Consider the following 144,179-nt stretch of genomic DNA (forward strand, 5'->3'; position numbering starts at 1 on the left):
GGAACCCAGTGTTCCATGCCAGGACCAAACACATAGAGGTCCATTACCACTACGTTCGAGAGCGAGTGTTGGCGGGCGACATCGACTTGGTCTACGTCAGCACAGAGGAGCAGATGGCGGATATCTTTACCAAGGCCCTCGGAGCTGAGAAGCTTTGACGTTTCCGGACTATGCTTGGACTCTGTGACATGCAGAGCTCGAGGGGGAGTGTTGAGATGTCGAGCTCTACACCTTGAGCTGGCATCCACTACGGGTCTTGGTCGCTTACGGCATTTACTCACTGGCGCGTTAGGTGACCGACACGGAGGATCTCTGCCAGTGATTCTACAACTGGACTACACTTATAGTGCCAGCCTAGTACGCTTCTAGCGAGTTCACACTCAGTGACCGCATGTACATATGTGCTACTTTTCAGCTTTAGCACTTAGTCATTTTGTACTCTCTTTTCTGTGAAGAAGAAGAAGAAGCTTTCCATCTCTGTGTGCTTTGTGCTTGTCTTGTGTAGCTCTCTTGCATCCTCATTCTTTACAAAGGATGGAAGAACTCCAAGTGCCAAGTGAGTTTATACTTGTGGTTTCTCGAATCTATGAGAAGGTGATTTGTCAATTGCGCATGGGAAGAGAAATTTTAAAAAAAATTGTAAACACTATTGACATTAAACAAGGATGTCCGTTGTCACCAACTCTCTTTGGTCTATGCATCGATCAATTGAAACAAGTGGTACTTGACTTTATGCAAGAAGAAGGCATTGAAGAGGTCACTATTTGCAATGCGGTAAACATGCTTTTGTTGTATGGAGATGATGTAGCTTCTAGCACACACTTTAGAAGATGCACAAAAGCTTATGCATTAGGAAAAATATGAACCCTCTAGGGGACCTTTGGGATTAAGGTTAATTAGAGGCCAACCAATGAGAAGAGGGTGGTGGACACACTCTATTCCCTCAAAAATGTAGGGGGACAAAGTAGTCTTACACTTCTTAAATGGGCTCTTATCTAGTGAGAAGGTGGGGGGGGGGGCATATGGAACCTCCAACTTCCCTCCTTTTTGATCCGGTTTCGCTGTAATCAACATGATTTTCTTCAGCAAATCATGCCTTCGAATATAATTTTTTGCATTGGGATGAGAAATCATTTTTTGGTGAAAGTGCCTTTTTTTTAATGTCTTAAAAAAAGGGTCTATTATAAAAGGGGGGCCACCTAACTCATTCACTATTTTCACTTTTGCAACTCTTGAGCTTCTCCACTCTCTGTCTACACCCCAGGCTAGACATGGATGCTTCCACAACCTCTGCATCTGCAGCCACATCCACCCCTTTGTCACGCTTCATCCTCTTCCTCGAGGACACCAAATACAAAGGGAAGTTGAACCTCCACACCTTTTTTACTCGTCTCCCTGACCTTGATGCCACAGTTGCCCTTCACACGGATGCATTTGCCGAGATTTTTGCGTTCATGGAGGAGCACATCATAAAATATTCTGTATCTATCCCCCCACATGTAGGGATCTGGGTGCCTTGCAATCTTTTGCGCTATATACACAAAGGTGATCGCCCATTCTCCAAGCGGTTGCAACGATTCCAAGAAATTGCAATCGATGCAGGCCATTACTTGGACGAGCAAGCCCCACGGGTGTCAGCGCTTAAGAAGCGCAAGTTGGGGGTGGAGTACCTTTCTCGGCTCGCAACATTTATCTTCTTGGTGAGCGAGGAACCTGATTTGGAGGAGCTTCGCTTACCACACCTTCAGGTTGGGTCCTTTATCAAGGACACCAAGGAGCAGCAGGTTATCCCCATGAACCCTGCAGCGGAAGGAAAGGCACACCGGCTCGAGTACCCTAGGGGTCTTGAGGAACTGGTTAAGAAATCCATAGTTGCGGCTGGCCCTAGTGACACTCTAGTGCCACTACCACTGACGGATGTGGCTATCCCAGAGGTAGAAATCAGCCGCTTCTCCTCAGTGTTAGTGGATGGGGAGGAGTATGTGTTCCCTCATGATTTGGAGAAAGCATTTGGCCTGCGCATGGATGAATGCTTGAGCGTGCTATGCAACAGCACCAAATGTCCCTTAGACAATATGTCAGATGCCCTAGAAAGCAAGCTCTTGCCAGATGGGGACTCTATTGCTGACACTATTGCAGTTGTATGTGCGGAGGTCCTCGCAACAGAGCAGTTGCACGTGGCTGATGAAGAATTCCAAGCCACACAAGCCAAGGTTGAGGCTGCTAGGATGCCTATGCCATTATGCAACCTCCCATCTGATGATCCAAAGGTTGTATATGTGGTGCATGGGAGCATTGACTTGGATGCAAAGGGCAACAGGGAGGAGGACGACAAGGAGCAGGAGGTAAACTGTATCCTAAATTTCATGTTACTATTTTATCCTTCATTGTCTTTTTTCTCAACCTTCATCGGTTTATGACAGGATGTCGTGGAGGTTGATGATTTTGCTGCAAGGACGGGTGGCAAGCGGACGGGCTTTGGACCTCAAGCTTCCCTTGCGCATTACCTAGGACAACTCCCCCTTGGCGATGTGGCCATTATCCATAATGAATTTACTCCCCAAGCCCATTTTATGACTTGGTCATTAAAAGCTTTGAGCAAGTTTTTGTGTTTGAGCACCATTGCTCAAACTGCGCATCAAGTGTTCCTAGTGCGTAGATCCCTTGTATGCACAGCGTTTGGCACTGGCTTTCGTGGTAAATTGCTTGCCCAGATAGGATACATGCTTCCATTGGCTCAACTGACCCAAAGGCCATAGCGCACTCCCTCTTGACTGGGGAGTTGCCTTACGCGCAAAATAGGCGCCAGGAAATGGTCAAAAAAATTCTGAACTCCTCATATACATGATGTAAAATCACCGTTTTGGAAGTAATAAAAAATATTTGAAATTGTCTCTCTATCTTGCAAATTATTTTGAATGTGATTTGTCAATCTTGAAAATTGTTTCAATTGGTGATATGAAAATTGTTTTGATAAGTGACTTTGTAATTTCAAGTTCTGTATGTAGTTTCAGTCAATTTCAGTAAATTTAGGTATTTTATGTTCCCTAGGGGGTAGATAAGCCTACCAAGGGCCAAAAAAAGCCTGGCCACAAGGGCACGCAAATGGCCCATCCATCAGTTTTGGATGGGCCATTTGCGCGCCCTTGTGGCCAGGCTTTATTTTGCCCCTTTTAGGCTTATCTACCCCCTAGGATACTTACAAAGCACAAATTTATTGAAATGAATTGGTTTTGCATCATTAATTTAGATGCACCCTTTCTATGGCAATTCCAGCATATGTTCACACTCAAGGACACTAGAAAAGGTGAAATCAATTATGAAATGAAGTTTCCAACACACTATCACCTGCTTTAGCTCTACCTAGTACACCCCTGCACCAAAAAGTCCAATTACATTGGACATCAGTGGATGGGCCATTTGCGCGCCCTTGTGGCCAGGCTTTTTTTTGCCCCTTGTAGGCTTATCTACCCCCAAGGGTGCTTAAAAAGCACAAATTTACTGAAATTGACTCAAATTACATACAAAACTTGAAATTACAAAGTCATTTCATTACAAAGATAGTAGACACAGTAGACAAAATTGATGATCATATTGTCATTGGAAATTTCAATCATTACAAAGATAAGGGTGTGCAATACAAAAAGAGGGGTAACTTCGGCTAATGCTCGAAGTCTCGTCGCAGTCGACGTGCAAGCTGCATATCTTTTGGTTGTATTGTCACTCGCTTTGCATGTATGGCGCATAGGTTGGTATCTTCCAACACCGAAATGATGTGGGCCTCTGCAGCTTCTTGAATAGCCTCTAGTGCTATTGCTTGCATTCTATACTGATTTCCATAGCTTTGAAGCAACTCCTTCACAGTGCGAGCAAAGGGGGCGCGTCGAATCAAAAGCTCCGTCGTCTTCTGGTAGTGGAGGATTTCTGCAAATGCCCTTGCTATTTTTTGGCAGCGCTGCGGTTGCCTTGGGAGCACTTACACATTTCCTGGCGAGCGGCGTTTAGGCTTCTTGAAAAAACTTAGACTTGCGCCTGTTTACATGCTTAGGGGCTGGTTCTGCAGCCTCTTCTGATTCTTCCTCTTCCCTTGGCTGCCGATCTTGTTGTGTAGGGAGAGCTCCCTGGTCTCCAGGCAATGTCTTCTTCCCAACGGCCACCCGGTGTGTGCGTGGTATTTTTTCTCGCAGCCATGGTGGCTCACTCTCTGATTCAGTGTCTGTATGGACCACCCGAGTCCTGGATGGTCCTGCTTGTGATTGGTGGCGTGACGGCTGCTCCCTATCGGGCTCTGTTGTTTACTGGCCCTCTTCCTCTCTCCAGCGCTGAGCACGTTGCTTCATTCTCCTTCTAGGTGTTATATCTTGAGGAGGTGGAGATTCAACAGTCCTTAATGACTCTCGTGCCCTACCACCATGCCCACTACCAGATGAGTTCCTGGAACGGCCACGCGTTCGTGGCCGTTTTCTTGTGCCTTTAAGCCATGACGGCTTCTCACATCCTTGGAGGGTGTTTTTGTTGGCAGGCAGATGCTCTTTCGCGGTTTGTTTGGTGTGCGCCATTTCATTGGTAAGAGCTCACCTGTTCTTAAGAAATGAGTGGTTTATGAGAGCATGCAATATTTATAAGGGCCCATTTAAAAAGGGCCCTGTTCACACTATTTCTTTTTTAAAAAGTATTATTTTTTAAATAAACATGTCGCTAAGAGTTGGACCCTGCATTCACTTTTAGTGACTCGTGCAGTATCCACTTTGATCCTTGTCGCACTATGCATCGCCGCCATGCAGCATGCTTGGTGGGACCTTGCGACATTTGCCACTTGTTGCTATGCTCTTTACGACTCCATTTCCGCACTTCAATAGCAATCTTGGATTGTCGAGCACGCTCCATTGTGAGCTTACGAGCAAATGTTGTGCGAAAAAACCAATTGAACATCTCCTCCAAATAATTGGATTGCACCATTCCACCACCATGTCGAGTATTTTCGAAGTACACTCCCCTTGCTCGATAATGGGACTTCTCCATGCCTTGAGTGCTAAAAATTTCAAGCGATCCATACTTGTGCATAAAAAATGCACCATGCGCAAACAAGATATGTTGTTCACATGAGTAAACGATCCACATTATTAAATAAAAACAATCTCTTGTAATGAATACACCATGTAAAATGACTTACCGTGTAATGTGTGATGTTATTTTCACCGCAAGAAAGGGTGAAGACCTTGGTAAAATCCACCAAGGCTTCTTGAAATGATTGGCGTTGTTCTTCTGTTGTGCTGTTAAGGCCCATAAGCTTGACCATTTTATCAAAATGTGCCCAAACTTGCTTGCGCTTGTTTGCAAGCTCGCCATTTGAATCATTGTCGGTAGTAGCTCCTTCCAAAGATCCCAAAGGTTACCTGCCTGCTGGTTGGAGCTGTTTTGAGCATCATATCGACTTGGCTTTCCTTGGGAAACTTTCTTCAAAAAGTGTCTAGCTTTTTGTCCACTCATTGACACTTGTTGAGCAATTTCATGGGCCTCCCCTGTGTTCTTTGCAGCAACGATAGACACATTTCCACCGTGACAACCAATGGAATTCAAGAGTACCTCCACTCTTTCGGTCGCTTTCTGGGACTTTTCCAACGATTTCATCGTGAAAGCATAGTCAATGTGGAGCTTCAATAGCCTATCAAAAATGCGCATGAATGCGTGTAATGTACAAAAATGTACATTTGATAGAGGAAATCAAAAAATTGGATTCCAAGCGTGGTCCTTTTGATCACGGTCTAGGGCATTAAGCATGGGACATCTTAGAATAGACGCTTCCCATTCTCTACCTTCATCTCCGACATCACGACAATCTAACCCTTGTTCTCCATGCCCTTGCCATGGAAGCATGGATCCGGCCTTTGCAGTGCTCTTATGTGATTTTTTTCCATTAGGTTTGTACCCTCGAGTGCAAAATGGACAAGGCATGAGAGAAGAAGCCCCTTGTTTGCAGCCAAGCAAACACTTTATGGTCTTTAAATCCCCACCTAAGTGGCACTCCACATCATAACTACCAAAACCCTCAATCATCAACTTCTGACCTGCAATTTGGGAGTGTATTACTTTTGTGATCCATGGAGTTCTCTCAAAAATCCATGAAAGTACTCCATTGGTCTCCTTGGGCACCTCAATAGCACCCAACCACCAAATGTCTTTCTCTGATTGCACGCTAAAAGATGGGGTGGGAGATGGCTCGTCGACTGAATCCCTTCGCTTGGTTTGCAGAAGGGCCTCGTTCATTAGAGTGACACTTAGCCTCTCTAACCTTCGGCCTTTCACTATTTGACACTCATCGAGTTTTAGCACAAAAGTGACTTTTGTGCCAAGCACTACAAAATAAATTGTGCTAAGACCTTAAACTTCAGAGTCTATGATAAGAATAATACCAAAGAAAAAAGTAAAGTGTGTCACCTTCTTCAGGTAACTCGTAAAATCTAAGCATGGCTTCTTGAAGCTTTCTAAGATCCACGAAAATATTGTTCCACATTGTGTAAGGAAAGCCCTTCTCTGAAGGTCTTATGGATTGTTTCTTACCTTTTCCCCTTGTCTTTGTTGCACACGAAGCATAAAGGGAAGTTGGCATTGTGTCCTCAATGTGTAGGTATGTCCCAATGCGGGAGAACACATCTTCGTTTGTGGCCTTCTTTGCGAGCTTAACCTTGTGAGGAACAGGAAATAGGTTCTCCACAATGCCATGTTCTTTGAGGGCATCCTTTAGGAGTTGGAAAATAGCCTGATATGCTTTGGTGCTTATTCCAGCCTCATCACAAGCTTGTTGAACGTCATCATCACTAACCACATTTCTTAATTTACTCATAAGGTCTTTAGTGACTGCATCCTTAATGTGCTTACCTCCAGGTGATTGTAAGATAGAAATCACGTCCTGGGTATTGAGACAACTAGTGAGAAGGTTGACTCGATCATCTTGGCTTGTTCCACCACATGCCTCCTGGATGAAGTTTCTAGCAACAAATAAACATAAATGTTAGAAAATAGTGTGAAGTAAGAATGCATCATGCAAGTAAATACCAAATCACCTTGTGGCTGTAACTCGTCGTTTGCGTGCTCTTCCCGAATGTGCAAGAGTTTCAATGGATGAATACGTGCGTTTGCATTCCCTTGCACCAAGGGGTGTTTCTTTCAAGTATGTGATGGTGTTGATAAGCTTCTGGATGTGGGACTCCTTTTCTTGCATTTGTTGTTCAAGAGTTTTAACTACCCTCTCCGAACGGGCAACACTCTCTTGTAATGCCGTCGTCTTGAGGTGAAGAGCTTGACATTTGTGCATCCACATATGCAAAGAAGCACCTGCACCCATACACAACCGCTTGCAATAGCCTAACAAACCTGCTTCTCCCCTCCCAAGAAATTGAAGAAATGTGGAAAGGCTATTAAACGATGGATGGAAGCGGCTTATAGGATCGTAAGGGTACAAATGGCCATCCACCCAAATGTCAACATTGGTCTCACAAGCGGTGCGACGTTCCTGTGATGACCTTTGATCACCTTCACTAGTGGTCTTCGGTGCAAATGCCGTGGGTAAGCGAATATGTATGCTTTTGGTGTGCGGAGTACGTGGTGGTGGAAGCAAACCATTTGTGATGTCCGTGAGCACCATGGAAGCTGTTGCGTGAGGAAGCAAATGATGAAAAGATAGAGGGGGAAGGGTAGAGAGGTTGAGGAAGATGGGAGGAGAGAAGGAGGGAGGTGGGGGAGGGAGAGATTGGGGAGGAGGAGGAAGGTAGGGGCAGGGAGGGAGAGGAGAGGGAGAGAGAGAGAGGAGGGAGGAGGAGGAGAGAACAAAATGTTTATTACTTTTTGGGGGAAAAGAGTTTTGAAAAAATGGACTTTCTAAGCTTGTGGGTTAAAAAATGGGTCAAAAAATGATTTTTGGATATGTATATATGTTGGGAGGGAGTTTTAAGTTAGAAACAAGTAAAAATGAATAGTCAAATTTTTTCTCTTTGTGACCCACGTTTTTGCTGATGTGGACACACCCCTATGCTTCCTTCACTTTAAAAAAAGTTAGAGAGAGTAAATAACCCTTTAGGTCCACATCCTACATTAGTCTAAAAGAAAGGCTAGAAAAGCCTACTCAAAACTACCTTCTTCAATGCCCTTGCCCCCAAAACCCCACACAACATTAGCCTTAATCCCTAAAAATTAGGATTCCTTACAGGCCCATGCAAGGTTCATATTTCTCCTAATGGGTTGTCCTTGAGAACTTTTTCTTGCATAGTGGGCTGATTGTGAACGAATCCAAGACAAAGGTTATCCTTGTGAAAACCAACCATAAGGAGAAGCCATGCATTGTGTACAATAATGAGACACTTGAAGTTGTGTTCGTCGAGGTGGAAGAGCATTTGAGATGAATGTCCGTAGCCTTCTTCAGTCACTGCAAAATCAAACAACATTGGCACAGTAATTGCATTCTCTTAAAAAGCATATGCAGTTTTAGGTAGACAAATTGATTGGTAAAAGAATTTCAAACAATTTGTTAGCAATGAACATTAAATTGCAATGTAATCAAATGCATAAACAGATGTAAAGGTAGAAAATTAAACAAGTCTGGGGTTGCTAATTTGACGGTCGAAAGGTACTAGAGATCGAATATTAATACCATGGGTAAGCTTCTTAATTATCTGTGGTCAATTAAGTTGTTTAACCGCGAGAGCCAAGTATTCATGTTCGAGGGCTGACTAGAGGCTATACCTAGAAGACTTTGTAGTTAAGCTACGATAAAAGGAATTTCTCATGAAATCATCGCCTAACTGATTACCTTTTCTTTGACCCCCCAAAGTCTTTTCACATTGATTCAATTATGATGTGTGTGCTTATTTTGTATGCCTTGGGTTTTTTGCTTTTCAAGGAAAAGCGCCCACACTGGGAACCTCTAGGGCTCTAGTACCATAGGCGATACATGTGAGTGAAGTACCAATTTAAGCAGGGATTTCTCTTCCATCTTAAAATTTTTCATTGTGGCACTTTGATTTTTTGTTTGTTCATTTTCAGCATTTTAATTTTGTAACTTTGGGGGGTCATATAACACTGTTACCCTCCCCGGGCTCATCACATTAGTAAACTCCCTTTATAATACTTAAGCTAAAGGTCAATAGGGTTAAGCCCACTAGAAATCCCTAGTACATTTCATACAATGCTGCCTAAATCGGATTAAGAACCTAAGTAACCATTGCTTATTAGGAAGGCATTCCCCATGGTATTAAGAGAAGATTTCTAATACGTAGCTTGGTCAAACTAGCTTAGTCGGACTGCTTGATTTTTAAACCTAGACAACTGATTATGACAAAACATTACATTGAATTAAATGTTTGATACTAAGCCAATGCGCTGAATATTATGCTACCAATCACAATCAAAGAAGACAAACATGGATGCAAAAAGATAAGGGCAATGCTAATGGACATAAAACACCTGTTTTGTGTTGATGGTCGCGCTTGATGTGAAGTGTGAACGAGAGAAAGGTTCCATGAAGGTCCAAATCCTATCAATAGCAACACGCTCCTGTACACACTAGGAAACAAAAGGAATACCTCCAGGAGGCACATTAGTGGGAAAAGAGAACTTCGCTAATCTCTCAACTCTAAAACAGAAACACTCCTATCATACTAATCTTACCTACCCTCCATCACTCAAGTGATGAGGATCAAAGCTGTTTTATGGCATAGGTTTCTGTTTCACTGTACCAGATGTGACATGTGTAGGTCTGAGTCAATGTTTTGACTTTTAATGTGCATACTCGTTTGCTAATTGCTCTTGCTCTTTATTTATTTTTATTTTTATTTTTGTGAGTATAAAGCTTTATATGTACATTCCCTAAGATAAGAGATTAAGAGATCAGGGAGAAAGGTTGAGAGGGAAGAGAGTGAATAATGGATGTCCACAAACACTCCCCCCTTCCTTGGGTAGATCCTACCGTTTGAAATGAGCTTGTCACCCTTTGAAACCAATTGTTCCAGTTGGTAATAGGTGAGGATTTTTGCCAGTAGTTTTCTATTACCCTAGGTGCCTCGTCGAGTTGCAAGGGTGGTAAGGTACTCTCCCAAGATCGAACTTGAAGTGGTTCATCAGGTGATTCTTGAACACTGGGAGGTGTGGATTCTTTTGTAGCTTCATGGAGGTCCACTACTATAGATGGAGGCTGTGTAGAAGCTTTTACCTCTATGGATGTATTACATGAGGAGCTAGAAGCTTCATGGGACTCCCCCCTTCCTGAGCTAGGTGGAACAAATCGTTCTTTCTTTGGTACCCAAACTAGCTCGGGAGCGGGTGTGTAGCAGTGTGTGATTTTTTTCTTTCCACGATCATTGATTCGTTTTGGAGCTACGGGATTGGGCTCACTTGGGTCAGGTGATAGGTAAGAGCACAATCTACGTTTTGGCACCCAGATTTGATCATTTCCTTGATAGTAGCCTTGGGCTTCCAATAGTCGTTTAGGGATCCATCGCAACATTTTCTTACTTTTCTTGGAGCGAGTGGTACGTTTCTTACAAGGCTTCTGTTTTTTAGCACTAGCTATGGTCACTAAAGAAGCTTTAGGGACCCACTTGTATGTTTTCTTCGTTACATTAGGATGAGTCTTGTCGGAAGCGATATGCATTGCTTGTAGCATATTTAAGGGTACAGGCATTTCATCCCCCTCAGGTGTTACCCAGGTCATCCCCCTATTTCCCCAAGTGTCTATGGTTGCTGCTACGTGGACCCAATCCACATTGTCCGACTCAGTCATCCCAGGTAGGATATCCATATAAGGAGAATCTTGGCCAATGTTTGTATCCTTCTTACAAGTGTAACAATATTGTAGTGGGGCCGAGTGAACTGTGGTGTCAGAGCGATGATCAATAATGGTTTTACTCCCTAAGGGGTGTACCTTACCAGTCACCAAATCCACTCTAAGGACAGAGTCTTGGAATTGCAAATAGACATGATTTTTAGACCAATCATGAACCATTTGTGCTTCCCTCATGAATGGTCGTCCTAAAATCATTTCATATGACATAAGGTGTTTAGAGAAATCCATTACAATGAACGTATGTCGTACCTTGTGTCCTAGAACTTTGATCTTAAGATCCTTGAGCATCCCCATAGGTTTGGCTATGGTACCATTTGCCATCTTTACCACAATGTTAGTAACACTGAGGCGGGGTTTTCCCATGGATTCCCAACAATATTTTGTAACGATGCTAACTCCCGCACCAACATCAAGAATTCCCTTTATAGTTAATCCCTTGGTAGTGATGGGTAGGGTCGCATTAGACTCGTCGCCTTCAAAATACTGCCCTAATTCGTTAATGGGTACCTCGATCACAGACTCGTGTCCATCTAAGTCAAGTGATTGCACATGATTTTCCTCATCAATCATAATCAAGTCCGGCCTATTTGGTTGCGCAAACTGCGGTAATCCCGTTCGTAGCTCTCCGTTAAGGAATGCTCGAAGTGCAAGGAATAACTCAGGATCTCCATACAGCTTTGCTATGATCGTGGTTCAGACCTCAGAAGACATGAAGTCCACTAGTTTGGCAACATTCATTGGCATTTTGCAGGGTGTAGGTCCTTGACTAGGAACTGGTGAGGATGGAATCTCATATTCCTCAATGGGATCAGGTATTCCTTCGTTAAACATCCTTTCCAACAAGAAATGTGTATGCTCACTTTCTGATGTCCCGTCCTCACTCCCTTCTTGGATGATACTAGATATGGCTAACGGTCTATGGTTCATGTGGGGTGGATGAACTTGCGTGGGAAACACTGTGTCATGAATTTTAACATGCATGGGTTTTGGTTCTAGTTTCCTTTGAGTCTCCTCCACTAAACCTCTTAGATGTTTCACCTGCTCAATCTCGTCTACTGGGTTTGGGTACATCCCAATCTTCTTTTTACGATTCTTCCCTTTTTGCCCCTGCGGTTTATCTTGGGGGTCTTGGATTGGATTTGGAAACACTTGTGGTGTTTTCAGAGGGTCTTTATGGTTTTCTCTTATTCGGTTTTCATTTGGTTCCATGTTACGGTTTTCTTTGTCTGTCTTTCCCTTTGTGGTATTGGTTCTAGTCTCCATTGTCTCGACTGAATCTGAATCATCCTCGAGGTCATTCATATACACGGGGTCATCTCCTGTTCCTATGTTTGTTTTGGAACTTGGCTTTGAATTTCCCGTATTCTGCGACCTCTTCCTTCGTGTCTTCTTTTTCTTTGCTTGGATAACTGACGCGGTATCTCTCTCTTCGAGGATATGGCCTGGCCCTTGAAGCATGGACCGTGTAATCGCATAAGTGGGTGTGAGGGGTGGTATTGGCGATGTCACACTAGCAATTTCGACCAAATTTAGGGGTGTGATTTTAGGCGCATTTGGGTTATAGGGGCATTGGGCAATCAAGTGATCTATGCCACAACGATTACATGTGAATATTGGCATTGCAGACGTGCTCCCTTGATTCATTTGCATCTGTGTAGCATTCTTTTGTAGCCTAATAGGGCACTCCACTGCCCGATGTGGTCCACCACACTCGTAGCATTGAAGAGGTGGCCTCCTAGCCTGCGTGTTGATATTTTGACCTCTGGATGCGAGAGCAGCAGCTTGATAAACCGGCTTGACTTGCCCCCAACAATCTTCTATGTAGTATATAGGACACTCTTCCAATGTATCAAGTCCGTAGGCAATACTAGTGTCTATTTCCTTCTCACAGCCATCTGCATAAGCATTTGATGGCTCGCAACCCACTTGGTTCATAGGGGCGACTCTTGGATGCGGGGGCTGCGGTCCTAGCACAGGAGGTGGTAGCGGTGTAGCTTGTACAACATTTTGAGATCTAGGGACCATGTGTTGCGGTAGTTGCTCAACAAGTGGAGCAGGCATCAATACAGGAGCTCGAGGTGCATCCGTCCAGGCTACAGGTGGTCTATTTGCCATCATACGTTTGATCATTAAACAATCCTTAGCTTGGTGACCATACCTACCACATGCGTTGCAAGTTCCATTAAATTTTACTCTAAACGTAGGGCACTCACTAGTGCTATGTGGACCTAAGCAAATGGAACACCATTGTTGCTCCCTTCTTGGATACATGTGACTATTTTGAGGGGGTCGATTATCCTTAAGAGACTCTTGGATTGCCTTGGTGAGGTCTGTCAAGAATGTCTCAAATACCTTTGGCTCATTGGCAATGGGCTTTGCAGTCATGGGTTCATACTCAATGGCTTGTGAGCTAGTGGATCTCGTGTCAGTAGACACCCTCATGCCTGCTATCATCAAGTTGTCCTCTAATTGGATTGCATTGGCAGTGACATCTTCCCAGGTTGTGATACCTCTAATCACTAGTCCATTATAGATTCCTTCATTCCTCAACCCTCGAATGAATCGATCAAGCAGTTGGTTATTGTTGAAGCGCTCATTTACAGGGCAGCGAGAGTTTAAGTGCTTTAGACGACTAATGAAGTCCCTTACTGACTCTCCTTCCTTACGTTCGGCCTTCTGTAGCTGAGATGCTACACCCCAAAGCACACCTTCTCGTATGTACTCCTTTAGAAACAACCTTCGAAGGGTAGGGTAGATTGTTTTCTCGTCCACCCTTAGGGTTCTATACCAATCTCCAGCCTTCCCACTTAATGTCAAGCTTAAGGCATTGCACTTATGTAGTTCGTTGCGTTCCCCTAAGGAATCACATACTTGTTCAAACACTTCAATGTGTTTTCTAGCATCTTCGTCCCCATTGAATTTTTGCGTGAGTTTGGCAATTTGTACTGCCTTACTTCTAGGCTCTCTATCAGATGCATGACGCATATTTTCCGCGATAGATCGACCTATGGTTTGAGCAAACGTTGCCAAGTCACCTATGTGAGGAGGCAGGGCCGGTGGAGGTACTCTTGGAATCATATGTGGGAGAGGGACGGGTACCGGTCTTGGCATATGTGTGGATGATGCAGGATATGGAACATAACCGGGCATAGGTCCACTCGGATAAGGGCTAGGGAGCGGCACTCGAGGAGCATAAACAAGTGGTACAATTGGAGGTGTGGGGGCCATGTGTGCATAAGGGGCTAGAGTCACATACGGTCGAGGCCCCATATTAGGTACTACGACACTAGGTAGTGGCACTGCGCTAACCGTAGATGTCATCGGTACATTCTCTGTCAGGCCTATGCCTGGAGTGAGCACTGTGTTTTCCTTAATAGAGGGTTGAGCCAAGTTAGGGAAGCTAAAGTTGTCGCTCGGAGGCTCAGATTGCATAGAGACCCCAGGTGAAATGACGTAAGATGGGTCCATGGGGCTCATTAGAGGAGTCTCCATTTGTGATAGAGTAGGCTGTTGAGCCTTGCTCGTATCCAGAAATCTCATGGGGCCAATTGAGAGTATATTTACCCCTCGGTTTTGCCTTTCTGATTGAATAATGCCATGGATAACATTACAGATCATTTTCTGTTGATCTTCGATGCTCGTGGCACTAGAGGTGGATTGTACAATCTCTATCCATCCTACATGGTAGGCGTGGCCAGAGTGTAGATCCGTCAACACCTCAGTGTGGAGGTCGTATGTCCAATGATCATTAATGAACAATCCTTCTAGAGTCGACGTGTTAACGGTTTCTTGTGAGGTAGAAGCAATGTTGCTCCCCGTGGTTTTACTTGTCACCAACGGTACTCTAGAGGGAACTTTTGAAGGAGGCAGCTCAACAGGGCCTTCTTGGTAAGAGGTTGGCAGGATATCCACATGGACACTCTTTGGGGGTGTGGGGTCCACGTGCGATGTGAAAGGAGAGTCCACTTTCCCACCCCCTTCGTGTGCTTCATTTGCATTAGGTTCCGAGCGAGTAGCTCTACCTAATGTTTCCATGAAACGGCTAAACATACTAGTACTAGGCTGTGGAGCTTCGGGAGGTGCATGGCCTTCTCTCTCAATGTTTTGGGTAGGGTATGCTTCCATGATTTCTGAGTCGGAGGAGGAATCACTAGCGGCTATTTTAGGGTCTTGGGTGGTGCTACCTTATGTCCCCGTTGAGAGTCTAGAGCCTATCGTGGATGGGTAATGGGTGTCCGTATGAACAGAGGTACCCTCAATATGCTCGTGTTCTAGCACCCGCCCAGAGCGTAAGTGCATGTGCTTTTGATACCCTAAGGTGTCAAAAAGCTTCTCTAGGAGGCCTTGTGACTAGTTTTTTGCGTGTTTTTTGTTTGTTTTTTTGCTAGATTTTTTAGAGCGTGTCATGGAATGGGCCGTGTGATAGCTCGAAACAAGCGTATCGCTAGGAGGGACGCGATGTGCTTTACAGCCCACCGTTTGGTTCTATTTTGCTCCAGAAAAGCCCGAAACAGTCTTTTCCTAGCTGGGGAATTAGGCTCCAAATAGCAAGTCTAAGGGTGCAAGTGGGAAGAGAAGGGAGGAGAGTGGAGAACTTGTCCCACATGCTCTCATTGCCTCTTGAGGGAGTAGGGTATATATATAAGAGTGAGTCTGGTATATATCATAAGACTGGGGACTGAGGCCTGGGCCTGGGCCTGGGCTTGGGCAAACTTTTATACAAACCAACCCGCCCGTTTTAAAACTCACGTTTTTTATTTTCGAAAATTTAACCTCCCCCTCACTCACGTTTTTATTTTTCGGAAATTTTTTTTTAATTATTTTTTTTTCAAATTTTTTTTTTTCCAATTTTTTTTTTCAATTTTATTTTTTATTTTTTTGGTACGCGTTTTGGTGCGCGCTGACCTCACCTACCTACTTTCTGTCTCACCTAATTACTAGTCTGCTTAATTAACTAACTGTGCGTCTAACTGTGCACAAACCAAAAAACACAGAAAATGCAGAAAATTAAAACTTGATAGAACTGTGCAGTGCAAACCAGAAAATGCAGAAAACGCAGAAACGCAAGAAATGCTAACTGTGCAGTGCAAACTAGAAAACGCAAAAAACAGAAATCTCCACACAACTACACACACTCATTCCCTGCCTTTCCTATGATAGAAATTGCACCACAAGAAAGCGTAAAGTGCTTAACCGAGCTTAGTGTAGGGCATTTCCCCGGCAACGGCGCCAAAAATGTGCGCTCCTTGCCGCACTGTCGAAGCAAAGGACTTGCCGATACACCGTGTGCGAGCCACAAATGGCTCCAAGCACACAACAAGCCTAAACTAGCAAGCTCAAGAGAGCAAAGAGTGTGTCACTCACCGCTCTACGCTCGCCTTCGTGGTGGATTCCTCGCCGCGATGAAGAAGAAGCTGCAGTCGTGCCGCGCTCAACCGCTTCGCCGCCGTCGTGCCTTCGTAATGCTCGATCGCACACACACTCTCCCTCTCTCTCTCTCTCACATACACACACACACACAAGGAGGTGAAGAAGAAGAAGATGGAGATGGAGATGGAGCAAGAGCACTCTTCTATTGCACAAATGAGAGAATGAGTGAATTTTAGGTTTAGTTGGCTTTTATATGAGCTCACCCCATTCACACTTGGGCGCCCATGCTTAGCCAACTAATCCCTTGAATGTCCCAGTTAGAGTGCGCCTCTCATCGGCGATCACTCTTACCCTTTTCCTATTGGACCGACAAGCCCGGTGCCTGACTCTACTTAAATAAATAATACGGTTACGGTGTCCGTCGTAGGCGATAGGGTGTCCGTGAGCCGTGAGGGTTAACATGGATCTATTGTTACGCCTATTGGAATGCTAAAGGATCTCAGAATCAAGGTCTTGGGACACAAGGTAAGGCAGACTTTCATTGTTATGGATTTTTCCAAGCATCCTATGTCATTTGAGATGATCTTAGGGCGTCCATTCATGAGGGAAGCAAAAATGGTGCAGGACTAGTCCAAAAACCACGTCTACTTACAGTTCCAAGACTCTGTCATTCGAGTTGATCTTTTAAGTGGTCGAACGCATCCTCTAGGAAATAAATTCATCATTGATATCGATCAGACGCAACAATTCACTCAGCTCCATTACAGTATTGTTACACGTGTAACGAAGACACGGATATTGGGGAGAACTCTCCTTATATAGATATCCTACCCGGAATGGCTGAGTCAAACAATGTCGATTGGGTGCACCTAGCGGCAACTATAGATACATGGGGAGCTAGAGGAACAACCTGGGTAACACCAGATGGGGAAGAGATACCACACATTGCACCAGTAAACATGTTAGGTGTAGCGCATGTAACATCCGATGATAAGAAAGAGGCACGCCTACCTGAGAGTGAAACCGATGATTCCTCAAAGGCTTCAGGCCAATACACATCAGAAACGGAATCTCAGGGAGAAATGGATTCGGAACCTGAGGAAACATCGAGTGAGCCAAGTATAGAAACTGAACACTCAAGGCCTAGTACGACCATCTATGGTAATTTATATGAGAGTAAAGAAGATACAAGCGAAGACCTATCAGGCGAGTCGAGTTCAAACATTTACCAAAATCAAAACCTTGTTGAGATGTCGAGCTCTACACCTTGAGCTGGCATCCACTACGGGTCTTGGCTGCTTACGGCATTTACTCACTGGCGCGTTAGGTGACCGACACGGAGGATCTCTGCCAGTGATTCTACAGCTGGACTACACTTATAGTGCCAGCCTAGTACGCTTCTAGTGAGTTCACACTTAGTGACCGCATGTACATATGTGCTACTTTTCAGTTTTAGCACTTAGTCATTTTGCACTCTCTTTTCTGTGAAGAAGAAGAAGAAGCTTTCCATCTCTGTGTGCTTTGTGCTTGTCTTGTGTAGCTCTCTTGCATCCTCATTCTTTACATGGTATCAGAGCCTGGTGCAGGCAAGAGAGGCTAAGAGAGCAAGAGCATCACAATACCTTTGTTTCTGAACAGGTCTCCAAAGTGCAGTATACAGAGATTTACTGTACAAGTACAGTGGTTGTATGTACGCTTGATTGTGGACACTCGTTGAGTGTAGAAAGCGTTACAGGAACCACGATAGCAGGTTCAGCAGATTTGCAGGTTTTTGCAGATTGCAGCTATTTTGTCTTAGTGCTTCAAGATGTCTGACGGTTTCAGTCAGATTGTTACTGAGAAGCTTGAGAAAAATAACTACCCTGCATGGAAGTTCAGAATAACAAATTTCCTAAAAGGAAAAGGTTATTGGGACTATGTAGAAGGAGACAATGAAAAGGAACCAAAGATTCCCGAGGCAAATGCTACAGCAGAACAAAGGAAAGCTTTGAGGGACTGGCAACAAGGCCAGAGCAAAGTGATGTATTGGCTTTCTATGAGCATCACAGATGGCATGATGGGCTATCTACAGGATGCTGAAACTCCCGCCATTGCATGGAGAAACTTAGGCAGAGTGTTCGAGGTGAACACCAAGGCCAGGAAGCTTCAACTAAAGTCGGAGCTAAATCAGGTTAAGAGGAACAACCTCTCAATCAATGATTATGCCTTGAAGATCAAGAGTATCATTGATGCTCTTGGATCTATTAAAGTCTCAGTGGAAGACGATGACATTGTCCGTGCATGCTTGGATGGTTTAGGAGATGAGTATGTACATTTTAGGTCTTCCATGAATACAAGAGACGACATCCCCGTGTTCCAAGATTTGATTTCTATGCTTATTCTTGAGGAGAAGAACCTTGACACATCTTCTTCTCATGGCAGAAATAATTCTGAACAGGCCTTCTATTCTAACTCCAATAGAGGTAGAGGTAGAGGTCGTGGTCGAGGCCCAAGGGGTTGCAGGGGCCAATTTCTGGAAGGTCAATCAAATCAAAACAATACAGGTGGCATGGGAAACCAGTCTCAAGGCAGGGGGAGTCAAAGAGGTCGTGGTGCAGGATCAAGCAGGCAGCAACATACTCCAGATAGTAGAGAATGTTGGACTTGGGGTGAAAGAGGTCACATGTCACGTGACTGTCCAAAGGGAAAAGCAACTAGAAAGAGAGAACAGGGCAACTATGCATCTAGTAGCAGAGATGCAGATGACAGCAAAAACGAGCGCATGTTTGTTATGCAGCATGTAATGAATACAATGACTGCAGAGAATTCCACCCAAGATGATGTTTGGTATGTGGATTCAGGTGTCTCTAATCACATGACATCTCGTGGAGAGTGGTTTAGAGATATGCGCAAACCAGATGTGTCAGGCTATGTGCAGACAGGAGATGATACAGCTCACCCCATTGCTCATGTAGGGGACATACCTCTAAATACGAAGAGTGAGAAATCAAAGTACTTAGCAGATGTACTTCATGTCCCAAACATTACAAAGAATCTTGTTTCTGTTGGACAAATGGTTGAGCAGGGTTTGCAGGTTCGCTTCAATCCAAATGGCTGTTATGTAGAAGATTTCCAGAATGGCTGTAAGCTGATCACAGAGGGCAAATGTGTGGGCAGAATGTTTACGCTGAATGTAAACATGCCTGAGGTAAAAGCTGCATTATTTGCACAGGGCACAGGTGTTGTGGCTGATGTTGACATTTGGCACAAACGCATTGGCCATGTCAATGAGCAGAGATTGCGCAACATGCAATCAAAACAGATTGTAAAAGGTTTGCCCAAATTCAAGGTGGATGGTATGCATAAAGTGTGTGCAGCATGCCAGTTTGGAAAACAGTCAAAGGGCTCATTTCCACATGAGCGCAATGTATGTAAAATTCCACTTGAGGTGGTGCACACAGATGTTTGGGGTCCAACCGATACTGCAAGTATACATGGTTACAGGTATTATGTCTCTTTCATTGATGACCATACAAGGAAAGTATGGGTCTACTTCATGCGTAACAAAAGTGAAGTGTTTGGTCACTTTCAAGACTTCAAAGTCATGATTGAGAAGGAGACAGATATGCAAATCAAGACATTGAGGTCAAATGGAGGGGGAGAGTACTTCTCCAATGATTTTTCAGATTTTTTGCGAATGCATGGTATACACAGGCAGTTTACATGCAGATATACTCCACAGCAGAATGGGGTCGCAGAAAGGAAAAACGGGCACATTGCAGAGGTTGCACGTGCATTGATGAATGAGAAGAACATGCCTCATCATTTCTGGGCTGAAGCTGTAAATACAGCTGTGTACATTATGAACAGGACACCTACAGCTGCAGTGCATGATGTAACACCTGAGGAAAAGTTTACAGGTACAAAGCCTGATTTGGCACACTTGAAAGTGTTTGGCTGCATAGCTTACGTGCATGTACCAGATGAGTTGCGTAGGAAATTGGATCCTAAAGCAGAGAAATGTATTCTTGTGGGATATTCCCTTGAACAAAAGGGGTACAGGTGCTACAATCCTACTACACGAGAATTACGAGTGAGCAGAGATGTAGTCTTTGATGAGATGAGCAGCTGGTACAGTAATGCACATGGCACTATTGGGGCTGATGTAAAAGATGATGTGGTTGTACAAAATGTGAGGCCACAGTCACAGGTTTTGAGTGGACCACAAGAGTCCTCTTCTCGTGGCTCTGTTGAGAAACCATGGAATGGTAGACTACGTACGCAGGTTACTCCACCAACAGGTACAGGGAATGTATCACGAAAAGGAAAGGAAAAGGTTGATGAACCTCCCTTTATGGTTGATGCATCATCAGGTTTTTCACATGTAGACATGGATTCAGATGGTTCTGAACAAAGTCTTGATGAGGAATTTGGAATTCCGGCTGTCAGGACACCTGGTGTAAGGAAAGCACAAGAAGATGCTAGAGGGCAAAGGAGTGACCAAGGACCGCGCAGATCTAATAGAGTCAGAAATCCAGTTCAGAAATTGACTTATGATGGGTATCTAGCGCATCACCAAGCCTACATGGCTATGGTGATACAGGATGTGGAGCCCACATGTTTTGAGGATGCAGTTGGAAATGTGCATTGGGATGATGCAATGAATGAAGAGATGGCTGCATTGGAAGCAAATGACACATGGGAGTTGGTGCCATTGCCAAGTGGCAAGAAAGCTATTGGCTGTAAATGGGTGTATAAAACCAAGCATATGGCTGATGGTAAAATTGAGCGTCACAAGGCAAGGCTGGTCGCAAAGGGTTATGCACAGACGTATGGCATAGACTATGAGGAGACCTTTGCTCCAGTGGCTGCATCTAGAGGATGGATTATGCATCAAATGGATGTAAAGAATGCCTTCTTGAATGGTGAGTTGCAAGAGGAAGTGTATATGGATCAGCCACCTGGTTATGTCGATCCAGGTTACCCAGATTATGTATGCAGACTTCTCAAAGCTTTGTATGGGTTGAAGCAGGGCTCTAGAGCATGGTATGACAGGATTGCCAAGTATCTTGTCAGTATTGGTTTTAGGAGAGCCCATGCTGATCATTCACTCTATGTACGTGAGAGTGATGTGGGGATTGTGGTCATTACCATATATGTAGATGACCTTATTATTGTTGGTGACAATGCTATGGAGATTGACCATGTGAAGGGTCTTCTCAAACAGGAGTTTGAAATGAAAGATTTGGGCGAGTTGCGCTACTTTCTTGGCATTGAGGTGATCAGGACTCCAGAGGGTGTATGGCTGTCACAGAGACAATATGCTTTGGACATGTTGTCGAAGTATGGTATGGCTGATTGTAAGCCGATTTCCATTCCCTTGGATGTGAATGCAAAGCTGAGTGCAGAGAAGGGTGATGTTGTTGAGGATGTCAATATGTACAAGAAGATGGTGGGTAGTCTAATCTACTTGACTATCACAAGGCCAGACTTGAGCTACACAGTAGGCTTGGAGAGTCAGTTCATGCAGCTTCCGAGGAAGCCACATTTGGATGGAGTACGACGCACACTTAGGTATGTGCAAGGGACTCTTGACTACGCATTGTTCTATGCAGCAGATGCACCATTAGCATTGTATGGGTATACAGATGCAGATTGGGCAGGTAGCATTGTTGATAGGAGATCTACGAGTGGCTTCATGTTCTCTTTTGGGAGTGCTGCTGTTACTTGGAGCAGCAAAAAGCAGCCTACGGTTGCTTTATCGAGCACAGAGGTCGAGTACAGAGGTGCAGCAGTTGCGGCGTGCGAGGTAGCTTGGCTACGCACATTACTTGAGGACTTGGGAGTGCAGGTGGACCAGCAGATTGTCATTCATTGTGACAACCTCAGCAGCATGCAGTTGGCTAGGAACCCAGTGTTCCATGCTAGGACCAAACACATAGAGGTCCATTACCACTACGTTCGAGAGCGAGTGTTGGCAGGCGACATCGACTTGGTCTACGTCAGCACAGAGGAGCAGATAGCGGATATCTTTACCAAGGCCCTCGGAGCTGAGAAGCTTCGACGTTTCCGGACTATGCTTGGACTCTGCGACATGCAGAGCTCGAGGGGGAGTGTTGAGATGTCGAGCTCTACACCTTGAGCTGGCATCCACTACGGGTCTTGGCCGCTTACGGCATTTACTCACTGGCGCGTTAGGTGACCGACACGGAGGATCTCTGCCAGTGATTCTACAGTTGGACTACACTTATAGTGCCAGCCTAGTACGCTTCTAGTGAGTTCACACTTAGTGACCGCATGTACATATGGGCTACTTTTCAGTTTTAGCACTTAGTCATTTTGTACTCTCTTTTCTGTGAAGAAGAAGAAGAAGCTTTCCATCTCTGTGTGCTTTGTGCTTGTCTTGTGTAGCTCTCTTGCATCCTCATTCTTTACAAACCTTAACAAGAAACAAAGGTCATATAAGAGACGACAATATCGAGCAAATGTGAGAGCTAGGATAAACAAGGAAAGATCTACTACAGAATGGCTTAGCTATCTAGGGGCATGTGATGCTCATCGAAAGCTAGTAGACAATTGGGGTGAACATCTCCAGAGTGTCATGTGGTGCAGCCCGCGACCCATTGACCTCGCTCAATTGGAGGTTACAAAGCCGAAATTGAGTCAAACTATAAGAAGACGTCAAAACTGAGAGTTAGCACAACAACAAAAGGAGGCAGAACTAAAAGAAAGGTCTCCATCAGGACAAGAGACTGCTGACTTACATACGGCTCCTGAACATTTTAAATCTTATACCACGGGGGAGCGAAAGGTTGTGTATGCCAAAGCCCAACGAATACCTACCAATGGAAGCAGTGGAGTCTATGATGGTCCAACGGTAGTTAAAGAGATAGAATTAGCAGAACCAGGTGAGGAGTCTAAACCAGTCTTTATGGCTCAAGACCTTACCGAAACTGAAGAGGTTGTACTTAAGGAGCTCCTCAAGGAATACAAGGATATCTTTGCTTGGACATATCATGACATGAAGGGCGTTCCACCTTCTGTGGTGCAACATACAATTCCCATGATCAACACTGCTAAACCCGTCCAGCAACGACCCTATCCAATGAATCCTAAGTACGCCAAAATTGTACAAGAGGAGATTGAAAAACTTATCCAATGTGGATTCGTATACCCTATTGAGCACTCAGAATGGGTTTCTCCAATAGTCATTGTGCCAAAAAATAATGGGAAACTAAGAGTGTGCGTGGACCTCAAGAAAGTTAATGCAGCCACTAGGAGAGATCATTATCCCTTGCCATATTCAGAACATGTGCTTGAAATAGTTGCGGGCAAGGAAGCTTATAGCTTTTTAGATGGGTATTCTGGTTACAATCAAATCACAATTGCATTAGAGGACCAAGCTAAAACTGGTTTTATCACAGAGTTTGGAGTGTTTGCATTTCGTGTTATGGCTTTTGGCTTAACAAATGCCCCTGCTACATTCCAACGATTAATAAACACTACGTTTAAAGAATTTCTAAGGGAGTTTTGTGAAGATTTCCTAGACGACCTTTGTGTTTATTCTTCTTGGGAGAAGCATTTGTTATATCTACGAAAAATATTTGAAAGGTGCAGATTTTATCACATCTCATTGAACCCTTTCAAATGCCAATTTTGGGTTAAGCATGGAGTCATTCTAGGGCATATAGTGTCCAAGAACGGGATATCCACAGATGAGAGTAAGATTAAAGCCATTGCCCATTTGCCACCACCTACGAACTATAAAGGAGTTCAAATATTTATGGGCCATGTTGGTTATTATCGAAGATTTATTTTAAACTTTGCCGAGATAGCGCGTCCATTGTACAAGCTTCTTATCGAGTTTCACTGGACGGAAGAATGTCATCAATCTTATGAGTTATTAAAGAAGGCCCTAACAAGTGCTCCAATCCTGCGAACACCTGATTGGAATGTACCTTTTCATGTGCATATTGATGCATCAAATTTTGCTATTGGGTGTGTTCTAACTCAACCAGGAGAACATAAATTGGACTACCCTATTAGCTTTGCAAGTCGCCAATTAAATGATGCCGAGATGAATTACACTACTACAGAGCGCGAAGGTCTAGCTATGATTTACGCAGTAAAGAAATTTTGCTATTACCTTCTTGCTACCAAGTTTGTGTTTTATGTTGATCATCAAGCATTGCTATATTTGGTAAACAAGCCGTGTTCCACAAGTCGAATTACACGATGGTTGTTAATTCTTCTTGAGTTTGACTTCACCGTTGTTGTGAGGCCTAGGAGGAAACATGTCATGGCGGATCATTTATCTCGTATCCCTAATGGCGAAGCTCCTACGGGGGTTGATGATGAATTGCCTGATACTCCTTTGTTCATTGTTGAGACAATGCCTGAATGGAGTGAAAAGATTGTTAACTTCTTAGTTAATGGTTTTCCACCCAAAGAGCTGCGAAAAGATATAGCTCGAAAATTAATCAAGGAATGCGAACCCTATTGCTTACTGGTTGGAACTCTCTATAAGAGAGGAAAAGATGATGTTCTTAGACGCTGTGCCCGCGAGGATGAGTATTTATATATTCTACAAGAGGCACACATGGGCGTAGCTGGTGGTCACTTTTCAGGAAAGTTGACTGCCCAAAAGATCTTACAGTCAGGCTATTGGTGGCCCACTCTGTTTAAGGATGCATCACTTTTTGCAAAGGGATGTGATGAATGCCAACGCTTCAAGAAGCCACAAAGAAGTGATAGGATGCCTCTACATCCCATCAAGGTAACCCAACCATTTGAAAAGTGGGCCTTAGATTTTGTAGGACCGATTAGTCCGGTTGCACGTAACACGCAATCACGATATATCATTGTGGCTACCGACCATGTAACCAAATGGGCTGAATCAAAAGCAACACGAAAGGCGGATGAAAAAACAACAGCTAAGTTCCTCTTTGAGAACATTATCACACGTTTTGGATGCCCCTTTGAACTTGTGAGTGACAATGGAACTCATTTTATAAATGAAGTAATAAAAGAACTCACATCAAACTTCATGATATCTCACCACAAGTCTACACCCTATTATCCCCAAGCAAATGGCCAAGCTGAGAGTACCAACAAAACTCTCATCTCCATTTTGACAAAGACAGTCGAGGCTCATCGCACTGATTGGGACCTAAAGCTTACATCAACTTTATGGGCTTATCGTACTGCGTATAAAGCTGCTATTAATTGCACACTGTTTAAGATGGTGTATGGCCAAGAAGCAGTTATGCCATGGGAGTTTGTCATTCCTAGTCTTCGAGTAGCTTCTCAAGAAGGTTGGGATGGTAACCCCTTAGTTGAGCGATTATATATCCTGGAAAGGCTAGATAAAGAGAGGCAATTAGCTGTGCGAAATGCTCTAGTGGAGAAGGATAGGAGAAAGAAGTGGTTTGATAGCCATTTAAAGGATAAAAACATCTAGGTTGGTGATAAAGTTCTTATGTACGGGGTATGTAAAGAAAAGAAGAAATTGAAATACACTGGTAAGGGACCATATCGAGTGTGTGAAATTACCCCGCAAGGTACCATTCGTGTGGAGACTCTAGATGGAGTTGAAACCATTGGATTCCTTAATGGGAGTAAATTCAAAAGATATTATGATCCGCTAAGCCAGGAAGAGTTGCAAGCCATCCATCAAAAGAAGGCTGCCAAGGAACAAGCAGAGCTTTAAAAAATCCAAGCAAGAGTTGAGGCTCGAGAACGACAACAACGTCTTAAACGCCAATGAGAGGCTAATCTGGGAATCACGCAAGCATTTTTCGAGGACACAGATGACGACTCATTAGAATCTGAGCCAACCCTACAATACCCAATTGAGCTAAATAGCCCCTATGGGAAAGTACTATACAATTCCTTATTAGATACGAGAGCTAAACACAATTTGTTATCCTATGGAGTTTGGTGTCAATTAGGGAAACCGACCCTATCCCCGAGTACGATGCAAGTCAAGGGCATTAATAAAAAGAAAACTGCTATTCTTGGAGTCCTTCAGACCCCTATTGTCTATGACAATGGAAGCATAGTGCAGAGGTTTCTAGTCATGCCCACGGGAGCTATGGAAGGCAACATAAACCTGGGACGCACGTGGATGTTGGCAACCAAATGCACTATTGATTGGGATACTGGTAGTGTCACGACGCGACCACCGACTCTTACCCCTATCATTCAAGCAAAGTCACCTACGTTGCAAACTCTAGCAAAGTTGAAGGATAGCCAACATTCACAAGCCAAGGTGGGTAACTCGTCTTTGCCGGCTACCCATGAACCTAGCACTTCAACACTTGTAGTTGCAGCAAGCAGTAATATTGCAAGTACTCAACCTGCATGACCTAAGAGTACATACCAATGGGTCCCCAAGGCCTTACTTCCAACTACCTCAACCCTCCCATCCATTCCAAGAAAAAATTTCCTCGGAAAACCAAGAGCGCGCCCTAGGAGAGTCAAGACCAAATCACGATGGATTCCAAAACAACTATTAGAAGCCCAAGGCTATTATGATGGAAATGAGCAAATTTGGGTACCTAAACGAAAAATGTGTCATTCCCTATCGACAACAAACCCATATGAGTCAAACAGTGTAACGCTAAAGCCAATGGCAGACCGTGGGAAGGGAAAGATCACAGAATGCTACACACCTAGTCCAAAGCTAGTTTGGGCTCCAAAGAAAAACCAATTTATTCCACCTAGCTCAGGAAGGGGGGAGTTCCATGAAGCTTCTAGCTCCTCATGTAATACATGCATAGAGGTAAAATCTTCTACACAGCCTCCATCTATAGTAGTGGACCTCCATGAAGCTACAAAAGAATCCACACCTCCCAGTGTTCAAGAATCACCTGATGAACCACTTCAAGTTCGATCCTGGGAGAGTACCTTACCACCCTTGCAACTTGATGAGGCACCTAGGGTAATAGAAAACTACTGGCAAAAATCCTCACCTATTACCAACTGGAACAATTGGTTTCAAAGGGTGACGACATCACTTCAAACGGTATGATCTACCCAAGGAAGGGGGGAGTGTTTGTGGACATCCATCATTCACTTGCTTCCCTCTCAACCTTTCTCCCTGACCTCTTAATCTCCAATCTTAGGGAATGTATATATAAAGTCTTATACTCACAAAAACAAGATAAAAAAGTAAAAGAGCAAGAGCCATAACACAAATCATAAACCAAATTATTCACAAGAACACGACCCTTGTAATATTTGCACTCTAACCATCATCTATTTGTGTGTACAGATATGGCTAGTACGCTAGAGTCATCCACTCCTACCTTGGGTGAGAGGTACCCTCGTTACTTTTCACAAATATTTCACATGGTCTCTCCAGTGCTTGCATGTGAATGGGATTTGATAGGTACGCTAGCATGTGAGAGGAATTTTGAGGAGTTAGAATGGCTGATACGTCTTTGACCACGTCTGATCCATACTCAGTAGAGAGTGTTTCTCCCATTGCACAAGCCTACCCTTTTGACCAAGATGACTATAGGCGTCTAGTGACCTTCTTAGTAAACATGGGCACCTATGATGAAGAAGAAAATTTACAGGACTACACAGATGGCACATATGGTCTCATGGATAATGACTTTGTTTATCTCGACGACGAGGATAGGGGTTTAGCCTTAGGGTTTCCCCCCAACCTCTACAATATCCTATTCCCTTGACTCTTTAGGGTGAGTTCAAATAATTAGGTTAGGGTTCCTTATGTTTTTTGTTGTGTTCAATAAGTGTTGGTACCTTTTCCCACTAATGTGCCTCCTAGAGATATTCCTTTTGTTTCCTAGTGTGTACATGAACGTGTTGCTATTGATAGGATTTGGACCTTCATGGAATGTTTATCTCGACTCACTCTTCAAATCAAGCGCGACCATCGACACAAACAGGTGTTTCTTGTCCATTAGCATTGCTCTTTATCTTTTTTGCATCTATGATTGTCTACTTTAATTGTGATTGGTAGGATAATATCCAACACATTTGCTTAGTAACAAACATTTAATTCAATGTAATTTTTTGTCATAATCACTTGTCTAGGTTTAAAAATCAACCAGTCCGACTAAGCTAGTTTGACCAAGTTAGGTGTTAGAGATCTTCTCTTAATACCATGGGGAATTCCTTCCTAATAATCAATGGTTACTTAGGTTCTTAATCCGATTTAGGCAGCATTGTGTGAAATGTACTAGGGCTTTCTAGTGGGCTTCACCCTATTGACCTTTCGCTTAAGTATTATAAAGGGAGTTTACTGGTGTGATGAGCCTGGGGAGGTGTATCAGTGTTATATGACCCCCCAAAGTTACAAAATTAAAATGCTGAAAATGAACAAATAAAAAATCAAAGTGCCACACTGTAAAATCTTAAGCTGGAAGAGAAATCTCAGCTTGATTTGGTACTTCACTCACATGTATTGCCTATGGTACTAGAGCCCTAGAGGTTCCCAGTGTGGGCGCTTTTCCTTGAAAAGCAAAAAACCCAAGGCATACAAAATAAGCACACACATCAAATTGAATCACTGTGAAAACACTTTGGGGGGTCAAAGAAAAGGTAATCAGTCAGGCGATGATTTCATGAGAAATTCCTTTTATCGTAGCTTAACTACAAGGTCCTCTAGGTATAGCCTCTAGTCAACCCTCGAACATGAAATACTTGGCTCTCACGATTAAACAACTTAATTGACTAGAGAAAATTACGAAGCTTACCCATGGTATTAATAGTCGATCTCTAGTGCCTTTCGACCGTTAAATTAGCGACCCCAGACTTGTTTAATTTTTTACCTTTACATCTGTTTATGCATTTGATTACATTGCAATTTAATGTTCATTGCTGAAAAATTGTTTGAAATTCTTTTACCAATCAATTTGTCTACCTAAAACTGCATATGCTTTTTAATCACTTATGAGAGTCAATTATTGTGCCAATGTTGTTTAATTTTGCAGTGACTGAAGAAGGATAAGGACATTCATCTCAAATGCTCTTCCACCTCGACGAACGAGCTTCAACTCAATAGCTTCCGAGGACGGAATCTACATCAGGAAGGGGGGCATATTAACCCTCATGGCTCACGCACACCCCATCACCTACGACGGACGTGTATTATGTATTTGGTAAAGTCAGGTACCGGGCTTGTCGGTCCAATAGGAAAAGGGTAAGAGTGATCGCCGATGAGAGGCACACTCTAACTGGGACATTCAAGGGATTAGTTGGCTAAGCATGGGCGCCCAAGTGTGAATGGGGTGAGCTCATATAAAAGCCAACTAAACCTAAAATTCACTTATTCTCTCATTTGTGCAATAGAAGAGTGCTCTTGCTCCATCTCCATCTCCATCTTCTTCTTCTTCACCTCCTTGTGTGCGTGTGTACGTGAGAGAGAGAGAGAGAGCGCGCGATCGAGCATTGCGGCGGCACGACGGCGGTGAAGCGGTTGAGCGCGACGTAGCGACGTCTCCTTCTTCTTCGCGGCGAGGAATCCTCCACAGCAGGAGCATAGAGCGGTGAGTGACACACCATTGCCCTCTTTTGAGCTTACTAGTTAAGCTAGTTGTATGCTTGGAGCCGTCTATGGCTCGCACACAGTGTTAGGCAAGGCCCTTGCTTCGACAGTGCGGCAAGGAGCGCACAGTAGCTCTACTTGGTTTCCTTCTACACTTTTGAAGCTGCCTGTGAAAACCGTGGTTTTGTTCTCTTCAAGCTGTTCTCTGGACAAATATGTTGCTTTGGCCGTCTTTACTGAACTTGGGTCCAATTGGTAGGGTGGCATCTCTTGCAGCTTCTCTTTTTGGGACACCCTCCTCTTGGTCTTCTCCGCAGTTTGCATTGCTCCTGTTAAGTGAATACAATGCCAAAATTAGAAAATTTCCACTCTGAAATGCCCTTGAGTCTGAATTACTGACAAATTTAGCCAGTTTGCTTCAAATCAATTTTGAAGCATGCATAGATGCATAAAAACATGTAAAGATCAAAATCATAAAGTCCAAGCAAAAATTTGCAACAAAAGTAAATAATCACGATTATTTACAGCTGGGAATTTTTTCCAACTTTTTGTATTTTTGACATGATAGGCCTGAAATATATAGCAGTTAGATACTCTGAGTGAAGTGTGGGCTCATTTGAGTGCACAGTGTGGAAAAACGGTGTCACATTTAGGCTTTTAGTCTCTGAAACAGTAGATATAAAGGGATTTTGAGATTTTGGAATCAAAATTAGTTGAAATGTGGTCAGTGGCCTTGGGACATCATGTGCTTTGGTCCCATAAGGTCAAAGTGGCAAGTTTCCCCCATTTTGGCAAGACAGTAAATAATCGCGATTATTAACTTTTTCATCAAAATGGACATTTTTTGGTGCAACTTGGTTCTAGGCAATGTGTAGACTCTGTGTATGAGATATGAGGTGATTTGGATCAAAAAATTGTTGGAATTAGGGTTGCAGAGAAACGCACACAGCTTGGAGAAGACGAAGGAAGCTCAAGGCACACAAAATGAGAGTGCGTTACTTAGTGTGCAACGGAAAGATAGATAGCCCTAGAATGATGGGCGCATATACAAGCACGAAGGAAAAAACCTCCTAAAGAGGGAAAAAATGCCCCGGCAGTCCTAGTGTGTTCACACACATCACTACCACATGTATATGGTAACAAAAATGTATATGTATATGGTAACAAAAATGTGATAGATAACTCAAAATTTGGATTGGAATGACTTCTTTGCGTTTTTTGATAATTTTCCAACTTATCATTGATCATTTTTGCTCATACTTGAGATTTGGCATGTAAAAGGTGTGTACAAATGATAGGTGAAGTGAAGATACCATTTTCAAGCCAAAAAAGTGCAAAAGTAAAGAATCACAATTATTTACAGCATTCAAATTCTTTTGCTAAACTTGACAAGTTTTGACATAAACATATTCAATACACCTAAAACAAGTCCTCAATTGAATTTGGTAAAGTTTTGTCTTGTTGATGTTACTTCGTGCTTTGTCGACTCTGAAATCACCGATTTTTGTGACTACATGGCCTGTGGTGTTGATTAGTCACTTTTGAAGCTATGGACTTGTTCGCTACATAGTCCTGAAGTTGCCCATCCAATTTTGGTCGATTTAGAGTCAATTTGACTTCGTTTGTCAAATTTGACGCTTTGTAGCCTTCGAGCTGTTTTTTGCTTTTTAGGAGCTTGCCTTGATTTTTTTTATGATACCAACCATATACATTGTGTATAGACCCAGTCTATAAGCTGTCTGTGGAGTCAGAATCCGATTCTGGCATCTGCCAAAAACCTAGCTTTTTTACTTGGGACCCCCTCCACCATCTGGTGATATAGAAGTTTTCTATTATATCGGGGCATGCTACAGTTCAAGTCTCGTTTGATTTGGTTGAGCGGACATGCCGCTATGGTCAATTTTTGGTCGTAGGACTTCGTGCACTGCTCAGATTCTAGGGTTTTTTCCTTGGGCTTAGACTACCTACCGACCATATAGAATGGATCATTGATAAGTATAGAACTTACCCCTCATGTCTCCTGTGAGAGGTCACTGTAAACGGGTGAGTGTGGACTTCGAAAATCGCGCGCGAAGAAGGTCGAAAGCTCTCTCTTCAAGGGCAACTAGTGGAAATGAGGTGATTTTGGGCTGTCTCGGATATCTATACTCGGACTTTCCCAACTATTTTTTTCCAAAGTTCCCTATTAGTCCTACTAGGCCATGAAATCTATGCTAGACTCAAAAAATTTATCAATCGGATTCTTGTAGCTCATTCTGCAAAAATTTGCGAAAGTAGGCCTTGGCCGCCTAATTTAGGCTTCCAGTTTCCATCTGACAATTTGAAGGACATTTTTGTGCATGTTTGCCTTGTCCTTCTGATCATCAGCGTATCTTTAGTTTTTCCATCTGAGCTCATTTGCTATTTATTATTAATTTTTGACCTGTTTATTGAAAAAATCAAAGAAAATAAAAAAATGCGCTAAAAAATCAAAGTAAAAGTCCAATAATTAAGAAAATCCATTGAAAAACACAGCTTTATTTTTTTTTGTTGGATTTTCTCCATTTTAAGTCCCAAATATCAAGAAAAATGATTTGAAAATACCATTTTTTGATGATTTTCTCATAGTATATACACTATTTACACTCATCGGCAAGATGTTATCAGTTAAATTTCGTATGTTGATGATTTTTAAGAGCATTGTCAGGTAATTTTGAAAAAAATCACACGTTAACATTAAAATTTTTCCTCCCTCTTCAAACATTGCCTTTAATTACTTAGTTCCCTTCCACCCCTCCTAGATGGCGTACTCCGAGACGACTGTGTGCATGGGTTGAAAAATTATGTCTATGCATAGCCTTGGTTGGCTCTACCATACTTTGAAGATCAATGCAATTCAAACCATTATGTTGTGCAAGAGTTGGGTCTTGAGTAATCAACTCAAGGGTTTCAGATGTCGAGGTTTTCTTTTGCTGTATTTCAAAGAGAAAATCTTGTAGCTTGTGTGCTCTTTGCTTTATTGTGTGCTCTTTGCTTTCCCTCTCCTATTCTTGAAACCTCTCAGTATTCTTAGCACCCGCTAAGGCCTATATAAAGGGCCCTTCTCCTCTCACTTTGAACACACACATCTACAGAAGCGGAAGCTCTCTTGCAACGACGCGTCGAAGGAAGCCTCTCTCCCTAAACCTCTCATCTTCAAGCCATCTCCATCTCCAATCGTCGACGTACCGTCACCCGATTTGTGAACTCTCTCTCTCTCTCTCTCTCTCTCTCTCTCTCTCTCTCTCTCTCTCTCTCTCTCTCTCTCTCTCTCTCTCCAACAACGTGCTTTTCTTTTCTCTATTCCGAAGCTATGGCTCCGAAGCGTGTAACACGAAGTTCTAAGGACGCCCATGTCGTTGCACCACCAAGGAAGGTGGGAAGGAAGGTGTCTACTCTGAACAAATCTCATGCGAAAGCATCAAACCTAAGAAGAAGTCGAAGCCGTCCAACCTCTAGCACAGGAGTTAGCCGCACGCGCTCCAAATCCGGTAAGACAAATTTATAATTATGCATAGTTGACCGGTAAGATGAATTTAGATCTTACTTTAAACCGACCGGAAACGTGATTGTTCAATCACATGAAACAAGCATATGTTTTCATAGATTAGTGAAAGAACTGTTTGATAAATTGTCACTGTTGTTGGATTGTTATTGTTTAATCAATTGTTATTTTTTGATAAGTGGTTTCTGATTGATATGAAGAATTGGTTGATCATGTTTGATGAATCATTTAATGAGAAGAATTGTTGAATGAATATATTTTGTCCTCGCGGGTAGCGAGATGATCCCGTGGGTAGCGGAGATTAAGCTGAGGTTATCGGCTCTCTTTTGTTCCTCACGGTTAGCGAGGCATCTCGCGGTTAGCGAGATGCCTCGCGGGTAGCGGGATGCCTGGCAGTTAGCAAGATGCCTCGCGGTTAGCAAGATGGGAAGCTTGCGCAATTCGCGGCTAGCAAAAAATCCTTTGCAAAGGCTCTATTGGTTAGACAGAGAAAGTCCGCGGGAAGCGGCAAAATCATGAGAAATTGAAAAAGTTGTTTTTGTTGAATAATAGGGTTTCCTTCATTAGCATTGTTTGATTTGTTTTGGTATTGTTTGAAGGGCTGTATAAAAGAACCTGTGTTTGGAATTAATTAAGGAACATTGTTTGTATATGTAAAACAGTGTGGAAAAAAGTATACGTGTGGGGTGGAAAGTGGGGGCTGGCTCAGGTTGCCAGTCAACGATGGGTGGTCTTGATTAGTCGAGAAACTCTCCACTCCCTCAAATTAAAGACTCATTGTGCCAAGAGTCGAGATGACCCAAATCTACCTGACACAAAATTACTATTTAGTTTAGACTAATTCTCTGATCATATTTATGGTTTATGGATGGCGGCTGTGCCTCTTAAACGTGAGGAAAAAAGCGTTGTTTATGGATTGTAAATATGTCAATGGGATTTCATCTTTATGTTAAGAAATAGCTTTCATTGGAATCTTAGATTTATCAACCTGGCTTGTGGTGTATGACCCTAATAACCACGTAAACGATGGATAGAGGACTTCCTCTCTTCTGTTGCTCGTATCTCTACTTTGTGGAAACGGAGTAGGGTGTCGTCAACGGAAAAGAAGAATTAAGGAAGGCCATCTATCAAGTCGCCCCAATCTTGTCGGGGTTGGGGACCTTACAGACAATTTCTATTAGCAGTCCATATCTTGTGAACACATACTCATATTAGAATGTGGATGTGGTTCTGGAATTATTCTTTTGAGTTGCTTTAGCCTTTGCCCACTTGGTCAAATAATCCGTAGCTACAATGATATAATCAGCTTGGGTTCTATAAGCAAGTGGTTGTATTGGTCCAACAAAGTCTATACCCCATTTTGCAAAAGCTCTAGCCCCCATCATTGGTCTTAAGAGCATGCTATCTACACGGGTTGGTATTTTTTCTCATTGGCATGCATCACACCTTTGAACATATTCTTTGGCATCTACAAAAAAATTTGGCCACCATATACCTGCCATTAAGATGCTCTTGCGGTGGTCTCACTAGAAAAGTGACCTTCAACTAATCCAGCATGTGCTTGTTCTATAATGAGAATATATTCGTCTTCATTTGCACAAAGACGCAAATGTTATCCTTACCTTTGATACAATTAGTTTCCAATAAGAGCATAGTCTCTTGCTTCTATTTCAATTGCTCTTTGACGGCGTTCACTCATATCCTCGGAAAATGTTTGGTTTGGTAAATAAGTAACTAGATAGTTACTCCACTTAGGAACAAGTGATATTTGGAACAATGTCACATGAGGTATGGGTGCTTGTTTTTTACATTGAGGACAGTTTCTAACAAATGAATGAACATCCCTCCTCATAGTTGGCCAAAATACCCCAAGTCTTAAGATCCGTTGCATAGTTTGGTCTTCCGCAAAGTGAAGTCCTACTATAGTAATATGTGCTTGACTTAGGTATTGGTTTTTCTCCTCAGGATTAATGCATAAAAGCAATATTCCATCTCGATTTCTTTTGTACAACCTTTTAGCTAGTAAATGATACATAGCCGATTTCTCAATTAATCTGATTGTAATAGAAAGTGGTATTTACGAATCCACTTGAGCTATGGTCATCAATGATACCATGTTTTTTGACCATCGAGGTATCATTTCCACGGAGAACAGATATGCATCTAGTAGATCATCGTCTACTCCCTTAGGTGGTTCTCCTGAAACAATCCTTGACAAATGATCTGCTCTTTGATGAGTGGTGCCCTTTTTCACAACTACAATGAAGTCGAATTCTAAAAAAATGATGAACCATCTCACTATTCTTCCTGTTTTGCATGGCTTATTGACCAAGTACGATAACGCTTGGTGGTCCACAAAGAACAAAAATTTGTTAGCTAACAGGTAATGTCTATACTTTTTTACGGCAAAGATCATTCCTAATCCTTCCCTTTCGGTGGTTGTGTAGTTTTTCTCCGCCATATTCAATTGTCTGCTACTAGCATAATAAATAGGAAAATCAATTTTTTTGTCTTCTGGTTGAGCCAGTATACACCCAATGGCAAAATTGGAAGCATCTATATGTATGTGAAATATCTTATTCCAATTTGGTGCTTTCAATATTGGGGCTGAAGTGAGAGCTTGCTTAAGCTTCATGAAGGATTCTTCACACTCGTCAGTCCATTCAAAGTGTGTAATCAAGCTATATATGGGTTTTTCAATTATAGCATACATGTAAACGAACCATCTGTAATATCCATAATGTCCCATGAAGGCTTGAACCCCTTTGACTGCAAATCAGCAATAACATGAATTTTTATCCAGATCAGTAGCTATGTCATTTTTAGACACTATATGTCCAAGAATTTTTTCTTGTCTGCCCATGAATGTGCACTTTTCAAGATTTAGGCAAATTCTATAAAGTCTATTTTTCGAATTTCTTTTTGAGGTGTTCAGAATGATCAGCCCGAATTGATGAATGTACACATAAATCATCCATATATACTTCTAAGAAATTCCAAAGTTATTCTTTAAAAGCATGGCTCATCAATCTTTGGAAGGTGGCAGGAGCATTAGTTAACCCAAAAGACATTATCCGATAGGCAAAAATATCCCATTCAATTGCAAAGGCAGTTTTATGTTGATCTTTGGGGTCAACCCAAAGTTGATTAAAAAGCCATCTAAAAAGTTGTAAGCCTCTTTTTCTACAACTCGTTCTAACACATGCTCAGTGATTGGAAGAGAAAAGTTGTCTCTAATGGTAGCTGCATTCATTTTATTGAGATTGACACACAGTCGTAATTTTCCATTTTTCTTGGGTACTAACACAATTGGAGACACCCAATCTGTGTGTTAAATCTCATAAATGAATTTGGCTTCCTTTAGCTTTTCTATCTCTTCTTTGATCTTTCTGGAAAATGTCTCATTATATATGTATGGCCTTTGTCTACTTGGTTTAGCATCATCTCTCATCGGTATGGTATGTTGACAGATTCCTGGATCAGCACCCTTGAGATCCTTTAGTATGGTCATTTGCAATGTAAGCAGGTCTAGTCTCTTCTCCTAGTTCGGCCACATCTATCTTTTTTGCGTTTTCAGGTAGCTTGTAGGACTCGCCCTGTTTTTGTAGTTCCCTGACAGGTTGCTCTTTACCTTACTCCTCAGTGGTTTCCATTTTAAATGTATATATCTCCTTTAGAGCTTTTTTTAACTCTTGATATTTCTTTCTTCATTGAACTCGTGTCATGGTTGAATTCTTGTCCTGGTATTTAGGTTTTTCTTGAGTTTCCTTTTTCGTTTTTCTCAATGTTTTTGACATTTCCTGCTTTTCGTTTAGAGGATATCTACCAGTGATTTTGTCCGTGACACAATCATGTGCATCTATCTTCATCAGGAATTGTGTTCTACTAGAGACTGATAGCATAGGTCTAGCTTTCAAGTTTCTCGTGTCTCTTTTTCTTCTATACCACTTCTATCATCTCTGTTTCTGGTTTGGAAAGTCAAAAAACTTTTCCTCCCTTCCTTTCATGAGTAGTTTAGCTCTCACATGTTCTTTTTTTAACCCCGAGTCATCTGAGGTAGCCGAATGTTCTTCTAACTCATTTGTTGCATCATAGTAGAGGTCTGAAAAGACTTGTTGAGCTTTCATCAAGTCCTTGGATTCTTGAATTTCATCTTCAATGTGAAGGGTTGAAATCATTTGGATGGGAATTATGTCATAGCCGTCCTCATTGCAAAATTGAGTAGGCATAGACGTATTTACACATACATCCATTATTGCTAAGATATGAGTCCACTCAAATGGCTCAAACAACTGTTCTAGAAAGGGTTCAGGTACATAGGCTTCATCTATGCAATCCCTTTCTAAGATACATACTTCTCGTTTTAAGCTCCCGTTTTTCGAGGCTCCGCACATCCAAATAGGTGTATCTTTGTTCAACCAAGATGGAAGCTTAGTTTCAGCCGAAGAGACTGAATCAAATTTGTATGGGCATTTTCCTGGCATCTCTAAGTGTGATCTTTTAGATTAACCCTTGTTATTGATCCCACTTGCTTCAACTACAGATAATTGTTTCCGCAATCCTGGATGAGTTGTACTTGTTGCATGAAAGGTCTTCCCAAGATGATTTTGTAATTGAGTTTCTTTTCAAAGTCCACTATGGCAAAAGTGTGTTGATATTCAATCCCAGGAGTTAACTATCACTTTTTCAAGCAGTCCTAAGGGTCTTTCAATGTGTCCATCAACCAATTGCAATTTCATTCGAGTTTGTCTAATGGCTGGTTGCCCCCATGATTCCCATATTGATTTTTTGGCTATGGCTATGCCTGCCCCCACTATCCAGTACTGCCATGGTTTCTATTTCATTATATCTCACTAGAAGGGTTGTGTTTCCTCCTTCCCCTTCATAGTATTCTTCGATTTTGTTCATTGAAACATATAGAATCTTTTTGTTATCCAATTCGTGTTTCAATTTTCTCGATTTTTTTTGCTATTATCCATGTTATACCCGCCTTCTCTGGATTTTTCTGTAGATCATTCCATAGATATGGTCTGATTTTTAACAATTCCCCTAAAGTAAGAGTGCATTGAATGGGTGTAGACATGATTGAATGGATGTTGTCTACTTCTAGGGTCTATTTCGCTCTTTTTATCTGAGTGGTTTTACACACTATAGATTCATCTTTGTTATCTCCCAAGTAAGAGGGTAGTGTTTTCAAAGTCAATGGTTTAGACATTCTTGAAGCTTCAGATCCGCAATCCCCATACAAGGATTGTACATCCATGTCCATATCACGAGGTAGGTTGTCTAACCAAACTTCCTCTATAGGAGCTGACTTCAAAGTTAGGCTCCCATCATTAATCTCTCTAACGTTTTTCCATAAGTTTCCTGGCCAGCAGTCTTCTTCTAGAATGGAATTTCGTCTAAGGCATCTTCGCTATCCAGCACTATAAGTTCTGGTTCTTTTGTTTCAAGGTGGGGTTCTACCACCACTTTGGATTTTTCTTTACTGGTTCCTACCACAAGCTCCTCAGGTTTTGCCATACTCTCGAGCTTGGGTTTTTGTTTTTCCAGCATCTCTTGAGTAATTCTTACCAAATTTTGATAAGCTTCAAGCTTAGCTGCTTCCATATCTAGAGAAGGATAGTTTTTCCACTTGTTTTCCATGTTTTGGCCTGCTTTAAGTCCCACTTGGTAAGCTTCCAAGACTGCATTAATTGGCTCAAAAATTTTGTCTACCAAAATTGATCCTCCAGATTTCGCAGTGGTTTCCTTGATTTCGCATCCAGTTTCTTTCACTTTTTTCTGGAATAGTCTCTTTGCTTTCTCCTCGATTTCAGCCCGTTGTTTCTATTTTCTCATCTCATATCTTTTGCTTCTGCTGCTTTTGGTCTTTTGAGAGGAAATTTTAGTATTCTCCGAATCATCAAAGGAGTTATGTTTCTTTTTCTTAGCCTGGGCTCTGGTGATTACCTTGATTGGAACAATTGATTCACTCTCAGATGAACTACTAAGTATCACTTGGACTATGTTCACAAACTGGTTTTCCCTTGTTCAAAGGATTTTTTGGACAATCTTCAAGGAAGTGTCCTCCCTTTCTGCAACATTGTATGCAATAAGCTTCAACTGGCTTAAGGTTCTTATCAGGCTCTAGGCATTCATTTTTCCAATGATCATCTGCACAGCAATTGTGACAGTTTCCAGTTCTTGGCTTAATCATGGGTCTTATCATCAGAGGTGTAACACCTTGATTAGCTACATAGTACATCTATGCAAGCTCTGGTGTAGTATAAGTCACAGGTTCTTCCATTGGTGGTGGATATAAATTATACCAATCTCCTTCTACCATTACTATAGGTGAACTAGGTTTAGCATAGGGTGTAACAGCAGGCGCTAGTGCTTGTTCATCTATGACTCCCCCTGAATGCATGTACTTTACAGGCACTACATTATGTCCAGGATATGGAGGTTGTTGACCCAGCACGGGTTGAGGTCTTTCCATACCCATCAGTGGTCTTTGAGCTGGGGCCATATTAGGTTGATATCTATACATGGGTTGTCTGTGTGGCCTCATAGGAATGTATTGAACATTCCAATCATACTTTGGTCTGTAATAGCACTCATTGATCTCATGGTTGGTCCATTTACCCTCGATTGCACAACATTCCTGTGGCCTAATTGGTTGCCCTGTTGAGGTATCCTTTGCCTTGGTCCCCTCATAGGTGCTTTTTGCATGTTATTCATCGTTTTATTCATCCTTTTGAGCATGTCTTTGATGGCTGAAAGCGGTGCTACAGCAGTCGTTCCTACTTGTGCTGGTTTAGTGGATGTTGTTTTCTCACTTTGGTTATCCTTAGGGACATCTTCTTCATTGGAAATATCACAATTGTCTCATAAGTCAATAGCATGTGACATGCACTCTTCTAGGGTCATATGCTTCTTGCTATACAATATAGCATGAAGTTCTTTGTTTAGCAGTCCCTCTAGAAACAATGATACTAGTATTTCTTTTGCAGGTATCTCTAGCTCTGGGCATCTTGCAATGTATTACTTCATTCTAGTTGCACAATCCCTAACAGAATCACATTGTTTCTGTTTGAAGCTATAGATTTAAGCTACTGTATTGTGTTTGATCCCCATTTTGGAACATGCAGCTACAAATCCTTGAGCTAATGTATTTAAGTCCATGATTGACCTTGGTGGAATGTTTTGGAACCATGCCATTGCTTTTTCTTCTAATGTCATTCCAAATTCCTCGAACTGAGTATGGAAATCAAATATGCGTTCAGCTCTTAGCACTTGCTTAAAGCTTGCTAAGTGGTCATATGGATCCCCAAATCCACTGTATTTTTTGACCCATTTTTGAAAATTAGCTGGTCTGACACATCTATTTGGTTCAACTCCCGGTCTCCTGGTAGTTGGTCTTGTTCAGAGTCCTTCAAACCAATCTATTGGAAATAGTGACTCTTATAGCCCTAGACTGCTGACTTTAGTGTCACCCGATTTTCTTCGTGATGAGGTAGTTTTTGGTTTCTTAACATTACTCTCAAAAGATCTCTCGCGGAGTTCATCTCTTCGAATAGTTTCTAATCCTTGGCCCAATATCCAATCCCTTATGGAGTACCCTTGGTATTTGGCTTGTTCCACCTCCTCAAGAGTCATCATAATAAAGTTATTGTTATAACAATCCCTAAACAGGTAGATTGGTAGATCTGCTAAACCCTTATCTTTGATTTTGAAGATATAGATGATCTTCATGGGTGTTAGCTGTCATGATTTGGCATGAGAAGTCCATAGGAGATATTTGATGTTTCTATCCTCCCAACAATAGACTCCGATCATAGGATTATCTATACTAAGCTGTTTCAAAGGCTTCAAATCAACTTGATTGTATCCCTCGAATTCTAAAGTCGGTGGTCCTTCTTTTGCTGCCATACCTGGAATTATGGTATTTACTTCTAAACCCCATTTGTCTATTATGTCAGGGTTTTCAACTTGTAAATACTGAGTTTCGTTTCTATCCATGTACATTTTTCCTTATTTTTTTGCCCTGATTTCCTCTTCAAACTCTATGCCATGGTCATCAATGCGAATAGCATACTCTTCATTAGGATCCAGGTAAACCTGAGCTCCATGGTGATTAGTCTTATAAAAAGAGAGTATGTGCTTATATTGCACTGTCATTCCGGTTTCTGAATGAGTCAAATAGAAAGACATTTCAGATGTTGATTCTGAAAAAGTTTCTGAGACTTCTTCAAAGATAGTTTGCAAGTGATCGCTTGATTCCCACTCTCTTTGGTGGATACTCTACTAGCGGTCTCACCAAATATGCCTTGATTTGCTAGTATACAACCAGATCTAAGGTTCATATAGAACCGTGAAGCCTTGGATAGAGTACTTACCGTCGCATTAACTTGATTGAAGCTTTTGTCAAGCTTTTAATTCCTTGTCTGCAACCTAATTCCAGTATTACTTTTAATCAAGTTAGCTATACTTTCACAAAGACTGTACACTTTTTGCTAACTATTGTGACTGGTCTATGTGTATCACTTCAAATCGAGCTAAGTGAGTCAGCAATTGAGGCTTTCAGATTCTTCTTTTGCAAAAAGCCAAAGGACTAATCTGCAACCTGGAAACTGAGTGAAAATGTACCAATTTGGATCCGATTGAACCCAAAATTTCCCGGTGGCCTTGTATTACGTTGGTCTAACACTGTACAAGTTCAAAAGTCAAAACGTTTGTCTCTATGTATCAATAGTAAATACTTGTGATTATTTACTTTTCTCAATTTTTTGCACTTTCTGGCTTGTTTTGCCAAGTATGCAACTTGTTAAGGTCTCTGGACAAGTTTCACTAAGTTTGAACAAAAATTGTTCAAGCTATCAATTGTTTCGTGTCCGCGGACTCCGTTTTCAAGAATCTGGCTTAAGTCTCACTTTTGTGATCCAAATTTCACCAAAATTGATGTGTGTGGTCTACTTGGTATGCTTGTCCTTGTGGTATACTCAAATGTGCAAGAATATCAATTTTTGTAGCAGATATAAATAATAGTAATTATTTACTCCTGCTATTTTTGTACACTTTTTTGCAACACTTTGGACACAAATTTGTTTTAAGCAGCTTAACTTAAGCTCCCTAGCCAAGTTTCATCAAGTTTGGATAATTTTTGTTCAAATGGTCAATAGTTTTGTGTCTGCAGATTGACTTTGCAAATTTGGCCACAATTTTCAATCCAATGATCCAAATCTTACCAAATTTGATTTGTGGGCTTATGTTAGTAGCAAGCTAACGCAGACACCATTTTTGCACCATTTTTCGGAGTTCTCTTTGTAAAAAATTTATTATTTTGATAAACCAAGAATATTGTAACTTCTATTTTCTCGGATAAACCTTGTACTTAGTGAGCCGGGGCTACAAGCTTCCAGATTGTATCAGCCAGTCATTTTCCAGCTTTGGTAGAACTCCAGATTATTAGTTTTGACCTCTCAAAAACCTTGGCTAAGGTATAAAAGACAATTTTTTGTAAGCTTTTTATAAGTTTTTTGGATAAGAAATACACAGTGTGAGCTAACGGCGCTTACTTCTCTCCTTCTCGCGCTTCCTACTCCCTTTTTGGTTGTCACATTGCGAATGCGTTTGTTGCATTGCAACCGCAGGTAAGAGCTCTACGCATTGACGTAAGCCATTCACCATATTTCGTACCTTTTTGCTTCATTGATCCGCGGCCTAATTTCATCATAACTCGGAATTTATATGTTCAAATCAAAAACTAAGCATAGGCCGGTATTGGGGCATCATTGCTAAGCATTTAGATGCATTCTGGGTCGAAAACGACTAGGTCAAAAATCCATTGCTGTTAATAATCACGATTTTAGAACTTGACCTAAAGTGGAGTTTGAGACCATATGCATGTGTGCTTAGGTCTTATAAACTTGTCCTAGAAGTTTCGTTACATATGGATGTCATTTGATGCTGTAATGGATATGATTTGCTTGTCGATGAGCGATTGGCTTTTGGTGATTTCAGTCACTTGAGTATAGCTTGAGTCAGATGCGAGTTGTTAGTTGTTTTCCGAGAGATTGACAACCTCTTGTAGCCTCTTTGCACTAGTCGAGTCAGCTTCGTCCCATGGTTTGACAAATTAATCGTGGTTCTCGCTAATACTGCAATAAGATAGGATGGTGAGGTTAGACATGCGTCCCACATTTGGCGTCGCTTCCAGGGATCGAAGAGACCTAAACTAGGGAAAAACACAAGCGTCTTGTGTAGTTGTCCTTTAACTTCCTCTAGGTTTGTCTAGAGTTCAAAACTTTCTTTTAGAAACCGCATAGCTTAAGATTGTCGCCTTTTGCTGTGTAGAGGTAGCTTGGAAGTAATCGTAATTGCTGAGTACCTTTAGGACTGTAGAATTGTAGATTTAGATTAGGATTGGGAGAATGATTGGTAGACGAGACAAGTCTTAAGATCAAGACTCTGTAAAACATAAAAAACACAAGAAAATGAGTGTTTGTGGACACTTTCCACAACCCCATTGCATGAGAATCTAGGAGTAGGGTAAGTAGGATCCGAGGTGGATTTCAAAACATTGCTCTCTCTGAAAGAATCAAGTGTGAGTTGTTATTGGAAGTTGCAGAATTTCAGGTCTACGGCTAAAACTAGCTTGAAAAGACTCGAATCCACTCAATCCGACTGGAGAGTAAGCCTAAGAGTTGTCCGAACCGGTGGGTAAGCTCAAAGACACTTTGAGGTAAAAATTTCAAAATTTGGACAAAACTTCGATTATTTACTTTTTCTTGACATTTTAGGCCAAATTAAGTTTTGACTTTATTTATAGGCTTAAACAACATCATAAAAAGACTATCTTTGAGAAAATTGCAAAAAAGTGCTCATTTCAAGCCTAAAGTTAATAATCGCGATTATTAACTTTCTGCTCTAAATTGGCCAAGGTTCATACCATTGACTCATTGCATGTGTACAAACAACTTTTGTAAAGGCACAAAAGATTTGGATTACTAAACTGACAAAAAATGGGGTAAAAACTAAAGTTGTACTGACTTTTTGAATCTTGAGTATAAATTTGGAAAATCCAAAGGCTTATGTTGATGTGATAAGCATGCGTATATGCTCAGTTGACCAAAAATTTGTACAAAATTATCAGAAGTAAATAATTACGATTATTTACATCTGTCCTATTTTTCAACTTTTTTTACCAAGTCTGCATACCACTAGCTTCAGCATGTTGTAATAAGCCCACAAACCAAATTTGATAAGATTTGGACCACTGGAGTGAAATTGTGACTAAAAATTGCAAAGTTAGTCTATGGACAGATAATTGATGACCATTTGACCAAAAATTGTCCAAACTTGATGAAAATTGGCTAATGACCTTAACTTAAGGTGCTTAACAAATCTGTGTCTAAGTTGGGACAAAAATTTACAAAAATATAGCTGGAGTAAATAATCGTAATTATTTACATCTACTTCAAAACTTGATGATTTTGCAAATTTGAGTATACCACAAGGTCAAGCACATCAAGTAGACCTCACAAATTAATTTTGGTGAAATTTGGATCCCAAAAGTGAGACTTAAGCCAGATTCTCAAAATCAGAGTCTGCGGACACCAAACAGTTGATAAACTTGATCAGAACTAGTCTAAACTTGTTGAAATTTGCCCAAAGACTCTAACAAGTTGTATACTTGCCAAACCTATCAAAAAAGTGCAAAAAACTGACAAAAGTAAATAATCGCGTTTATTTACTTCTGCTATCCAAAGACATCATCTTTGACTTTTGGACTTATACAGTGATAGACCAACATAATATAAAGCCATAGGGCAAATTTGGGTTCAATCGGATCAAAATTGATACATGTACACTCAGTTTACAGGTGGCACATTAGATCTTTGATTTTTACTAAAGTCGAATCTGAAAGTCAAATTTTGACTCCCATAGCTCGATTTGAAGTGATACACAGAGACCAATCACAAGAGTTCTCAAGAGCTCTAATGTTGTTTGCGGGTCGCCGCGACGAACGTCCATAGCATAGCTCTTAAGCATCAACATATTTATCAATACAGGGGAAGCGACTCGAATCAGGCATGAGAACTCACTAGGGTGTCAATCCTAATGAAGTGAACTCGAAGAGATGCAACTTACTAACTCTACAAGCAAATCAAACGCATTACCGCCAAGTAATCTGCCTATGTCCTCCTACACCGTTCTTCAGTCATCACGCTCGTTTACCATGCAAATCATATCGGAATCGCACGAAACTTGAAGGGAAGCTACAGGGGATTATCAGGAACATATCCTGTCACTGTCACAGCATTCTGGAGAGGTACAAACGTACCTTGCCTTGAGGTCCTTCGCCATGGGATGGAAAATCCTTGAATCCATTTCAAAGAATCTTGTGTGACGAAGGCCTCTTCAAAGGTCTGCAAGTAGTGTGAGGGCAGGTACATTAGCCTGGAGTACATGGCCATCAAGATGTGCCGTGGCGGTGAATCCTGTAGATTCGAGCAGATGCCTCTGTGTCCTTCCAAGAACAAATTCCACGGATGATCGTCGCCTTCAGTGTCTTTAAACACCTGGATGCAGGTGACGATCATCCGGGCTATCTTTACTAACATCTGGCACGCCAAATCGGGGACATCCCGCAGCAAAGTGACTGTTGAGTTCAGTGTGCTGACCATGTAGGCCACCGTAGGGGGTTGCTGCGCTGTCAGAACCGGGTAATTTAGCTTGTGTGGCCTTGACCCCTTCCATGTGGTGAAATCTTTCCAAGTGCGTCTTCGAGGGACTGGGCAGAATGTAGGATCTATTTGTATATGTTGAGGAGCGTTGTGGTAATTTGTTAGATTCTGTGGCCTTTTGTCCAACCACTTCTGCCTCCACTTGGGGTGGTCATTGACGACAAGCATCTGAGCTTCTTCTAATGTGAGTGCAATGCCTTCGTAACCCCCTTCTTTGTTTCGTGGCAATGCTGGCCGCATCTTTTCTTTCCACAAAATTGCTTCATGGCATAGCAGAGGAAACGAGAGGTACTCATGGCCAAATCCTGCCACCTACTCTTCTGGTTGTAAGTATGCCAAGGCTGTTGACTCCAGTATCTTCTTTTCATAGAGCATGTACTCCTTGGCTAGCCCCTCTGGCATGTCCTAAATGCTCTCATTGAGTTCATCTCTTATGTCCAGATCGGGCCCTTCAAATTCCTGCTCCCGTTGCCCTTGGTGTGATGTTCCAGGCAAATCTGGCGCTTGTTGTCCAGGCAACAGTTGTGGTTGAGTCTGGGCTTTGTCTGCTTTGATCTGCTATTGAAAAAGTAGATCTTCTTTTTCCTTTAGCAGCATGTCACCGATCTGCTTCTGAATCTATAGTTCATCGCTTGCTTGAGCTAGTTGCTGCTCCATTTCTTTTAACTTTATCTCATTTGCCGTTGTCTGGGCCACCATCCCTGATACAAGCAGCTGCCTTTGACGCTTCTCTTGCTCTAGCTCTGCTTTGAGCGTTGCTATAGTGTTCACTGCTGTGGCATCGTCAGAGGTGGAGACAAATTCCTCAGCAGGTTCGTGAGATTCGCCATTAAAGTCGTCAGAGTGCCTTTGACAGTACTGTAGGAACTGCTAAGTCTTTGGAATCTTGCACTCTCATAGGTAAGCTGCTCTGTTGCTTTCTAGACTCTTGCCGTCATCTCTTGGCACTCCTTCTCTTTGGCGGTCTAGTCTGTCCTGACGTCCACCAAATCTTTGATCAGAGACTGAGCCTGTTGTCGCTCAAGGTCTCTTTCCTTCGTTGTGCGTTCTAGTTGTGTCCTCAGGCTCTCTAACTCTTCTTGCCCTGATGCTTGATTTTGTTGGGCTTCCTGTACCTGCCTTTCCTTCTTACTCAGCACCACATGCTGACACTGGAATTGCCGTTCTAATTCCCGTAGAGTTTACCTGTAATCAAATCCAGCCACTGCCTGGCAGGCTTCTTGGTATCCGATGGATTCTGTAGGTGGTATAACTTCCTTTTGCGAGGTTGAAGGGGGAGGAGTTGGCTGTTTTTTGTTCGATGGAGAAGGGGGAGGAGGAGGAGATTTTGGTGATGGAGGAGGCGATTTTCTAGGTGAGGGAGGAGGTGATTTGGGTGAGGGAGGAGGTGGACTTGATTCTTCTCGTACATGTCTCTTCTTGGAAGTCTCTTCTTCTTGTTGTGAAGCAGATGCTTCCGCTTTTCTTTTCTTTAAAATCCTGATTATTCTTTGGCGGGTGAGATCCGCCACCCGTCGCGCTTCCAGATTCCTGTCTCTTTGGATCTTCTTAAGCTGTTCCGCTTGATTTGTCTCATCAGCCGCGTCATTCTCCTTCGTTCCTTCAGTGGACTGCGAAGAAAGGTCCACTTCCGCAACCTTCTGTTCTGCTTCTAACCTTTGCTTCTCAACCTGTAGGCGAGTTGCACTTTCTATCCTTTCTTGCCTTTCCCTTTCGAATCTTCTTTTTTGTGCCTGTTGTGTTTCAGCCGCTCGAGCCTGCCAGCCCATAATTTGGTTCGTCTTTCCTCGACTCTTTTTTGAGCTTCCGCATATGCTTTTTGCATGTCCGACTGCGGTACTGCACTTCTCTCCCCTCTTTTTCTCTCGAGCGGCTTTGTTGAATCTTCCTCCTCGCTTTCCTCAAACTCTGAGGGCCCTTTGTCTTTAGAATCTTGAGACTTTACTTCATCATCCGTCTCCGTTTTTTCTTCATCACTCGAACTTTTATTGGTGGCCTTTGCCGAGCGCGATGATGTCGCGCCAGGGGTCGTCCTTACGGAGTGTGCAACCAGCTTAGCTTTCTGGATCAAGGCCGTTTGAGAGCTAGCAGCTGGAAAATCTTTGATCATTCCCAAAGCCCAGTATGCTATTCAGATTAGCATCGACCCTGCACTCATGTAGCTTTTGTTTTTTGCTGAGCTTTTCAAATTTGCTTCAATCATATTGTCCAGAATGTAAGAACCGTAGTCACAGCGAATGGATCTATTTTTTGTTGTTGCTAGGGCCATGACCATGGCAATGTGCAGGATCGGCTCGGTGTAGCGAGGAGGCTTTTGTATACTGAAATGTTGAGATATCAATCTCATCGGCAGTTCCGGCTCTCCGTAAATCATGTCACTGTATTTGTATTTGTTCCCCTTCGCTTTGACGAATGCTTTCTCGTTATCCAGTGACTTTGTCTTTGCCAGCAAATCGTGTTGCCCTGGGAGGAAATGCAAGGCTTCGTTGATGATTTCCTTCGTGATCTTTACTTTCACCTTCGACCCATCCTTGTCTGTGAGCATTGCGTGTCCATCATATTGTATCGAGCTCATGAGCTCGTGGGCCCTCATGTAATCTGTTCCCCATGGCTGTAATCTGAAAAATTGTTCCAAGTGTACAGCTCGCACTGCCTCTATTACCTCCAACCGTTGGTGGAGATTCCATATCTCCTGTGGCATGATAGTTGTCTTTACCAAATCACCATCCGCATCCTTAAACTTTGAGATGAATATGTGGGCAGGGATTTGAGCAAGTATTTCATCCGAGATGTGAGCCTTTTCATTTGTGGCGAGCTCCTCCACTTCATATGGTGTTGCTGTCCACTGCCTTTCTTTCTTTTGGCGAGGCATTTTGTGTCAGGCGAATCACAAGCTATCATGATTTTTCCTTCGCAATCAATCGCATTTAGACTTTTAGTAAAAAACAGTTCAAAAGTTAAAACTGATCATAAATTGAACAAATTTTGTCCATTCTTGTCCATATTTCACCAGTGGGACTAGGAAGACTAGAGCTATGACTGATAAAAATATGAGCCAGTTCTGGGTCTGAGGTACACCGATCGCGATCGTAGTACAGAGGCCAAAATTAAATTTGATTACATGAGTGGGTTGTTGATAGTTGGAGGGTCATTTTGGTCCACTCTGTGTGTCATTTGAACCACTTTTGAGTTTACGGGTCCCATTTCTAGGTTACAAGGGAGTTTTGGACTAGACTCTGACTTTTCATGAGTTTTTGATGTCCAAATGGCTTGAAACTTGGTTGGTGACTTGAACAAGATGTATACAAGGGATCTGATAGCTTTTTGTCAAAATCTGAAGCTGAGGTACACCTATCGCGATCGGTGTTATGGGCCTGTTTTTGGTGAAAACTAGATGGTCATGAACCCTTAAGCCTGCCTAGCCCATTGATGATTTATTTCCAAGTTTGGACTTAAAATGAACAAATTAGAGCAATTTTTCACTGTTTGACCATATTTTACTAAGTCTTAACCATATTGGGTTTTCCTGATGAATTTTGGATGGATCCTGGAGTTAGTTGAAGTTAGTTTAAGAGCTCCCACTGCTTCCATGATGTTCTGCTACCATCAGCCTACTCCATTGTCTGATTTTGACCTTATCAGGCACTTTATACCCTGTCTTAGGAGGTTTTCCAGATTTGTGCATTTTTGAGGCATTCCTTGGATATTTATGTGATATTTGAGAATCCCTAAGTAACCTTTTGGTCTTTGGCATTGGCTCGGCTCCAATTCTATCTTTGTGTGATCATTCGAGATTGAAACGACTATATTTGCACTTGTAGGAGATTCTGAGATCCATTCGAGTGTTTCTACAACTGTTCTGACTCTTAGTCGGACACGTGTACCTATCAAACCATCCATCATTATTTTTAATAGGATTTTGGCAGTTGTAGGTCAATTTTTTCCTTTTTGGTTGTGTTTGACAAATTGGGCTCATTCCATGAGCAAAATTTGTGCATTTTTCTTGAAAATTCAAGAGAGTGTACTTTTCACTGAGTTCCAAGCATGGGCCAAGTCAAAAGTTGCAAAATCTGCATCTGAGGGCACCGATCTCGATCGTACCATGGAGGCCAAAATTGGTTTTGACACCAGCAAATTGTAGGCGAGGCAGAGGGGAGGTGTTTTGCAAGATCTATCCCAATTTTTGTAAGTGAGGTACACCGATCGCGATCGGTGTACCACCACCAAATTTAGATTTGACCACATGGCTTTGTTCCTGACCTTGTGGGGAGCACATCGATGTGTTCTATGGCTGAAAAAAGTTTTGTATGGATGCCTCTAAGGGCCCTTGACCTCTTTGACCCGATCCGACTTTGATTTGATCCCTTCGTCCGTTTGTGCAATGATTCGCGCTTGCATGCATAATAGACTTGATCTTTACTTGATAGGGAACATACCTGTGAAATCTGGTGTGAAATGCTGGCTCCGACCGTCCGTATGGGGTAGAAACGTGGCAGCTCGCTCTAGGTCAAAAAGCTCTCTCCTTCTCTCTCAAAAGGTGAAAATGAACAATGAGCTAGAGTTTGGCCTACCTGGCCTATATCTTGCCAAGATTTTTGTGACACAGGGCTGATTTTTCTCACCTTTGATCCCGATATAATCTACATACCATCTGTGGGTCGAACCGCTTGTCATTCCGGCGTCATTTGACCATTTGATGCGATTTTGGCGAAATGTAGTCATGATTATTAAGGCTGAAATTCGACATCTTCAGATTAGCTTCATATCTTTCATGCTTGATAACCTTATCATGATACTTCGGCGTTTGCTTCCAGAATTTGATTCCGACACTTGTGAGCGAGATTTTTTTAATTTTTGATGTTTTATTAACGAAAATCAAACAAAATAAATTGGAAATAATTATTAACTGGAAAAATTTAGCCAAATTTATTATAGTCACCCCTCAGTATATATTTTCTCAAGAAGCATCCCAATGCTCCGGATTTTGTCATTACAGCTCATTATTATGCTAGTCGGATGATACAAAAATGCTAAAAATACCAGGTTTTGATCAAATATGTTCGAAACTGAACTCTAAATAATGAAAAACCACACACATTATGTACATATATACACATTGAACCCCTTAATGGCCCTGACTATTGCTAGATTCATCAATTACTCCCCCCTTCCTTGTCTGAGTCGTCCCGAACGAAGGTTGGGTGCATGTGCATGCGTTTCGGAATCTGTGTCTATGCATGGCCGTGTAATGTGGCCCTATTCTGATGTTTGAGACAATGCGTTGGGTAACAATATGTTGTGCAAGATGCGGGGACTGAAAGTTGTTTTCAGTGGCTTTTGCTGGCGAGGGTAGCTGTTTATGGAACAGGAGAGCTTGCAGTTGAATTGCTCTTTCCCTAATTGTTGGTGTTGTGATGGCAACTATTTTTGGAACCCATTTATATGTTGTTTGTTGCATCTGTACAAATTTTTCTTTAGTTTTCACCGATTTCTAGTGCCATTTGGGAGATTCAGGCTTCTTGTTTTGAGTTTTGGGTTGCCTTTCGAGCTCTGTCGTTGAAACTTTAGTGTTCTCCAGTTTTGGTTGTCATTTCCACTTTGGAGTAACTTCTGTAGGTCTTGGAGATGATGTTGCTTCCGTCTGGAGTTTGTCCTTAGGTAGCCAGATCTTGCTTGGTTTGTTGGGCAGCAATCTTTTCTTTATCCATACTTTCCGAATAACCTTTTGTGTTGTTTTTGGATGATTCGCTAGTTGCTTTATGTCGATGGGGATGGTTGGCCATGAGTGATCTGTTTTGGCGAATGGAGTCATGTACACGTTAGAGACGTGTGTGTACCTTAACGCATGTTCTGACCATTCAGTGACTGCATTGTACGTTCTCATCCATGGAACTCCCAAGCATATTGATTCTCTGATTTCTCCGTCTTTCATTACAAAAAATTGATGAGGGCAACTATTTCCATCAAGATTGATTGGTAAGCTTACTATCCCCAATGTTGGCATTGTTGCACCATTTGCTGCTTGTAGATCACGTGTGGATTGCACGAGGGGTTTATTTGTAAGCATCCTGTAAGTGGAGAAGTTGATCGCATTGACTCTTGCTCCTGTGTCAATCAATGCTCGCTGATATCTGCCATGCGAGAGTCTGACATTGATGCGAACATCGATTCCTGTTTCCCATTGCTCATCAATTTGAATTATAGACAAAAGAATTTGAACCGTGTCTGCTGGTGGAGGAAGTCTTTGTTGTTGTAAGGTTTGTTTTCTTTTTAAAATCCTGACTTTGGCGTCCTCCTGCGCTTGAGCTTTTGTTTCCTTTGCTTTGTTCTTGCGCTCCTTCGCAGCGTGTATTTTGGCAAGCATCTCTGTGGTTAGTGGTATGTTGTATTTCTTTAGTCTGAAACCACTAATCCAGTTAGGCATTTCCTCTCCCTCTAATATCACAAGTTTGATGGCACCGCTAGATGATATGTCATGAATCACATAGGATCCATTTCCTCGCTTTTTGAGTTTCCGGAAATGTTGTTTCAGGGTATACATTAAGCCGTAATCCCCAGTAGCAAATTCCTTGCTGATAACATGTTGATCAAAGAATGATTTCATGTTTCGTTTTTGCGCGTAGATTGATGCAACAGCTCTCAATCTAGTTTCATCCAATTTTTCCAGGACATCTATCTGATTGGATAATTCATGGCCCGTCCATTCTAATTGTTTAGCGACTCGAAGCATGGGAATAAGGAATTCGAGTGGCAAAATCGCTTGAATTCCATAAACCATGTTGAACGGAGTCATTCCGATCGATGTTTTGTAAGCTACTCTATATGCCCATAAAGCCGAATGCAGCTTTTGATCCCAGTCAGCTCTCGATTCGCCGACAATTTTGGTGAGAATTGTCACCAAAATTTTATTCGTACTTTCTGCTTGGTCGTTCGCTTGTGGATGATAGGGAGCGGACTTCCTATGAATTACCATGAATTCGTCCAATATGAATTCGATCACCTCATTGATGAAGTGAGTGTCTCTATCGCTCACGAGCTCAATTGGTAAGCCATATCTAGTGAAAATGTTCTCATACAAAAACTGTGTTGTCGTTTTTGTATCATTTCTGGCTGTTGCTTTAGCTTCCACCCATTTTGTTAGATAATCTGTTGCCACAATAATGTATTGAGCGTGCATTTTATATCCCGGAGGTGCTATCGGTCCTACAAAATCTATTCCCCATTTCGGAAATGCTCTTGCCCCTATCATTGGCCTTAAGGGCATATCATCTCGCGCGCTCGTAATTTTTGTTTTCTGGCAATCATCACATCGTTTCACAAACTCTTCAGCGTCCATGAATAGTGTCGGCCACCATATGCCTACAATAAGAATTGCTTTGGACGTTTTGTCAGCTGAGAAATGTCCACCATCTTGTCCGCCGTGTGCTTGCTCTAAGATAGGAATGTATTCCTCTTCAGTCGCGCACATTCTCAATTGATTATCTTTTCCCCTCTTGTAAACAATGTCCTCAATCTATACATAGTTTTCTGCCTCTTTCATGATCGTTTTGATTCGTGATCTACTCATCCCCTCAGGTAGTATCCTAGTGGTGGTGAGGTATTCAACAATATAGTTACTCCATCGGGGTGCTACAGATAATCTGTATAGAGTCGCGTGCTCTGTTGGCTTTTAAAGCATGCATTTAGCACAAGATTTGACATGCGTATGAACACTATGTCGCATTTTTTGCCAATACACACCCATTCTCATCAATCTTTGATACATCTGTGCATGCCCATTGTGAATCCTCGTTGTTTGTACATGATCTTGGCTTAGGTACAATTCTCGTTCACTCAATTCAACACAAAGACTAAGGATTTGATCCGATCCTTGTTTGTATAGCCTGCCCGCCAACATTACCAATGATCTGGATGCTACAATGGTAGATGGTTGTCTTGTCACATTCATTGACCCGATAGTCAGCAAAGGAATTACATCCTCGCTCCATCTTGGAACCATTTCTATGTTGAAAAGATATGCATCTGACAAATCATCATCAACTCCTACAGGGTTTTCTCCATGCATCATTCTAGATAAATGATCTGCTCTTTGGTGTGTAGTTCCTTTCTTGACTACTACCGTGAAGTCAAACTCAAGCAGTATGATGAACCATCGAACAATTCTCCCCATACTGCAAGGTTTGTTTACTTAGTACAACAGTGCTTGGTGATCAACGAAGAATACAAATTTATTGGAAAGTAAGTAGTGTCTAAACTTTTTCACCGCATAGACCATACCCAATCCCTCCCTTTCAGTTGTCGTGTAATTCTTCTCTGCATTGTTTAGTTGTCTACTAGAGTAACTTATTGGAAAATCCATATTGTTCTCTCCAGGTTGTGCAAGTATGCATCCTATTGCATATGCTGATGCATCTACGTGGATGTGAAATACCTTCTCCCAATCCGGAGCCTTCAAAATTGGAGCGGAAATTAATCTCTGCTTCAACGTTTGAAAAGCTTCCTTGCACTCCTCTGTCCACTCAAATTTAGTTATCAAAGCGTAAAGTGGTTTTGCAATTATAGCGTATGAGTAGATAAATCTGCGATAATATCCACAATGGCTCATAAATGCCTGTACCTCCTTTACCTTTACTGGTCGTGGTAGATCAACAATGACGCTGATCTTCTCCATGTCTGTCAAAATACCATTTTTGGACACTATATATCCCAATATTTTTCCTTATTTTACCATGAAGACACATTTCTCCGGATTCAGGCAAATCCGATACAGTCTGCATTTTTCGAATACCTTTGTCAAGTGCACTATGTGCTCTAATCTTACAAGGGAGTGAACACACAGGTCATCCATGTAAATTTCTAAGAACTGTCTTAGATATTCTCTAAAGGCATGACCCATCAGCCTTTGAAATGTGGCTAGTGCATTTGTTAAGCCAAAAGCCATTACCCGAAATGCAAAAATATCCCATTCGATTGCGAAAGCCGTTTTGTGCTGATCCTTTGGCTTTATTGCGATTTGGTTGTAACCCGAAAAGCCATCTAAGAAGTTATAAGCCTCCTTGCCTGCCACCCTTTCTATTACATGATCAGTAATGGGTAGGGGATAGTTGTCCTGAATTGTAGCAGCGTTTACTTTCTTGAGATTGACACACACTCTCAACTTTACATTTTTCTTCGGGACCACCACAATCGGTGAAACCCATTCGGTGTGCTCAATTTCATAAATAAACTCTGCCTCCTTAAGTTTATCTATCTCCTCCTTGATCTTTTTGGCAAACGTTTCATTGTAAATATAGGGACGTTGTCTGCTGGGTTTGGCGTCATTCTTACGGGGTATTGTGTGTTGACAGATACTAAGATCCACCCCCTTAAGATCTTTGTATGACCATGCAAACACATCTCTATACTGTTTAAGAGTAGCTACCAAAAGCTTTTCCTCTTCTTCAGTAAGATCCGTGGCAATATATGCATGTTTTGGATCTTCTCCTGGCTCCGCTAGATCTATTCATTTGGCTTTTTCAGGACCGTCGTACGATGTACCCAGTTCCTTCAATTCCCTCATAGGTTGTTGCACTATGATTTTCCTATCTTGTATGGTATACTTCTTATAATGGGACGGTGCATCCATCTTGTCAGAACTCATGTCCTCATTCGTTTCAAAGTCAGTCGTCCATATGTCTCTGAGGGTTCGCTTGAGCTTATTGTACTATGTTTTCTTCTCTGTTTTGGTCATTCCAGACTTTGTTTTCCCCCCTTTCTGCGACTTAGTCGTTTGCTTCTCGTGTCTGTTCTTCTTGTTGTTTTTCCGCGGTTTAGTTTTGATAAATCGGCCAGTGACCTCGTCTTTGACACAATCCTCAGCTTTGACTAGCTTTAGATATCCCGCTCTGTCATTGACAAGAGGCATCGGATTATGCTTATTTGCCCTTGATTTTCTAGTTCTTTTGGATTTATACCGCTCCTGTCGACTAGGTTTTTGGTTATGAAACTCGTAAAACCTGTCCTGTCTCGACCTGTATTTCCTATTCGTCTCTGATGCGCTTGATCTTTCATCATCCGCCTCTATCAATTGGATTTCATTGTCCAGTGATGGAAGGTCATAACATAGTGAATCCGTGAATTCTTCCTCTGTTCGATTCCTATCGTTCACTACAGATATCTCGTCAATTATCTTTTACACTCGGTCTCACGTGGAGGTTCTACTTGTTCCTCGCTCTCCGATCCTGACTCAAGGATGACGCTAGCCATTTGCAACGTTACTAGTTTGTATCCTTCTTCGCCACAAAATTTCGTAGGTGTACATTCGTTAACACATATGTCCAAGGTTGACAATATTTGAGTCCACCCGAATGGCTCAAATAAATGTTCAAGAAAAGGTTCTGTGAAATAAGCCTCGTCTTCTACGGATCTTTCCAAAACGCATTCCTCTTTGATTATCTCTCCACAATCAGATACTCCACACATCCAGACATGCGCCTTCGTTTGCACCCATGCAGGTATTTCTTTTTCATTTACAGTGGTTGAATTAAATTCTTGCACTGGTGTTTTTGCAACATCTCTATAGTTGTGATCCTTCATGTTGATTTTCGTTATTAGCTCTTCGTGCCTTAGGTAGATTTGGTCGTAACCCCAATCTTGTATCATTTTGAGTTGACACATAAATGGTCGTCCCAAAATAATGTCAAAGTTGTTCGTTTTCCCGAAATCCACCACAGCAAAGCTGTGCTCATTCATAGTTAATTCCACACGAAGTTACAACTGTTTGGTCCAGGATTCCCAATGGTCTCTCTACATACCCATCTGCGAGTTGCAGTTTCATTCTCGTTTTCCTGAGAGCTGATCGGCCCCACTTCTCCGAGATTTGCTCGATAGCAATCGCCACTCCCGCTCCACTGTCTAGGATAGCTATCGTTTTTATATCCTGATATTCCACAGGTAGGTTTGTATTCCCCTCCTCGTCTTCATAGTAATCTCCGACCTTGTTTATGGGCACTGGTTGGTCTTTGGGTTGACTTTCCCGTTTGTTTTCTTCTCCCATAGGGTTTGTCGGAAGAGAAATATTTACCCCCTTGTGCTCCAAATGTTTTCCCATGTCTTCCCATAAGTGTGGTCTGACTTTCAAGAGTTCGGACAGCGTGATTGTGCATGTTATAGGTGTCAACAGCATCTCTTGAAGACTTTTTGTGTCAACCATATGTGGAATAGTTCTCGTTTGGGATGGAACTAATCTTATCTCCAATTGTGCCTCATGTTCACCTATAAATGAAGGCAAGGTTTTCAAGGATTGGGCTTGCTTTCCACCGAAATCTCCGTTCCCGCATCCCCATACAACGATTGTATATCGGCTGGATAAAATCCGTTATCCAAGTTAATTTCAGAAATTGGAGCAGATTGTAACGTCGTGCTTCCATTCTTTCTGTTTCTAATGGTTTCCCATAAGTGTTGTGGCCATTGTTCTTCAACTTGTGGAATCGGCATCATCATCATTGACTTAGCGTCATCAGTCGTGTTCGGTACCACTCGATGATCCAGTGGCAATATTGTTTCAGGCCTGGGTTCGTTTACTTGTTTCGATTTATCAATTTTTAGTTTTTCTCACTCTTTATGAATCAACACTTCTTGTTCTCGGGTTCTAACCATCTTAGGTTCCATCAACGCCTGGGCTGTTTCAATGAGGTGTTTACACATTTTCAAACGCTTCGTTTCCACATCTGGTTGAGGATAAGTTAACCATCTTTGCTCTAAAGTTTGGTTTGTTTTTAGCCTTGATTCGTACGCTTGTAATAGAGCATCTAACGGCTCTAGCACTTTGTCAACCAAGACCGATCCTCCTGAGGACGCTTTGCTTGGCTTGTTATTAACCTCAGCAGTTTTACTCTCTCTCTCTCTCTCTCTCTCTCTCTCTCTCTCTCTCTCTCTCTCTCTCTCTCTCTCTCTCTCTCTCTCTTGTTTGAGTTGCTCCTTTGTTTCCTGCAATTCGTTTTGCATGGCAATTTGGCAGTTCAATCTTTTTATTTTCATCCTGTTCTTTCGTCTACTAAATATTGATCTCTCGAAGGTTGTGCTACATAAGTTGGTGGTGCCATATCTTCGCTATTTCCCCACGATTGATATGCTTTGTCTGCGTACATTTGTGATTTAGGTTCTGTTGCATAAGGCTCATTCGGTTCCTTGTAATAAGAAACTTGAAGTGTACTATTTGTTCCTGGTGATGCTTCACAAGGTTGAGCATACCTAATCATGGCCCTATCTTCCTGTGGTAATGGAGGTTGTTGACCCAATACAGGTTGAGGTATGTCTGCTCCTGCTACCAGATTCATATTTGGTCCAACTTGATACCTTGGAGGAGGTGGTTGGGATGGTCCTGCTGGAGGTCCATACGGTCTTTCCCTCACATAGTTTTTGTTATAAAAACACTCTTCCGTGCTATGATTTGTCCATTTTTTTCTATGGCGCACCATTTCAGTACTCGTCCATTCGCAGCTGGTGCCTTCGGCTGTTGTGTGCACCACGGCATCGGATGATCCCCCCCCCCCCTCCCCCCCCCCGCATATGTCACACTTCCTCGTCTGAGACTGTCTCATAACCGGATTTGATCTCATATGTTGCTGCATTCTCTTCATTACCTCCTCTATCAATTGATCAGCTGTCGGCATCAAGGATGCTTGGGTATCCTTCTTGGTAGAGGGTTTACTTTTAATCGACGAAGAGCCACTGGTTACTGAATCAGTATCCTCTGACACTTCCCCGTATGATTTGCAGTTATCGACAAGATATAACGCTTCCCTTGTAACCTGTTGAAACGTGCTACAGGCTTTCAAGTGAAGGTCCTTTTTCAAGGTTTCATTCCTAAGTCCTTCAACGAAGAGCACAGACAATCTCTCAGCCTGCGGTAATTCTCTCCTCGGGCACCTCTCAATGTATTGCTTGAATCTCAAGATTGCTTCCTTCACTTTTTCATTCTCCCTTTGCTTAAAAGCATATATCTGCGATACAGTATTATGCTTTATACCCCATTTTGAGAATTCTTCCGCGAACTCGCGCAATACATGTTTAATATTCGGACAAGTTTCAAGGTTTAAAGGTTCAAACCATGTTAAGGCCGTCTCCTCCAAGGTCAGCGCGAATCCCTCGTATTGAGTGTGGAAATCAGTGATCTGTTCTGCTCTTAAGACTTGCTTGAAGAGCGATACATGGGCATATGGATCCCCCGATCCGCTATACTTCTTTGGCATGCACTTTGCTACTTGGGATGGTTTGATCCATCTACGGTCAATCTCATTGCTCCCATGTCTGGACTTAATCGTTCTCTTGCATCAGGGAGATCGTAGGTTGCTCTCGTTGGCTCCCCTGCCCCAAATCTACTACTAGGAAGCAAATGTGATGGGGTGGCTGCAAATGTCGGATCTACAACCGTATGTGTAGAGATAGGAACCGCACTACCTTGATTCGTAGCCATTGATTCTTTGGAATGTAACGTTCCCATGGGGCTTGGCATCAAATAATGAGGTCGATTGAAAGAATCGGCTACATGAGTCCTCCCTCCGCTTGTGGTCAACGGTTCTGGCATGACAGTTGTAGGTGCTGGTCTTAGAGGGCTTGGAGTGACATAGTACTGGTGAAGTGGTCCCCCGAAGTACGTATATCCTTCCAATTCTTTTTTATCGATTGCTGCATATCGTCGCCCATACTTGTCGTATGCTGCTATTTTCGTTTCCGCTCCCTCTGTGTAGGTGAAGACATAAAGTCTTTTCCGCTTAGTCATCTCCCCGACGTAGGGTTCCTCACATCTATAATAGAGATCTTTCTCTCCATTATTATACTTGTATAACCCCAAGTAGACATTATCCGTGTTGATTCTCAACGTTTCATTTTCTCGCCTTAATCTCGCATTAGGTAAGCTCATTGTAGTCAAGTTTTTACCAATTCTTGGTTGGAAGTGTCTGTTTTTCCAAATTTATCAGTTTGACTGGATTTTGATGTTTGATTTGGGATTTGAGAGATACCTGGGGTTGTCCTGTGTATAGGCTATCCCTCTGTATGGTTGCTTCCCAGTTTTGATGTGTTTTGGTCTACTGAAAGTCAATTTCTAAGTCAGTTTAGCAATTTTTGACTTGGATCTGTGTTCAGATGCTTTGACAGGTATTTTGAGGTTTTTGGCTCTAGGTCCTTTAGACTTTTATGTTTGTATATACCTGGGGATCCCACAGATGAAATCTGGTCCAATTCTGGCACTTAGGTACACCGATCGCGATCGTACTTCTGAGCCCAAATCAAACCAAATTTGGCATGCTTGTAGACAGTGATGTTTTAAGGCTATCCCCAAAATCTTTTTGCATTTGGATCACCAAAAGTCAAGATTTTGAAGTTTCTGGGTCTGTCATGCTAGTTTTACCCAAGTGGCTTGATTTTCTTGGTTTTTGATGTTTTTGGGTGTGGTTGCTTTAGACAAAGTTGTTTAGAATCTTATCAGGAAGGCACATGTCAAATCTGGCACTTAGGTACACCGATCACGATCGTAGTACGTGGGCCAAATCTGATGAAATTTTGTCTGCTTACTCTGACAAGTGCTTCCTAGTGTTTTGTGCTACCACTTTTTGATTTGAATCAATATCAATCCTGTTTGATCAGAATTTCAGAGTCTTATGGCTTTTTTGGCCAAAGTTATGGTTTTCTGGTTTCTCGGCTCTGACTTTTGCCCCAAATCTGACTGGAATGTGATTTACTTATCCTACTCCTAAGTACAGAAATGAAAAAACATAAGAAAATGAATAAAACAAAACAAACACGATGGATTTCGGGTGAGATTTCAGTACTCAATCGAATTAGAGAATTTGAAGAGCAAAAATGCTTTAACACATTCACTCACAGCTCCCTAAATCTCCTAAGAGAGGATCTAGCCGATCCACTGGCTCTAGACTCCACTAAGCTCTAAACCCTTGTCTAGCAGCCTAACTGAGGTGTAAAATGGATTTGTGGATTGATCTTTTTTAAGGAGTCTAACTGCGCACTCGGTCACTCATCACCTAAGGTGCATTCCTCGCAGGTCGTCGCGACGGATGTCCATAGCATAGCTCTCAAGCATCAACATATTTATCAATACAGGGGAAGCGACTCGGATGAGGCATGGGAACTCACTAGGGTGTCAATCCTAATGAAGTAAACTCGAAGAGATGCAACTTACTAACTCTACAAGCAAATCAAACGCATTATTGCCAAGTAATCTGCATATGTCCTCCTACACCGTTCTTCAGTCATCACGCCCGTTTACCATGAAAATCATATCGGAATCGCACGAAACTTGAAGGGAAGCTACAAGGGATTATCAGGAACATATCATATCACTGTCACAGCATTCTGGAGAGGTACAACGATCACGATCGTTCTCCCAAAGTCAGAAAAAACAGCAAATAGATGATCCTAATGGGTCGTTTTAGGGTCCCTAAAGCCTCTCCTAGGGTCAAAACAACATAAAACAGGCATATAGACACTCAAAACAGCGATTTAAGGCCTCAAACTCGTAGTTGAAAACTTACACGGAATCTTGAATGATTACACTTGAATGATTACACTTGAATGAAAGAGCAAGAGGAGAGGAACACAATGCAATAATCAAATCGGAATTTGGATTACCGTAGCGGCAATGACGAAGATTGCAAGTTTGAACAAGAAAGAGCTCTCAAACGTACGCTATCTTCTCAGTTCTCCATTAAAAAGATTATCCTCAAACTTACAAAAATTGACCTTTATAGATTAGGTCTTCACAAAATGGCTTGTCCGGCCATAAGCTCCCAAACCTCTAACTGGCTCTCTAATATACAATTGCTCCCATAAGAATAATCATACATCCTTTGACAATTTCCCGGCTTAGAGATGGTTCTTTACAAAAGAATTTTACAATGGTTTTTCAGAAAATGGTCCTTCTGGCCACGGCCTCTTGTTGCTTCGTCCGCCAAACAACTGTCTTTATAGAAGAATAGCTAACTTGATTAAATTTGTACAGGAATCAGGTTGCAGACAAGGAATCAGTGGCTTGACAGAAAGTTGCAATTAAATCAAGTGAAAATTGACGACAAGTCAATCCAAATGTGAGTACTCTATCCAGGGCTTCATAAGTTTATGAACCTTAGATATGGTCGTGTACTAAGAAATCAGGGCATACTCAGAGAAACCTCCAGTAGAGTATCTACCGAAGAAAGCGCGAATCAAGGCAATTTTTTGCACACAATTTCTGAAGAAGTCTCAGACACTTTTTTGGATTCAACATCCGAAATGTCTTCTTACTAGACTCACTCGGAAACCGGAACGACAATGCACTATAAGCATATACTATCTTTTTACAAGACTAACCGTCATGGAGCCCAGGTTTACTTGGACCTTAATGAGGAGTTTTCTATTCGCATTGATGACCATGGTATTGAGTTCGAAGAAGAGGTAAGGGCAAACAAACAAGTACATGGATCGAAACGGAATGCAGTATTTACAGGTTGAAAACCCTGACATGATAGAAAAAATGGGGGCTAGAAGTAAACACTATAATCCCAGATATGTCAGCAAAAGAAGGACCACCAACTTTAGAATTCGAGGGATATGATCAAGTAGACTTGAATCCTTTGAAACGGCTTAGTACGGATAAACCTAGGATCGGAGTCTATTGTTGGGAAGATAGAAACATAAAATATCTTTTGTGGACTTCTCATGCCAAACCAGAACAATTAACGGCGACAAAGATCATTTATATCTTCAAGATCAAAGATAAGGGATCAACAGACCTACCAACCTACCTATTTAGGGATTGTTATCACAACAACTTTGTCATGATGACTCCTGAGGAGGTAGAACAAACCAAATACCAAGGGTATTCCATACGGGATTGGATATTGGGGCAAGGACCAGACACAATTCCAAGAGATGAACACCGTGAGAGATCATCTGAGAGTAATATGAAGATACCAGAAACCACCTCATCACGTAGAAAATCGGGTGACACTAAGGCCAGTCCAGGGCTACATGAGTCACTATTTCCAACAGACTGGTTTGAAGGACTCGAAATAGGACCAACTCCGAGAAGACCTGGAGTTGAACCAAACCAACGTGTCAGACCAACTGATTTTCAAAAATGGGTCAGAAAACACAATGGATCAGAGGATCCATATGACCACTTAGCAAGCTTTAAGCAAGTACTAAGAGCAAAGCGTATATTTGATTTCTATAGTCAATTCAAGGGGTTTGGAATGACATTAGAAGGAAAAGCATTGACATGGTTCCAAAACATTCCACCAAGGTCCATCATAGACTTGAACACATTAGCTCAAGGATTTGTAGCTACTTGTTCCAAAACGGGGATTAAACATAATACGATAGCTCAAATCTACAGTTTTAAACAGAAACATGGTGAGTCTATTACGGATTGTGCAACTCGAATGAAACAATACATTGCCAGATGCCCAAAGATGGAGATACCTGCAGAAGAATGACTTGTATCTTTGTTTCTGAAAGGACTGCTAAACAAAGAACTTCATGCTATACTCTATAGTAAAAAGCATACAACCCTAGAAGCATGTGTGTCTGATGCAATTGACCTAGGAGACAATTGCGAGATCTTCAACAAAGAAGATGTCCCTAAGGATAACCAAAGCAAGAAAACAGCATCCACAAAACCAGCACAAGTGGGAACGGCTGTTGCGGTACCACTCTCAGCCATAGAAGATATGCTAAAAAGGATGAACGACATGATGCACAATATGCAAAAAGCACCTATGAGAGGACCAGGACAAGGGATACCTCCACAGGGACAACCAATTAGGCCACAAAAATGGTGTGCAATCGAGGGTAAATGGACCAACCATGAGACCCATGAGTGCTACTTTAGACCAAAGTATGATGGGAATGTTCAGTACGTGCCCATGAGGCCACAAGGACACCCCATGTACAGATATCAGTCTAATATGGCCCAAGCTCAAAGACCACCAATGGGTATGGAAAGACCTCAACCTGTGTTGGGACAACAACCTCCCTATCCAGGACATAATGCAGTGCCTGTAAAGTACATGCACTCTGAAGGAGTTATAGATTAACAAGCATTAGTGCCTATTACACCCTATGCAAAGCCTAGTCCATCTACAGTAATGGTAGAAGGAGATTGGTATAGTCCACATCCACCACCAATGGAAGAAACTATGACTTATGCTCCACCAGAGCTCGCACCAATGTATTATGTAGCTAATCAAGGTGTCAGACCTCCCATGGGAAGACCCATAATGAAGCCTAGAACAAGAAACTATCATAATTGTGGTGCTGATGACCATTGGAAGAACGAATGTCCAGAGCCTGACAAAAACCTCAAACCAATTAAAGCCTACTGCATACAATGAAAAAAGGGAGGACACTTTCCGGAAGATTGTCCTAAGAATCCTTTAAACAAGGAAAAAATTATCGTAAACGTAGTCCAAGTGATGCCTAGTAGCTCATCAGAGAGTGAACCAATTGTTCCAATCAAGTTAATCACTAGAGCCCAGGCAAAGAAAAAGAAACACAATTCCTCTGATGATTCGGAGAACATGAAAGTTTCTTCTCAAAGAATCAAAAGGAGCAGAAGCAAAAGATATGAGATGAGAAAACAAAAACAAAGGGTTGAAATTGAAGAGAAAGCAAAAATGCTAGCCCAGGACAAGTTGAAAGAAACTGGTAGTGAATTCAAGGAAACAACCGTGAAATCTGGAGGATCTGTTCTGGTTGATAAAATTTTTGAGCCTATTAATGCTACCTTGGAAGCCTACCAAGTAGGACTTAAAGCAGGCCAAAACATGAAAAACAAGTGGAAAAACTATCCATCCCCAGACATGGAAGCAGCGAAGTTAGAAGCTTATCAAAATTTGGTAAGAATCCCGTAATAAATGCTGGATAAACAAAAACCCAAGCTTGAAAGTATTGCAAAACCTGAAGAGTTTGCGGCAGAAGAAATGAAAGCAAAATCCGATGTGGTGGAAGAACCCCACCTTGAAACAAATGAACCAGAGCTTATAGTACCGAACAGCGAAGATGCCTTAGATGCAATTCCATTCGTAGAGGAAGACTGACCAGGACACTTATGGGAAAAAGTGAGAGAGAGCAATAATGGGAGTCTAACTTTAAAGTCAGCTCCTATAGAGGAAGTCTGGTTGGATAACCTACCTTTTGATATGAACGTGGTTTTACAATCCTTGTACGGGGATTGCGGATCGGAAGCTTCAGGAATGTCTAAACCATTGACATTAAAAACATTACCTTCTTACTTGGGAGATAACGAAGATGAATCCATCATTTACATGACCACTCAAGTAAAAGAGCTGAACAGGCCCTAGAAGTAGACAACATTCATTCAATCATGTCTACACCCATCCAATGCACTTTTACTTTGGGAGAACTATTGAAACTCAGACCATACTTGTGTAATGATTTACAGAAAACCCTAGAGAAGGTGGGGATAACAGGGTTAATCTCTAAGAATTTGGAAAATTTGAAAAATGAAATGGAAAACAAAGAGATTCGATCAGTTCCTATGAACAAGGTTGGAGAATATTATAAAGGGGAAGAAGGGAACACCACCCTCCCAGTGAAATATAATGACATTGAAACCATGGCAATACTGGATAGTGGAGTTGGCATAGCCATAGCCACTAAAGCAGTATGGGAATCCTGGGGACAGCTAACCATTAGACAAACTCGAATGAAATTGTAGTTGGCTGACAGACACATTGAGAGACCACTAGGGCTGCTTGAAAAAGTGATAGTCAATTCCTGTGGAATTGAATATCAACACACTTTTTCCATAGTAGACTCTGGAAAAAAAATCAACTATGAAATCATATTGGGAAGACCTTTCATGCGACAAGTACAGCTTATCCAAGATTGAAAAAACAACTATCTGTACTTGAAGCAGGTGGGATCTATAACAAGAGTCAATCTAAAAGATCACACTTATAGAGATGTCTTGAAAACACCCATCCAAGAGTTTGATTCAGTCTCTTCGGCTGAAACTAAACTCCCATCCTGGTTAAACAAAGACACTCCTATTTGGATGTGCGGAGCTTTAGAAAATAGAAGCTTAAGACGAGAAGAATGTATCCTAGAAAGGGACTGCACAGATGAATCCTATGTACCTGAACCCTTTCCAGAGCATTTATTTGAGCCATTCGAGTGGACTCAAATTTTAGCGACAATGGATGTATGTGTGAATATGTCTATGCCGACTCAATTTTGCAATGAGGATGGCTATGACATAATTCCTATCCAAATGATGTCGGCCCTCAACATTGAAAACAAAGATGAGGAACCCAAGGACTTGATGAAATCTCAACAAGTCTTTTCAGACCTCTATTACGATGCAACTGATGAGTTAGATGAACACTTAGCTACCTCAAAAGATCCGGGGTCAGAAAAAGAGCATACAAGAGCTAAGTTACTCTTACAAGGAGGGGATGAAAAGTTTTCTGACTTTCCAAACCAGAAATCAAGAAGACAAAAATGGTATAGACGAAAGAGAGACACCAAAATTGTGAAAACACGACCTATGCCATCAGTCTCCAGTAAAACACAATTCCTGATGCAGATAGATGCTAATGATTGTGTCAAGGACAAAATAACTGAAGATATCCTTCGAACAAAAATTCAGAAATGTCTCAGACATCGAGAAAAACAAGGAAGGGTACTCAAGAAAAATCTCAGGATAAAAAACCACTCATGACTAGAGTCAAGCGGAAAAAGAAATATCAAGAGTTAAAAAAACTCTAAAGGAGATATACACAACTGAAATGGAAACCACAGAAGAGGATGGTAAGGATGTAATGCACGTTCCATCTCATTACAAAAAGTATACTCTCCAAGATTGAAAAATCATAGTGGAACGTTGGAGAACTACGGAAACAAGGTGAATCTTACGAAGGGCCTAAAAACGCTAAAAGGATAGACTTGGTTGAACCAGGAGAAGAGCCTAGACCTGCTTACATTGCACTGACCTAATAGAAGAAGAAGAAAAGATTTTGTTGAGCTTGTGAAAGGAATACCGAGATATCTTCGCTTGGTCTTACAAGGATCTCAAGAGTGTTGATTCAGAAATCTATCAACATACTATACCCATGAGAGATGATGTGAAACCAAGTAGACAGAGACCATACACTTATAACGAAACATTTTCCAGGAAGATCAAAGAAGAGATTGAAAAACTAAAGGAAGTTGAATTCATTTACGAAATTGAACACACAGATTGGGTGTCTCCAATTGTGGTAGTACCCAAGAAGAATGGGAATTTACGAGTGTGTGTTAATCTCAAAAGGGTGAATGAAGCTACCATTAGAGACAACTTTCCTCTTCCAATAACTGAGTATGTTTTAGAACGAGTTGCAGGAAAAGAAGCTTATAGCTTCTTAGATGGTTTTTCGGGATACAATCAACTTTTGGTTGACCCAAAAGATTAGCATAAAACTATATTTGCAACAAAATGGGGTATATTTGCCTATCGGGTTATGCCATTTGGGTTAACTAATGCTCCAACCACGTTGCAGAGGTTGATGAGCCATGCTTTCAAAGAGTATCTTCGGAAATTCTTAGAAGTATATATGGATGATCTATGCGTACATTCGTCAATCCGGGTTGATCATTTTGAACACCTCAAAAAGGTATTCGAGAAATGTAGACTTTATAGGATTTGCTTAAATCCTGAAAAGTGCACATTCATGGGAAGACAAGGAAAAATTCTTAGACATATAGTGTCTAAAAATGGCATAGCTACTGATATTGAGAAGATGCATGTCATTGCTGATTTGCCTAGACCAACAACAGTCAAGGGGGTACAAGCCTTCATGGGACATTGTGGATATTACCGACGGTTCATCTACATGTATGCTATAATTGCAAAACCCATGTATAGCTTGATTACGCACTTTGAATGGACCAAGCCATGTGAAGAATCCTTCATGAAGCTTAAGCAAGCTCTCACCTCAGCTCCAATATTGAAAGCACCAGATTGGGATAAGGTATTTCACGTACATGTAGATGCTTCTAATTTTGCTATAGGTTGTATACTAGCTCAACCAGAAGATGGGAAAATTGACTTTCCTATTTCTTATGCTAGCCGACAATTGAACATAGCAGAAAATAATTACACAAAAGAATTACACCACCACCAAAATAGAAGGATAGGAATGATCTATGCCGTCAAAAAGTATAGACATTACCTATTAGCCAACAAGTTTGTGTTCTTTGTGGACCACCAAGCTTTGTTGTATTTGGTCAACAAGCCATGCAGCACAGGGAGAATAGTGAGATGGATCATCATTCTCCTCAAATTTGATTTCACTGTGGTTGTAGAAAAAGGCACTACATATCAAGAAGCAGATCATTTGTCAAGGATTATTTCAGGGAAATCACCTAAAGGGGTAGACGATGATCTACCAGATGCCTATTTGTTCTCCGTGGAAATGATACCTAGATAGTCGGAAACATTGTGTCATTGATGACAATAGCTTAAGTGGATTCACAAATACCACTTCCTATCACAATCGGTTTAATCGAGAAATCGGCTATGTATCAATTACTGGCTGGAAGGCTATAAAAAAGAAATCGGGATGGGATATTGCTTCTATGCATTATCCCTGAAGACAAAGAACAATACCTAAGTCAAGCACATGTTACCATAGTAGGACTTCACTTTGCGGAAGACCAAACTATGCAACGAATCTTGAGACTTGAAGTATTTTGGTTGACTATGAGGCGAGATGTTAGATCTTTTGTAAAAGATTGCCCTCAATGTCAAAAAACACCCATTCCTCATGTAACATTGTTTCAAATGTCACCTGTTCCTAAGTGGAGTAATTATCTGGTTACTTAATTATCGAACCGAACATTTCCTGAGGATATGAGTAAACGTCGTCAAAGAGCAATTGAAACTGAAGCAAGAGACTATGCTCTTATTGGAAACCAATTGTATCAGAGAGGTAAAGATCAACATTTGCATCTTTGTGCAAATAAAAACGAGTATATTCCGATTATAGAACAAGCACATGCTGGATTAGCTGGAGGTCACTTTTCTAGTGAGATCACCGTAAGAGCAATATTGATGGCAGGCATATGGTGGCCAACACTTTTTTCAGATGCTAAAGAATATGTTCGAAGGTGTGATGCTTGTCAACGAGCAAAAATGCCAACACGAGTAGGCAGCATGTCCTTAAGACCAATGATGGGGACTAGAGCTTTCGCAGAATGGGGTATAGATTTTGTTGGACCGATACAGCCACCTGCTTATAGAACCCAAGCTCAATATATCATTGTAGCTATGGACTATTTGACCAAGTAAAGCAACCCAAAAGAATGATGCCAGAACCACTGTTGCATTCTTATATGAGTATGTATTCACAAGATATGGACTGCCAATAGAGATTTTCAGTGATCGGGGAACTCATTTCTCAATGAGGTAATAGAGTATTTGCTTAATGAGTTTATTGTCATCCATAACAAATCAACTCCCTATCACCCACAAGCAAACAGACAAGCTGAGCATACGAATAAAATTCTTAGCTCGGTGCTGACTAAAGTGGTTAGTTCAAGAAGGATGGATTGGGAAATGAATCTCTATGCTGCTCTATGGGCTTATCGAGTTTCATTCAAAACAGCTCTAAATGCTACACCCTTTAACCTTGTTTATGGTCTTGATACCATACTACCAATAGAATTTCTATTGTCGACATAAAGGGTAGCACAGAATCTTGAGTGGACTGGATATGGATTGTCACAAAGACTTGAAGATTTAGAAAAGCTAGACGAGCAAAGGCTAACTGCTGTAGCTCATATCTATGCACAAAAGCGAAAACAAAAACAGTTTTTTTACTCCCACTTAATCACAACAATCTTCAAGAAAGGGGACTTAGTTCTAGTCTATTCCCTTAAGCAACACATTCCCAAGTTTAAGAAAAAGGAAAATGGACCATTTATCATTGAAGATGTATCTCCAAGTGGAGTAGTAAAATTGTCCACCCTAGATGGTGAACCAATGGCTAATTGGATTAGTGGATGTCGTTTAAAGAAATACAATTTGCCACTAACCAATGAATTGCTAGAGAGAATGCATGCATCCAAACAAAGGAAGATCAAGCAATAGCAGGTTATTGATGAAGCCCAAGAGGAAGCTAGACTTCGGGTACTCAAGCGTAAAGATGCTCTCAAGAATCAATAGATACCGATTCCCATCAACACTTTGGAAATAGATGATCGACAATGGGAATTGCCTAAAGATGCAGTTTCAACAGATGACGACTGGTTAGATGGAATGAATATGTGCATCAGTACAGCTCAACAATCATAGCACCAATACTTTGGTAGACACAGAAGCTAGACTGAATGCAGTCAGTTATTCCACATACAAGAAGGCAACAAGTCAAGCATTCACAGAGCAGGAATAGCGATAATCAAAAGATGCAACAAGAATCCAACTCCAATATTGGGAGTAGTCAACTTGAACGTGGTAGTACATGGATGTTCATGTCCTCATCAGTTTGTATGCTTGCCAGATGAACACATGAATGAGACGATGATTCTTAGAATTTTTTGGATGCGTACATACAAAGCAGTACCAGATTGGGATATGAATCAACTAAAGCTATTACCTAAAGGAGGGCAACTCATTGTTCCAATTGCACCAAGCAAGGAGGAATGGAAAAGAAGAAATCAGCAGACCAATCCACAAAGCCAATCTTCTCCATCCCCTCGACAATCAAATACTACATGTAGCATGCAAGGAGTCAGGAAAATTTGGGTACCAAAAGCACAGCTTACGGATAAACCAAATCAGATCTGGGTGCCTAAAATTTCACCGACAAAACAAAAGAAGGTTCCAAGGGTTCGAACACAGAATCGAGCATCTCCAAGCAAGGAACCTAACATGAAAATAGTCTGGAAGAAAAAAGAGCACTTATCTTCTCCACAACCCGCGAAACCAATCAAGCAATGGCGAGTTAAGTCTCAACAGACTCCACCACACCATGCAGCACCAAGCCGACTGAGCTACCAATGGAGAGAAAAAGCTCGACAACAGTCAAAAGTGCTACCAACAGCTCAAGCAATCAGAGTGCTAAAGCACCCTGATGGTACAATCAAACAGAGAGCACAAAAGCTACAAGATTTTCTCTTTGGAAGACATCAGCAGCAGCAAACCTCGACATCGGAAACCCTTGAGTTAATTACTCAAGACCCAGCTCTTGCACATCATAATGGTTTGAATTGCATTGATCTTCATATCATGGTAGAGACAATCATAGCTATGCATAGACACAATTGTCCAACCCATGCACACAGTCATCCCGGAGTACGCCATCTAGGAGGGGTGGAAGGGCACTAAGTACTAAGTAATTAAGGGCAATGTTTGAAGAGGGAGGAAAAAGTTCTATGTTAATGTGTGATTTTTTCCAAAATTACCTATTAATACCCTTATAATTCATCATCAAGGAAAAATTCACTGATAATATCTTCCAGATGAGTGTAAATAGTATATATACTATCAGAAAATCATAAAAAATAGTCCTTTTTTGGGTTTTTTCATCATTTTTGTTTGATAAGGAGGCCTTAAAATGAACAAATCCAACAAAAATTAATAAAGCTGTGTTTTTCAAGGGATTTTGTTAATTATTGGATTTTTACTTTACTTTTTTAGAGCATTTTGCTATTTTCTTTGATTTTTTCAAATAAACAGGTCAAAATTAATAATAAATAGTAGGGAAGCTCATATAAAAAATGGAAGACACGATGGTGATCAGAAAGACAAGGCGGACAAGCACAAAAATTCTCAACAAAATCCAAAGATGGAAGCTGGAAGCCTAAATTAGGCGGCCAGGCCTACTTTTGCAAAATTCTTGCAGAATGAGCTACAGGAATCCGATCAGGGAAATTTTTGAGTCTAACATAGATTTCACAGTTTAGTAGGACTAACGAGGGAATCTGGGGAAATTTTGTTCGGAAGTCCAGGTATAGATATCCATGGTAGACTAAAACCACCTCATTTCCACTTGGAGCCTTTGCAGAGAGAGATTTTGGCCTCTTTCATGCGACATTTCCGGAGCCCACAGTTGACCATTTTCAGCACCGTCTCACATGAGACATGAGGGGTAAGTTCTTTACTCGATAATGATCCATTTTGTACGGCCGGTAGTTAGTCTAAAGCCTTAGAAAAAACCCTAGAAACCGAGCATTGCACGAAGACCTACAACCTAAAACTGACCATAGCGGCTTGCCAGCTTGACCAAATCGGATGAGATTTGAACCACAAGGGGGTCGCCAGTAGAAAAGTTAGGTTTTTGGCAAATGCCAGAATTCCGACATGACTCCACAGATGGCTTGCTAATGAGGTCCATATACAATGTATATGATTGGTTTGGTGAAATCCATCAAGCAAAGCCCTCGAAAAGCAAAAAACGGCTCGAAAGTTACAAAGCGTCAAATTCGACATACGAGGCCAAACTGACTCCAAATGAGCCAGAATTGGACAGGTTGCTTCACAAATATGTTATGGATAAGTCCAAAGCCTCAAAGTTGACCGACCAACCCAACAAACAGAGTAGTCATTAAAAACTGTGATTTCAGAGTCAACAGAGCACAAAGTGATGCCGGCATGACCAAACTTGACCAAATTCAATTTAGGACTTATATTAGGTGTATGAAACATGTCTATGTCAAAATTTGTGGTTTTTGCAAAGTTTTTGTCACTGAAGTTAATAATCGCGATTATTTACTTTTGCATCAATTTTGCTTGGAAATTGTCAAATCACCTCACCTATCATGTATACACACCTATTACATGCCAAAAATCAAGTATGAGCCAAAATGACCACCCATTACTTGTAAAATTACCAAAAATACAAAGAAGTCTTTGCAAGCCAAAATTTGCGTTATGAACAACTTTTCTTGATCCAAATCACCTCATATCTCATACCCAAGGTCTATACCATGCCTAGAGCCAATTTGTACCAAAAAATATCAATTTTGGAAGAAAAGTTAATAATCGCGATTATTTACTTTTTGGTCAAAATTGGAGAATTTTTATATTTTGTCATCGTACATCCAAAGTACATGTTGTGATAAGTCCACTAACCAACTTTGAATCAATTTGGAGTTCAAAATCTCAAATTTCTTTTATATCTACTATTTTGGAGACCTAAAGCCAAAATCTGGTACCATTTTCACCCTGTGCATCCAAATGAGCCCATAATTCACTCAGAGCATGTATTTGATATATACTTCAAGCCTATAAAGCCAAGTTTGCAAAAAGTTGAAAATTTTCATCAGCTGTAAATAATCGTGATTATTTACTTTGGTTGCAAATTTTTGTTTTGACCATACAGTTTTGTTCCTTGCATGATTTTATGCATCTTTGCTTGTTCAAAAATAGATTTGAAGCAATTTGGACCAAATTGTCAGCATTTCAGTCTAAAAGAACATTCCAGACAAAAGTTCAACATATCTGCTAACTTTGCACTCTATTCACTGAACAGGAGCAATACAAGCAGCAGAGAGGGCCAAGAAGAAGCTAAACCGGAAAGAGAAACTACAAGAACTACCTGCGTATCAGCTAGACCCCGAGTCGGTCAAAGCAGCAAAGGCATCTTACCTTTCTAGGGAACAGCTGGAAGAACACCACACCACGGTCTTCACGAGCAAGTTCAAGAGTGAAGAAGGGCATCAGGTGGAGTTGCAACTCCTGCCTAAAGAGGTCTATGATGTAGCTACCAAGCCAAAGACCAAAGCGGCTAACCGCAAGTTGGGGCTCAAGCATTTCTACGAACAAGAGCCTTGCGGAGTGGACTTTCAAAAACCTTATGAGCTTCTATCCACCATCATAGAGGACGAAACCGCACAAATATCCGACACCCAAGGGAACAAGGTCGAGGTAGTAATCAAAAAAGAGATAGTGGCAGAGGCACTCAGATTGCCCACTGAAGGAATGACCATGCATGCAAGAGACAGGAAAACTGTAGGTACATCTACCAAGGAGACAGTCGCGGCTACATTCGCCGATCTTATCCACAAACAGGTGGAAGAGCCAGCCCATTTGTACCATTAACACTTCCATTTTCTAGCAAAAAGGCCACCAAGGTACACGAACTCACGCTATGGCCATCACCTTCACTCAAGTTCTTAAGTCGACAACAAGATATCCTATGGACCACGCATAGTATGTCTTGACAACCTTGAAGGGCACCAAGAAGGAAGGCAAAATCACATACTTGGGCACGTCAGAGGTGTTGACTAGATTAGTGTATCATGCCATCGGCATGGCCAACAACCTACCACCTGCCCTTGATCAGAATACATGGATTTTGGCAGCACAACCCTCTCCCCGAGCTACAAGGTCACGTAAAAGGTCACAAAAATCAGATGATGAGTCAGCTTACAGCTCACCAGAACGACACAGCAGCGAGAGCTCTGACAACGAAGAAAAGAGAGCTCAGAGAGAAGAGATGAAGAGGAAAGTTGTGGCTGCACACCAAGAGGAGCCAGCTCAAAAACAAGCACGTTTTGAAAGAGAAAAATAGGCTTACCAGCACAGTAGGTAAGCACAAGGATAGGACCCAGAAAAGTGGGTACCCACACGACTGAAAGGACCTCGAACAAAGCATCATACCATAAAAGAGACAGATGATCCAACAGAATATTTAGAAAGAATGTACCAAGAGGCCGAAGCCCTAAAGCTGAAAGAGGCAGAAGAAGCTGCAAAGAAAGCTGAGGAAACGGCTACACAAGAGCAAAGCCATGGATCTCCCCGACCCGCCTCACCGCCTGCAGAACAACAAGACCATCCCATGCCTAGCCCACCACCCTCACCAGCAGGCAAAGGTACTAAGAAAGAAGGTGAGACTGAAAAAGAGAAAGATTTTGAGTCCACCCAACGAACAGAATCTACACAAGAAGCTGACCACCCCTACAAAAAAAAAGGAAAAAGAAGCCGAGCCAGAACCGGAGCAGGCAACAGAAGGGACTCAAAAGCCAAAAGAAACTAATAAGGAAGCAGATACAGAAAAAGATCCTACCACTACACATGAGACGGAGCCTGAGCCAGAGAAGGAAGAAAGGCTGGCACCTGAAGAGACAGCAACAGCAAGGGTTGAGACAACACCATCCACTTCTACTCAGCCAGAAACTGCCAAGTCATCAAAGCCTCAGGATGGCCAAGAAGAAGACCGACCATCTACCTCCACACAAGAACCACCAGCAATTACGACGCAGCAAGAAGCAACACAAGAGGCTGCAGGCACATGGCATGACAGGAGGAGTGGCAGACAAACGATGAAGTTATAATACAGGTCAATGAATATGCATGTTAGATGCAGGAAATGACGGAGCAGCTTTGAACCGCAACACAAAGGTCAAGGAACTGGAAATGGTGATCGATGCTCTTCAAGGAGAGCTAGAAGACAGGATGATTATCATCACTGATCTCCAAAGGCAAGTGCAACAGCTGAAGGCAAAAGCGGATTAGCATCAAATGGCCAGAGATAAACAACAAAAAGAAATGGAGGAGCTAGGTGATCTCGTCACTAAATTATCTGATGCCTGCAAAGTAAAAGACGAGCAGCTGACAGAAGTCACGAATGAACTTCTTACAACCTCTCTGTCAGTTCAGAAAATTCAAGTGCAGTTAGATGTTGCCAATTCTTCCCTGCAATATTCTGAACAGAAAATCAATGATCATGCCATTTTCTTACGGCAAATTAGAGAAAACCCAGCCATGGCCTCGATCAAGGGAACTGATGAAGTGTACAAGGCACTTGAAAAGAAAAACAAGGACTTAAATTTGGAATTAAAGCTTGAACAATAACAGTGCAGAGACCTGGCATTGATGCGGGTTCAGAGAGAGGAGGAGCTCCTAAAGGAGATAGCAAAACTCAAGCGGATAAATCAACTCCTCAGAGATGGAAAGCCAGACATGCAGCAAGAGGCAGGCACTTCAGAGCCGCCACGAATAGACATTCTCTCGATCTCGTTTGCTGAGTTTGAGACGCAGTCCACAGCAGAGCCGAGTGGTGATGAAGATTTTCAGATTCACATCACAGATGTAGGTACAGTGCCAATGGTCCAACTGTCAAAAGCTGAAGAAGACACAATGATGGAGAAGATCACCTTAGAGGTGGATGAGCAGTGGAAGGCCGTTATGGATTGGGAGTTGAGAATTTTACACTCTGTCAACGTCACTCAACTCACTCCCAATCGTATCAACACTCAATGGCGCCAACAATCCTTGCCGTACCCTCTCATCAAAGTAGAACTTTTACAGGTAAAAGAAAGGCTGTAAAAGGATATGCAAGAATATGGCGCAGATAAAGACCACCCAAAGTGGAGGTTAAGCTGGCTGAACAAGAATTCGAGATACCTGATTCTGTTCACAAGAGCACCTGTAGCCCTACAAAGAGATCCAACATTCTATCATGTACCCAGAGTAAGGACATGGCAAGCGCATGAAGCACTGCAGAAGAAGAGGACAACTTGGCTCAATTTCCCCAAGCTGCCAGCTCTAAAGAGAGGCCAAGCGACGAAGGAATACATGGTGAAAATCCTAACGGGCTTCATGTCTTTCTTCAAGAGTCTGCCAGATCTCTCCTATGCAATGTTATATAAGATCTGCAGGATGCTACTCACGTACATACAAGTTTTCAATGAGCCTAAGCAAATAGGAGCCTCATGGATCTCATTCTTGGAAGAAAACAAAGGCTTATGCTACGATCTGAGTGGGCAACCTTCAGAAGAAATCCTTTACGGATTCTATGATGCATGTTCATGCCCTCGAATAATATGCTAGCCTTTGAAGAAGCATTCTACATTGGATTCTTCACCTGGTGAACGAAGATATTTGCGTCGGTGATAAGCAACCTAACATCCAGGTTTGTAGGCTACTCAACGATGGAGCTGAAGAATCAAGTCACCATGCAATTTCTGCAAGTGCCTGACAAAGAACAAAGAATCAGATACCAGAAGGCACTGGATGCACTTAAAGACCGCCTCGCCTGCCGTCAACCTGAAGACTACTTCATCCCATAAAGCTGTGTCAAGGGACGACACAGACGAGGAGGGGGGAAATGTTAGCAGCAAGCTAACGCGGACACCATTTTTGCACCATTTTTCGGAGTTCTCCTTGTAAAACATTTATTATTTTGATAAACCGGGAATATTGTAACTCCTATTTTCTCAAATAAACCTTGTAATTAATGAGTCGGGGCTACAAGCTTCTAGATTGTATCAGCCAGTCATTTCCCAGCTTTGGTAGAACTCCAAATTATTAGTTTTGACCACTCAAAACCTTGGCTAAGGTATAAAAGCCAATTTTTTGTAAGTTTTTTGGATAAGAAATACACAGCATGAGCTAACGGTGCTCACTTCTCTCCTTCTCGCGCTTCCTACTCCCTTTTCGGTTGTCACATTGCGGATGCGTTTGTTGCATTGCAATCGCAGGTAAGAGCTCTACGCATTGACGTAAGCCATTCACCGTATTTCGTAGCCTTTTGCGTCGCCAAACCCGCGGCCACCCGTGGCCTAATTTCATCATAACTAGGAATTTACATGTTCAAATCAAAAACTAAGCATAGACGGGATATTGGGGCATCATTGCTAAGCATTTAGATGCATTCTGGGCGAAAACGACTAGGTCAAAAATCCACTACTGTTAATAATTGCGATTTTGGAACTTGACCTAAAGTGGAGTTTGAGGCCATAGGCATGTGTGCTTAGGTCTTATAAACTTGCCCTAGAAGTTTTGTTAAGTTTGGATGTTATTTGATGCTGTAACGGATGTGATTTGCTTGTCGATGAGCGATTGGCTTTTGGTGATTTCAGCCACTTGAGTGTAGTTTGAGTTAGATGCGAGTTGTTAGTTGTTTTTCGAGATATTGATAACCTCTTGTAGCCTCTATGCACTGCTAATACTGCAATAAGATAGGATGGTGAGGTTAGACATGCATCCCACAGCTTAGTATAACATGCTAAAACTAGTGGTATGCTGACTTGGTCAAAAAAGTTGAAAAATGGGACAAAAGTAAATAATTGCGATTACTTCTGGCAGATTTTTGTATCTTTTTGGTCAAATGAGCATGTACTCTTGTTTATCACATCAATATAAGCCTATAAGTCAAGTTTCACTTGGTTTGAACAAAAGTTTCCCAATTTACACTCAAGCTCTCGAAAGTCAGTACAGAATTAAGTTTTTACCCAGTTTTTGGTCAATTTGGTGATCAAATTCTATGGGCCTTTACAGAAGTTGTGTGTACACATGCATAGAGTCTCTGGTATCAACCTTGGTCAGTTTTGAGCTGAAAGTAAATAATCATGATCATTTACTTTAAGCCTAAAACAAACACTTTTTTGAACTTTTTCACTGGACAATCTTTTCATGAGCTGTTTTAAGCCTCTGAGTCAAGTCAAAACTTAATTTGGCATAAAATGTTAAGAAAAATTAAATAATCTGAGTTTTGCAAACTCTTGAAATGTTTACCTCAATGCGTCCTTGAGCTTACCCACAAGTTCATACAACTTTTAAAGCATACTTCCCAGTCGGATTGAGTGGTTGATCGTCTTTTGGTGCTATTTCTAGCCGTAAAGCTGAAATTCTGTAACTTCACATAAGAACTCACGATTGATTCTTTTGGAGAGAGCAATGTTCTGAAATCCACCTCGGATTCTACTTACCCTACTCCTAGATTCTACTGCAATGGGGTTGTGGAAAGTGTCCACAAACACTCGTTTTCTTGTTTTTTATGGTTTTCGGAGCCTTGATCTTAAGACTTGTCTCGTCCATCAATCATTCTCAAAATCCCAATTTAATCCTACAATCATAAAGGTACTTAGCAAGTACGACGTACTTCCAAGCTACCTCTACACAGCAAAAGAACACAATCTTACGCTAAGCGGTTTTTTAAAAAAAAGTTTTGACTCTAGGAGATCCTAGAGGAAGTTAAAGGATAACTTCACAAGACGCTCATGTTTTCCCTAGTTTAGGTCTCTTCGATCCCCGACAGCAGTGCCAAATGTGGGACGGGTGTCTAACCTCACTCCTATCTTATTGCAGACATAGCAAGAACCACGAATATAATTGTGAATCCATGGGACAAAGCTGACTCGACTAGTGCATAGAGGCTACAAGAGGTTGTCAATCTCTTGGAAAACAACAAACAACTTGCATCTAACTCAAGCTACACTCAAATGACAGAAATCACCAGAAGCTAGTCGCTCATTGGCAAAATCCGTTACAGCATAAAACGACATCCAAATGTTACGAAACTTCTAGGACATGTTTATAAGACCTAAACACATATGCTTATGGTCTCAAATCTCACTTTAGGTCAAGTGAAAAAATTGCGATTATTAACAACAGCAGTGAGTTTTTTACCTAGTCATTTTCGACTCGGAATGCATCTAAATGCTTAGCAATGATGCCCCAATACCCCGCCTATGCTTAGTTTTTAAATTTAAAGTGTAAATTCCTACTTATTATGAAATTAAGACACGAGTCGGTGACGCCAAAAGCTACGAAATACCGTGAAATGCTTATGTCAATGCGTAGAGCTCTTACCTGCGGTTGCAACGCAACAGACACGACTGCAATGTGACAACCGGGGAGGGAGTAGAAAGCGCGAGAAGAAAAGAAGTGAGCACCGTTAGCTCACGCTATGTTTCATTATTCAAAACCTATGAAAAAACTTACAAAAATTGGCTTTTTTACATTAGCCAAGGTTTTTGGTGGTCAAAACTAATAATCTGGGATCTCTAACTAAAGACAGGTTGATACAATCTGAAAGCTTGTAGCCCCGGCTCTTCAATTACAATGTTTATCTACAAAGTAGGCCTTACAATATTCCTGATTCATCAAAATAATAAATGTTTTAACAATGAAAGCTCCAAAAAATGGTATCCAAGTTAGCTTGCTGCTAACAATGGTCAAAACTCTATCACCCACCTCTTAGTTTTACCAATAACCTCCTCCTCCTCCTCACTCTTTGTCTCGCTCATCTCTCACTTTTGGCCACATGGTCAAAACTTTTGTAAGAATGTTTTTGCACTATCTCTGAGTGAGTGTGGTTTTTTCCACTTACTCAAACTTATGTGAATGAATTTGGTCATCTCAAACATTCTCTCTCCCCCTTTCTCCCTCTCTCCCTTGTCTCTAGAGAGAGACCTTGTATAAATCTCTCTCTCTCTCTCTCTCTCTCTCTCTCTCTCTCTCTCTCTCTCTCTCTCTCTCTCTCTCTCTCTCTCTATATATATATATATATATATATATATATCTATATACCTATCTATCTCTATCTCTTTGTTTCTAAGTTTTGTCCACATGGTCAACAGCCTCTCTGTTTATCTCTCCCCCCTCTCTATCTTCCTTTCTCTCTCTTCCCTCTCTCTTTGGCCCTAGATTTCCATGGATTTGTTACTTTGCCATCAGTTTTGTCCACATTGTCAAAACTCTCTCTCTCTCTCTCTCTCTCTCTCTCTCTCTCTCTCTCTCTCTCTCTCTCTCTCTCTCTCTCTCTCTCTCTCTGTGTCCCCCAAAGTTTTGTCCACATGGTCAAAACTCTATCACCCCCCTCTTAAGTTTTGAACTTTCTCTTTGACTCTGCTAGTTTTACCAATGGCTTCCTCATCCCTCTATCTCCCCCCTTCATCCCTCACTTCTAACCACATGGTCAAAACTTTTGAAACAGTGTTAGTGATTGAGCTTTTTTCACTTGGTTGCATCTATGTGAATGAATTTCTTTCTCTCTCTCTCTCTCTCCCTCTCTCTCTCTCTCTCTCTCTCTCTCTCTCTCTCTCTCTCTCTCTCTTTCTTTGTGTGTGTGTGTGTGTGTGTGTCCCTCCCTCCATCCCAAATTTTTGACCACATGGTCAAACTTTATCACTCCCTCTCCAAGTTTTGTAATTTCTCTCTCACTCACTTAGATTTCTCATGGCTTTTTCATTCTATCATTGTTTTTATCCACATGGTTTTCTCTCTCTTTCTCTCCCTAGGTATTATCCACATGATCAAAACTCTACCAAATCATTTGTAAGTTTTATACTTTGTGTGTGAGTTTTGTCCAATGGTCAAACATTAAGCAAGTACCTAGGTATATCCAAGTTACAATAATGTGGAGTAATGTGGACTAATGCTTTATTGTTGTATGTTTTTATAGACTCCCAAATGGAAAAGAAAGATAAAGCTCCAAATAAGGGGCTTCAGGTGATTGACGGGGTTACTAAAAAGTTTCATATTTATGGTATATTGATTTCTATGATCTACAAGGACAATTACACTCAGATTTGCTCTTATTCACAAAGAAAGGTGAAACATTAGGTTTTGAACAAAATGGGGTGATAGACAATATTACAGAGGGGTGTGCTGGCAAGGAAGGGGACCCCATGGCCTTTGATGCTATACGGATGTGGGTTGAAGACAACTTCCTTCTAAAAAATATGGGGTGGGATTTGTCTGAGCATATCTCTTGCACAAGAGATGTTGCCTCGGCATTTCAAAATGTTCAACACAATTAAGAATTCCTCTCTTTAGCAAAAGGATATGGTGGCCACTTGAAGAAAAGGCAAAAGCTTCATACATTGCCTTGCGAGAACAATACTAGAAAAGAAACCCCTGTGAACATTGTTAACTTGAAGGGTCGGGAATCTTCCATGGAAAATGCACTTGTTGTAAGTGTGGCCAACACACTTGTTAATGGCTCTCCTACATCCTCAAGTCTTGCAGTTTTGAACCCCAAACCACTTGTTACTCTTCACATCAAGGGTGTAGAGATGACGTTTGATTCCACGGGGTCAAGCAACAAGAAGGGAAAGCAAGAATAAATGGGGTTTCACATGCTTGAAAAGTTCTTTCCATTTGGGTACACTTCACAATTTTCCATTCCCATTGGTAAATATGAGGAGGCACCTCCACTTTATACATATAGAACCCTTGCATGGGATTATGTGGAGACATTAACAAAACTCTTTGTTATTAATCCTATGGCTCCTGCCACATCAATTTACCTAATGCCTTACATTAGGGAAAATGGGGATTCAAGACCACTTACAAGCAATGAGGTCAAGGAATCCATGTTGAGTACATACTCTTATTGGATTATACCAAGTCTACATTCCATACATGCAGCAAAAATCTATATCCAGAGCACAACACCATGTTGCATGGCAACCAAACATTTATATGCAACACGAAATTCTCAAATACTTGTGGAACGTCCAGCAGTGATGTGTATAGAGTGATCTCGCATGACAAACAAAGAATCACATAATGTCATGATAAAAGCTCCTTTTATTGAGCAACTCTAGCGGTTGAGAGACCAATGGATGGCATTTGGATCTCCATCAAAACCTCAACAAGGACTTCCCAAGTCTAGCACGCTACGGCTACCTTGGCAGGTAGAGCATCACACACTACCTTTTTTGCTTTTACAAAATAGCACCTTTTGTTATGTTTCTTACTTGTCTATATATGTTTTCAGGGTTTTGTTGATTAGATTGGGGATAAATGGGCATCAAGGGACTATCAAATGATAGTAATCTCCCAACAAGTATTTGATGGATGGGTTTCAATAATGAAACAATATGCCAAAGGTGAGTTATTATCTCGAGCAAAAGGACCTAGAAAGAAAGGAAGACAAGCATCACCGACTACCTTTCGTTGCTTGATGGGGCTAAAGGATAGAGAGATTAATAGGTTGCAAAACGAAATCATTGAAGGGAAAGTCTTATTTCTTAGAAACAAGTGGGATAAGAAAGATATTATAGATATGGAAACAAGAGCAAAGCAGTCAAAGCAAGACAAGGTGCTAAAGGAAGAGTTGGTCACACTTTTCCATGCATCAATATCAACCAACAACTGTGTCTTGAAAACATGGGAGGAGCTAGTTGATGACTATAATATCACAGAGGATGTTTACTCAAAGTTTGTAGGTGTTTGTAGTGATTGGTCGTCAAAAAAATTAGCACATAAGGCTGATCTAGGTCCACTACCCAATGGTGCAAGAGACATAGTGAATTTCTTTGTTGGAAGAAAGGAGACCCCTCAATCTTCAAGCACCTTTCCTTGGTCAGTGTATGTTGTTGGTTATGATTTAGAAGCCCTTGATCTAATATATAATGTGTACAAAGATCCAATTACCATTGGTGTAGCTATCTTGGATGCTGCACATAGAGTAGAAGGAATGGATTGGGATTCCTCCAAGTTTGAGAGGCTTGTCTCCTATTTGCTAAGGATGATTTGTGAGCCTAAAAAATTCATCCTACTATCTTTTCTTACTCGGAGGCAGATGGCTGCTTTGGAGGATGGTCTTCTACACATGAGCATAAAGTTCCAGATGCTTGTTGGTAGCATTGATTTCTTGCCTTTAGCCAACAATTTTGGTTCTAGAGCCATAGACACATTTGTGGTGTTAACATTAGTGACCATGAGGAAAACTTTTGTCAAACTTGATCGCTATGTCAACAATAAAAACAAGCCCCTAATATGGGGCAATGCACACATTGAAGTGGAGGGGACTGACAAAGATCTTGATGACAAGCAACACGTGGCCAAAGCAATAGTGAGAAGGAAGAAGCAAGTTATCAACAAAATTGTGAAGGCATTCAATGACCACAACAAGGTTGTCCTCAATGCAGGTGGTCTTGCATCAAAGGCTGCACTCTTGAGTCAAAGAAAAACCATCGTGATAGTTTGCAACTCACAAGAGCAACGTGAAGTTGATGGAATTTGTTCTAGAGCACATAAAAAGGCTAAAGAAAAGTCTCATCCAAAAGACACCAAAGAAGATGAACCAAAAGTGCCTTATCTACCACGGGAAGGTGTAGAGGAATCTAACCAAGATTTCATGGGCCTTATCATGAAAGAGAAAATAAAGGCCACTTCAGGTGTTTAGTACCTTGATTGCACTATAATTTTTTGAATTGCGACATGTTTAAGTACTTTTTTTCCTTGTAATTTTGGGAGTGATAAAGCCTATGTACTATTTGTTACTATGACAATGTTTTCCATATCTCTTTGTCTCCCCCTCCATACTTCAATTTTGTTCATGGCTCTCTCTCTCTCTCTCTCTCTCTCTCTCTCTCTCTCTCTCTCTCTCTCTCTCTCTCTCTCTCTCAGCCGTTTTTTGACCTAGTAGACAGCAGTTCACTCTTTTGACTATAACTTGCTCATCCGAACTCCGATTTAGGTGATCTATAGCCTCAATCCAAGAGCACGAAGCCCTCTACGCATTGATGTAAAGACAGAATTTTTCTATGTAATGGAAGGCTTTGCTGTAACAGCATCTCAGAACTGAAAAAACTATCAAAACTTTGCGTTTTTTTTGCTGACTTGAAGGCAATGTCAGACAAAACTCGCAAGGGTGGAAAAGCCACACTCGCCATGGAGAATGATGCAAAATCGCCACGGAATTTGGATGCTAATCCAACCACATCATCTACAACAACGGAAGCAATGATCATGGCTTACTTGATCTCGTTACAAGAAACCGTCAACAAACAAGGTGAAGAGTTGCGCGCACTTGCAATGGAGAATGGTACTTTAAGAGCTCTCGTTGTGGAGAATGAGCACCTCAAGAAGGTTCTTGAAATGCAAACAACACGCTTGATGCATCTTGAGAATGAAGTTCAAGAATGTAAACGCTCTCTTGTTGACATGAATGTATTGAAAGAGCGCTTGAGCAAAGTTGAGAGTGATCATGTATTGAAAGAGGAAACAATAGATACAATACGACATGATGTATGTGAGATGAGAAATGCATCCAAATCATGGGCTGATATATGTAAGGATAATGTGGTTTCTACATCTCTATCACGCAAGCCGTTGTCCAAGCAAAGAATGTAGAGAATGTGGACACTCAAGAATTGCACGAACGACAAAAACGCTCAAAGAACATCGTCATTCATGGAATCAAGGAGGAAAGCATGGAAACACCCCAATCTCTTGCAGTTGCTATTGAAGAGTTTTTTGCTACACACTTTGGCATGTCAGGAATCATGGCTTATGGTGCACATCGAGTTGGAAAACAAGGAGTCCCTCACTCGGGAGAAAGACCTATTGTATGTACCATGGCTGATGAGGTAAAGAGAAAGATCATCCTTGACAATGGTTGGATCTACCTCAAAGGAACAGGTTGTAATGTATATGAGGATCGCACTCTTATGCAACAAAATGTACCTCGCAAAGCATATGAGGAAAGAAGCAAGAAGGTTAAGGTATCACCTCAAGAAGAAAAGCCACTTAAGGAGAATGCAAGTCCACCCAACAAATAGGGACACATGATCTATGAGACCAACTCACGCTTGCGAATAAGCTTTTGGAATTGTAACGGGTATCCATGGAATGCGGGAATTGGCATTGATGAGCTTACCAATGACTCCGATGTGATACTTCTTGTCGAAACATGGGAGCATGATGCGCAACGAATTCTTGGATTTGACAAATACGATGTGCATTCTTTGATGTGGGCCAAAAATGCAAAGCAACGAAGAGGCCAAGGAGGCGTAGCATGTATGACCAAAAAGGGTTTGAAAGATGTTTCCATTGTTAAAGAAGATAAGTATAAACGCTACTTATGGATGAAAATCAGCCCACCAAATGGTCAAGTCATGTTTGTGGCCGGTTGCTACATTCCTCACTATGACTCCAACTTTTATGCTTGCTTGAATATGGATAGAGATCAGCCCTTTGTTGAACTAGAGGAAGACATTGCTCATTACAAGGATCAAGGTGAAGTCATTGTTTTTGGAGACATGAATGCTCGCACAAATATGTTACAACACGACACACAACAAGTAGACATGCCGCATGTCTCAAGAAGAATGGATGACTCATACATGTATAATCGAAGTTCTAATTATGCAAAAGAAGTGGATCACTATGGAAAGTCACTTCTACATATGTGCAATAGTACCGGAATGCTCATTGCAAATGGTGTATCTCTATGGCAAGGCCCCAATGACTTTACATGTAGAAAGCACAACGGTGCTAGCATGATTGACTATATGTTGTTCTCAGAAGCCACTCTAGAATGCATACAAAGCTTTACACTTGGTGAATGGAATTCGGAATCGGATCATAGGATGTTATGTATTGACCTCAAGTGTGGTAAACGGCCCGAGCATGTAGCCTCCAATCATGATGTGAATCATTTGTACCTACGTCTAGACTTTAAACGAGCACTTATATATGTTGATATGGTGGACCAAATGTTAAGCATGATAGAGCATCAAGAGAGCCCAACATTAGAATGCAAGTGGAAAGTTTTCAAAGAAGTAATTTTCTCTTGTGCGAAGGAATGCTTTTCGGTGAAACACATGTCTTGCAAAAGGTCTAAGAAGGGTAGCACCAAGAAGAAATGGTTTGACATGGAATGTAGTCAATCCCGAAAACACTTGCTAAGATTGGATGCAATCAAAGACAAGGAAGTTTACTTGGAATGTTCACACACATACAAAGCACTTGTTCAAAAGAAGAGGAGAAGGTGGGAAGTCGAAAAACAACTTCTTTTAGCACAAGAGAAAGCACATGCATGTGGCAAGTTTTGGCAAAATCTAAAAGGCAAGCGCGTTGAGAGCTTTGGTGACTTGACTCTTGAGGATATGTATATGCATTGTAAGAACCTCTATGAGCAACGCAATGTTGATAAGATGGAGTGTTGTAGCTCCCTTCCGTTTATGTCTCCCTTCTATACCATTGAAGATGTATGCCGCGCGCTTGAGAAACTTGCTACTCGCAAGGCAGGTGACCTTCAAGGTGTCAAGGCTGAAATGATTAAATGGACAAGCAAGAAAACACGATATTGGATATGCGATATGTTTAACCTTGCACTTCAGTATGGCATGCCTCATGATTGGAGTGCAAATTGGATCAAACCTTTGCACAAAGGAGGAGATGTAAACAATGTGAACAACTATCGCACTATAATGGTTGGTTCTTTAATGGCAAAGTTATTTGGATGTATCATGGAGATGAAGATAAGTGAATGGGCTAAAAAGAATGGCAAACGTGCACTTGGCCAAGCAGGTTTTCGAAAGCATCATAGCACTATTGATCACCTTGTCACTCTTCGAGTTCTTATGGAAGCGTCTTGATTGAAAGGACAAAAGTTGTATTGTTGCTTTGTGGATTTCAAGAAAGCTTTTGACATGGTACCGCGAGAAAATCTTTGGAGACGTATGCAAAGCCTTCAAGTGCCGAGTGAATTTATGCATGCAGTCTTTCGCATCTACCAAAAAGTGATATGTCGATTTACGTATGGGAGATGGAATTTCAGAATTTTTTTCAAGCACTATTGGTGTCAAACAAGGATGCCCACTTTCCCCAACCCTCTTTGGGCTACTCATTGATGAATTGGAATGCATGGTTCTTGACTTTATGCAGCAAGAAGGCATAGAAGAGGTTAAGATTGGAAATGCGGTGATCATGCTTTTGCTTTATGCCGACAATGTAGTGCTCTTGGCACATACCTTAGAAGATGCACAAAAGCTTATGAGTGTCTTGGAACGCTTTTGCCTACATAGCGGACTGATTGTGAATGGATCCAAAACCAAGGTTATGCTTGTAAAGACCCTCAATGATGAAAATCCATGCATTGTATATAACAATGAGAAACTTGAAGTGGTAGATCACTTCAAGTACCTTGGCCTTGAGGTTCCATCCAATCATAAATGGAAGGATTGTGCAATGCGTCGCTTGGAAGCCGGAAAGAGGGCCTATTATGCATTTGAGAACATGTGCAATGCAGGAGAGATCAAGTGTTGGGCTCTCAAAAAGTACCTCTTTGACACATTGGTGACACCGGTGCTTCTTTATGGAGTGGAGGTGTGGGGTGGAAGCATCGGGAAGTCTACTTGGAAAGAGTTTGAGAATGTCCAAAAGCGTTTTCTCACCAACTTTCTCCAAGTCAAGACACAAACACCCTACATGCTCTTACTTCTTGAGTCCGGATTGCTTCCCATTGAGGTCTTGGGCATACAAAGGGTTGTGGAGTACATGCGTAAGACACAACATAGCCCTTTGCATCGACTTCCTAGAATCGCATATGAAGCAAGTCAAATGGTTCAAAAGACATGCAAGAGCAAAATACTAAGTTCGGGGTGGATGCTTGATATCAAGAAATGGTTTGGAAGATGGGATGCATGTCACTTGGTCAAGGATGCGTCGATCGACTCCCAAGTTAATGAGGCCTTCTTACAACGCCAATGTATCACGGCTTGGGAGAAATCCGGAGGTTCTCGCTTCAGCCATTACACCACACACGTTGCCCCAAACTACAAATCTCTCTTCTTCTCGGAACGAGGTAACCGAACCCATTCCTACATCCTTGAGCCCATCCCGTTGAGTGCGATCCGCACCATTGCCTCCATTCGTCTTAGCTCCCATTCTCTACGCTGCGAGACAGGACGTTGGGGCACTGGCCAGGAGTGTCATCGACTTTGCACCTTATGCCCTCATCAAGTGCGAGAGAGTGAGTACCACACACTACTTGAGTGCTCAGCTTTTGACCACATTAGGTCCTCTTTTCCCCATATATTCAGCCATGTTCTCTCCCTACGTACCTTCCTCTCCCAACCACGATGTGGACTCTCTATTGCGACGCTCATTTCAGCCATTTTTGAGCATCGAGAGTCACTTATGAACTCCACTCACACCACGTGACATGTTCATTTGGTCCCATAAGTCATATTTGACCTCCGAGTATGATAATAGAACTATCTATCTATCTATCTATCTATCTATCTATCTATCTCTCTCTCTCTCTCTCTTGTCCATGTGGTCAAAACATGAGTAAGGATGTTCTCCTTACTCTCCCTAAGTAAGTGATTCTACTCGTCATTGTGTGTGTGTGTGTGTGTGTGTGTGTGTGTGTGTGTGTGTGTGAGAGAGAGAGAGAGAGAGAGAATGGTTTCATCATTCTCTCTCTCTCTCTCTCTCTCTCTCTCTCTCTCTCTCTCTCTCTCTCTCTCTCTCTTGTCCATGTGGTCAAAACATGAGTAAGGATGTTCTCCTTACTCTTCCTAAGTAAGTGATTCTACTCGTCGTTGTGTGTGTGTGTGTGTGTGTGTGTGAGAGAGAGAGAGAGAGAGAGAATGGTGAAACCATTCTCTCTCTCTCTCTCTCTCTCTCTCTCTCTCTCTCTCTCTCTCTCTCTCTCTCTCTCTCCTTCTCTCTCTCTCTCTCTTTTGATCATAACTTCTTCATTTGAACTCCAATTTAGGTGATCTATAGCCTCAATCAAAGAGAATGAAGCCCTCTACACATTGATGTAAAGACAGAATTTTTCTGAGAAATGGAAGGTTTTGTTGTAATAGCATTTCAAAATTGAAAAAACTGTCAAAACTTTGCGTTTTTGTTGCCAACTTGAAGGCAATGTCGGACAAAACTCGCAAGGGTTAAAATTTCACACTTGCCATGGAGAATGATGAAAAATATCCAAGGAATTTGGATGCTAATCCAACCACGTCGTCTACAACAACGGAAGCAATGATCATGGCTTACTTGGTCTCATTACAAGAAACAGTCAACAAGCAAGGTGAAGAGTTGTGCGCACTTGCAATGGAGAATGGCACTTTTAAAAGTTCTTCTTGTGGAGAATGAGCACCTCAAGAAGGTTCTTGAAATGCACACAACAGGCTTGATGCACCTTGAGAACAAAGTTCAAGAATGTAAGCACTCTCTTGTTGACATGAATGTATCGAAAGAGCACTTGAGCAAAGTTGAGAGTGATCATGTATTGAAAGAGTAAACGATAGATACAATACAACATGATGTATGTGAGATGAGAAATGCATCCAAATCATGGGCTTATCTATGTAAGGATAATGTGGTTTCTACATCTCCTATCACGCAAGCAATTATCCAAGCAAAGAATGTAGAGAATGTGGACACTCAAGAATTGCAAGAACGGCAAAAATGCTCAAAGAACATCGTCATTCGTGGAATCAAGGAGGAAAGCATGGAAACACCCCAATCTCTTGTGGTTTCTATTGAAGAGTTTTTTGCTACATACTTTGGCATGTCTAAAATCATGGCTTATGGTGCACATCAAGTTGGAAAACAAGGAGTCCCTCACTCGGGAGAAAGACCTATTGTATATACCATGGCTGATGAGGTAAAGAGAAAGATCATCCTTGACAATAGTTGGATCTACCTCAAAGGAACGGGTTGTAATGTATATGAGGATTGCACTCTTATGCAACAAAATGTACCTCGCAAAGCATATGAGGAAAGAAGCAAGAAGGTTAAGGTATCACCTCAAGAAGAAAAGCCACTTAAGGAGAATGCAAGTCCACCCAACAAATAGGGACACATGATCTATGAGACCAACTCACGCTTGCAAATAAGCTTTTGGAATTATAATGGGTATCCATGGAATGCGGAAATTGGCATTGATGAGCTTACCAATGACTCCGACGTGATATTTCTTGTCAAAACATGGGAGCATGATGCGCAACGAGGAGGCATAGCATGTATGATCAAAAAGGGTCTGAAAGATGTTTCCATTGTCAAAGAAGATAAGTACAAATGCTACTTATGGCTAAAAATCAGCCCACCAAATGGTCAAGTCATGTTTGTGGCTGGTTGCCACATTCCTCACTATGACTCCAGCTTTTATGCTCGCTTGGATATGGATAGAGATCAATCCTTTGTTGAACTAGAGGAAGAAATTTCTCATTACAAGGACCAAGGCGAAGTCATTGTCTTTGGAGACATGAATGCTCGCACAACACGTTACAACACGACACACAACAAGTCAACATGCCACATGTCTCAAGAAGAATGGATGACTCATATATGTATAATCGAAGTTCTAATGATCCAAGAGAATTGGATCACTATGGAAAGTCACTTCTACATATGTGCAATAGTACCGGAATGCTCATTGCAAATGGTGTATCTTTATGGCAAGGGACCAATGACTTTACATGTAGAAAGCACAATGGTGATAGTGTGATTGACTATATGTTGTTTTTGGAATCCACCCTAGAATGCATACAAAGCTTTACACTTGGTGAATGGAATCCGGAATCGGATCATAGTATGTTATGTATTGACCTCAAGTGTGGTAAAAGACCCGAGCATGTAGCCTCAATCATGATGTAAATTATTTGTACCTACGTCTAGACTTCAAACGAGCACTTATGTATGCTGATATGGTGGACCAAATGTTAAGCATGACAGAGCATCAAGAGAGCCCAACATTAGAATGCAAGTGGAAAGTTTCCAAAGAAGTAATTTGCTCTTGTGCGAAGGAATGGTTTTTGGTGAAACACATGTCTTGCAAAAGTTCTAAGAAGGGTAGAACCAAGAAGAAATGGTTTGACATGGAATGTAGTCAAGCCTGAAAACACTTGCTAGGTTGGATGCAAGCAAAGACAAGGAAGTTTACTTAGAACGTTCACACACATACAAAGCACTTGTTCAAGAAAAGAGGAGAAGGTGGGAAGTCAAAAAACAACTTCTTTTAGCACAAGAAAAAGCACATGCATGTAGCAAGTTTTGGCAAAATCTAAAAGGCAAGCATGTTGAGAGCTTTGGTGATTTGACTCTTGAGGATATGTATACATATTGCAAGAACCTCTATGAGCAACCCATGTTGATAAGATGGAGTGTTGTAGCTCCCTTCCGTTTATGCCTCCCTTCTTTACCATTGAACATGTATGCCACGCGCTTGAGGAACTTGTTACTCGCAAGGCAGGGACCTTTAAGGTGTCAAGGCTGAAATGATTAAATGGACAAGCAAGAAAACACGATATTGGATACACAATATGTTTAACATTACACTTTAGCATGGCATGCCTCATGATTGGAGTGCAATTTGGATCAAACCTTTGCACAAAGGAGGAGATGTAAACAATGTGAACAACTATCGCACTATAATGGTTGGTTCTTTGATGGCAAAGTTATTTGGATGTATCATGGAGATGAAAATAAGTGAATGGGCTGAAAAGAACGGCAAATGTGCGCTTGGCCAAGACAATTTTTGAAAGCATCATAGCACTGTTCATCACCTTGTCAAGCTTCGAGTTCTTATGGAAGTGTCTCGATTAAAAGGAAAAAATCTGTATTGTTGTTTTGTGGATTTCAAGAAAGCTTTTGACATGGTACCGTGAGGAAATCTTTGGAGACGTATACAAAGCCTTCAAGTGCCGAGAGAATTTATGCATGCAGTATTTTGCATCTACCAAAAAGTGATATATTGACTACGTATGGGAGATGGAGTTTCAGAAATTTTTTGCAAGCACCATATGGGTCAAACAAGGATGCCCACTTTCCCCAACCCTCTTTGGCTACTCATTGATGAATTGGAATACATGGTTCTTCATTTTATACAACAAGAAGGCATAGAAGAGGTTAAGATCCGAAATGCAGTGATCATGCTTTTGCTTTATGCCAATGATGTAGTGCTCTTGGCACATACCTTAGAAGATGCACAAAAGCTTATGAGTGTCTTGAAATGCTTTTGCTTACATAGCGGGCTGATCGTGAATGGATGCAAAACCAAGGTTATGCTTGTAAATACCCTCAATGATGAAAATCCATGCATTGTATACAACAATGAGCAACTTGAAGTGGTTGATAGCTTCAAGTACCTTGGCCTTGAGATTCCATTCAACCATAAAGGATGGATTGCACAATGCATCGCTTGGAAGCCAGAAAGAGGGCTTATTATGCATTTGCAAACATGTGCAATGCTGACAAGATCAAGTGTTGGGATCAAAAAGTATCTCTTTGACACATTGGTGACACCGGTGCTTCCTTATGGAGTGGAGATGTGGGGTGGTAGCATCAAAAATTCTACTTGGAAAGAGTTTGAGAATGTCCAAAAGCGTTTTTGCACCAACTTTCTCCAAGTCAAGACACAAACACCCTACATGCTCTTACTTCTTGAGTCCAAATCGCTTCCCATTGAGGTCTTGGGCATGCAAAGGGTTGTGGAGTACATGCTTAAGGCACAACGTAGCCCTTTGTATCGACTTCTAGAATCACATATGAAGCAAGTCAAAAGGTCCAAAAGACATGCAAGAGCAAAATACTAAGTTCGGGGTGGATGCTTGACATCAAGAAATGGTTTGGAAGATGGTATGCATGTCACTTGGTCAAGGATGCATCGATCGACTCCCAAGTTAATGAGGCCTTCTTACAACGCCAATGTATCACGGCCTGGGAGAAATCTGAAGAATCTCACTTCAGCCATTACACCACACACATTGCCCCAAACTACAAATCTCTCTTCTTCTCCGAACGAGGTAACCGAACCCATCCCTACATCCTTGAGCCCATCCCATTGAGTGCGATCCACACCATTGCCTCCATTCATCTTACCTCCCATTCTCTACGCTGCAAGATATGACGTTGGGGCACTGGCGAGGAGTCTCATCGACTTTGCACCTTATGCCCTCGTCAAGTGCGAGAGAGTGAGTACCACACACTACTTGAGTGCTCAGCTTTTAACCACATTAGGTCCTTTTTTCCCCCATATATTCAGCCATGAGCTCTCCCTATATACCTTCCCCTCCCAACCACGATGTGGACTCTCTATTGCGACGCTCATTTCAGCCATTTTGGAGCATCGAGAGTCACTTATGACCTCCACTCACACCACGTGATATGTTCATTTGGTCCAATAGGTCATATTTGACCTCCGAGGATGATAATAGAACTCTCTCTCTCTCTCTCTCTCTCTCTCTCTCTCTCTCTCTCTCTCTCTCTCTCTCACACACACACACACACACACACACACACATATTTCCCGAAGTTCTGTTCACATGGTCAAAAGTGTAGTGAGGACGTTCCTCCTGACTCCACCTACATGAATAAGATCGATTCTCTCTCTCTCTCTCTCTCTCTCTCTCTCTCTCTCTCTCTCTCTCTCTCTCTTTTGTCCACATGGTCAAAACTCTAGTGTGGATGCTTCTTGACACTCCTCTTAAGTGTGTGAGCTTGGTCATCTCTCTCTCTCTCTCTCTCTCTCTCTCTCTCTCTCTCTCTCTCTCTCTCTCTCTCTCTCAAGTGGGTCCCTTAAGTTTATGTATTATTTCATACTACAAATTGGTTTGCAATACATCTCAATGGGTCTGTTCTTAAAAAGCTTCTTAAGGTAGTGGATCCAATTTGTTGTTAATCATAATCACATGGAAGCAAAAGCTAAAATGACAACTATTGCCTATGAATTCACATTTGGTTGTTCACACCACTCAAAATAGAGAGTTTGCTAGCATTCAATGGCTTAACTTATATTTGCAAGTGTTTTATCCATTTACTTAAAGACCCACAAGCTAAAGAAGTGAAACTGAATGATCTTGTCAAAAGCGTTCAGATGAATTTTTAACTATATTTTTCAAATAGTATTTTTCAAATAGTATTTTTCAAATAGTATTTTTCAAATATCAAAATTTGTAAGGTAGTGAAAAAAACTTAACCACATGCTCAAAGGAGAATGCAACGACAATTAGATATATAATCCATTTGATTAGTCATCTTAGGTATATGAGACATTGCTTACCTCTTGTAGTCATGGTGACATGTTAGTTTTGACCTTATGGACAAATTCTTTTACTATGTTCAGTTGCAACTATTTTTTCTTTAAATCATCTCCTTCTCACAATCATCAACTTATGTGTTTACTAATTGAAAAACTCACTCATAGGTTTTGAACATGTGGAAGAACACACTCACCGAGGTTTTGACCATGTGGAGAGAGTAGTCGCACTTCAAAAAGAGAGTAGTTGACCGTGTGGAGAGAGTAGCTATTGCACTTCAAAAAGAAGATACACTCACTCATAGGTTTTGAACATGTGGAAGAACACACTCACATGGGTTTTGACCATGTGGAGAGAGTAGCTATAGTTCAAAAAGAGTGGTCAAAAAACAAAAGAGAATGTTTAAAAATGTTTTTACCACGTGTTGAAAAGCTAAGCAAGTGCATTTTTAAATGCTCAAACCTCAAAAGAGAAACTTTCTCCCAATCAATACATATGCTCATTCTAGCCACATGGTCAAAAACTAAGTGAGCAAGGTTTGTCCACATGTTAAAACCCTAAGTGAGTGTGTTTTCAAGTTTTCAAAACCCAAATGAGCAATTTTGCTCCACATTCTCAAAACCTACGTATTTGGTATTTAACCAAGGAATTTTTGACACAAATTTCATCTTCAAAGATGAAAGGGATTTATTTTTCAATTAGCATGTTATACCTTCCTTTGTGTATGAGTGTGAGTTGTCAGTAATCAAGCGTGCTATAGACATCAGCAAGGTGCATTTTGTATAAGTCTATCTTGTTGAAGAATCCTTGTCTAGACATTCTTGACATAGTATAAAATGACTTATGGGCCATGACAATAGATCTAACTATATGTACAAATTATCCTTGGGATATGAAAAAGACATCTACTTGAGAAAACTTAACATCTAAATACATATCTGCCTTATTGTATCGAATTGTTAAGGACCCCAAAGTTTAAAATATAATTGCTAAGTATAGAAGAGAGCTAGCACCCCTCAAACAATTGTTTAAATGTGCATTGTTGAGTGTTACTATTTGGCTGCAAGGAGAATTTGTAAATGGTACTTTTTGTCAAGCATAAGCCTCCAAGAAAGATATGATTATGGAATTTTGACTAAGCAATGTCTTTTTGGGTTTTGTCAGATATAGCACATGGTATCATGACAGCTTCATTGTTATCTAAAACTTCATCAAAGCTATGTGTTATCTTGGATTTTTAATGGCCTACTGTTATGATGTTGTTTTGCAAAATCCCAAAAGTTCCAAAGTATCCAAGTTGGCAAAGATTGGGTGATTCTTCGGCCAGGGTGTATGGAGTTTTTTAATGTCCTGTTTGATAGATTTCATGTTGGAATTTTGCTCCACAATGTGTTGGCAATAATAAGGTGTTTAGAGAGTCATGCAATGAAGAATTTTCCTTTCTTCATGATATGGAGTCAAGAAAATTACCACAAGCATTCAAAGACCATCATATATCGACCCGATAAGATGGGGGTGAAGGCAATGTTTAAACCTCTTGGATATATTCGGAATCAGTTTGGAGACGTTTGCAATCGTACAAGGATAATTCTAGTTGATGATAGCCCTTACAAGGGATGTCCAAATCCAGTTGAGGATTGTATATTTCCCACCTCCTTTGATGTCAATGTTGTCGATTTAGTTTTGATTGAAGAAGTTTTGCCATACGAATCAGCCGGAACCCTTTAAACTAGAGTTAAAACACATCAATTAGAACATTTGCTCTCTTTGGTTTCATGTGAAAATCACGCAGAGCTAAGAGATATGGTTAAAAAACAGCTTGTTGCCCACTGCATTTAGTCAAATTTTTTGACTCCAAGCTCCTTAGAGAACCACTACATAGATTCACCGGATGGGGAAACCCACTTAACAAATTGAAAATCCTGATGAAGCTTGATGAAAAATATATTTAGGTCTCCGTTATCACCTCGGGTATGCGAGTTATTAGTCCTTCCATATGGTTTTACCTACACGTGTAGTGGTGCTACCAAGGGGGAGTACCATATGACGTTGTGAGTTAACGGAGCCGCTTATATATGATTTATGGTTTGTTTTGGTGAGTTGATTCCAGTTATTAGATGCCCATAAACATATTGGAAGGTATATGGTTAGTCAACCCGAACCGCATAGGCAGATATGATTAAAGTGGCTTTCTTTTTTGGGTCACCATGTGTGAGGATCATATAGGTAAAGTGATGTGATAGAGTGTTAGTCTATATTATGGAGTTGAACTTGATGCATTGGATTGAGGTCAAACACTTTCATTATTATGTCATGCATGCTCTTGAAAATGGTAAAAAGATTTTGTTTTGCATATGTGTGAAGTTAAGGTTTATGGTTGATCTAAAGGTCGGAGCTGTTTTGCATCATCTTTATGGTAATGGAATGATATTATATGATGTATGGAACTTTATGGATTGATGTAGATGCCTCATGTCCATGGGTATGATTACTTTCCACCTTTCTACGTCAAAACTAGCTCTATGTGCTAGAGAGGTGAAGTGCAAATGTGATGCATCAACTTACATGGTTGGATGTTGTCAAAATTGTATTTTTATATCATTTTTAGTTGCTGGTCGTAATTCTCTTTTGCGTGGAAAAGCTCATGTCTTAAGAGTCATGTGTGTGGACTCCGATTGACTCCAGGGGATATGTCAAACTCCAAGTGTGGGAGTTGGTTCATTCTGAATATGATTTGTGGTTAAGGGCTGAGATTACCTCATGGATTATGGTTGCGATTTTATGGTGGAAGCCGGTGTGGCTCTTGGTTTTTTATCTGGATATGGTTATGCTACCAAAATTTTTGCAGCCATGTTATGTTCTAAAGTGGTTATGCAGGATTGGTTGTGCCTCACCCGAGTTGGGTAGAGTGCTCACCCATGTGATGTGATCGGATTTTGGTTTATGGTTTTGAGATTATATCATAAAGTGATATGGATGGTTTATGGTCGACATGTAAGGGTAGAGGCTCTGTACAGTAAACTGCTTAGAAAAGATGTTATGAGCACGTATAGAGCTAGAAGAGAGGAAGAGGAGGCGCTCACAATGTACACGAACTTGGACTTGATGATAAGCTTAATATTGATTACAAGACTTAATAATTTATTAAGAGAGATAGATACAAGGCTTGGATTACATGACTTGAGTTCAAGACAAGGCTTGATTGCAAGGACAAGACTTGAACATAAGAACTAGAAGAGGGATTTCCTCATAGGAGCCTCACAACTAGTGTTGGCAAGACTGAGGGGCTTGTGGCCCAAGACCCCTATTTATACTAGTGCTTGAGGAGGTTACTTGAGGAGGTTAGAACTTTATAGGATTTTCTTGAGGAGGTTAGAATCTTCTAGAACCTTCTTGTTCCTTCTAGTTCTTCTAGAACCTTCTAGATTTTTCTTCCATTTTCTAGAGCTTTTCGGAAACTTCTAGATTCTTCTAGAACCTCCTCCAAGCTTCTAGAATCTTCTAGCGAGATGATGCAGGCAATGACACAGGTGATGACATTAGCGATGATGCAATTGATGACATAGGCGATGATGCAGGCGATGACATAGGTGATGATGTAGGCGATGACATCAGCGATGATGCAAGCGATGATGTAGGCGATGACATCCTCCTCTAGCAATGAGTTCCACGAGGAGGAGCGGTGATGTTCCTTGACTGGGGCTTCCATGGATGCTATTGATGGAATTCTTGGACTGTGAGAGGTGCATGTTGAAGATTGTGTGCTTGTTCCCAGGTTCTTTCACTGACATCATAGCCTTTCCAATGCACCAAGTATTGTAACCTACCACGCGAAACTCGAGAATCTAGGACTTTCTTGACCTCATATTCATCATGTCCTTGAATCTCAACCGGAGGAGGTGGTTGTAGGGCTCTTTCTGGGATGCTAGATGTGTGACAAGGTTCTAGGATCGAGACATGAAAGACCGGATGGATCTTCATGGATGAGGACAACTAGAGTTGACAGGTGACTGGATTGAATTGACGGATAATCTTAAATGGGCCAAGCCTTCGATAATCGAGCTTTTGACAGGGACGAGATGAATGTAGATCACGCCGAAGGAGCCACACTTTATCCCCATCTTTGTATTTTGAATGTTGCATGCGATGGATATCTGCACTTTCCTTATGCTTGGATTGAGCTTCTTTGATATGAATTGTAAGCTCTTTGTGAATTGCAAATTACCGTTGTGCAAGTTGAATAGCAGCTAGATTCTTGACTTGATGGTGTCTGTGGATATCCTGTTTGGGATGTTGACCATAATTAGCAAAGAATGGAGTGTGACGGGTGGAGGCGTGAAAAATGTTATTGTAGGAGAATTCTGCTAGCGGTAGGAGCTTGACCCAATTATCCTGGTGATAATTGATAGTACAACGGAGATATTGTTCCAAAACTTGATTTACTCTCTCGGTTTGTCCATCACTTTGTGGGTGATTGGCTGAGGACAGCAAGTTGATTTGTACTCTGAGTAGCTTGAATAAGCTTTTCCAAAAAGCTAGAGATGAATTGTGGGCCTCGATCACAAACTATGTCATCCGATAATCCGTGATAACAATAGATATAGTGTAGAAAGAGTTTGGCCGTACCTTCATCGGTAATGGTTTTAATGGTTGGAATGAAGTGTGCCATTTTTGTAAACCGATCCACGACTACTAAAATGGAGTCAAATCCTTGTGAACAAGGGTATCTCTACAATGAAATCCACGGAGATGGATGACCATGGTTTGCTTGGAATGGGCAACGGATGGAGTAACCCATGAGGATGATGACGAGGGGCCTTTGATCTATTGCAAGTGTCATAAGTGCCTACATAATCCTTGATAAGCTTCCACATTTGAGGCCACCAAAAGTCACGGTAGAGAAGCTCAATTGTCTTATCAACCCCAAAATGCATTGCTAATGGAAGATCATGCCGCTGCTGAAGTACCTTCAAGCGGAAGTGGATGGGTGGACATCGATCCCTACACAGGGTCCGGTGCTCTGCTAGTTATTTTGTCATGAGCTTTTTTGATGTTATGGTATACCTAGATTTTGTCATTGCATTAATATATGGTTGCCAGTTTCATTTATACAGGGCATTTAAAGATTCTTTGTTGTCATTCTCTCACGTCTCTGTGCACTCTATTTCATCCTCCACTATACTCTCTCTCTATCTTTGCCAATGTGTTATACAGATATATTCACCCTCCACAATGTTATGTTTTTCTTGAGTATGCTTTCATTCATAACACCCATTTAGGGGTAGCACTAGTCGCTAGGTGCCTCTGTATGCAGCCCGTCGGCTCATGGCCTAAACTCTATGCTTGGTCAAGTGCTGAGAGCTTCTCCCCTATGCAAACGCTTTTGCAACTCTTATGTATATTGAGAATTGTATAAAGGTGTAAATTGTATATTTTGTGCATAGACCCCCGGGGAGGGGTATCTCTCACCTTGTATCAAAGCCTACTTAAGGTTATGGGGATAGACTAAAGATTCATACTAGTCGGGATAGTTATGCATCGTGCACACATTCATGCATGCTGTTTGGGAAAGGATATTGTATTCATGATGCATCTACAAGTGACATTGGTTGATGGGTACTTGAATGGAAGTATTGGGTTTGAGTTATCATGAAGTGGTTGAAGTATTCAACAACGGCGTTGTAATTTCTTTGAATATTTGTTTCGTCATAACAAATGGCTCCCAAAATGTCTGAATGCCTTAGCTAGGGGAATGAGGTTTTGGCCATAGTGTTCAACAATATGGCAACACGGTTATCAAGGGATGGAAGGGAACTCTTTTACTTAGAAATTAGGACCAAAATCTTCGGCATGCCAGGAAGCACAGCTTGTTGGAAGAGTGTTGACCGTAGTTACCTTACCCGTCACCAAGAACCCTTTCGTCAATTCTTTATCTACATTGACCACAGTCCAAGAGACTGGTTTGCCAACCTCAGGCTACTTCAACTCAGAATATGGTTAGGCCTAGAAGATGTGTTCTACTACTTGGCAATGTGCTCCCAAATGTTAAAGATTGCCGAAGTTGCTAAGAATTTTGAAGCTCTTGCAGCTGTCATAGGAAAAGAAAAACTAGAAGATAACTATATATCACGTTGTTGCATGGGAGGTCTAAGAGAATACCCTGTCATGAGTGTTAAAAGAATACTTAGAGAATTGGCTCCGAGACACCCATAATATTGTAATGAATCATAAAAATCAATTTTTTATGTATAAAAGGAGTATAGGCTCGGTTTTGGTTCACATGTGTACTAAGTTTTCTCTCTCCTTGTCTTTTTTTTAGATGGATCTTCTTAATTGTCTAGATGAACTCCCAAGTGATTTTGCGCAAAGGATCTTTTTCAATTATGCGGTTGGATTCAATATCCATTGGGAAATTGAAGTGGCTCAAGCTTCAAAGGGGACTACATACTACCTTGTTTTGAACACTTGCGTAGCGTGGGAGTTATATGTTGAAGCCTAACCTGAACATCAAGCACAAGTGCCTGATAGGTTTATGACCAATCCACAGCTTTGGATCAAGGAAAAGATCCAAGAAGGCAACGTCAAAGTACAGGGATATGTTCTTTACCTTAACCTGTGCTTGCTTTTGGACATACGGAGTCGAGAGCTCATACTTAGTAAGAAGTCCCTCATGCTAAAACAAAGATATGGGTTTTGTGAAAAGTTCATAATCAAAGTATGGAAGAAGCCAAATGGCAGCAACCGATTCTATTATGTACCCCAAGATTGGTTCAATAGAGTTTATGGGCCTATTCTCAAATACAATCCTCACAATGTCACTATTACCTTTAATGACTACAAGAAGCCTAGGTGCATTAGTGACTTTGCCCAATCACAACCAATGGGAGTGAACTCGAGTAGATATTTCTACAGGGATGATGTAAATGAACGGCATGCTCATGTAAACTGCTTTAATGGAATACCACCCACGGATGTATCACAAGGAGAGAAATGGTACGAAAAGGAAGACGTGAATTTTAATGCACAAGTTGAAGTTTTAAACTTTGAAACTCGAGATGTGAAAAAATATAGGGGTAGAACCTCGGTTGTAGAAACCAAGAATTGGTTCATAGGACCCTTTCGTATTCATGTATCTTTGTAAAGACACTATGTATCTTTTTGGTTTTCTACGATTATAAAAATTTGATTTTGGATATGACACATATTTTTTTGAGGATATACTATTTGAGTTTGAATCTTGGTTTTATCACTTTAACTAACTTGAGGGATGGTGTGTAAGTGTAGATGACTGACATCTTACCTCAAGGGATATGGGCGGATATACTCTCTCGCCTTTATGATGGAGGAGCATCTTCAAACTAGAGTGGAAGTGAAAAGGCTTGTCACTACCATGCAGAATGGGAAAGAGAAGAAAAGGTTAATGTTCACGGATTATATTGTACCTAATACATTTCGAGCTTGGTACCATTACGTTGTAGAAAACCCCGATTTTAGACCACCTGAACATAAACCCTCGCCTATTGGGAGTATGGAGTGGATACAATCGAAGTTGGAAAAGGAGATTGTTGTCACTAACCAATTGTTGTACATAAATGCTTATAAACTTACATTGAGATCGACAAAGGTACATGGATAGCTAGAAACATACTACCCTTAGTAATGGCTATGGGATGTTTCAATATTGTTATGTTTAATATATGGGGCCATCAATGCCAAACCAGCGACCAACATTCCTTTAGCCCGTCGGTACCTTGGAAGTTGTTCTTTGACTTATTTGGAAAGTTACTAATCCACAATTCTTGCCATGTAAAAGTTTTATACAATGCCTATAACAGACCCAGTGCCTTGCAGATTGTGCGAATATACACAACTCAGATGGGTGGGACACACCGAATGTGTTTTCAAAAGAATCTGCTTACTTCGATGACTACTTCGGGTACAAGAAGGCAATAGTTCACAGCAAAATGGGAGTACTTGTAACTAATCAATCTCTTACTCAACAATGGTATGACTCATAAGCTAATAAAGAAATGCTTCAACCAAAGATCAAAAATGATTATTGGGATCACCCGTCCGATATACTCAAAGAATAAGATAGCTATGCTCCAGTGGTGGAAGGATGTCACAATGGATATTACCGGGTGCATTATGTCAAAGCCATTAGGATTTATTAGAACTTTCAAGACACTTTGTAGACTTTTTGAAGCCCCAAAGTTTTGTGATATAGAAATTGGATTAATTTATTTGTTATTCTTTCTCCTATTCTCTCTCTCTCTCATATTATCTTTAAACTATCTATTCTATTTGGCTTAAAGGACTTCGAGCGGATTAGAATATTGTACTAAGTGTGACCTTGGTTGATATGGTGCAGTAAGTACATTGATGCTATGCTTCGCAAGTCTCAACGTGGAAATTTTAGCGGGGAAGGCAAAGATGTAGGTAAAGTTCTTGAAGATTGGATTGAGTGCATGGATGAATAATTTGATTTGGCTCATTCTTCTGCAATAAACAAAGCTAGCATCACTAAGTTCAAACTAGAGAAAATAGCTAAGAGTTGGTGGAGAGACCATTGCATAAAAAACAATGTTGATCCTAATGCTGTAACTTGGAATAACCTTAAAACCCAGCTCAAGAAGAACTATCATAACAAAGTTTATCATTTAGACCGTATGAATGAGTTTCTTGATTGTACTCAAGGAACCAAAGATCTGGAATCATACTATCAACATTTCTTAATCCTTATCAAGTATGCTCCAGCAAGGATGACTCAAGAGGTCAAGGTAGCTCGACTCGTGATAGGATTAGATAATCCTATGAACACTAGACTCCATAGTCTTCGTCTTACCAATTTTGCAGATGTCCTTGATGCAAGCAAACCCATTGAAATAGAGTTATCCACTACCAGAAAGAGGAAACTAGACCCTGCTCCTGTTCGTGAAATCAAAAGGCCTCGTGTCGAGGAGGAACAATGGTCTGGAAATCCACAGCAAAGAAGAGAGAACTTATTACATATAAAGGACAGGAAGGATCATTTGTGCTACACTTGTCTTGATCATGGTCATCAGTCTCCAGGGATTGTCCATTTAACAATTCAAGCTTCACAGGATTGGTGGACAATTATGAACGTAGAAACTTCAATCCAAATCGAAATTTCAAAAATTTTAGACCTAGACCATCGACAATTGAGAGGAATTTCATTCAGCAGAACTTTAACAAAAGTCAGAGACAACCTCAAAACCAAGGGAACTTAAACCAGGAAATCCACCTTTTGTCAAGAATAGACCACCTGCCAACAATAACAACAATGGAAATGTTAATTGTCAACCTCGTCCAAGAGGAGGAGGAAATCAAAGACCTCAAGAAAGACCTCAAGTGTCTAGAGGTGAAGGAAATCAGGCAGACGCGTATGTTCATGCTGCAATTGAACATCAGGGAGTGAATGAACAATTTTTAGTAATTCAAACCCTAGAGGAGTATCAAGGTAACCATTTTACCTTAGTGATTGATTCAAGGAGTACACATTCTTTCATATCTCCTAAGTGCATCAGAAAACTCATTTCGCCTGAACACCCTGATACAGACCTTAAAGGGGAATTAGCTACGGGTAGGAAGGTTAGATCTTCTACTTCAGTGGGTAACTTGAATTTTGTTTTTGATGGACACAATACGTCTGCAAACTTCAGAGTCTTACCCATAGGGATTTATGATGGGATCCTAGGAATAGATTGGCTTAAAGCCAATGATGTGTCATGGATGCTTGAGAGTCAGTCCCTGCCTGCATGATCGCCTATGCTAGAAGACTCTAGAAGAATCTAGAAGGATCTAGAAGATTCTAGAAGTTCTAAAAGTATCAAGGACCCCCAGTGCTTGAGAGTCTTCCCAAGAGCTTCAACCCCCAGTGCAAGAACACCATAAAACCATTATATGCCAAAATCCACCCATGATTTTGGCTAGTCCAAGGGGCCAAGTAGATAAACCACACTTTCCAAGTTCAATAGTGCAAGAGCCTCAATCACCATTCCAAGAAGCCAACGCGTTCAAAAATCTTCTCGTGGTTTCAGCTAGTTCACCACAACAAAGGAAGGAGCCCGAGAACAACTTACCTAAAAGTATGATGGGATAGGACCAGATTTTAGAGGCTTCTTCCAACAAGCGGAGCTGTTTATATGCATGCAACCAAAGCTTTATTTGGATGGTGCTTCTCAAATCAATCTCATTGGCGCACCTTTCTCAACACGCTTTAAAGAAGTAGTTGTTGAAACCAAGATTAGCAAGCTATGTCAAGGCTATCACCCTTCTTCATTCATTGGGAAAGGAATGGGGAAGCTTTTCTTTGAGGATATTTACCGCTATCATGGACTTCCAAGTGACATTGTTTCAAATCAAGGACCAGAGTTGCTATCAAGTTTTTGGAAAGACTTGTTTAAGATTCAAGTTGTAAAGATTAACCCCTCTTTATCCAATCATCCACAAAGTGATGGACAAACAAAGGGGGTGGATCAAGTTATAGAGCAGTATCATTGATGCACAATCAACTATTATCACCTAATGATGGATGTCCACATGAATCATCAAGTGAAGAATCGAACTGCCACATAATTAGCCACACATCTACAAAGCATTCACAAAGGATTGATAGTAAAGATCAGAAGAGCTCAGCAAAGGTATAAAGCTAGCGTGGACAAACATGAAATGCAACATCCACTAACGAGATTAAGGATCGAGTATGGCTTCTCCACAGTGATCTCTGTTCATCTCACCCTTTGCAAAAGCTAGATTATCAAAGACTTGGACCATTCAAGATAGTTGGCCAAGTGAATCCAATCACATGTCATCTCCAGTTTCCACAGTCTATGCGGATTTATGCAATCTTCCACGTTTTAGTATCGGAGTTTTGTCATTGATCCAAACCTCATGAGTACCATCAACAGCCATCCATCAAGCTTTCCTCCCATGCCAAGAAGCAAAGCCTCTCCTCATGGAACTCGTCGCTAGAGGAGGGGGTAATGTCATGGATGCTTGAGAGTCAGTCGTTGCCTGCATCATCACCTATGCTAGAAGAACCACAACAAAATTGACAATGCTTGCACTTGAATGAAAGAACATGGAAAGAGGAACACAATGCAAGTTTCAAAACTGAAATCAGATTACTTAATCATTAGTTGCGATGATTACAAGTTAGAGCTTCGTAGTCGCTTGAGCGTACGTACAGCAGATCTCTTTCTTCTTCAAAAGATAAGCCTCTTATCTTCTTCAAAAGATAAGCCTCTTATCTTCTTCAAAAGATAAGCCTCTTATCTTCTTCAAAAGATAAGCCTCCTTTCACATTAAAGTTATTGACATTTAAACCTAGGGCTTTCTAAATGACCAGTGACCGATTCACATGGACCTTTACAAATATCATGACAGAATTACAACTCAGGGAATCGACCTACTACTCTGGAACTTAGCATTTACACAGATATTCACTACAATAGCTTGAAAAAATAATAGAGCACAAATGTGGCATCCGGCTACGTGTCCGGCCAGGTGGACACCCATACGATCAATCCGCTAACAGTTGGACACTTTGAAGCAGCTATTCCACATTGGTAGTTAGAGTTAGTTCAAACCAGATATAAGACTTCATATCAGACCAGACAGTAATTGAAAGATAAGACTGGAACTGAAAAGACATTAACACCAAACTAAGAATTGAAACTGGAGTTGTATTATTTGTATCATATAATTTTGTACAAATGTAGTCAGTGACACAATTAAGTCTTCAGCATAATGAGAGTTACAAAGTATGTATAGCTCTTAAGTAAGCTTAGGATTGAGGAATCAGGAATTCAATACTCCATCCCTAAAAATGAAGTAATAGGCCCAATTTATAGCTCTCTACTGGCTCTCTGACTCAAAGTTCCGTGTGCCAGTTATCCCTGTAACTAATTCTAGTAATTGCCAGCCTAGTTGCCTCAGTCTGGCAACCGTTCTGATTGTTCCCTGTGTCAGTTACCCCCGTAACTGATTCTAGGAATTACCAGCATAGGTGCCTCAATCTGGCAGCAATTCCCACTGTAATAGAAATGGCCTATGCACCAAGCCTCGGTCCCAAGGCCTCAAACACCTTCAAAAGTGGAGAGATCCAGCACGGAATGAGGGTAGGGAAGGGGAAGAAGAAACATTTATAGGACAAAAATATAGCTCCTCAGTTATCATCACTGTTCTTGCTAGCATGCATAATAGCATAGTAATGAAGATGGAGAAGATGGCAAGCTTAAGCATTGACACATGGCTCTTGGTTGGATTTTCATTCCATAGCCAAGAGTGTTGGTGTGGGCTCTGTGAGGGTAGGGAAGGGGAAGAAGAAACATTTATAGGAGAAAAATATAGCTCCTCACTTATCATCACTGTTCTTGCTAGCATGCATAATAGCATAGTAATGAAGATGGAGAAGATGGCAAGCTTAAGCATTGACACATGGCTCTTGGTTGGATTTTCATTCCATAGCCAAGAGTGTTGGTGTGGGCTCTGTGACTTCCCTACTAGCTTGGAAAAGGAGATGGAGCTCTCGCACTTTGCACTTCACACAATGACAGTGTGTGTGAGTTTGTGTGGGAGAGTATACACCCCAAGCAACCCCCCTTCTTGCTTTGGTCGACCCCCTCTTCTAGCTCAACACATTGGAACCCTGCAAGCCTAGCCAATCACATGCAAAATGCATATCAAGCAACAAGGGTAGTCTTGGGACAAGTGTCCTTCTTTCCCCTTTGAGAGAGAGAAGACTTGAAAAATGTGAAGACAATTAATTAAAGCAACTAAATTATCATTGGACCCCTTGGGAGGCTAACCAATATGCTTTAGGCACACTATGAGGGCAACATGAGGAGGAGCTTGACAAGTGTCCTATTTGCCTTCTTAATACCAAGCTTGCCTTGTGTGAGTGTGTGTGTGTGTGTGTGTGTGTGTGTGTGTGTACTCTCTCTAGCTCCTACAATTAGGGCTCCACCCCTCATGAGTAGGGATTAGATTTGACTTTTTGAACACCTTACCCTCAAGCACCTTAGTCATGGAGCACTTTAGCACCTTAGTCATTAAGCACCTCAAGCACCTTAGTCAGCGAGTACGACAAGCACCTCAAGCACCTTAGTCAACAAGCACGACAAGCACCTTAGTCATTAAGCACCTCAAGCACCTTAGTCAGCAAGCATGACAAGCACCTCAAGCTTGGGTCGGGTTCCCACCTCAATCACAGCCCTAGCTTACCTAAGGTCAAAGGACTTTTAACACTAACCATTGGAGGTCTTTAATGAATCTAACCCTGAGGTCTTTAAGCTCCATTAGCTAACCTTGCTCTTTGACAGATCATCCCTCATTTGGACCCCTTTACCATTGGCCCCATGTTGAGATAGACCCGTAAGCACATGTCTATATTCTAACCCTTGTTCCCGTCTATTCTACCACATTAAATGATCAGTTTAATATGAGAAAATCATTTGGTTTGGTTAGATATTAGATTTTATGACATTGCCTCTCTCTTGAAATCATAGTCGTCCTCGACTATGAGGTAGAAGAGATAAAGTCTTAGTCATTAGTCAATGTTTCTTAGCGGGTAGAGGATCCCTTTTTACCCTACGACATCATTCCAAGATGGATGACTAATCCATTTGGTGCTTGGGAGACATAGCTGCCACAAGCATGTTTGCTCTTTAGTCCATTTCATTCTCCCAAAGTAGAGTGACAAATTCTACTTGGTGTTTGAGAGTCGTCGTCATCACAAACATGATTCTAAGCATGCATACTACTTAAATTTGTGCACAATAAAAAGAGAATTAGTCTTACAAGACAAAAACATTGGCCATTTAGAAGAAATTTGTACATTTTCTTACTCTAATGTAGCATTGTAAGCATTGGCAAGGTTCATACTATCCTTAAGTTGTATTCCTTGCATCCATCTAGCATCTTCAAAAGGGTGAACTTAATAAGATACCGTCGGATAATTTTACCATGTTGTAGTACCTTGTCTTCATGTCGAAGGATAGCTTCGAGTTGTAGCACTTCTTCTTGGTCTTAAATTTTGAGAGGGTCTTCAATAATTGGTTGACTTGGTGGCTCTCCTTTGTAGGGCTTAAGTAGGCTCACATGAAAAGCAATGTGTATGAGGCAATGGTTGGGCAACTTGTGTTGATAAGCCATCTAATTGATTGTCTTCAAGATTTGAAAAGGACCATAGTATCTTTTTGCTAGTTAAGCATAATACTTTTGATGGCCCGTAGAAATTTTTCCCGTTGTTTGCCTCAATCGAGCCTTGGGAAACTTAAGTAACACCCAATCATTTTCTTTGAATGTTAATGCCCTTCTGTGCTTGTCAGTAGCAGTTTTTTGCCTTTGTTGAGAGATGGATATAGCCTCCTTGATCTTTTGGAAAAATTCTTGTAGGTCACAGCTATACTCATCGGTAGCGAAGATCTTCCCATGTAATTTAAGTAGCAAGGGACTTTTAGATCTTCCCTCAATGATTTCAAAAGGTTCTTTTCCCATAAAAGTATGGAAAATATTATTGTACGCATACTCTACAAGAGGTAAGTACTTTTCCCATTGTGAGCGTTGATCTACTTCTGTAACATAAGTCTTTAGTAGATCGAGTATCGTAAGAGTGGATTAGCCATCCATTTGTGGGTGATAGGCCGAAGAGAAATTCAATCTTGTACCTAGATTTTCAAAGAGACCTTTCCAAAAATTACTGGTCATTCTAATATCTCTATCTGACACGATGGATGTTGGCAATCCATGGTTTTTTTAAATTTGAGATATGAAGAGAGTCTCCATTTGGTGTGCCTTAAGAGGCTTTTTGACAGGAATAAAGTGTGCTTGCTTGCTAAACCTGTCGACTATTGTCCTTATTCCCATATTCCCATGGATAGACTTAGGTAATCCAAAGATAAAATCTATGGATATACTCTCCCATGGTGAATTTGGGATAGGCAATAACTGGAGTAATCCAGGTTGCTTCCCTCTATCATACTTAGTCTTTTGGCATACCACACGTTTTGAAACATACTCTTGTAAGTCCACTTTCATGGTAGGCCAATAGAAGTATGTCTCTAGTCCTTGAAGAGTAGGTTGAATGCTCTATGCCCTGCACAGGGAGGCGCGTGAGATTCATACATAACTTTCTCACGAAGGGAGTGGGTAACGCATAGCCTATTGCCATGGAGAAGATAACCATACTCTGAGGTGAATGGTTCCTCTTTCTTCCCCAAAGCAAGGGCTGACATTATGTCTTTAAAGTCAAGGTCAGTAGCATACTCATCTATCATAGAAGATAGATCATTGTGAATTGCTATAGACACCGCATTAACTTTTGGTCGTCGTGAAAGTGCATCGCCCACTTGGTTGTGCTTACCAGCAATGTGAGCAATATGAAAATTAAACTGCAAAAGAAAATTTTCCCACCTCATTTGTTTGTCAGAAAACTTGGTTTGCATCATGAAGTACTTGAGACTTTGGTGGTCAGTTCGTAGAATAATTGGAGTCCCCAACAGATAGTGCTTCCATGTGTCTAGGGCATGTAGAACAACTAAAAGCTCGTTCTCATAAATGCCTATTCATCTGTATTGAGCCTTCGGCTCTCATATGCTATGGCATGCCCTTCTTGAAGCAAGACTGCTCCAAGGCAATCACCACAAGCATCACATTGGACCTCAAATGTCTTTGAGAGATCCGGAAGCATGAGAAATGGTTGGGAGGTAAGTTTCTCTTTGAGCTTGTCAAAAGCATTTTGCTCCTTAGCAGTCCATGATACTTAACGTTCTTCTTTGTTATGTAATGATCCTGCTATTTGAGATAATTTTTCTATGAAGCGTCTATAGTATGCACACATACCAATAAATCTTCTTAGCTCATGTAGATTCCTTAGATTAGGCCATGCTTTTATTGCCTCTCACTTTGATGGATCCATTTGGATACCATCTTGAGAGATAATATGACCTAAGTATTGAATCTCTTGAAGGAAAAATTCGCTTTTCTTTTGATTGAGAAAAAGCTTGTTCTCCCTTAGTGCTTGAAAAATCACTTGGAGATGTTGCTTGTGTTCCTCCAATGACTTGGAGTAGATGATGATATCATCAAAGAACACTCCAGTGAATTTGCGGTAGGGTCTAAATATTTTCTCCATTAGACGATTTGAATGTGTTTGGTGCATTAGTCAAGCCAAAAGGCATGACTAGATATTCATAAAGGCCAAACATTGTACGAGACGCGGTCTTTAAGATATCTTCATTCACTAACCTTATTTGATGATAGCCACGTTTAAGGTCAATCCTACTCAAGTAGATAGAGCCTTGTAGCTTATCAAACAGATCTTCTACTCGAGGCACAAGAAATCTATTTTTTATAGTGGTATGATTTAGTGCTCGATAGTCCATACACATGCGGTATGTACCATCTTTCTTTTGCACTAAAAGGATTGGAGAACAAAACAGAGAGGAGCTAGGTCTCACCATCCCTTTATCTACCAATTCTTGTACTTGCCTCATGATCTCCTCTTGTTGAGCTTGAGAAACTAAATAAGGAGGCTTGTTAGGCGGTGAGCTTCCTAGTAGGAGCTCAATTCAATGGTCATCATCCCCTTGTTTTGGAGGCAAGTCCATAGGGATATCATCGATGAGCACATCTTGGAATCCTTTTAGAAAATTAGACAAGTTTAACTCTTCTTAATTCCTACCATTTACATTTGATGAAACATTAGGACCTTTTAAGGACTCTTTGACAAAAATCATGTACGCAGAAACTAAGATCTTCATTGATTTATCAAAAGCAGGAGAATTTACAAGTAGTATAGTACGACCAGACTCACTAGCATCTATATACATGCTCTTTTACCTATAGATGAATTAGATTCTCTTTTCAAGGAACTTCATGTTGGCATCCATGCAGTTGAACCATGGTCCCCCTAGGATAGCATCCTCATGTTGGAGAGGAGAGATGAAAAAGTCTTCTTTGTCGACATAGCTTTGGACATGAAGCCTCAACTTCCCAATCAAGGGAGTAACGGAGGCTTGTTGTCCCTTGAAAGTGGTGTTGATTGTTACAGTATTTCCCATCTCGAAAGCTTGAATGCCCAACTTGGTGGCCAACTCTGTTGATATGAAGTTGTGAGTAGAGCCAGGGTCAAACAAGATGAAGGCATCATGTTCCCTTACCTTTCCCCAAGCATAGGAGAGAGGTGATCCTTTGCAACGAGCATCCTCTTTTGGAGCTTTGATGGTGGAATCTCTAGAAGTCTCATTGCGGGCATTTCTCTTGGGACAAGAACGATAGCCATGTCCTTGCTCCCCACACTTAAAACATTTATGGTCCTTGTGAAAAGCTTCAAGCTCTTCAGGAGAGAGTTTGTTTTTACCTTTGTAAACTCCCTTCTCCTTGGACCGATTGTTGTTGTTGTTGTTGGAATTTCCCTGGGAAGAATTTTCGGCATTGGTTTTTCCCTTTGCATCGCTCTTATCTTTGTTTTCCATGGGCTTGACATTCCGTCTAGCCCCTTGTTGGAAATTGATGCGCGAAGCAACCAAAGTGTGGTGGATTATTTCGGTGATAGAACTGGGACATTGGGAGTTGATGTACTCGGCCATCTCTTCATGTTATCCCACACAAAATTGTTGCTTTTGCTTGGCGAAGTCTATTTTTTGAAAGACAATATCCTTGAGATGTAAATCCCAAACTTGTCTCCATATTTGTGGATAGACTCATGGAAGAGAAGCTTCAAACTACGCCATTCGGTAAGCACTTTGTCCTTTGGATCACTTGCAAGGAATTGATTCATGATGGAAACTCGTAGAGTTTTCATGTCTTTAGGGCTTCGACGTTGCCATGAAGGCTAGCCCACTATTGACGAGCCAATTTTTGGAAGTGCATAGCTACATGGCGTAGCTTGGAGGACTCCATGAAGCCCTTGTCTCCAAAGGCCGCATCAAATTGCTGGATGAAGGCCAATACTTTGTTGGTAGCACCAAAGGTGTCATCATAGGTGAGAAAAGAGATACTATTTCCTCCCTCTTTGAACTTCTTGATCTTTTCTGACCTTCGTCATGCAAGGTATGATTTGTGATGTCCTCCCCTCTTGTATTCGCTTTCGTCGAAAGAGGAGGAAGGTGAAGAAGATGAAGAAGAGGGTGACCTCTTTCTTGCCTTTTTCTTCCTTTGTTTCCTCTCTTCCCTTTCGGAGTGATGAGGAGAAGGACTATGGGTTGATCAGTTCCTCTTGGAAGGAGTTGGCGACCGTCTAGACCGTCGTCTTTGTGGAGCCACGTCTTCATATGAACTTAGGAATCTATTACTTTCTCGCTCTTTGGATTCCTCCTCTCGTATGGGAGAGAGTCTTCTTTTGGGGGTCTCATCAAGAGGCCTCCTAAGCTCTCTCTCCTCTTGGAGAGGAAGGGAAATCCCATAAGCGCGAAGTTGTTGAGTAACTTCGGCTTGCAAAGCAGAGTTGCCCATAGCTTGTTGCAACCTAGTAACAAGATAATTGATAAACATGGGGGCATCATCATTAGCACCTTCATGTGAAAAATCACAGTTATCAATGTTCATTCTACTCTCTTGGTTATTGTCAACCATGCTAATTATACCTATGTAGAGAATTACTTTTTGTGTTTACTTAGTGTATTCTTTGGCAATTCAAAACCTTAGTTGCTACTCCTCTTAGCCTTTGAAAATCATCGATTAAGCATCTACACCCACGGCTCGAATCGGATAATAATAGAGAGTAGTGGAGTGGGTCTAATATTGCAGAATTGCCGAGGGATAGCTCCTTTCAGACTTCTTATGGCTTAGTAATGGTAAAGTCGTAGGCAAGTTTAAAGAGACCCCATTATTAAGACCAAAGCTCCCGAGGTGTGCACCGTATCCCACATAGTGGGCTCAACAAAACCGATAATAGATCCCAGTCCCACTTACCCTAATATAATTAACAAAATTAACCATTAATAGGCTACTTAAGGACCTCTCTTCTTAAGCAAGAAAAGAGAAACCAAATGCTTTGATACCAATGTAATGGAAATGGCCTATGAACTTTGAGAATAGCGGAATTAGGAGAATTAAAGAGAGCATTTCTGTGAGAACATAGAGGGTGAACTTAATTGATGTACAACAATGAGACGCTTAAAGTTGATGAGAGCTTTAAGTACCTTGGCCTTGAGGTTCCGGCCAATCACAAGTGGCATGAATGTGTTATGCATCATTTGGAAGCCGAAAAGAGAGCGTACTATGCATTTGAGAACATGTGTAATGCGAAAAATGTCAAATGTTGGGTTCTCAAGAAGTATCTTTTCGACACATTGGTGACACTGGTTCTTCTTTATGGAGTTGAAGTGTGGGGCAAGAGCATCTCAAAGTCTACCTCGAAAGAGTTTGAGAATGTCCAAAAGTGTTTTCTTTCAAACTTTCTCAAGCTTAAGACACAAACACCATATATGCTCCTACTTCTTGAGTCTGGATCTCTTCCAATTGAGGTTATGGGCATGGAAAGGGTTGTGGAGTACATGATAAAGATGCGTCAAAACCCCTCACATGGACCTCCTACAACTGCATGGAAAGCAAGCAAAAAAGTTCAAAGGACAAATAAAAGCAAGATCTTGAGCACGTGATGTATGCAAGACATAAAGAAGTGGTTTGGGAGATGGGATGCATTACACTTGTTACGTGATACCTCAATAGACTCCCACGTAAAAATGAAGCTTGTCTACAACGTCAATGTATTATGGCTTGGGAGAAATCCGATGGGTAACGCTTCATACATTACACCACCCATATTGCCTCCAACTACAAAAATGTGTTCTTTGCTGAAAGAGGAAACCATACTCACCCTTATATGCTTGAGCCTATCCCATTGTCAGTGATATGCACTATCGCAGCCATTCGGATTAGCTCCCACTCCCTTCCATGCAAGACAGTGCGTTGGGACAATGGAGAAGAATCAAATCAAATGTGCACATTATGCTCATTGCAAGTTCGAGAGTCTGAGTACCACGCACTACTAAAGCACTCAGCTTTTGGTCACATTTGGGCTTGTTTCCCTCACCTTTTTAGCCATGACTTAGACCTACATACTTTCCTCTTCCAACCATAGGGTGGACTCTCCATTGCCACTCTCATCGCCACAATTTTGGAGCATCGAGAATCACTCTTCAGCCCATACATACTACATCACATGTAACCTTGGTCCGATAGGTCATATTTGACCTCGAAGGACAATGATAAAATCTCTCTCTCTCTCTCTCTCTCTCTCTCTCTCTCTCTCTCTCTCTCTCTCTCTCTCTCTCTCTCTCTCTCTCTCTCTCTCTCTCTCTCTCTCTCTCTCTCTCTCATGGAATGGAAGACAGTTTCATTCTGTTTCTCTCTCAACCAAAAATTGATAAAGAGTAGATTAGGTGCAATCATTGCAGCCAACGGCTTCATTCCGCGTGGATATCTGGGCGGCCACTTGAATAGGCTTGGCTTTTTCACGCTATTTGCAAATTTCGACACATGGCAAACTAATAACATGGCAAAAGTATTAGTTTTCCATCATACTATATAGTGTAGATAGTGTAGCTTTAGTTGTAGATAAAACAGGCCTTAGGCCAACCAAGTAAACTAGTCTTGCTTGGTGGGCCTTACTATATAACATCTATAGAATATAACAGGACGTATGTAAATTGACATTTAGCATCTAGCACTGAAGGGAACAAGAGAATGACCAATTTGGCAAGCGTGGCACTGAGTGAAAGGGATATAAATTTGAAGAATGCTACAATGTATGAAACGAGACAAAGTTAAGTGCATCAACTTTTAGAGATTATAAGGATGGCTACAGTTGAGATTATATCCAAGCGAGGTTGTACTACTATGTCTACTAATGAATGTTTTTTCTAGTATACGTGGTACATGTAAATTCTTGCAAACCAAAGTATTTCAAAAAAAACAAATCATCGAGTGGTTGGTAGCACAGAATGTTGGCTCGCATTTTGAAGGTGGATGTCGAGTGTGTTGTCTCTTTCTTCTTTTGTAGTTATTTGTCTTTTTTGTTCTTTTTTTGTAGTTATTCTCGGTACAATGAATGAGAACAGTGATGCAGCCCAACAATAATACAAAAGTGAGAGCAACAAGAGTGTCTATTTTATTTTTCTGTCAACCTTGTTCATTGCTATATATGTGAGGTATGCCGTCGTGCATGAGGGACATATTTTTAGATTGTGAGAAAAGATGTCACATCATGCTCCAATCTTTATACAATGCATGATGTGACATTGTATAAAGTTTCAAACCATGATCTAGCATATGGACGATAAGTTAGTTTCAAGCTAGTTGCAGTTTGCTCCCTAGCTTATGACGCTTGGACTATAATCTTCTAGGTCTTCAGAACTTCATACTGATACCTAGTAAGGGAGAAACGAGGTCATATATAGTATGGTATCAATTATTTAGACACCTAGTATGGTATCCGCTTATTTAGAGCTAAAGTAAAGGTGCACATGGTGAATTCATAATTGAGATACACCACATGCATTCACTACTTGTGTATTCACTATTGTAGTACATCACACGCATTGGCTAGCAATCGTATGCAAAGAGTTGCGTGTGTAACTAACATGTGCAGATGTTGATCGACATCAAGTGTATAGTTCTAAAAACGAGATCCAAATAAATCGAAGCAAAGGAAGTAATACCAAAATTCTATAACAAGCAAAGAGACAAAGATGGATGAAATGCAACAATAGATGAAGTGCTTACTCACCTGCAATGTTGTACTGACGCTTTTTGATTGTCCAACCAACAGGCCGATATTTGAGTTAAGCTTCAAAAAACCAATCTGAATAGTTAAACATATCATCTTGCAATGAAACCACAGACTGAAAGTACAAAGTATACAGTGCACGTCATACACAGGTGCCATACAAAAGTATGGTGGAGAGCTGGCACTGTGGTCTCTCCAAAAAATTATAAGAAACGGAAGCCGTGCCCTGCCCCGTAGCGGTTATGTGTTGCGCCAAGCAAACGCATGTGCATGGGAAATTGGATGCAGATAACGGACCTTGCAATGTTGTTGAGTTGGAGTCACGCTTGTACAATTGGAACGTGCAGTGTTGTGAATATATGTCTTCCCTGCCATACACAAAACACGTAGATATAACTTCATGTTCTATGGCCTCTGATCAGTATTACCTTCTCTCTCTCTCTCTCTCTCTCTCTCTCTCTCTCTCTCTCTCTCTCTCTCTCTCTCTCTCTCTCTCTCTCTCTCTCTCTTTGTGTGTGTGTGTGTATCTCTTTGTGTGTGTGTGTGTGTGTGTGTGTGTGTGTGTGTGTGTGTGTGTGTGTGTGTGTGTGTGTGTGTGTGTGTGTGTGTGTGTGTGTGTGTGTGTGTTGTAAGCTGCTTCGGTCATCAATTATGTCTTCTTGTCTCCTTGTTGATTAACTCGGCTTCCTACTACACATGATAATAAGCAGCTTGAGGTAGGCATCCCCATAGCGGAAGGCACTATATTTAGTATGTTCATCAATAATCCGCATCTGGCAAACTACTATTACGTGACGCTTATTACGGGTGGCATTCCACTCGATATCATTCACCTTCAAAATAGAGCCAAAAGGTGTACGTGGCAGGGACGTTCTCATTTTTAGCAGTTATGAAGCCCATACTACCTTGCATTTAGCTGCCTACTAGGCGTTGTGGCAAGCTATGACCAACTAGGGCTTGTAAATGCCCCACGTTATACTTCTCAACACATCAACCTGCGGTTTAAGGCAACACTACGTCGAATTTGTCGGTCCGTTTGACGTATGTTATTTCCAAGGGGTTTTAATCAAGGTCTCAATCCAGTAGAAATTTTCGTGAGGGTGTAATGAGTGTGTTTTTGTGGCCATAGAGACGGTATACTCAAGCTCAATAGCAACAACTGTAAAATATCTATTGATGCCTTTTTTTTCCACCATCAGCACGGGGAAGGTAGTAGGTAGAAACTATAATGTAAAGTTTCTGCTATCCTACCCAATTGTTGAATGGCCAGCACTGAAGTGCTGCTAAGGCTAATAGGTATTGACATAATGGTAGGCATGTCTTCAAAAATTTCAGTACTCCGCAGTCAGTGTTCTTCGGCTTCTCCAACATCAAATCTTTGTGTGGAAAAAGAATTAGCTCCCACTTCTGCTCTTTGACTATTCTTTTGATCCCGGTTGGCAGCGTGGGTGCTGCATGATTGACTACTTGACTTTTGTTGCAATGATGATGCATCTCCTTGGAGCTACACATTAACCAACCCTCGCGGACACCATATTCTACGTTGAATTGATCATGAGAGATGTTTCTGTTTTTTTGCAGATCGTTTCGAAATGATTGTCTCATCAAATTTTTGGATTGTCTATCGATAGAGCTAGATGAGGAGTGCGACTGAAGCCAACGGCTCATCAAATCATGACTTGCACTAGTGACGATATTCCCCCATGCCTTTCTCTCGACATTGAGGTGTCTGCTACTAATCCCCTCATACTCTCTGCAAAAAGCCTAAGCAGCTAACAATCATAAGCTTGAGGATAACAATCATAAGATTTGTGTGTGATCGATCTTGCTAAGCTTTTATGCCCTCATGTCCACTTCGACGTTTACTCTTTCCTCTGCCGTCTGCATCGTCAACAGCCTGATAGCATCAATAGAAAAATGTGTTGAACGGGCCTGCGAAGGCAATGAGTTTTGGCAATTCGACTCTAGATTAGGCCAACTAATCATCGATTGAAATCTGACATCTTTTGTTTCAATAGCACTAGAACAAACCTCTACCATGGGTTGATCACACGAAATATCTGATCTTTGAGAGTGCTCATCACGGCGGCAAGCATCCGAAGTACCCTCCAGCTTGATGGTTCACGAAATATAACTAGGATTTGAAAGCTCTACATTACTCTTTTTTGGTTCTTCCCGGCTTGCTTTTGCACGAATAAACAGCGCGGAAAAAAATTGGTGTGAATCTTGAGAATTGGGCATGGCTGATGGGGACTTGCTGCAATATATCTACATTGGAGGATGAATCTACATGAGCTATACTTGAAGCGACATATATAATGCTGGTCATAACTAGTTGCGCCTTCAGAAACGAGCTGAGTATGGTAGTTGAAGCTGGACATACTGGGTCTTGGTCGATTCCAATATGCTACATCTCTCTCTCTCTCTCTCTCTCTCTCTCTCTCTCTCTCTCTCTCTCTCTCTCTCTCTCTCTCTTGCAAAGAGTGTACAGAGACAAACCTGCTCCGAGCTGCTTCTTTGCGAACTGCTTCTGAGGGAAATTGAGCAACGCAGAGTGCTTTTTTTATTTTAATCACTTCGTAGCTTTTTACGCGGCGTTTTCTTTTATTTAGGCTATGGTCACGCGAGGCTTAGTTTTCCGTAACCTGAGCAGACCAATTCTAACGTGAGGCAGCTTTTCACAGGCGTTGACCGGCATTGTACACTAACTATGCCTAAAAAGGCATAGTCACACAACTATGCCCGTCCACAGCAGGTCAACCTTAGGCTTCTCTCTCCTACCTGCGCAAGGTTCTTCCTCTCTCTACCTACTGCAAGCGGTGAACGCTCCTGCGCCTCTGTTAGAAACGGTCGAGACTTAGTTGAAACTAAGCCTCGCGTGACCATGCTCTTAGAGCTTTCATGTTTAAAAAAATAAATAAATCTAATGCCACGTGGTGGCTTCTGCTGGAAAAAGAGCCTTTGGCTCACCAAGTAGACCTAAAGACTTGGTTTATTTAGAAATTAGGAAAAGAGAAAGAGAGAGAGAGAGACGGCTTGAGACTTCAAGAGCGCGCCGCCTGCAGCCAACAACCACGAAGACGTGTCGTGGGCGTGGATCTGGACTTTTTGAAGAGTCTGAACATTTCGGAATTCATTCCGACCGCCCGCCCACACAAAAAATACGCACGCTCGTAAAAGATTAAAAGGGTGGTGGCCACAGGCCACGAATCTGGGCCGCCGACCGCCGCCAAGGCCTTTACTAACCAGGTCCCGCAGCCGAACGCTAACCAGGTCACATTGATTCAGTTCCCTCGCAACTAGGTCCGTAACTAGATCGACGAGAATCAACAGCTTGCATTCCCCATTCTCTCTCTCTTTCTTTATCCTTCGTGTCCCATCCTTTGATTTTCTTACTATTACTTTTACACGTACTACGTTCTCAGCCCCCGCAGCCAGGCAGCAGCAGTCACACCACCATCAAATTCCTCCTAGTACTACTCCTCGGAGTACCACTAGGCTACCCACCCCTCTCCTTTCTTTCATCTTTGCCCACTTCCAGGAGACGCCCACCCATTTACACAAGCTCCAGGCCTCATTGTACATGCCCTCTACATGCCACTACCCTCTGGGTCCGTGTAAACAAATCTTCCTCTTAGAGTTTCAACAGACATTGTGTGAAGCTTAGAAGTTACAATGAATTTTTAAACCAACATCAAGGTGAAGACACTCATCCTTACCGTCCAAAGTTCAAACTCCTGGACCACACAATGATAACCATCACCTACTTTCATTTGTACTCAAGGACCACTCAAATGCATGGAACGAAGCAAAATTGGTCGCGTTGTGTGTTATCCTTCCATGCAATAGGTTACCAACCGATAACTTAGAGAGACAACATTGCCATAATAGCCAATCACGTCACTTAGAGAGACGAAACTTCTTGGATGTATTCAGTCAAAAATTGTGGGATTTTATCGTATCTTTGGCCATCATGGCTGAGGATGAGGAGCCCCTAACCCACGGAGCTTCCCCGCGATTCCAGTCCCTCTCCCCAAGTAGTTTGACAAGCGATTTCCTTGCAATGATGATGCTCTAAGGTGACTTGCAAATTGGGTAGGAGCGGTGCATTGCTCAAGCATCCATCTTTCCCATATATGCGAGAAAGATCCTAGAGACTCAATAAATGCTTACGATTGATTAAAGAAGATAATGCTTCTGATACACACACAGACACACTCTCGAGTGAGACTCCTGTCGTCTCTGGCAGCAGTGACTTGTAACATCTTAGGGTCAAGCACTAATGCTTTCACAATAATTTGGGGGAGAGAGAGAGAGAGAGAGAGAGAGAGAGAGAGAGAAGAATTTTAAATGTCCCATATGGTCAAATCTTCTCCAATCTGAAAAGACTGTAGGGGTGGGGTAGGGAGGCATATTGGAGGAGGAGGAGGAGAAGAGAGCAGCAATGACAGGTGCAACCTACACTGATTTGTGGGGTGTGTGTGTGTGTGGTGGTTGTGTGTGTGTGTGAGGTTGGGGGGGGGGGGGGGGGGGGGGGGGGGGGGGGGGGGGGGGGGGGGGGGGGGGGGGGGTGTAAATACCCCTTCCCACAAATTGCGATCCATCAAGGCTCATGTGATCATCACCTAGCAACTCAAGGTGAGCCACCAACTGGTTGGGGGGGGGGGGGGTTGGTGGTGGTGATGGTTGTTTAACCCCAAACAAAACCTTACAAACAACTTATTTTCTAGAATAATTATTTTTCTAGGATAATTACACATGATTGCATGCATTCACCTATGTCAATTTCTTGTGTAATGTATGTGCCCTAACTGATAACCTCCCTAGAATTTTATTTGCTCATGTCATTGTCTTACATCATATGATGCCAAAACCATTCAAAAGATAAGCATGGATAGTCGCATTTTGAGAAAGACCTTGCCTCACTTGTTAGGCATATCCTACAGAAGGGCACATTTGACAAATACTCCTTGTGCTTTCAAAGGTACACCACGCTTGGAATGCATCGTCGACAAATCTCCACTGCTAAGGACAATGTTACTTTGCATTGGCCCTAACCATTAATCTCATCATAAAACTTGTTGCCGATGTGAAATTTTTGCATTATGCCACACAAAATTACATATAAAGGGAAGCCCTAGCTCTATATTTGTTGAAAATAGCTCACAGCTTTGTAGCATTGCCTATATTGTACACACCATACAATAAGTACAATCCATGATATGAGATCCTATATAGGAAGCTCGGCAAGACCTTGTCCTTTCAAAAGTACCATACTTGGTATACATGACAATCAAAGCACTACCAAACATGACATCTTTTAGTGGCTCCTCATTGAAAATCTTACCATGAACTTGTCATGTTCAATATGACAAAGCAAAAGAGCCTACAAAGAATAAAAGAGTTGATTCGTTTTCATTACATACTTTGGAAGAGAGAGAGAGAGAGAGAGATTCCATAGAGTTGGAAAGATCAAGTTTATTCTAAATGCATGTCAAAAATCCACACAGATTCAGAGAAGATGGATAGGGTCAAGGAACACCTTTTCCTAGACTATTTTAAATCAATCTACTCTTTTTCTTAGTGACATACATGAAGCACCAAAAAATTCAAGGTGTTTCCATAACATAAACACAATGAGATCATGATAGAGAGAGCCTCCCTGTCAAACCACCCCCAAAGGATTGGGGTTTGACACGTGACTACCAAAAAACAAAATTTGCTCCTGTTACAAGTTCTGTAAGTGTTACCTACATGTTTTGAAATATTCACAAGTTGCTGCATATATATAGAGTGAAGGAGCTATTCTACATTCCTCCAAAATAGGGGAGCTAGTGTTCACAAAAACAAACAATACCAGGGTTCAATGTATTTATAATTTGTCAAAATTGTAATCTCACCTATACTTGAGGTAAACTAATAATTTTACAAGATTTCATGTAAAAATCAATAGATCTTTCAAAGTTTAACCTAAAATGGGGAGAGTTTTAATTATGAGTGGGACGACAATCGAGTGGAATCTAGTAGTGGAAGGCCAAGGTAAAGAAGTGAAAACCCAAAACAAAGGTGAGGCAGATTGGGCTAGATAGTATGGTAGCTTCTAGTCCTAGTAGAAGATAAAATAATACATTTTTGAGTAGGTGTCTTAGTTAAGGGGGAAAAAAAAGTATATCTGTAAGTGATCCATCCTATATTAGACTTTTCTTGAAAGCGTGATACATCTTTTTTTGTGTTCTTCTTAGCATGCCTTCAAAAATATATTGTTGATGAATTAGGAGATGTTATGTTGATTTAAAAGATGAATTTGGGGATGATATAAAGGAGAATGTGGCTGGAGATAATGCAAGTGTGTAGTTATGGATTTTGAGTGGATCACAAGGGTCACCCAATACAAGTCATGCTAAGAATCCACGGAATGGTCGGTTGTGAACATGTCTTGCAAATTTATCAAATGTCTCAAGAAAAGGGAAAGAAAATATGATGATTCCCCGAGGATGCCAAAATTGAGTGGAGATTGTGACGATGACGATTCAAGTGGCGGAAAGCAAAGTCTTAGTGAGAAGCTTGGTATACCCTCTATGAAGACTTTGTGTGAAAGAAAGATGCATGCAAAAAATAGGACATTTAGTTCTTGTCTTGGACCACATAGATCTGACATATTAAGGAATCATGTGTAAATCTATGAAAGTTATATGACTCGCCATTATGCATATATCGCAAAGATTGTGCAAGATGTAGAGCCTACTTGTTTTGAGGATGATGTTTGAGATCCCAATTGGGATTTAGCTATGGATGAAGAGATGGTTTCCCTTGATGCTAATGAGACATGGCATTTGGTACCATTGCCAAAAGGTAAAAATGTGATTGGTTGCTAGATTGATAGGGCAAAGGGTTATACATAGATTTATGGTATTGATTATGAATAGACATTCAATTGTCCATACCATTATTCTAGTGGTTGTAACAAAAGGTTGGGTTTTCCTTCATGTGGATGTGAAGAATGCATTCTTGCACAGTGGTTTGCAAGAAGAAGATATGGAGTAGCCACAAGGATGTGAGACGTCCCGAGTATGTATGTAAGATGAGGAAAGTACATTATAGGCTAAAGCAAGTACATATGGCTTAGCATGAGAAAACTATTTGATTACTATTGGTTTTTGTATGGTTGATGTAGATCACTTCTTGTATGCGAAGGGAATGAGGCAGATCCGCATATGCATATACATGGATTATTTGATTATTAGTGGCAATCATAAGGCTCAAGTTGAGAATGTAAAAAGTCTCTTAAAGCAGGACTTTGACATGAAGGATTTGGGAGAGCTATATTGAAATTATATGCACAAAAGAGGGCACATGACTCTCACAAAGGCAATATTTATTGGATATGCTATCAAAGTATGGTACGGTATGGATAATTATAACTCTATTGTAATTCCCAGCTTGGACAAGAATTTGAAGCTGTGAGCTAATGTGGGTGATGTTCTTGGGAATGCTACCATGTGTAAGAAGATGATGGGTAGCCTAATCTACTTGCCAATCTTGCAACCATATTTGAGCTATACTACTAGAATTTAGAGCCAGTAAATGAACCTTCCTAAGAAGCCACACTTAGATGTGGTAAGTTGCACATTGCACTATGAGAGTGCAATGTTGGATTATTCACTCTTTTATGAGGCTAGTATAGAGGTGTCACTCCCTAGGCCGGTAGTCTATCTGATCGGCCCAAGAAGCCACACTTAAATGCGGTGAGTTGCACGTTGCACTATGTGAGTGCTACATTGGATTATATACTCTTTTATGAGGCTAGTATAGAGGTGTCACTCCCTGGTCACATAGATGTAGATTGGGCTAGTAGTCCATCTGATCGACCATCTATTAATGGATTCATGTTTGCACTAGGGAGTAGTGCTATCACATAGAGCAACAAGAAGCAACCCAAAAATTCTTTGTCAATTGTAGAGGCTAAGTACAAGGGTGATGTAATTGTAGCATGGCTAGAGATGCTACTCTAAGAATCATGCATATTGATTTGAGGCCAATTGTCATCTATTGTGGCAGCCTTAGCAACAGACAATTAGCATGGAACCTAGTATTCCACACACAAATTTAGCACATTGAGGTGTACTAACACTTCATCAAAGACATGTTCTTGGCTGGTAACATCAATCTTAGGTATGTGAGAGAAGAAAAGAGGATTGAGCTATGCTGGAGTATGTGAGATGGTAGTGAGCTTGAGGGGGAGTGTTGAGATATCAAGCAATTTTGATTTCTTCTTATTCTATCTAGTGCCATTGAAAGGATTTGAATGGCACCCTACAATTTCAAACAATGGATTTCACTAAAGTTCAAACAAATATTTTCCATTAGCCTTTCCAAAGAGAAGTATAAGTTTGGCATACAGGGTACATGTTACATTCTTTTTTTTTTAGTTGGGTTTTGGTCATTATTAGGAATCAAGTCAATTGAGGGTTTTTTCAAAATGATTGCCAAATTTTGTGTATGATTGTGGTTTTGTTAGATTTTGAGATAGGGGGAATTCATTTATTAGGATCAATTTCGGTGCAATGGTTGACATGTGTGCCAAATTTGGTTAGGAGTGGTGGATTGGAAGAAATTTATGCTAGAAATGTTGCCAATTGAATAGGTTTCATACCAGGGATCGAGTTGAATGTTTTTGGGCTTTAATCTAGTCTAGAAGGGATTACTTATGGCTTACAAGTCACCATTCATGAGTGCTTTTGTGTCTTGTGGGAGGTGCAAAGGGGGGAGCACTTAAAAGAGCATCATGTGGTAGTGGAAACAAACCCACATGGGGCTTTTGAGACTTAGGATTCAAGGTATGTAGAGTGAAGGGGGAACACCCTATTGGCATCACATAGAGGATTCCCTTTTATAGGGAGCTCCCTCCCTTGGGCTATGGCGATGCCTTCGTGCCTTTATCTCCTTCACATGCATGCGTGCAACACTTTGGGAAATGTGGACGGCAGTAGCCGTCAGTTGCTCACTGGCAAGAATTGTTGACCATTGTTGTAGTAGGTTTCACACATAGCTGGCCCTTATTGGTGGCCCAAAACACTATGGGGAGGATTCTCATGGCATGACTGAGGCTGAAGCTTGCATGCCACAATTAAAAAACATCATTTTGACTATTTTGGGGAAAAAATAAATGAGCAAGGGTTATAAAAGGGAGTTTTTGTATGACAATTTAACCAGATTTTTTGGCCAATTTCATAGTGTGTGAAAGGAAGGAGGAAGAGAAAAGAAAACGGAGATTTGTCATTGTCTCAATCAGTAATCGGCAAGGTTTGGTGCAAGAATCTACAAGCTTCTACATCTAAGATTGGAGTGGGAGCTTGTGGATTACGTTTTGGGTTTGTAATTGGAGTTTTTTGAGGATCAAAGCTACAAAAATGGGCTTCGGCTTGGTTTATGGATTGGGTGGAGCCATCAAGGTGCATGCCAATAAGATTTCACACACATGGTTGTTGTGCTCTAAGTGGGTTTTTGGATTCTTGTGATTGAATTAGTTGTTACCATATAATGTGGTAGTGATGTGTGTGGACACTCTTAGGACCGCCGAGGCATTTTTTCCCTCACTAGGAGATTTTTCCCCCCGTGCATTGAATATACACCCATCATTCTAGGGCTATCTATCTTTCCATTGCACACTAAGTAATACACTCTCTGTTGTGTGCCTTGAGCTTCCTTCATCTTCTCCAAGTTGTGTGTGTTTTCCTGCAACCCTAATTCCAACAATTGGTATCAGAGCAAGTTATGTCCTCCCGAGCTTAGTCGCCAGTAGCTCCAGCACATGCCTACTCACTTTCTTCGAATTTTGTGAGATTTGGCGAGCCTTCACAGGTTGACAAAAATTTTGGTATAGCTTGAGGAGCTCGGTCTGCTAAGATTTTTGATTCGGGATCATTTCAGTCTTCGTTTCCACTACAGGGAGTACTGCACATGTTATTTCGTCATTTTGTGCAAAAATTATGTCAGTGCCATTTTTTGCATAACAGGTCCCTTACATTCTTCTACAGTTTGTGCTATATAGCACGTGTCGTTCCGCTTTGTTTCTCCTCTTTGCGTACAGTTTTCACATCAGGTGCAGGCATTCGTCATGGCCGACAACAACACAGATGTGTTCAAGATGTTTGCTGCTGAGGACATATTGGATGGGGACAATTACCCTATGTGGGCTTACATGATGCAACATGTTCTTGTGTCAAAGGGTGTCTGGAATATTGTGCATGGCATTGATGTACATCCTGGTTCTGAGGATACATGCGATGTTGAGAATGTTGTAGGTCTTGCTGCAAGGATTGCTGCCGTTAGGGTTGTTTTGCCTACGACAGAACAAGCTCATTGGGATGTAAAATATGTGCAGGCTCATGAATTGATTGCGTTGTCTGTGAAGCGCACTATTACTCCTCACATTCGTTCAGCGAAATCTGCAAAACAGGCTTGGGATATTCTAGTTGGTCTTTATGCAAGTCGCAATGAGGCTAAAATTGCATTGTTGCGTAAAGAGCTGGAATCGAAGATTATGAATGAGGAAGATGACATGGACACTTTCCTTGCTGGTGTCAAGGATATCAATGAGCAACTTATTTCAGTAGGTGAAGTCATTTCAGACAGTCTTGTGCAGACTATTCTTGATGCCTTGCCAGACTCTTACCAGACTTTTGCCAGTACTTGGAGACTTATGACCCAAGGAAATCCTGAAGTTGTCAAGTTTGATGCATTGTGCACATTAATGTTGCAAGACTCACTTTCCCAAAAAAACAGGACTAGATAGCATACAGCTGAATAGGCTTTTATTGCTGCTCAAAGAAAGAGTGAGAACAACAATGCAGCCACTACTTATGGTTCTTATGCGAGTGGAAAATCACCTGTTCCTAATGCTTTTGCTGACAGCAATTTGTCTGGAAATTATGGTGATAAGAGCAAAAATAAGATGTGTTGCCATTATTGTAAAGCTAATGATCACTTGATCAAGCAGTGTCCTAAGTTGAAGACCAAAGAGTCTAAGAAGAAAGAGGGTAGTTCCACTGTAAATGCTGGATCCACTACAAATGCATCTATTGTTGAGTCTTTTGTGAAAGGAGATTGTGATGCTGATGTTGATGCAGAATGGGCTTTTGGTGCAGAGTGTACCTATAATCTTGTTGTCCATGATGCATGCATGCCAGTTGCTATAGATTCACATATGTGGTATTTTGATAGTGGTGCTACAATGCACATTACCTCACATCGTGATTTTTTCACCTCTCTCGAGTCTGTCCCTCACATAAATGCTGGATCCACTACAAATGCAGCTATTGTTGAGTCTTCTGTGAAAGGAGACTGTGATGCTGATGTTGATGCAGAATGGGCTTTTGGTGCAGAGTGTACCTATAATCCTGTTGTCCATGATGCATGCATGTCAGTTGCTACAGATTCACATATGTGGTATTTTGATAGTGGTGCTACAATGCACATTACCTCACATCGTGATTTGTTCACCTCTCTTGAGTCTGTCCCTCACAAGAATTCAGTTACTTGTGCCAACAATACCTCTTATCCGGTTGAGGGAGTTGGCAAGATTATGCTTACTGCTGCAAATGGCAGTTCTTTCACACTTGTTGATGCACTTTATGTACATGGGATCAAGAAGAATCTTTTGTTTGTATGTGCACTTGCTAGACTTGGTCTTGTATTCAAATTTATGGATGATAGATGTATTGTACATGATCTCAGTTTTGGTGATGAAATTGTTGCATCTTGCATTTTATGTCGTGGGCTATATAAGCTCACTTTGTATGACAAGTGTGGGAAGAATTCTGCAAATGCACTTGTGGATTCAAGGGCTATTTCAGATGCAAAACTTTGGCATGCACGTTTTGGTCATCTAAAATTTCCCAGCTTGCTGCGTTTGCAGAAATGTGGTATGGTTGCTTCTTTTCCGCCTCTAGAAGCACATGTCAAACATGTTTGTGAAGGCTGTATTTGATAAAAGATGTAGCGTTTGAAGTTTCCAAAGGATGGTTCAGTTAGGGCCACATGCAAGTTGCAGCTTGTGCATAGTCATGTTTGTGGGCCCAGGCAAACTCCGTCCTTGGGCAATTACCTTTACTTCGTGACTTTCATTGATGATTATTCCAGGCATGCATGGGTATTTCCACTTAAAGCAAAGTCCAAAGTATTTATGTGCTTCAAACAATTTTTGGCTATGGCTAAAAATGTCTTGTAATATACTATGGGCACCCTCCGTTCCGATTGAGGGGGGAGTATATGTCTCATGAATTTAATGCATTTTTGGCTAGTCGTGGGATAAAACACCAATGTGCAGTGCCTTATATGCCTCAACAAAATGGTGTTGTTGAGAGGAAAAACAGGTCACTTATGAAAATGGCACGATGTATGGTCAAAAGTCAAGCTTTACCGCATTCTTTTTGGCTTGAGGCCATCATGTGTTCCACTTATGTACTAAACAAGTGTCCTACGAAAGCTTTGTAGTCTATTGCTCCATATGAAGCATGACATGATAGAAAGCCTTCTATTGAGCACATGCGTGTTTTTTGTTGTTTGGCATATGTTGGTGCCACAAACACAGCGCAAAAATTTGGATGATAAGGGTGTCAAATGTATTTTTGTTGGTTATAGTGCTGAAAGCAAAGGTTATAGATTGTATCATCCACAAACGAAACGTATTCTGGTCTCATGGGATTTTGTGTTTGTGGAAGATTCTGTTTAGCCCTTGCTGTCATGTACTAGAGACAATAATGTAAGCTCACATGACATTTATGACACTTTGTTGCCTCTTTTTAGTGGTGAAAGTACGAATGTGAATTCCAATGAGACAAATGTACAACCTATGGTGGTTTCTGAAAATGTTACAAATCATCCTATTACTGATGCAGATGTACATGATGTACTTGATGAGGAAAGGGCTGAGAATGAGCAGGCTAGAGGTATGCCTAAATGGCTGGTGCATACTTTCTGTGACAGTAAATTGGATGCACCTTTGTCTAGTCGTACTTGTTCAGGTTCTCGCCGTGCATCTTATGCATCAGATTGTTATGCTTTGGCTGTGTCTAGCTTACATGATGTTGAGGAACCTCTGTTTTTTTATGAAGCACATAATTCAAAAAATTGGATGCCTACCATGCAATCAAACTATGATGCACGTATAGAAAATGACATATGGACTTTATGTGATTTTCCTCATGACAAAAAGGCCATTGGTATGAAGTGGGTTTACAAGTTGGAACGCAAGCCGGATGGTGAGATTTATCGCTATAAGGCTCGACTTGTTGCTAAGGGTTATGCATAGCAAAAAGGCATAGATTATGAAGAGACATTTGCTCCCACTTGTTGTATGACTACTATGTGTTTTCTATGTGCATTGGCAGCTCATTTTGGTTGGGATGTACACCAGTCAGACATTGTTACTGCTTTCTTGAACGGTGACATATTTGAGGAAGTTTATGTAACGCAGCCTCACGGTTTTGTCAAGAAAGGACAAGAGGATAAGGTGTGCAAATGTAGCAAAGCTTTGTATGGGTTGAAGCAATCTCCTTGTGCTTGGTATGAGAAGGCTGACACTCATTTGGTCAAACGAGGCTTTCGTAACAGTGCAATAGAAAGCACATTGTATGTAAAGCATGAGGATGATGTACTTATCATTGTGGTCCTTTGTGTAGATGATTTGTTGATCATTGGACCAAATGAGAGACATATTACTTAATTTAAGGTTGATTTGAATGCTACTTTCAATATGAAAGATTTGGGGTTGTTGCATCATTACTTGGGTATAGAATTTAAGCAGTGTGATGGTGGTATTGCCCTGTGTCAGAAAAGTTACATAGAGACATTGCTACTTAAGTTTGAACTTGAGGATTGCAAACCTATTCCCACTCCCATGGAAACAAGTTTGAAATTGAGTCTTCATGATGCTGGTGATCCTACAGATGTAACTCTTTACAAAACTGTTGTTGGATGCCTGATTTATGTATGCAACATGAGGCCGGATATTCAATTTGTAGTCTCACACGTCAGCAGATTTATGCATAGCCCAAGGTCTAAGCATTGTCAGAGTGTCAAGAGGATTTTACGCTACTTGAGTGGCACTTTACGTCTTGGCTTGCTTTATCCCAAGGGGGGATCATTGCCACCAAACTTACATGCTTTTCCGGACTCAAATTGGGCTGCCAGTTGTTTTGACATACAAATGTCCACAAGTGGTTTTTGTTTCATGCTTGGCAGTTCATGTATATCATGGTTGAGCAAGAGGCAACCTACTATGGCCACTTCTAGTTGTGAGGCTGAGTACAAGGTAGCCTTCACATCTACGATTGAGTGTGTATGGCTCAGACGCCTTATGGATGATTTGGGTGTTGGACAGGTCACTGCCAACACTATCTACACTGATAGTCAGTGCGCATTAGCAGTTGCAAGGAACCCAGTTTTCATGCTCGTACAAAGTACATTGAGGTGCATTACCACTATGTCAGGGAAAGGCTCTCAGTGGGAGAGATCAGCTTGGCTTATGTGCCAACACAGGACAACCTTGCAGATCTTTTCACAAAGGCATTGTATCGTGAGAAGTTCAAAGCTTTCCGCAAAGCTTTGGGCCTACTCCCCTTTGTGGGTCGATCATGTCCTCAGGGCATGGAACTTCCCTTTACTCATGTGCCAGCTCTTGTTCATCGCAACACTCTAGGGGGGATTTGTTACCATATACATGTGGTAGTGATGTGTGTGAACACATTTAGGACCACCGGGGCATTTTTTCCCTCACTAGAAGGTATTCTCCCCCGTGCACTGAATATACGCCCATCATTCTAGGTCTATCTATCTTTCCATTGCACACTAAGTAATACACTCTCTATTGTGTGCCTTGAGCTTCCTTCATCTTCTCCAAGCTATGTGTGTTTTCCTTCAACCCTAATTGCAACATTAGTTTACATCATTTGTCTCTCAATTCTTCTCTAATCTTCTCTTGATCTCTTTATTTTTATAATTATCCTAAATCAATGTTTCTATAATTCTAGTTAATCTAGCTTAACTATACTCATAGCTATAGGCCAGGTGCCTACTGGGTCTCTCCTTGAGCACAAACATCTTTGACATCTTTTTGGTGAATCCGATGTGAAATCCATGAGCGTGAGAAGGCCAAGTATGTTGATCAACAACGAGGATAATGGTTCGCAATAGATTATGCACCGATTTGCAACAAATCTACACCAACAACATTTGCACCCTCAATAGATGTTAACTAGTGTATGGTACATGATATGGAGATGATGATTCAAAAAGCGATGTCAAGAAGTTTGCGGTGTTGCCAAGAAAGCACGGGGCTTTTGGCTGTGAGAGTTTGTGAGCAAACTCCAAAAAACTATATGAAGGCGTTATACCATAGATGCCATGAAGTCTAGGGTTTGGAAGGAAGTGCAATCAAAGAAGCCCACTCTTTCTCTCTTGTACTCACACACAAAGAAAGAACACAAAAGAGCATATCAAAACAACACAAAGATGAAAACATCAAGGCTATGGTTGTATCATATCATGGGTATTATGAAAGGGTTAATAGATGAATTGATGGCACTCAATCTTTGCCGACCAAACAGGCTACAAATTGTTATTTGGAACTGTAATTTTGTGCTTACCATAATATTTATGTCTTGTCTAGTGATTGGGATTAATTGTGTGTACAAATCCTCTTAGTTCATAGCAAGATAACTACACTTATGTCAAAAGAAAAGCTATAGTCTATAAGGGGTAGTATGATGGGATCCAGTGAAAGAAGTATTTCATTGAGCCTTTCTGGGCCAAAGAGAAACACTATACATTGTTGAAATTGTATTTTACGGCTAATCTATACGTTAATTGTAATAGATTGCACAGAGTGAAACTCTAGTATGTGCAAAATGTAGATATGAGAGAAGTGAAGAGAAGAGAAGTTTCCCTCCCAAGCCCTATTCTTGCCCGTAGGCAATAAGGATACTTCGGGGAGAGATGTACCTTTAGCGGGAAGAGATGTACCTTGTGCACTAGTATTTCTTCAGAAGAAGGTTGTTGATAGAGTGTTGTTGCTTGAATTCCTTCAAGAGAAACAATTAGGACACAAGAGAGATGGAGATAGGAGTAGATGTAGAAGTAGTAGAAGACATGGAGGTATAGGTTGGGCTTGGAGATGAAAACAAAAATTCAACAAAATAACAAAGCAAAAAACACCTTACTTATCAACCCCTTCAAGAGTATATTTCCTTGAATGATGTGGGCAGAATGGGGTCCACCATTTTGATCATATCTCCTCAATCGAGGCACTAATTAAAGAAATAAAAATAGGGACAGGAAATTCAGCTCATGAGCTACGACTCCCATTTTATATAATTTTTCCAATTAGGATTGAAACCATGTGTACAAAATTCACCGAAATAGGGTATCTTTCTAGCAGCAAAAATCTTCTTTTGATCCCCTTAGCTTAGACTTCCACTTGATTCCAATGGACACCTCATGCAATATGAAAGCATGACATTGCTCCTTGACATAGGTTTGTAAGCATCCTCTTAATAATGCATTATGAGGAATGCATATTTGAAAATCATGCAAGCTAGTGTCCCATTGGATTTGATTCCTTCCTAGTAGCTATTAAAAAGAAATATATGAAAAATACATAGAATATATATATATATCAAGGCATGACCGTGTGTTGGTTATCAAGGCTACAATCATACATTAAGACCCAGTCACCTTTGTCAATTGCTTTGCTCCTGAGCCTATGTCGCTTATCAAAGTAGTCCTTGTTTTTCAACCTTGCATTTTTGAGTCGTTCTTTTGCAGCGTCAATGTCTCCAAGTCTTCTCTCTAGTTGCCTTCTATGCAATGCAAGGAGACCTTCCTTGCTAAGCCCCTCTTGCCAAGGTAGTACATTCCATGTGGGAATTGTATCTTCAATCGGCATCACTGGTTTCTGACCATACATCAACTTCACAGACATATAGCCAGTTATTGAGCTATGTGTTGTATGATCAGCCCATAAAGCATATGGCAATAGTTTTGGCCACTCACCAACTCTTCCTTCACAAGCCTTGGCCAAATCTTTGATGATAGGAGGATGCCCTCTTTCTCTCTTTACATTGCCTTCACGGTTGTAAGTTGTAGTAAGAGAAAGCTTGATTCCTAATCTAGAAAAGAACTCCCTTGCTTCCTTGGCATCTAGTTCACCTCTATCTGTAGTGATCTTTCCCACACAACCATAACAGCAAATCACCTCATCAAGAAGGAATTTGCATACAGCTTCCGCGGTTTTAGCTCTTAATGCTCTCCCTTCAACCTGGTTAGTTAGGTCCTCTCGTGCAAGAACTAAGTATCTCATCTGCCAGAGTCCTAAAGGAATTGTGACTAGATCCACAACCCATTTATAGTGCATGGCTAGTGGATATGTAGGGTGCAATCCATCACGATGCTGATCATTTGAATACATTTGACAAGTTACACACGACTCTACAAATTGAGATACATCTTTATACATACCCTTCCACCATTATTTTTCTTTCAACTTGGAGAAGATTGCCCACATGCCCCTGTCTCCAGCCCATAGACTCTCATGAATCTCTTGCATGAGCTTTACTTGAGTCTCTTTTTTACATATAACCCTTTGTGGTGTAACACCCTTTTGTTTAGGATGCTTCCACAAGTAACCATCCCTCAAAAAGTACCCATATGCTTTCCTGCATACCCTCCTAAATTCTTGTTCAGACCAATCATCCTATTTTGTTAGAGTACTCAAGTAGCTTTCAATAAGAAGCCAATCACCTTCATAAAGCTCTTTCAAGAACAATTCAAGTGGATTAGTCATGCAAACATTGTTACCTTTGACATGAGAGTGCCTATACCATCTCCCTCGTCAATCATTTGTGACTCATCTTTATACCTTGCCCTTGATAGCATATCTTCCACTGTATTGTCTTTACCTACAATGTGCTTAAACTCGGGATTGAAGGATTTAATGTAGGCAATCCACCGCAATATAGCAATTTCTGGTGTTAAGCAGCTTGTAATCATCCCAAGAAGTGGTAGACAATCTGTTTCTACAACCACAAATGCACCAATTAGGTACTCTTTTCCATTTTTCAAGGCTGTAACCATACCTCTTAATGCTCTCTTTATCTATGGATAGTTTCTTTGGTGAGCACTTAGTACCTTTGCTCCAAATCTCACCAAATACCTCTATCCTTCTTCATAATCTTGCCCTATTGCCCATCCAATTCTTGTAGGATTGGTGTCTACTGTCACAATTACTGGCCTCTCACCACATACCTATGTCCTTCTTCATAATCTTCCCTATTGCCCATCCAATTCCTGTAGGATTGGTGTCTATTGTCACAATTACTAGCCTTTTACACTCATAGTCTACCTTTCTCAAAGTTGGTGCTGACTGGAGAAACATCTTTAGCTTTTTTATGGCTTTTACATGTGCTTCTATCCATTTAAACTTTTGATTCTTTCTAAGCAATTGATAAAGAGGATTAGCTACATGTGCATAATGTGAAATCCAAATAACATAAAAGACACATGCTCCCAAAAACCTTCTAACCTCAGTGATGCTAGTGCATGTTTCTTTCATTCTTTGGATGACAACTACCTTTGTTGGACAAGGTTTTCTACCATATGGCCCGCACATGTGCCCCACAATGAGCACTTCATTGACACCAAACATGGACTTTTTTTCTAACAAAGTAAGATTCACATCCTCCAACCTAGATAGAATTTTATCACAATCATTTATGTGATTTTCCACAAACCTGCGGCATTTCTTTCCCACCTTCTTTGCATCCTTTGATAGGAAAATCATCAATGAAAGGCATGGTGATTTGAGGAATAAAGTCACGTAAGACCTTATTCATCCCATTCATCATATGTGACCGAGTTGGTTGCTCCCTGTGGCAAGGTACACATCCTTACCAAACCTAAAGGTGTCCTCATGGTTGTCAAGTCTCTGCTTTCTATTGCAAGCTCAAATTGATCATACTCTGAGTAGAGGTCCCCCATTGAGTAGATTTCCCTCGCTGCAAATGCCTCTGCAAGCTCATCCACAATCGGACCTGTACCTACATTTCTAATTGTCACCTTGTTCACTGGTTGCATATCTTAGATGAAGCATAGAGCACCATTCTTCTTTGGAACTGTGAACCACATGTTTGAGTATGGAGCACAAGAAGGCTCCAAAATCCCCTTTTTGATCTTTTCATTTAGTAGCTCTACTAACTTTGGCAAGTGAGTCTTTGGAACCGGAATAGGTTGTAGATTCCAAGGCACATGATGTATTGTAAAAATCACCATAGAAGCTACAATAGAAGGATCAACACATCCTATCTCCTGTGGTTCAAATGCAAAAGCCTTACCATGCTTTGAAAGCATTCCTTTAAAGCGCTTTGTCTCCTCTTGTGTTAGAAACCGCTCGCAACCAATTTGCAACTCTTGAAAAGACTCCTTTGTGAAGGTGTGCCCAATCGTTTTAGGATTCCTCAAACTTGGTTGCAAAGAAGCATGCTCAGTCTTTTCTGTGTTGTTGGGTGGTAAGGGTGAAGCTACTGGTTTCACCGTCTTTGCTACACTCTTGTATTTAGTTTTAGCATGGACTTCTGAGTCAACTATTTGCTTAAAAATTGGTTTTCTTTAAAGGCCTATATGACTTAATACATTTCCATAGAGCATACTTCCACAACTTCATTTTCAAGATGCAAACTAGACTCCATTATAGCATCAAGCTCACCCATAGTATCTACAAAAGAAACTTGTTCACACAAACCCAAAACATTTTCAGTAGGCTCTAGCAACCCACTCTCTTTCATGCCTATTTGTACATTATGTACATATTGCCTCTCACGTCTCTTCAAATCTTCAAGTTTTGTACTGATCCATTCCTTGTTACCAAGGTGCCTATTGAAAAAGTTTCACCTAGTTTTTAATCAGGCGAGATCCTTTTTCTTTCTATACCATTGCAATCCCGCTTTACAATGGTACTTGGCCATAACCCATCATTTCCCTATGATCATGAAACTCTTTACTCACCTTTGGTAGAGGATGATCTCTGAGGTGGTTGAACCATCATCCATTACCTTTGTTTCCATTCAAACTCCCGCAATGTAGGGCTGCCCAAGGATAAGATGATATGAAGATTTGTCCTGTATAAAGAAGTTTTGTTCAACCTTGATATCACCTATTGTCATCTTTGCACTTGGACATGCTGCATACAATTCACCTGATGAATTGTTTTCCACTCTCACCATCCAACCATGTTCTGTGTCCATTGGACATTTACATTTGTTGTAAAGACTTTTTAACATTATATTTGTTTCAGAACCATGGTCAATTAAGGCAACAAATGGTTCTTCAAGATCACCTACCTTAACCAATGTCTCTGTAGTAGCCTGTGCCCAATGGCTTCTAGAATAGTGGCTCCTAGGAATACTTTAAGATTCTTCCCCATCATCAGCAAATTCCACTTGCCTTACATTCCAAGAAGACTTATAGCATCCCACCATAACTTCATCACCTTCTTTAGCACGAACCTGTACTCCTTGTGTCTTCACAGTATCGCCTTCAGCTTGTGGATGAATAGACTCTCCAAGTGTTTTCTTTTTTCTCTTAATGACGTTGATAATTTCTTCATGGAATTCATGCTTGTCTATGCCAAGCACCTCCCCCAAATTAAACTAAACCTTTCTATTTAAAATCCTCTCCTCTAGAACTTTCTTAAGTATGTAGAAAGCTCAATGTCAGATTGTAGTTTGTAAGCTAGTCCTTTTGGCTTACCTTTTGTTGGCTCCTTGATGTAGATTCCTCCATGGTCACTTTTGGTGAAGGTGCCTCCTGTGTTGGTGGTGCTCGCAAAGGTGCTGCATCATTCCTCCCCCTACTTCTTGTAGCTCTTTTTGAAGGCCCTTCATCACCATTTTCACGCCCACGCTGTTCTTCTACAATTGCTTCATGGCTTTGGCAGTTTGTAATGTAGGCATGGACATACATTGAATCTATTGGATCACTCCACCTTATTTCTAAATGTATGCAATCACCTGCTTCATGTAGAATCTCATTTGTAAGCTTTTCCTTTTTAGCTAATTCCATGACATTTGGCCAAAGTCGACCATGATGATCACTCACCCCCCCCTCACTAAGATGCTCAATTTCACTCCATAAGTAGCTACCTCAACTGAAGAGGTGGCATGGTTAGTTGCCATATCTTCAACTAATGTTTGCATTCCCCCCTTCCCAAACTTAGTTCTCAAGGGTAGACCTGTCTCTCTTAAGTGGATTTTACCATCCTTAAAAAAGACAACATCTTTTGTCGAAGCATCACTAAAACTATCACAATCCCTTCTTACGTGGTATGTACTATCACATCAATTACATCTATTAACAAACCCTTCTTTGGGCTATTGTCTTTGCTTAGGAAGTGGCCCTGATGGTTGGCCTTTTTGTTTAAGCTTTGCAAGCTTCACCTTCAAGTCATGCATTCTCTTTACAAGCTCACCTAGCATGGACTCATCAAACTTAGGAGCTATAGAAGTAGGTTGTACCATTTTGTTAGAAGTTGAGGTGGAAGGACTTGTTGTGTTTACTACCATCTTGTCCCTTCTTCTTTCTTGTTTGGCAAGCAGTGAGACAACACCTTCAACCTCTTTCCAGTCGGTCTTTAGTCCTTGCTCATCATCTTTATCTTCAAGAAGAAGCTCCAACTTTTCTTGAAACAATTTACTTGCAGCTTGTAAGAAAAGATCTGTCTTCTCTACATCTAGTGTGGCCTTTTTTGTCTTGGTGCGTTGTGCATATCGCCACTTAGATTCCCCAAGTAGCTTTGTTATTGATAGTCCTTGCTTTGGCTTGACTACCCATTCTAAGAATGTCCTTTTTTTGTCACTCTCTCAGAGTCCTCCATGAAATATTCCTCCTTTAAAGCTACTTTGAGCTCTTCCTAGTTTCTCCCATGCCCATCTTTAATTGCCCTAACATGTTCCCTAATTTTTGGAGCAACAACTAGCTCAAAGCTTTGAATCATCTCACCTTCTGACACGCAATGCATCTCCATCTCCTTCACATACTTGAGCAAGTACTCGGTTACATCTTTGCCATTGAATTGATCCATTCTGTTGACGACCACTTGTATGGCTTTGGTTACTAAAATCTCCCTTCTTTCAATGGCATGTTGTTGTTGCATGAACATTGAAAATGCTTGAAACATTTTCATTGATGCTAGGTCAAAATGCATACGATGTTGCTCCACATGATCACCCATGATTACCCATAAACTCTAACTTGGCATATTCGTGTCGGGTTCACCAAAAATATGTCGAGAGTCTGCAGTCTTGCTAGGAAAGCCTCGAGCTTTTGGCTGTGAGAGTTTGTGAGAGAACTCCAAAAAACTATATGAAAGAGTTATACCGTAGATGCCATGAAGTCTAGGGTTTGGAAGGAAGTGCAATCAAAGAAGCCCCACTCTTTCTTTCTTGTTCTCACACATACAAAGAAAGAACACAAAAGAGCATATCAAAACAACACAAAGATGAAAACATTAAGGCTATGGTTGTATCGTATCATGGGTAATATGAAAGGGTTAATGATGAGTTAATGGCATTCAATCTTTGCCGACCAAACAGGTTACAAATTGTTCTTTGGAATTGTAATTTTGTGCTGACCATAATATATATGTTTTGTCTAGTGATTAAGATTAATATCGTGTACAAATCCTCTTGGTTCATAGCAAGATGACTACACTTATGTCAAAAGAAAATCTATAGTCTATAAGGGATAGTATGATGGGATCCGGTTTCATTGAGCCTTTCTGGGCTAAAGAGAAACACTATATGTTGTTGAAAGTGTATTTTACGAAATAGATCGTACAGAGTGGAAGCAATAGAAATTCACATCATATGGATTATTCATCTAGAATAACTCTAGTATATGCAAAATGTAGATATGAGAGAAGTGAAGAGAAGAGAAGTTTCCCTCCCAAGTCTTATTATTGCTTGTAGGCAATAAGGATACTTCGGGGAGAGATGTACCTGTAGCACGGGGAGATGTCCCTTGTGCACTAGTATTTATTCACAAGAAAGTTGTTGATAGAGTGTTGTTGCGTGAATGCCTTCAAGAGAAACAATTAGGACACAAGCAAGATGGAGATAGGAGTAGATGTAGAAGTAGTAGAAGACATGGAGATATAGGTTGGGCTTAGAGATGAAACAAAAATTCAACAAAATAACAAAGAAAAAAACACCTTACTTATCAACCCCTTTAAGAGTATTTGCCAATTTGATGAAGATGGCAAGAGATAGAAGACTTCGACCTTGATTGACTAAAGTTGATGTTTACAAGGATGCTTTCAAGTTTAGCTAGCCTTCCTCAAGGGCAAGTGTAGGGCTAAAGGTTAATTTGGCATGAATCCTCTCACTCCCTCTTGAATGAATTTCAAGGAAGTCAAGGTCCCCTTTTATAGGTGAAGGAAACCCCCAAGAGCTACACAAAAAAGAGAAGAGCCAGTGTGAACAAGAATTGGCAAAGTTTGAAATGAGTTGTCCCTGCATGATGCGGGCAGACTGGGGTCCACCATTTTGACCATATTTCCTCAATCGTAGCTCCAAATACAAAAATAAAATTAGGGGACAAAAATTCAGCTCATGAGCTATAACTCCTATTTTATATACTTTTTCCAATTTGGATTGAAACCTTGTGTAAAAAAATCACCAAAATAGGATATTTATTCAGCAGCAAAAGTCTTCTTGTGGTCCCCTTACCTTAGACTTCCACTTGATTCCAATGGACACCTCATGCAATATGGAAGCATGACATTGCTCCTTGACAAAGGTTTGTAAGCATTCTCTTAATAATTTATTAAAATGTCATGCAAGCTAGTGTCCCACTAGGATTTGATTCCTTTCTAGTAGCTATTAAAAAGAAATATAAGAAATATATGACAAATGCATAGAATATATATATATATATATATATATATATATATATATATATATATATATATATATATATTGGAAGTTACCCTAGATATAGGATCTAGCTATGGTGTGAGAAGATAATGAGATAGTATCAATGCTTTTTGCCCCAAGTTAAAGAGGTAGAACTATTGACGCTTTTTCCAAAGTACTTTCTGGCGGTAAAGTAAGAATATGTTATCCTTGAGATAAATAATAGGATGAGATAGAAATCTTATTATTATACTTAGATATGTATATGTATAATTATGTATTTAAAAAGTTGCAAGGGGAATCTTGTAGCATTTGTTTTCATTATGTGCGTGTCACAGCACAACAACGCGATAGGTGGTGACTGATAAATGGGGTTGGTTTTAAGGATGTGATGTTTTAGAATTTTGTAAAGTTTATGAACAAGATATGCAAGATAAATGAGCAAAGCAATAGGTGTCGTTAGAAAACTTTGCATTGATTGTGGTTTAGGAATAAAGAGAGCATGCTGAAGAAATCCAAGTCGCATGTGGAACCGCTTGGATGAAACTCAAGAAAGCTTTGAAGAGAAATATTTCATAGGAGACAAATAGAGAGTTATAAAACAGAGTTTTAAGAAGTGGATATGACAATGGAACAAGGATTTGTTGTCTTTACCAGTATTATTAAGGGAAGTTGAGAAGACATTTAATCACTTGTATACTATGGAACAAAGATCGTTAAACCTAAACAAAGTGGAGCTTTGTGGAAGCTGCAAATCAAAAATTTCAAAATAATTGGGTGTATTTCTAATGTTGGGATTAAAGGAGGATGTGCCTTTGCCCCAGGTTGGGTGTTAGATGTCCATTGACTGCACTAACCTACCTTATTTCTTTATATACAAAGAATAAGCAAATAGAGCCCCAATAGAACTTACTACTCTATTCTCCACCTACACAGAGTGTCTCTCCTCTTCTGGTCTTAACACTGCACACATGCATCACTCTCTCACAAGTGGTATCACATCTCAAGGTTGTGGTTCTTCTCCTCTCCCAAAGTTTCCCTCTTCCCCCACGAGCTTCACATCAGCTACATTGACAATGGACTGAAGCTCAAAGCTTCCATGGCTATGGAGGCATTGTGAGATCAACACATAGAGCTCACATATCAAGGTTGCAAGGGGCTGAACACCACAAGCCACATAAGCAGAGAGATTACTCTTTCTATGGGCTCAAAGAGAGAGAGAATCAGGTTGCTCAATTTAGGATAGATTGACATCAAGTGATTGTTTTTCTTAGCTTGAGCTAGAAAACTCGGATTCAAAATTTTTTTTTCCAAAAACAAAGATCTCTTTGAGCTCTACGACTTTTTAGAAGAGCTCATCAGCTAGTTTGGAGTGAAAGTATATATAAAATAAAAAACATAGAGGTTGTTTTCTCATGATAGATGTATGACATCTATGGTTTGACTTGCTCCTCACTTGCTCTAGCCTAATTGGCTATCATAGGTCTGTACAATTTATAGATTTACAAATAGATATTTGGCAAATTATGGTTTCGTAATAGTTCACAAGGGTGGGAAGTTTATGCATATAGTCTTTGATGCGTATGGCACTGTGAGGAGTGCAATTTGAGCTCCCTTGAGAGTGTGTATCCCCACAGGTATTGTTTGCATCACAAAGCACCAGTTCGAGTGCATGTTGTACTACATTTAATAGCAACTTTTGTTGTATATATATGTGACATGTGGACTTTGTGGAGCCATTGTTGCCATTTTATGGCAATTTGTCTATGTTGAGTAGTTGATAACTTTTTTGGTCAGTTTGTAGTGGTCAAGCCTACCATCTCCCACTTCAACACCTTGGATGTGATTTTTCATGTTTGCCTTGAGATTTTGCTCATTTTGTAGGGGAGACTCTATCCAATTTTCCATAGATTCTTGCCATACATTCTATGTATCTGCAGTCTTATTCTATGATGGTATACTGGTCGATTTACTCCCACTTTGGTAGTGATCGAGTATTTACTCTCACTTTGATAGTTTTTTGTTAGCTTGGACATAGAATTAGTGTTCTTCTATCCACTTTCACATGAGTGAGATTTATGGTACTATCATAGTAATTATAGGTATGTTTGTAGTATCCACTGTTTTTTATCAACAAACATTCCGATCGTGAGTCTACTACATACAATTTACAAGTAGTCATTGATTATAGGTTCTACATGTTTACAAGTGCATATTTACATAGTTGTCAGATTTTGCAATAGATTTGTGGGATGTGCTTTGAGCATCATGTTTGCTTGCTACTTGCATATATGGTTATGCACTTTATGCTCTATTGAGAGCTATTTATCCCATGCTTTGAGTTCACTTTGCTATAGTAATACTTGTCGTGCTTGCACTATCACTTGGTACTCGTTTATGTGCAAATTTTGCTTGGTTTAGAGTAGACATTGGACATTGCTTCTGTACGTCCTGTGGTAGACCTTAGCTGAGCTACAGATTGCATATGCAAGCATTGTATTGATGCGGTTTAGAGTAGAGGTTGGACATTGCTTTTGTACGTTATGTGGTAGACCTTAGCTGAGCTATGGATTGCATATGCAAGCATTGGATTGATGCGATTTCATGCTTGATTTGTGTAGTGGTCGAGTGACCTCCCACTTTGTGCATATGAATTTGTTTTCATGGATATAACATCCATCATGTGTGACAAATCAAAGTCGATAGTGATGATTCGTGAGAGGGGGCTGTCTCACTCTTATTGATACATGCATTGTTGGCATTGTGGTCACACAGGGCACATTAGACGTTGTTGTTTTAAATGTAAGAGATAATGGAAGAGATGTATGCATGATGCAAAGATGGTTTTGACACAGACTAGAGTAGTGGCTATATATGCTAATGACGATGATGTTACATTTACATCTAGTGTTTCTCTTGCTTTTAAGTCTGATAGGGATGACATTTGCTTCCGATGCCTGCTAGATGAGTATGCAACATTCCATGTCACACCATGTCGTGAGTGGTTTCGCACTTTTTTTAGTGGGAGCCTTGGTTGTGTGCATCTAGTCGATCCTACACTACAACGCATTATGTAGTTTGCACCTATGGATATGTATGTCACACTACGGTGTTATTTGAGAGAAAATTTACCTTGCATTTCTGTAAGAAAGTGTTGTTTTGGGATGTGGCTTTCAGATTGATACACATTCGGATGGAGTTTTGTGTGCATTGAGATTGTGTAGGATTTTAGAGAGGTTGCAGCACTTGGTTTAGTGATTCGTGGTTATGTGTACCATATGCAAATATATGTGAACTAGATACAGATCATAGGTTGCAGATATACTGATGTACAAGTTGTGGACAGGTGGAGTCATCCGAAGAGCTACTCTTGCATGAGTGAGCTTAATGCTTAATTGCCATAGTTTTGGTGGTTTATATGTACCTATATGTGGATTTTTTATTTGAGTGATTTTGTCTTTGATAGGTTTATGCACTTTGTTCAATCCAGCAATTTTTCTTGCTTCTCTCCATCATGTTTGGAGACTTTTTAGTTGGTTTGACTTGATGTATAACAGATTGTGGATGAGAGATCTGATCTTTGTTTATGTGCATAGCCTATTTGGCTTCATTGGTTTTGTATATGCCGATCTTGGTGAGAATTTTTGAGATATTGCTCAATTTACATGGAGAACTCTGTTCTTTTTTCCCCATAAGCTTGCCATGCTTTCTACGTACGTATTTACAACTTACTCTCTCATGCTTTAGTGCTCAAATGTGACTCCTACATTGGTAGTGATTGAGTTTGACTCTCACTTGAATAGGTTTTCCATCACTTTTGGACATACATTAGTGTTCTTGTATCCACTCTAGAATGAGTGGCATTTGTGTATGCTCATTGTGGCTACAAGTTATGCATTATTTTCAATCAATGGGGATATTTTGATCGTGAGTCTACAACTTACATGTTACAGGTAGTCACAAGCTATTGGTTCAACATGTTTCTTTGGTAGATCTACATTAAAC

Source organism: Adiantum capillus-veneris, chromosome 19, assembly GCF_014529385.1.
Source record: "Adiantum capillus-veneris isolate H3 chromosome 19, ASM1452938v2, whole genome shotgun sequence".
Classification (NCBI taxonomy): Eukaryota; Viridiplantae; Streptophyta; class Polypodiopsida; order Polypodiales; family Pteridaceae; genus Adiantum; species Adiantum capillus-veneris.